At 43.8% G+C, this 123,962-nt stretch overlaps 2 protein-coding genes and 1 long non-coding RNA gene across 4 annotated transcripts; all 3 read right to left on the reverse strand.

The window, feature by feature from the left end:
- Window positions 1–50,882: 50,882 nt before the first annotated feature.
- On the reverse strand, window positions 50,883–56,595 carry INHBB (inhibin subunit beta B). The gene is made up of 2 exons (XM_040562046.1): window positions 56,073–56,595; window positions 50,883–53,537 (listed from the first exon to the last, which is right to left on the reverse strand). The coding sequence occupies exons 1-2, from the start codon at window positions 56,473–56,475 to the stop codon at window positions 52,762–52,764; spliced, it is 1,179 nt and encodes a 392-aa protein (XP_040417980.1). The 5' UTR covers window positions 56,476–56,595; the 3' UTR covers window positions 50,883–52,761.
- Window positions 56,596–56,911: 316 nt separating this feature from the next.
- On the reverse strand, window positions 56,912–64,256 carry LOC121072510. The gene is made up of 3 exons (XR_005821276.1): window positions 63,599–64,256; window positions 62,187–62,546; window positions 56,912–57,876 (listed from the first exon to the last, which is right to left on the reverse strand). It is a non-coding gene; the product is annotated as an uncharacterized LOC121072510 (long non-coding RNA).
- Window positions 64,257–76,372: 12,116 nt separating this feature from the next.
- Window positions 76,373–121,598, reverse strand: RALB (RAS like proto-oncogene B). 2 transcript variants are annotated; one of them, XM_040562336.1, is made up of 6 exons: window positions 121,517–121,598; window positions 121,159–121,311; window positions 84,090–84,243; window positions 82,768–82,976; window positions 80,201–80,378; window positions 76,373–78,276 (listed from the first exon to the last, which is right to left on the reverse strand). In XM_040562336.1, exons 3-6 carry the CDS (start codon window positions 84,201–84,203, stop codon window positions 78,157–78,159), a joined length of 621 nt encoding a protein of 206 aa, XP_040418270.1. In that variant the 5' UTR covers window positions 84,204–84,243; window positions 121,159–121,311; window positions 121,517–121,598; the 3' UTR covers window positions 76,373–78,156. The 2 variants fall into 2 exon arrangements, with proteins under 2 accessions (XP_040418270.1, XP_040418271.1); XM_040562337.1 differs by lacking the exons at window positions 121,159–121,311; window positions 121,517–121,598 and adding an exon at window positions 99,544–99,617.
- Between the last annotated feature and the right edge of the window lie 2,364 nt (window positions 121,599–123,962).

Here is a 123,962-nt window from a genome sequence, read left to right on the forward strand (position 1 = left end):
GTATTATAAAACTAGTTGATATTATTTCCTTCTAAGAAAGTCCTTGAGACAAACACACAATGTCCTTACATCAGGACACCAGAATTTCTAGATGAGGTGATGGCTGTGAAGTACGCTCCGACTTCCCTCTCAATCTTACTTTCTCCCGTCCTCAAAAACATTGAAGCTTTGCTTGCTCAGTTCCGTACAAAGATAAATTGGTCTGGAAAGTCTGTGGAAGACCTGTTCAGCTGTTTGAATGTTACAGGAGAGCAGGGGAAATATTTAAAAAAAAAAAGTTGAAGCTAATTAGCTTAGCAATAACAATGTAAAAAAAAAAAGCAGAATGGAGGAAAAACCCTCCAACCTCACAATCTCTCAACTGCCAAAGAAAACTCACAGGGAAATGGGTGGGGGGAGACAGCATTAAACTCTGGAGAAAAAATAATCACATGAACAGAGTGATAAAATCATATTCCAAGTGTGACAGGTATTGAGGGAACTACCTCTCCTTCCTTTCCAGCACAGCAGAAGCTGTTGAAAGAATATGCATGAAAGACTGAAGTATCATTGAAATATGCAGTCTTAAACTGCAAATGCCAGAATCAGCAGCAGTTTTTCCTAATAGCTGCAACAGAGAAGGACTGCTGAAGTCCAAAAAAAGGGCAGATTCCATCGTTAAGGTTCTGTGCATTTGTAATGTTTCTGTACACTGAAACTCTCCAATAAGTTCTGCATTAAAACAACACGAACAGTCATTGCTGCTGTATGGATAAGAGTTTCAAAACCAGGATTTAAAAGAACAAAATATATTTATGGTGATAGGGAAAGAAAAAGTTAAACATGCTGTGCTAAAAAGGCCATTAACTAAGCATCAAATAAACTTCACTAACTGTCAAACCATTTCAGATACAACAACTCGATAAATATGAAATGGAAAACATTGTGTGGAAAGGGGACTAACCAGCACATTTTAAAATAAAAGTAGCGTCTTAGCCCCAAATTTTTGATCTGAGGATTGATGGACATGGGACATTAAAGGGCTTTAAATATGGCCCATTGCTTGCTTAAAAAAGTGAGAATTAAGATGAGGTATACTGCCAGTAAACAGCACTTTTCATTGATTACTGCCATGCTAGTGCATCTGAAAATATCTGAATGACATACCTCTTCGTTCTCAAAAGGTAACTGCATTTTCATTTTGACTAATATAACTTTAAAAACCATCATACCAGGTGCCTTTTATTTGGAAAATCTTGAAAGCTTTTAGACATACAAACACCCTTCCCACCGCTCTTGGCTTATTTTTTATTTACCCTACTGGGTATACAACAATTGATGCTTCTTCAAAGCAAGGACTTCCCAGCTGATTAGCTGTGCTGAGCTGGCTAAGCTTATTAAAGGTGATTAATGCATTCAAGTATTTCCACCACCACCACCACCACCACCACCACCACCCCCCGCTCGTTAGTTCAATTTCTTGCTCATTATGCTACTGGTCTTTTTATATTAAAACAGACCACCTGGATAGCAGAGAACTTCATAATCTCAGTCCAACAAGATCAACACCTGTTGTACATGTAATTAATCATAAGGTACTGCACGGCTGTATTCAGTTAAAAAGCTAAGATCATCTAACAACAGAAGCAGTACATCACATTAGCAATCAGCTTCTGAATTCTTAAAATGCAGTTAAAAATCAGAGAAGTGAGTCAGTACAAAGGGGCTCATAATTATTCCCTCTCCATATTTAGGAGTCCATATGGCATTTGTGACGTATAAAAGTCAGCATACAATTTTCTGATGAAAAATTCAGTTCTAAAAAAATTCACGTTCTCCTGGAGGCTGAGAAAAATCAAATGGTCTTTCTGTCAATGACATTTTCCCTCTGCACGAAGAAATCAAAGACTTTTTGGATATTACACACAAAAGAACCCAGAGGTTCAATATACTTTACTAGTCTGAACATGGACTGGGAACCACGAAGTCCAATCATATCTCTGTCTTTAACTCACTGTGTGGTTTGGCAAGTAGCTTAACTACTTTGACTGTGTTTCTTCATCTTTACAATGTGGGAAAAAAATACTTACTAACTTGATTGGAATTTTGCAGAATTTAATGTATATAACATGCTTCCAAATACTAAAGCTTTGCATGAGTATTATCAACTTCGCTATGGTGTATTAAAGGGGAAAAATGTGTTCTTTTTAACAGTAAAAAGATCTCTCTCTGATCCACAAGGAGGAGATTCACTGTAAAAGATAAGACCAGAAAAATGATAGTTATTTGTTTTGAAGAATTACGACAGCGTAATACATACAGGAAAAACAGAAGCCCTATGGATACCAGCAAATTAATAAAGCACCTTGTGTAATTCCACAAAAAAGCATCACTAATCCTAAAGCTCAGGACATCGGCCTAATACATTTTATATATATCTGCCTGAATTTTCATACTGGAAGCTTCAACAAGGTCTTGAGGCAGACTGAATGAAGAGCAAGATAAAGCAAATTAGAAACCTAAGACCATGCTAGCACCGCAAAGGTGCACAAGGCTGACCAAAACCACATGCACGATGCACAACTTGAAGTTAAGGGTGGGTGCTGGATGGTCAATTAAGCTGAACATAAAGGTAACGCATGCATTAAAAAGTAGTAGTTACGCATTTTTCCTAGAGAGCTGCAGGTTCTTAGGTGATGAGGGGTGTTGTGGTTTTTATCGCATCATGACCTTCAACTGAGCAGGTGCGGAGGGATTCGTACCAAGTTTACTAGCTCCTTTATTGCTAACAGCACACAGGTCTAACCTCCAGCATGAGTTAAGTTCATAAATCTGTCCCGCTGAGCGTGCAGCCCACACTGCCAAGTTTAACAATCCTAACTGAAAATTCATTGAAATTTACTCAGACCATATGATATTTAGTGCAGAGCAGAAAAGTCCCAAGACGAAAATACTCTGCATCTCCCTGTTAGCTTGTTCCCATCCATCCCCCATCTTCTCCATTTTCTGACCTGCAGATTTGTCACTTGCTAATTATTTTTTTCCCCATTCAGTAGCTTTTGATAAAGATTTTCTTTTGCCACTAGCGGATGAGAAATGGACGCAAATTATCTTTAAAAATATGTAAACACATGCATGGATCTGCTGCAAATTTTTGCCTCCCTTTATTTTTTAGTTTTGTTTCTGTATTTTCTGTTCAAAGAAATTTCAAGAAAGCTAAAGACCAACAGAAACACACTTTCCTGAAAGAAAGTAGCTGACTACATGGCTGATTTCAAATGGCTTGATTCCTCTCCTCCAGACTGAGAGAAAGCCTTTAGGTCATATAATAGTATAGCAGGACATATATCACACAAGCTGAGGCAGGCATAAAGTCCCACCCATTCTTCCTGAACAATCCTCATTGTTATCACCTGCTCGGCATTGAGCTGCAACCAGCTCATTACCACGTCTGCCAAGAGCTAGGGAAGCAGAGGAATCACTGAACACAGGTCCAATCAGAAGACGATTAGAGATACAAGTATCAACCAAACTTCAGTGATACTGCAGCCCACATCATTTTCATAAACTTCCATCTTGGATGCAGGGAAGGGACTGAGGAACTTGCAGTCAGTCTTCAGGCTTTACACGTAGCAAGATTGAACTTCCATCCTTACTGTATCCTCCTGTTAAAACTGAAACATCCTAATTAGTGACATCAGCAAAGACCCTAGTGCAGATGGAGCAAAGACAGCTACTGAGGATCACATTGTGCCAGACACTCATAGCAAAGATCACATGTGCAGACAGACACGCTCCCAAACTTCAACTGGTGCAAAAAGTGTCTGGGAATCTAGACAATTCACATCAGTTTCTGCAGATGTCTCACTTGTTATCTTAAACAAAACCATATCAAAAACCTTGGTGTGTTTAATTTTCAGTTGCCAATTTCAGTTTTGTCACTCTCAGCAAGTTATGGCTACGCTGCCAGTGCTGTCTGCTTAATTCACTCCACTACCAAGTTCAGTACAAACTCACCCTTCTGTGTTTGTGAGAAATACGTAACCTATGTAACATGAAAGTGCTCGTATTTCCATACTCCTCTGGCCTGCCTAGGGCTTTTATAACTCCAAAAGATCAAAACTCACTACTAACATCCAACTTCGCTGTTCCACATATTTATTATATTTTAAATGAACATTGTCCCTCGATGGCTACTTTTCTATCTTTCTTGGATACTGTCTCTCATCTTCATAGCATTTCCTCCTCAAAGGGGCTTTGGCTTTCCAGCCACCGTTGACTGTAAGCATTGCCAAGCATGCCAGGAAACGTGGGTGGACCACGAACAGGTAAGACTCTGTTCTGGAAAAGGAAGCATTAGCACTGCACATGCAGCAATGCATCAATTGCTAACCAAACTCCTTCTGGTGAAGGCAAGCAATACATTTGTGATACACTACATTCTCCAGCTATATTTTCAAAATACTATTTTAATAATATATAGAAATAGTGTCAGCGATGGTAAAGGAGAATTATGTACCATTTGAAGTCTTTCAGAAAAGCGTTGATTCTTTTTACAGATGGAACAAAACCTGTTTTTTTTTTATTTCTCTGCATCTTTTCCCAGACAGATTTTCTGTTTGTTACTGATAAATTGGGATAGACAAAGGAAAAAGAAAAGATCTGCAAGCTTTTTACATTTCCTGCAGAAGTTTAATTGGGAAAATTTACGGGGGGGGGGGGGAAAAAAGCATTTCACTCAATCTGATAAAAAAATAGCTCTTGCTTTTAAAAGAGGACTTTTGGGAAGAATAATTGCTTATCAATAGTGTCCAAGCCAGATTATTGTATTTACCCTCTGCCTCTGGATAGCTCACTCCTACTTTTTGCTTTCACATTCGATATGGCATTTGCCTTCATTTCCTGACCTGCTGTAAATCAGAGAAGAAAATCCGCAGAAATTTCCTTATCTCTGTTAATTTGTCTGAAGACTCTCCCAATTACCATCTCATCTAACCTTCCCACTGAACAACTCCCACCTGCCATTCACAAACCACTCCAGCTCCCATTTTCGCACACCTGAAGCTATGAGAATCTTCTCCCAAGCTGCAAATTTGATGCCAGATAAAATGATGCGGTTGTAATGATGCAATTGCCCATAATGATAGATGGCAGAGGGAAATGGTGAAGGGTTAAAACACCTCACACCTGGGGTCACGGCTTCAGCAGGGACTAGCCTTGGCAGCACCTAGAGATTTGCTATCCCCGGGATGATGGATCGGGCAGGGCACAGCGTTGCCAGCCCAGCTGACACTGCAGTCGCTGTGCGAGCCACCAGCCACCACCACGGCCTGGGGACTCAGCAGAGAACTCAAGGACTAAGCTACTCCATCATTTTACAGATGGTTCATTAACTGGGTGGAAGCACATGAGAGCACTTGGAGAGCAATAGGAAGAGGCAAGGGGCAGGAGAATTAGTCTAAAGTTGTTTGGCAGCAGCTTCCAGATGAACTAAAAATCACACACAGCAAAAATAGCAAGGGTGTATTTGCCAGCTGAGAGTGGCCACGTGCCAAGTTTGAGGTCTTAAAACTTAACTGCTTTTGAACTATACAAGAACAACAACAACAAAGATCTCTTATTTGAGCTCAAAAGATTTTTCATGCCTATCTAAGCTACTAATGAGAAAAAAGGAGGAAAGAGACAATATCTTCAGGCTGAGAATCAGAAGAGTCAACCCCTAAGCAATATGTTTGATTATATATTAATATTAGGGGCTTAATTACACTAAACAAAAATGAAGCATCCATTTCAACTTTCCTGATAAATAATTCACTTCTATGTAGATATATACAGCAACCTAAGGAGTTCTCACATATCCCTACTCAAACAACCACTCAAAAGGAGTATTTAAGCAGATCCTCTCAGGTCCATTCCTAGACCAAAACCACCAAGTATCAATGAGGAAATTCCCCCACAGTTTGAGACCTGAATTATGCCCTTGGAAATCAGCCCTCAAGATTTGCGTGTGTGTGTTTGTGTGTGCTGCTTTTAAGACATTTATGTAAAGCTTAAAAAAAAAGTACCCCTACAATATACAATGCCTTGCTTCCGAAGACTAACGGGCTCAAAAGCAGAGACCTCTTTTCAATGTAAGAACTTGCACAGAGTCACACGGTAACTCCAAAAAAAAAAGTAAGAACCAGGATCTGTGCTTTCTGCTCCCCCTTTATTTTATTTTTTGAAGCCACATATTACATAATGTATACTTCCATATATTTTAATACGTATCTGTGTAAATACATATATGTCCTTCAAAAGCCTAAGCTTCAAATAATAGATATTACAAATGCTCAGCTTGAGGCAGTAGTATGGATTGAAATACTGAAAACATACAAATTGCATATTTTTTAAAAAAATAAATACATGCATATGCGTGCATCTATTAGACAAATATTTTATATATTTATTTTTTTAACATCTTGAATTGCTGACCCAATACTAGAATTACTAGCAGCTTCTCTCATAAAGGACACTGCAGAACCCTTTCAGTTTCTACTTCCAGTAATTTTTTCAAGCATTCAAGACAACATTTTGGATGCTCAGCTGTGATTACTTTGCTAAAATGTAATGCTACATACATTAACGAGTTTAATTCTTGGAATGCAGAAATGGTTTCTCTTTCTTTTTAGCCATAATTTGACAGTGAGAACTGCGAATTTACCTCCCTGCCAAAATAAGTTTACCTCCTAACCAAACAGGGCGTTTCTTCCACAGAAAACCATGAATGACTAAACTATGAAAAATGAAAGTTGGCAGGTAGCCTTTCTGAACTTATGTGCTTCCTGACCCTGCCAGAGAGAGTTAAGCTGGGTCAATATACAAGTGGCAGAGGAAGGAAAGGTTGGGGTGCTTCCAGAAGTGCAGTCTCCTTTCCCCACAGCCAGCAGCAAAGCAGTGCTCCTGTAACACGTTTTTGAAGATCACTGTGTTGGAGCTGTTTGCAATAGTCAAATATTTCATTTTTCACTTTCACGAGCCCAGAGATGCAAGCACGGATGCCCAAGCCAGCTCCCATTCTGCCTAGATTTCTCTAGCACGTAGTTGATATCCTGCTCAAAAATGATGTGCATGTTGCAACTGCACGACCTACCCCAGCACTGGCTGCATTTCAATACTGAGCGACGGGAGCCATCTCAACACTTGGTAACGTGAAGCTTTAGCAGTCCTCCACAGCTTCTGCTTTTGGACAGCTTTTGATTATGAGGCTGCTGGTCCCACTCTGGAGAACAAAGTGGACAAACTCTGGAGGTAAAAGTCTTCCTTTCCTCTAGTCTCCCCTATTACAGGGCATTCTAGGTGCACCCTCTTCTCCCTTCCTGTTTAACTTGAGTCTCCCATCCCCTGAATATCTACTTTGCGCACTCATGGGTTTTCAGCACATCCTTGCCTCCCCCAGCTCTGACGCCCACTTCATCACAAGCATGACGCAGAAGTTGAAGGCAAGAGTACATGGGTGCAGTGGGGACAAGAGGCACACCCTAAATCTGGCACACGTGATGGAGACCTGTTCCTGCAATCCTTTTTTCCTGGCTGTAAAGAACTTAATCACAGGAGACTTTCAGAGCTTTTCACAAATGGGGTAGTGCTGCCCAGCACTCAGAAGTCAAGGGATCTCTCCGATTTCCCACATAATTTACTTGACCCATGCTGCCCACAGGCACTGACTTCGTCAGCTGATTTAGTTGTCTTTTTTAATTACTGATTTACTGTGGAAAAGGAAAACAAAGCTTTGTTCTCACATCTCTGGTCCTATCACATCAGAGCACTTATCTCTTGCCCTGTGCTTACCTAAGCCGCAAGCTATACATTCAGAACACTGTTTTGTTCAGGGTAGTACCTCCTTGAAAGCTCAGTATCTCTTGACAGCATAAACATCTACTGAAATTAATGAGATGGTTTGGAAGTTGCCTGTGAGAAAGCTAAAAAATCTCACCAATTAAGACTTGCTGAACTGGGAGTGTGGTGAGTTATGACCAATGAGGAAGCTGCCACTACTTGCAATGAAACCTTTCATTACTGTGAATGCATACATCTAGAACCATGGTTTTTACTACCAGCAGCAATTGCACAAGCAGAATATTTCACTTGTTCACTGCCTCTACTGAAACCTACCTAAAGGAGTGAGAAATCTTTTCCACCAGGCCAACGTCTTGAGGAGAAGCACCGTACCCTCATCATACAATAAAACGTGTGTTAGGGGACAAGGATTAAGTAATGTGGAGAGATCGTTTTCAGAAGACGTTTATAATCATCTCTCCCACTATTCTACCATCACGGTTGCCATGTATCTACTAGCCCAGGACCTCAGACTACTGTAACTAACTCAAATGCAAACATTTCCAAGGCTTGGTCACCTCAGACAGAATTACGACTATCTTAAAAAGCACCAAGACACTTGTCTTAACCAAGTCACTGGATGCCATCATTGTTAAAACCACTACCTGGATCAATCCTGGATAAGCACTGTTGTGAGTTGAGTCTGGGACAAGCTTCCCAATATTTACTCCCACCATTCCTTAGTAGCATGAAAGAGATACAGATATATCAACCTAAACTTGATTGTGCAAATATGGCAGCTCTTGCCTCATCAAGTCATTTGGTGGGACGAGAAATTTGTGTGTTCTCCCCTTCTCCTTCCCCTTTCTCTACAGGCTGTTTCCCACACAAATATTCCAAGATGTACCATGGGGACAGAGGATTAGCCAGCCAAGGAGGAAGTATAGCAAGTGGTGCTGCCCAGACAAGGAGACAGCAAGACCGTGCTTCCCGTTGACTTTATGGACACCTGGGATGGCAGCAGAGGAAGCCCACAGGCTGCCACTATTTTACACAATGGCAATCTCTGAAAAACTCCAAGAAGCCACCTGATGAAGAAACATTCACATCTTGAACAAGTAGCTGACCTCTGCCAACACCTAAATACACTTGTCCAAGCACTAGCCCACTGACTACTTTCCTTCCCCTTCTACTGCAAGGAAAATAAAGTAATGAACATGCTTCACAGGCACAATAGGGGTTTTCTGGTAGGTAGATCCTCAATTTTTTGAATTATCTTTCTCAAATTTTTCTTTTCTCATCTTAACCACTTGACATCCATTACCTGTAGACTGTTTCATTATTAGAGTGAAATACATAAATTACGGAGCAAGTTTCAGTCCTTTATGCGTTGTCTGTAGTCACTTTTTGTGGTTTTCTTCAAAGTCACTCAGCAAATTCTTTACATGAAAAAATAATCATGCCTGTAGGCAGCTTGTGCACAGATTGTTAGGCACTTGATACTTTAGTTTTGTTGGTCAGTTTGAGCAGACCCATTTGTCTTTTTTTTTTCTTGAAAGGAAATGTTTCTCAAAAAACAGATTAAAGGGGAATCATGCATATTCACAAATTCACAGTTTGTTCATAATGAATATTTTATACAAAAAATCCACTCCAACCATTCATCTAAACTTCGAGAAAATGATCCCTTCTTTCAAAGAAGGGAGACCAGGGCATTTTCCAACAAGCAGCAGGTCAATTATAAAGTGAAGGTAAATTTATTCTGGAAGCCACAAGCACTCAGACTTCCAGAGGAACTTCAGTTTCCTCTGAATTACCTTGTTTTATTTTTGATATCACCTTGCAGCTAACAGGTTGAACCAGAGATGCAGTTAGATGTCAAGTGACTTTGAAAGTTTGTTTTATATTCACTGCTTCCCTTTACATCTGAATTTCCACCTCGAACATATCAGCATTTTCCCTATACATTCCCTTTATGCTCTGCATTCCACTTCTGAAAAGATGGTATTTCACTTGTGGATGAAGTGATAATACTACATGATCATTCATGCATAGTATGCGTGTATTAAAATGGAAAAAAAAAAAGGTGTTCATTTATCAGCAGTTAGTTAAGTCTGTAAAATATGAGGCAATCCCTCAAGGCTCCAGGAAAGTTCCACTGCTGCGCTCTGATATGGCAACATCTTGTTTTTGTTGTATCCTGATAGAGGGCGAAGATGTTTCATTGACAGCAATAAAGCTCGTAGTGGTTACACCTTTCAGCCGAAGGCTGATCAGAATGGAGTATCTGTTCTTATCTGGAATCATCAGTTGTAAAGATTTCAAGTATACATGCAATTTTTATGCAAGTTGAGCCTTTGCTTGTAGCAATTTTAGCATTGAAAAACATCCTCTTAAGTAGATTTGCAGGGTGGCAGCTGATGAGAAAACTAGATGCATCCTTCAAAAACAACAGTGGCACACAGTTCCCACCAAAGGTCAGCTTTCTGACCACGTGAGATACCCCCGGCACAGCGCGATTCCTATTGCATAAGTCAGTTTTAAGATTGCCTTGCTGTTGTCAGGGGATGTGCGACAGATTCACAATTTTCCGCGCTTGACAGCCAGAGTACTTGTCACTTAGTTCCATCTGGTAGAGAGATAACATTTCATTAATGTTCATGCTTAACCTTATAGCTCAGTGCTTTGACTCTGCAAAGTCCTGAGCATCTCTGAAAAGGTGCTGAACGCTCAGCACCCAACTAATTCAGCACGTTTCAGCTGCCTGCAGGATCAAGCCCTGGTTTTCCTTGGGAAAGATACAGCATTTCCTCCCCTTGGCTCACTTCTGGATTCTTTCCATTCTAAAACTCTCTCACAGAATAAACCTAAAACCCATTGTAATTGGCCAAGTTGCCATTCTTGATACAGATGGTGCAAAATAACTTTACGAAAATATGACTTGCTAGGTTGACTGGACAGGAGATATCCGTGGATATGAAACAAATGCTTACTGGTCTCCTGGGCACCAGGTTACATATTTCTATGGCTTCAGCAAATCAAACCCTTCCATCCTGTCACCGCATTTAGTATGGATTATCCTCGGCCTAGACATTTGGAAACAAATTAAGAAAACAGAGCCAGGATTTCCCAGCTCCCTCCTGCTCTGGCACAGGCTTTGGCTCTGCCTCTGTGCAGAAATCCCAGGTTGTCACACAGACCCGATATGTGACCAGCAGATCCACCCATGTACAAACCATGCCCCGAGCAGGCTTCCTCATGGGAATAACGTCTTATTCTAACCTTGGTCAAGTCACTTAACCTCTGCTAATCCACCTGTGAAATGGAAGTAATACAGGGGTATTGTCAGACTTAATTATTTAATACTCTTTCAGGTACCTAGAGATCCTTGTGGGAGAGACAGTGTACAGCTGCACAGCATTACTATTTTATTAAATGAAGTACCTATCAGTATTTCATCCTCAGTAGAATGACTGCTGAGACCAAATTGCCTCCTCACATTAGCCGTGCGTATTGATGAACAAAAATGCATTAAGAAGTGGTGTCGAGGGAAATGAGCTTATGCTTCACCCAGCACTTCTGCAAAAATGATGTCACAGTCCTTGAAATGAAACTTTTTAGGGTTTCTGGGGAAGGTACTACAGCTGACCGCAAATTTGGGGGACAGCCTGGAAAAAAGGTTATTTCCTTTAAGGGAACAGCAAGTGAGCAGGGAAGAGGTTCTGGTAGTGACACGTCTGCACTCAGGTTTTCCAGTCTGATAGTTGTCCAAATATGCTCCTGGACCATAAAAAAAGAGCGAGATGCTTACAGTATAAAACTCAAACGCCACCAATGCACAGCATCTGAGAAAACAAAGGCTTCTTGGACAATAAGTTACCCAAATTATAGCCACACATGCTGCAGGGGGAAGGACAGATGGTACAAGAACTGGAGATAGAAGAAACAGATTTGTGACCACAAGGAAAAAGAATCAGGAGACATTTCTACCCAGCTAGAAATATCCAATATTTAGCAAGGCAAATACCAAGGAATCCTTCTTAGGGGAACAGAAAAGAAAGCTTGAGGGGTACCAGAAAATAGGCATCTTCGCGATAGCAATTAAGTAGCCATAAAAGGAGGCCTTTCAGCTTTCCTAAAAGGGCAGGTAATCCTCAAGGACTCCACGGCAGATAATGTGTGAAGAAAATTCAGCGACGTGTGCAAGGACAACAGGCTGGTAAGCTCCCTCCCCAAACTACAACCGTGAGACAGAGGCAAAACTGAGTGGGAGGATGAAGTCACCTGGCAAGTCTCCACTGGTGATGATACCTTTGGAAGAAGTGACACAGCATCCCGTTGTACTACATGGTTATATAAGGCCTCAGGGAAATGTACGAGCCCAGATGGGGGAATATTAGTCCATGTTTGTTTTAGACCACCAAATCACATCAGGGAGCAGGATGAGTTAATCCTTGAACACTTGCTTAACGTGCAGAAATAAAGACTACATTACACATGACTCCAGTTTGCTGGAAGCCTCCACAGTTTGTCATGAGACCTCTCTGAAAATTAGAGGCAATTTAAGAAAAAACCATGACTCTCACGCATATAAGAACCCTTACGTGAGGGATCTTGATTTTGTACTTACAATTATTTTGAGGGTTCAAAATGAAATACTTCACCAAACCGTATACTGGCAATCACCGAAAAGAGTGGTTTTGACCCAAACTCATCCAGCATAGGTGCAGGCAGTAAAAATAGCCTTTTGCAAAAGGCAAGGCAAATACTAAGTAGGAAGAAAAGGTCAGATGCAAAATACGAAGTTTGAAGTTCTTTGTGAGGTGATGATTAGGCCATAAAACTAATGCTTCCTCCTAAAACCAGGAAGAAACCATTTCTGCTGTTTCTGCAGTGTTACTAAGAATTTCAGCATCTCCCCATAACAACCAGCCTATACTGCTCCTGGAGGTTGTTCCTGTGCACGTGAAATACACAGGTAGAGTGCTTTTCATTAGTAATTGTCTACTAACAATGAGGAATATTTATCATTAAAAACCATGAAACAATGTTTGCTAGTATGTACAGATCACTTGTAATTGAAGATACTAAGATAACTACCTGAAAAAATACGCATTTTCACTAATTATTGTTATTTTTAAAGCTTAGAACACCAGAACAGTTCCAGAAGGTCCCCAGAAATAAGGATAAAATATTCAGAAGTGCATGTGTTCAAGTAGAGCAATGTAACCGGAACATTCAGAATATGATGGCCTGGGTATAAACAGAACACCCAATAAACCTGATATAGGTTCAGATAATAAAAGATTCAGGTTAGGATTTGAATCAATTCTAGTCAGTACAATTTGGTGGCTTTTTTCCTTGTAATTACAAAACAAATTATTTGTGGAGGTGATGAGATCAATGTAACTACTTGCAGAGAGCTATGTTTTTTTTTTCCTAGTTCTTGGTCCAATACGACATTCTGACTTGGGAAGTTGTGATAGTATAACTATCACTAGCACACATTTCCCAACTGATGTATAATTATGGTACAGAAAGCAACTGCAGAAGGGAGTTCTGAGCAGTTCTCTGCATCTGAATGTACATCCAGCACTGACACTTCACCGATGTCAAATTATGACGTGCAAGATAAATCACAAAATATGTGAGACCCCCCTGGGACTGAGATTGTAAACAGTAAACAGTGCTGCCGCACAAAATAATTCACATCAGTTGCTAACTTCGACTCATTCAAACAGTGCATTTCAGTGCAGACACGTAAAACTGCAGGAACAAGGATTACCTATAGAACAGGGAAGCAGGCGCTGCCACAGCAGTAAGAGCTGATGTTAGAGAAGTCATCCATAAGCAGACTGCATTGTTTTATGGTTGCTTTTTGTCTTTTTTACTTTGCGTGCATCTTTGATGATATGATATGTCAAGTTACCATGCACAGACAAAAAGGGAACTGAGACAGGATCAGATTTTCAGATGGTGTCAGCATAACACTGCTATACCAGCTGAAGACGTAGCCCTTATAGTTTGTAAGAGACCTTTGAGGCACTGGACAGACAATACCACACAAATGCAAAGTGAGGTATCCCTGCATATTGCTGATGAATCACTGCCTTGTTCCTGTTAAGAACAAAGATAAACAAAGGGAAGGCCGTGAGTCAATACAAAGTCAAGATAAAATACATGCAGATACACTTATGTCCCATTAAAATATATTTAAGCGATCATTTTCCTCCTTCCTTTTCCTCTTTCTCCCTCATGCCAGAAGCCTGCAATACTCATGCTGATCTCACTTCCAGTGGTAGGGAATCTGCTGAAATCACGCATTTAGACATTTTTGCACAAGGAGGCAAAAAAAATCAGTCAGTTATTTGCTTGGTTGTTCCTTTCAGCAACTCAAGAGTGCCATAAAGGCAGAAAAATTTTCAAGCTTTATCAAGTATAATCTGACAACCCCCTCTGGTAAAAACCACAGATATAAATAAGCATATTCTTCACACGCATTAGTCTGCCACTCAGGGCAACACAAGGGTGACCTACAGGCTGAGATCCCAAATACCCTCTTCTCCTTCACCCGTCTCAAAGTTTCCACTACCCCAGAAATCGCAGTTTCCATCCCATTTATCCAGCTTCTACTTTGGGGAACGTGGTAACATCAGGTATCACGAAGGCTGTCCTTAGTCCATACACAATGTTTTCTGTTTTACCTCAATGCTTTTGTCTATTGAAAGGAGTCTGCTACTGAACAAACTCCCAAATAATGAAGCACTGATATATCTCCAAGAGAGGAAGGAATCAATTCTTCAGACGTACGTTGAAAATAACTCACACAGGTTATCTCTGCAGTGTTAAGAGGGTGTAGGGACCAAGCTCAAGCATTTGAGTCCTAACGGGCCTCTCAACTCCAACATTAGTTTGTTCTCTTCCAGGCCAACTCCACTCCTTCCAAGATAAGTTGGCAAAGTGGGATTCAGTCCTACTGCCAGAGGGACGGGCAGTGCTCCTCTTGTGGCACAGACCGCAAGACGGGCCCCAACCTGAATCCTCCAGGAGCCCAGAAGAAAGGTCAGCTACCACACTTGGACACCTAACACCCCACTAAGAACAAGCAGCAGCAGCTCAAGCACTTTTTTCCACCAAGTTAAAAAACACAAAGTACTTTTGAAGGGGGAAGAAAAGCCAAAGAAATATGCCGGCTGCTGCCAGTCCTGTCACACCATTCCCTTTTTGGATTGCCCGGATCATTACCTGTGAAAGCATTCCCAAATCTAAAGATTTCATGACTTTGATATAAATTATCAAATGACGCAGTTTAAGCATGCATTGCTCCATTATTCCTCTGTGCTTAAAAAGTTTAAGCCATTCACTTGGAAAGAAAGAGCGCAGTCTGACTTCAGCAGCCAGTCAAGCACATCACAAACAAATACCAGCTACTTACAGAGCAGAGGCCTCACAAGCAACTTGTCAGCTGAAAACTGTTCAGAAGGAATTCAGCAAACACTACGAAGTTACAAATGGAAAAGAGTACTGGATTATGAAGGATTTAGAAGAGGAAAAAACAAATGTAGATTTTGCCATAAATTATTTGATCATCTCTTGCACTATGTGAAAAGTTTAATCCATTTTTATGTCTGTTTATTCTTCTATTGTTCTAGAAAAGATGACTACATGTTGCTACATGGTATTTAGTGTGGTATTCGGTAATGGCATTGCTCCTGTCTTAATGCACGTTTTTCAGCAAAACTGTACCTTAATTAAGTTATGTTATCTAATCCCAACAGCTGGCTAATTATTTGACATATTTTATACCCTCTGGCATTGAATCTGACAGGACGCGATTTATTACCCCACAAGCTCCTGAACTCACATTTAAACTCTCAACCAGCCCCAAAAAATCCCAGCAGTTACTGCTCAGGGCCTCCATGCAGAAGGGTAGCTTGAAGCAGTGCTCGCTTCAGGACAGGAGCCAGCAGGAAGGGACAGCATGCATCCCAACAGCCACCGAGCAGTCAGCACAAACACAGTTTTCTTCATGGATGCGACAGTTGAAGTGATTTTTCCCTCTATGGTTACATAGGAAACAACATTTTCCTCTTGAATCAGTATTCAAGTTTTGAGCTACGTAAGTCCAGGGCTGCAGACATACGAGCTACTATAGGCAAGGCCCTCTTCCAGCCAGTAGTAAACCTGAATTACTTGGAAAGCAAATTCAAGGTAAATCGAGTTATCTGCACTATCTGAAGTGCCCAGGTAGTGCCACGAGATGAGAACTGGGGGGAAGGGGGACAACCTGCATGGCTGCCCCTCTGAATGGATCTTGCAGCGTATAGATAGCATATCTTTCCTCCTCCCAAAAGGAGGTAAGACACTCCACTGCTCGTGATAACACGTTTTCACAGGCTACTTTAACCCCCAAAAGGAGGTGCTTAATGAACAACAATAATACAATAACAGGTCTTCTGCTGGGATTTCAGCCTCTGGTTGCTGATAGGAAGCTCGCTTTCTCATAGCCACTTGACTTTGGCAGGATTTCTAAAGGCACCAAAAAGAAAGGAGAGCACAAACCCCAGAGCGTACCCAGATCCAGACTTAGCTGCGTTTACTCTGGACATCTCTGTTATCAAGTAAGTTACCACAGGAGCCAAGCACACTGCAGTACCAGCCCTGTTTCACAGCAGCAAAGCTTAGGCACAGAGCAGTTAATGGATTTGCCCGGTCCCCCGTGCGACCCGACCCACCCCCAGCACGTCCTGCAGCACTGACCTTGCGTTCCCCTTCATTCCCTCATCACAGAGGCATTTCTGCACCATCTCTCACACCTTCTCTCATGCTCAGAACAGCTTTCCAAGCTCTAGTCAGCACACATCAGCCCCTCACCTCATTCAGACTGCTCCTGAGAAATCCCCTTGCCTACAAACATCAAAGAGCAGGCCCTGTGCTGAGCTCCTCGTTCACATGGCACGAGAATCTGGCCTTCCACATTGGTATAAATGGGGAAGCCGATAAAATATAGGTGCATCTAAACTCAGAAGCCACAAATCCACAAGCTGTAATACCGTGCTCCTCCCTTTTTTGATGTCTGTTATATGCTCATTTATCACATCTGTCATTTAGGGCAGTAAGCACCCCGTGAAAGGGACCCAGCCTCCGGCTGTTTCCTACGACATACCTAGAGCAAACACGGGGATTATGCAGTAAGATAGAGCGCCCCAAGTCTCCTGCTGTAACAGCACGGTTACAGTTTCAGACAGACTGACTAAAATGTTGTGAATGCATGAAAGCAAATGGAAACATTCTGTTTTGAAAATGTGATGTCTGGGCACTTTCCCGTGGTTGAACTTATTTTTCTAAGGAGTGTTTGTCTCAGGAGAAGCTAAGCCTGCTGAACCTTTTCCAAGACTAAAGAAAGCATATCAGTCCTGACGCCAGTTATCCCAGTGAGCGCTATTCCTCCCTCTGTCCCCAGGCTGTCTGACTTCTCCCCTCCGCCAGCGGAGCCATCCTGGGCTCTGAATCTGTTCCAGCACCGTGGTCTGCAGAGGTCAGAGGTACCGCACGGCCACAGCTGCTATCACAGACACCTCCACAGGGTTACAGCCTACAGAGAAACCAGGGCACGCTTCCCGGTACTTTCAGAGCTGTTACGAGGAGTAATACGAAGTATTTCTTTCGCTGCCCCTGGAATATGCCACACAGCAGAGCAACCCTTCATTTCCAGCTCCTGGGGACAGCCTCAGCATTCCTGCCTCGCACAAAGATGAGTGGATCCAAGAGCACAGATTAGTCCCAGGTGTGATTCACTGAAATAACTAGCTGCTTTGAAGATCTGTTTGCTTATTGCGGGGAGGAGAAAGAAGCAATGTCCTCCCCTTTGCAGATGTGACCCTCAGCTCTCCCACCTCAGCTGTGCCTCTACCTGCCTCAAGCTGCGCCCCACATCCCCTCCAGCTCAGCTGGATGAACTGTTTGCACCCCAGGCCCTTTCACTAACACCTCTCAAACCAATACTTTTGGCTAGTGCAGCTTGCCTGGGCTGAATTAGGTCCAGGAGCACCAGCAGGTTGCTCCTCTGAGCAGTGACCCCAGGGGCAGCACTGGGAAATGGGGGCTGGCCTCCCGGGCCCCAGCCCAGCTCTAATCCTAAGGGGGCTCTTTCTTGCCCAGGGGGAAAGCAGGCAGGACGCCAGGGCTCCTGCCACCAAAGGACCCGCTTTCAGCTTGCCAGCAGAGCTGGTGTTATCTGCGCTGCTCCTGCTGTGACTTCAGTGCAAAGGTCATTAGTCGCAGACACGCAAATCACCTGATTTGCATCTCTCTAAAGTGTAGCTGTAAAAATACTTCAGAGAATGATCACAGGGTGAAAGGAATCATTTTGGCAGAGCTGATGAAAAATGCGATCTCTTTACGGGCACCTTGGCTGCCAGGCCATCTCAGCCCAGCCCTGACCTGCAGGGGCTGAATTTCTCGCAGGAGATGAGCGCAGATGTTCAGCATCTGCAGCAAGGCGCTCTGCCGAGCCACAGAACTGACAGCAGTGAGTTTGTTTTGTGATGTGGGTGCCACAACGGAGGCTGCTGCAAAGAGCAACCACCCGTTGACTTAACTTGCTTTCTTGCAGCTACTATTAGACTGTGTTGGATTCACATGGACAAAGATCTGAAGCTTAATGCAATCCCTTGAGGTGCCCAAGCCCAATAATCATTGAGACTGGGAGAGAGATTTGCCTCCAGAGGGACACACCAGCATCAAGCAAGCTCCAACATTTTGGAGCTCACCTGAGGAGTTTGTGATGCTGCACTTGCACGTCTCCTCAGCCAGCACCTCCACCTCTCTCAGCTTTCAGAGGTGGATTTAATTAACTGTAGCAATTAATCAGGCATCTCAACTCCACCCAACCTCAAATGTCACCTCTCGGCACCTGCTTCACTCTAAAATGATCTCCATAATGGTAATTACACCAGGACCTCACAGGACTTATGGCACGTGCCCCCAAGTGGACCATCCCGTGGGGAATGCCAAATCATCACGTCCACAGAGCAAGCCTCTCCCGCTGCAGCTCAGAAAAGGCATGCTGTTCTCTGGGTGTATCAACCAACGCTGGCAAACTGCAGAAATCCACAATTATTTGGAAACCTAATGCATTAATTCGGGGTGTTATGTATCCCTCTGCTAGCTTCTCCTTGGATCTCAGCGTGCAGTATCTCTCAACCAAGGTGGGCAGCAGGACAGCTCTATTGCCATCACCTTCAGGGATCACAAAGAGGGTCTTCCAAAAATCTAGAAGCACAGAGCATGCAGCAAGTTAGACTAGAGAGCTTTTCTTCCTGGGGGGAAAAAAAAGCAACAACACATTAAACCTTTCCCTGTGTTTCACTCATCACAGACATGTTGCTTCCTGAAAACAATGTGGAAAAGGGAGTGAAAGGTAGGTTTACCATAGGAGACATCTGGGTCCCCACACTCATCCCTGGCTGGTGCTCCCTTCCCCAGATTCTTGTTTCCTACAACTAAGAGAAGGGATTAGTCTGAAGAGCCTTGAAGTGCACAGAAAGGTTATGAACAGTCAGTAAGGGAGCAGAGATTAGATCCCATGGGCTGTTAGGCACTAGTAGAGTGCATTTGCCCAAGGCTGTTCTGTGTAGGAAAGGCTCTGTTGTGCATGACATTTTACTAGCTGGGCAGGAACACATGACAGAGTATCTGACAAGAACATGACAGCAGGGTCTTTATATGGCTCAGCAAGCTTCACATGGATCAGCGAAGCAGCACTGGTCCAACTCAGACTGAAAGAAGTGCTAAAAAAAATAAACAGAGAAAAGGTTTTTTTTTTTTTTTCCTTTTAAGATTCTAAGAGTCTTTGAATCAACAAACAGCTATGTACTGTACTTGTTTTCAACTTCTGCCACGGCCCTTGAGGCTGATATTTCAGACAGGCTAAATACTGTACCTAGGGTTTCATCTGCACTTATCCAGTAGTACGGATAAGCACAGCCTGATCCCTCCTGAACCCGTGAAGGAACAGCTCATGGGTTCTTGAAAAAGCAAGAGCTAGTGGGTGAAGACGACAGACAGATGCCCCCAGCTGGCTGCCCCACAGATCAGGCCTGCTACAGTCAACCACGGCAGCTTTCTTCAGTGCAAGCAGCAGAGAGTGCTGATGTACCTGGATTCCAGCAACACCAGCTCCCCTCTGAGCTTTCTGCAGCAAAGAGGGACTGCACTGGCAGAGTACTCATAATGCTGTGGGTGAGCATAGACACCAGTGGGGTTCTCCAAATCCAGTTTCCAAGACAAAGTTTCCACTTGCTCAGCCAAGGCCAGAGCGCAAGGAAAAAAACATACTACATATTTAGCAAATGCAATGTTTTCTTGTCCAAACTGGCCACGAACTTTGCCACTGGTACTTCCTCTTGTACTTTGCAACTTCACACCTGCGACCATTCAGCAGTTTGCATGGTCAGATCAAGAGACACAACCAAGGCACAAGTCTTGAAGATAAAGCATGGCACTGAGATCCAGGAGGCTCTGCCACTCCGATACCTCTTCAAACAGACACAGTAGGGCGCAAAGACATCACAACAGAGCACAACTCACTGGTCTTTGCTCTGGCTGAACGTTGACACAAAAATACACGGGCTTACTCTTCCCACCCAGTCTCTTTGAAAGGAGTTGGGGTGTCTGCGGTGGGCGTGCTGGTGGCACCACCGAGAGCCCCTTTACTGGAGGATGAGATTACCACCTGTCGTTGGCTCCAAACGCAGCACAAGGTCTGGCCATTAAGATGACGTGCAGTAGCTTAGGAGCAAAATGCTGCCAATTAACTGAAATTCTGCTGGCACGCTCAACCTCTCATTTGGGAAAGAACAGTACAGCATCCTTGAGAGTTTGGTTTGCTTAATACTAAAAAAAAAAAATCAGTTGATGATGAAGAAAGAAAACTAATTGCAGCATTGTTATGCAAACACAAGAAAATGTATTGTTACACAAGTCAGTGATCTCGCAACTACAGTGTCTTTTGGCCTAGGCTTCCAGAGATGATCTTGGTCTTCAAGATGTCAACCCTCATTTTTTAAGTCTTCAACCTGCTACAATACAAAGAAATCCTAAAAATAAAAACCAAATGCAGCTGGCAGTCAAAATCCTACATGAGGAAGGCTTGGCAACATTTCTGACAACCATTTTATTTATCAATTTATTTCAGATCAACAGGGTTTGATATTGCATGTCAAACTTGGATCTGCATATTGAAAGAATTGAGAATGACTTCAAATCAAACTCCTTTCCTCAGGCTTTAAAATAAGTTCTGCTTTGGTGGGGGAGGGGGGGGTTAAAAAGCAAAATAGGGTTTAATTTTTAATGACACTTTAAAAATGACAAAAGGCTCAGATAAGTAGTACTAGATACTGGTTTGGCCAGAAGTGACTTTTGACTGATTTTTTTTTTTTTAAAGAATTAACGACATTTTAGTTGACACGAAGTAGTGTTTGACTGGTGAACAGTGCACAGGCAAGTCAGAGGGTCTGCAACTTCTGCGTTTAAAATATCAGCATCACTACCTTCATTTCCTTTGTGAAAAAGAACAAACGCCCAACAAACTGACTGAGCAAAGCTGGACAGTCACTGGGGACACCAGCAGGGACTGGCTAGAGACAGCCTGAGGCCAAGCCCTGCTGCAGCAAGTGCAGAGCCCTGGACCCCACCAGCCACCAAAGCCCATCCAAGCTCTCTGCTCCTGAACCGCATCTCCCCAGATGCCCGTGTCCACGACCCCACGAGATGCCACCGGAGGCAGAGTTTGGACGCTGTCACCACCAGCCCCTCTCCTTCCCCCATCCAGGGGCCACCAGGCACACCAGCATCACAAAACTGGCCAGCCCAAAGAGCCCACAGAGCAAGCACGGCCACGTCTCACCACCTCTCCCCTTGGGAAGGCATGAGATCTGGTGGGAGAGCCCTATACTTAAAGCCCATACAACTTGCACAACAGAAACCAGGAGCTGCGAGCCCTCTTACTCCACCACTACTCTCCAGCAAGGAGAGTGACTTCTGGCATCTACAGTCACACCCTTCTTGCCCAAGAGCAGCTGCTCTATTTTTCCGCTACAGAGAGCGGTGGTTTATTTTGGCACGTTATTCTTATTTTGTAAGTATTTTGTATTTGTATAACCATATAATTTTGCAGCTAGAACTTTCCCTTCCTTACTTAGCATGTGATGCTGTACGAGGGCAAGTGGTAGTCTTCGACCTGACATGTCGAGGCTCATCAGCTCTCTGCTGGGGAACAGCCTTTGTTTCCAAGGTCTAGACCAGCGAAAGACCCTTGCGGCAATGTTAACCCAAGCCTCACTAAACAAGGCAGAAAAAACAATCTTCTGTGCACTCTCAGAGTTACAAGTGTATCCCTGGTACCTGCTTAGCCTCCAGGCTCTTTCAGAGTCAGAGGTAGGGAGATAACTCCTTCTGGTTCCCTCTGCTCTAAATAAAAAAAAACATACTCATAGACAGCCTGCAGCATACAGCAGCGTCAAGGCTACTTCAGCTGACGTACGGTCTAAGTCCATGCACAGAGGGGTGTGCAAGAAGGCGGCAGAGATTTGTGGAGAAGGAACAAAGGTGAGAGAAAGGATCACGCTCGGTTATGAGAGCTAAAGCCATAGCAGAACTCACTCATGAACAAACCCGAAGCTGCTGGTAGGAGTGCACAACGCATCTGTTTACAGAAGAGACAAGCCCTGTTCTCCACAGCTCTCAGCTCTACTCGTTCAGGACATGGCTTGGTCTCTTCTTAGGAAAGGCCAGAGTCACAGATTTCAGATTTTGCAAGCAACAGAAGGCACGTGTACCCGGCGCTGTGACTCAGCCCGTGCCAGCACGAGCCCTGAGTCACACCGCCGTCACCCGGATCTGACCTTCTCCAGAAGTCAGCAGCACCAGAGCCAGTTATGGCACCGCAGACCGACTCCGCTTCCAGTTTCTTCAAGTAAGGAGGACAGTTTCGATACAATCAAAGAAACCTGTGCCTGATGCTATTTTCTTTCATCATAGCTTTCAAACAATGCTCGGTCTCATTTGTACTTGTTGCAAGAAGCCACACGTTTTACATTCATGTCCCCGTGCCACAGCAAGATGCGATGCACCCAAGACATACAGTAGGAATTTGTTTCTGTCCAGTGCACAGATGTTGAAAACTAACCAGGCATTATCACTGTAAAAACACATTAGATCCGTTGACAAAGGAATGACTTAAATCACTCAAAGACCAAGGGGGAGAGTGACAGTCTTTTCTAAATTTACATTTTTTACTCTTTAGCAAGAAACGAAACAAAATCTACATTAAGGACGCGATTGAGATTTACAAAGTGTAAGCACTTGGAGTTACAAACTGCCAGAATTTCAGATGTCAGTGTAATCTCAGTTCAACACTCTTGTGAATGCGCACTGAGACAGGTTTTACTTATTCGTATCACCCACCAATGAATGCAGGCACCTCATGAGTGGAAAGCAGAGCTGCATTACCATAACACATTGACAGAAGTTTAGGAAGGGGAGAAGGGGGGAAAAAAAACACTGAAAATAAACTGGGTAACATAATACCGGATAGAAACAAACGGAAGATGCATGAGGAGTTACTAGCACAATAGCCCAAACCAGATACAGTTACAGCTAAAAGACAGCCCCTCCGCGTCCTGCCAAGAATGACCTCTGGCAGTCAAAGGAACAGAGGACCTTGGACAGCTTTGTTGGTTGTTTTTCTGCATGTTGTGTTGTGCTCTTTTTTTTTTAAAAACAAAAAAGATTTTCAGCATCATTTCCTCCTTAATCACAATAAGCATTTGTTTTTGAGCACGTACTTCAAAGTAAATTACTGTACAGATAAAGAACGGTATTCAAGACTGAGCAAAAAGGTAAGTAGCCCACAAGTATCTCCTGTACAACTGCATATCTTCATTTTGATCTTCAACATAGATGCAGATTTGTTGGGAAGCTAAAAAAAAAAAAGTCAGGCTATGCATTTCTGAAGCACCAGACAAGACAAAACCACATTCAGCTATTCAAAAATATCATCCAGCTAGTATAGCACTGCATATTAACTCTAGGATCGAGGAAGAAAATCTTCTCCCATAATGAAAACCACAGCTCAGTTTAAAATTTAAGCCCGCTCCTGGTCATCCTTGTGACACAGCCAGAACAGCGATGTGTCTCAGACTTGATAGGCTACAGCCACAGCTGGAGGAGCAATCCTAAGCTGTGCACACACTCACAAAAAAAAAGTACAACTCTATGGTAAGAGCATGTATTCTTGGAAGAGGAATTAAACATAAATGCAAAAATACCATTTCAGACTTTTTTTTGTTACATATCTCACCATAACAGGAAAGAAAAACCCTACAAAACAGAGACATGGAATAGATTCTGTGGACTTCCCCAGAAATGCAATCTCATTAAATGACATTTTAAGCAATACTAGCATTGCCAGAGCAAAGTGTTTAAGCACCATCATGACTTTTCAAGCCCTGAGAATCTTGTTATTTGCCTTATGGCTTTTTCACACATAAAATGCACTCAGATCACAATTTAAGCTCAACTCCATAACCAATACTCCATAACATTTCCGCAGAAACTAACAAGTCAAAATGTAAAAAAGCAAAGATTTTAATGTAAGTATGATTTGATGGACTGGAGGGCGTGAACACAAAATATTGCGAGAATAATAATTAAAATCACAGAAGTTGGAAGTGCTTAGGCAGCCTCAAGAGAAGTTATTACACTTTGTAGCACTTATTCAATAAAGCGTATATGCCTCCAAGGGCAGTGGTATCACAACCTTCATCAAGGGGCGTTGCTGCTGTCACCTTAATTTTACCACCAAGACTTCATTTTAGGTCTATTTCTTTCCCACAATTCTAGCTTGTGTCTTTGTTTACTTCCCCTCTTTCTGCGCTGCAGCCATTCAGATATTGAACGAGGGGCTTCCTAACTCACACTCCCTCTGCTGACTCTCCAGTGGTGCAGTGGATTATTATTTTTTTTTAATTTTATTTTTAATGGGCTGTATATGACATTCTTCATTCTAAAAGCATCCTGGCACACCCTCGCGTCTTTTTCAAGCTGAAAAAGAATCCAATCCACTGATCTTTAAAAGGTTCAAGTCAGGTGTGGTTGTGGGTTTTTTTTTTTTTGGCAGTTTGATGCAAGTGGACAGTATCACTGATTTGTCTGTGTTTAATTATGTGTTCTGAGCAAACCAGAGACCATTCACAGTTCCTGTAGTATCAGCATAATGTATAAAAACAGACAGCTGCTTGTTCTTCCCAGAGACCTTGATATCATCAGCAGCCCTGGATTGCACACACCACAGCCTTGTTATATATACATAGTGTTGCATAGTGCTTGACCTAACAGTATACTGATGAGCTCACTTTGTACCTAAAAGATGCTGCAGAGAAGGAGAGGACAAGAGACTTGCAAAAGGACAAGAGGACTTGCAAGATTTGTGGACCTCAAACTCTGCTTTGCAAGAAGCCCATTAAGGCATCTGCTTGATCTTCCTTTGCATAGTACGTGTGCATATATACGTGCATGTTTAAAACATGTATTAACCTTCAGCAAGATTCTTTGTTTTCCCCTGTCTAGCACTGCACATCCCACTTTAAGTGGCTATTCCAAGGTCTTTTACAGACTGCATCATCTAGAGGCTTTTTCTTTGACACTCATCCCAAACCTCTACCTTATGGTGTGAAACCTCTCCTACGCCACACCGACTGCAGCCTTTCCATGCAGTAACCAGGCTCGTGCCCCTTTCTCCCTGTGGCAACAGTTTAACCTCTCCTGGTAACTTCCATGCATTCTCCATTTAACCCTTCCAAATTCCTATATTCTCAGTTCCCAGCCTAACCCCTCCATAGTCCATTTGCAGGGAAAGTCATAATTTGACATCGCACCATAAATTGAGCAGTTTGGTGAACAAAGGAATCACCCAGTACCTGACAAAACATGCACGGGCCCATTCCTCAGTACGTGATTCTGATTCGGTAAGTGCTGTCAAGAGGGATTTTTTCTCTCCCCTCCCCCCCCCGCCAAGAATCTGAGCCAGTAACAGGGAAGGAAAATAGATTTTTTTTTTCCCCCTTAGTAACATACCACGAACATTTGTTGGAATTGAAAGGCAAATTTCTGATTAACCAGATTTATGACCTCTTTAACGTTCAAGCATTTGCAAAAAGTGAGTGCAAAGTTCTACGCTCATGAATATTCTCCTACCTCACATGAGCAAACTGTCGCCCAAGGTAAATTCCAAATTGTTTGTGTTTGTAAAATTGGGAATGCTAATTAGTTATATAAGTCACAATGTATTGTTTCTGTTCCTTAACTTGATGACAAAACTACTTAACACATCTTAAATTGCTAAGTGTGAAAATTACCGATATATAATTTATCACTCATTTTGGATTGGTTAATTACACAAGTTCCCACACAGATTGCCTATGGCATATTTGTCTAATGATCTAATTATTCCCTGAAGAAATTAGTGAATAACTTTACATGACAAACCTGACAATTTCACAATCTGCTCCTGGACAATTTGTAAATAGATAAGTTTGATGATATTTTGATTTTTATCTATTGGTGAACTAGTCAATCAGAATTGCGGGTCTTCATCACCTCCAAAAAGGAAAAAAAAATCAGACTGTTTTTATTTAAAATTACTATTTCTCCCACAGGCGAACTGGGTCTGCCCCAAGCATTACACATTTGTCTGTTTGCTAAATGGGTTGAGAATATGATTAAAGTAAATGGAAAAAAATAACTTAAATCGAGTGTGCTTTAGACAGCTGATGCCTATGATTTCTCTTTGGAGAAAACCAAGCAGCATATGCAGAAATAATTTATTTAGAGGCTCACAAGGACTGCCCAGAGGTCACCTGTGAGTCTCTGCCTAGAAAGCCAGCCCATTACAACCTCACCTGATTTTTAGGTCCCAACCCAGCAAAGAACTGAGAGGAGGTGTAATTTTCAAACAGCAAAGTACCAAAATCCTTCGCTGTCAGAGCCCAGCTGGACAGCTGCTGACGCATGACATCAGGAGCCGTACTCATTGCCTTTGCTCACAAGGCAAGGCAGCTGGAGCCCTGCGATGCTTGCTGTAGCTCCACTATGCAAGGCTCTGAGCAAAGGAGTCCAGAAAAACTTTCCAGAAACTGATCCCACCTGCCTCAGATAGCCTGGGCTGCGATGGCTGGCGTTACTGCCACCAGGTCTGCCCAAAGCTACCAGCACAGGACCGCCGTGCTCCTATGTTCAGATCTGTGGTACTAGGCAGGGTTTTACTAAAAGACACCAAGATCCCATTCCTTACAGTGCCACAGAGAAATACATTAAGGACTTATGAAAGTCAGTGGTAATTTAGAAGTCTTCAGGGAAGGGCAAAAGTTATTTTATATTGGCCACAAAAAAAATTAAAAACCATCGAGAGAACTGCCAAGGCTTCTCTGTAGTGCAAAAACTATAGACCATATCAGCTGCAAAAGGACATGAAAAACTGGCCTTTTGGAGCAAAGCGAGCCTGTGTTGGTTGCTATGGCTAGAAAGAAAGTGGTTTTCCCTCAGATAGCCTCATTTAAAGATACTGAGGCTGAGAAATTGACTTTATAGATCAAACCTATTTTTACCCAATACCATACACTTCACATGATCAACTCTGACACCAGGCCACTCTGGTGGCATAAACAGTTTGGGATAGAGCATGCATCTGGACACAGTCACTTGTCTACATTATCTTCAGTCCACCAGATATATGAAAAATGGTGTCAAAACAATAAAGGTCACCCTGAAGCAAACCAAAGAAGCCATATGCTGATCCACACGCAGCGCTGCTCAGGCACAGAAGAAGGTCCTGACAACCACCAGCACTCCGTGACAGCTGCACATCACGACAGAAGAAAGCAAGGGTCCCATGAGGCCGCAGCCCCTTACCGATTCCCTCCTGGGACCTCACCAAAAGGTGGCCTTTAAGTTACAGGGAAGGGAAAGAGCAGAGGAGAATCTGCCATCTTGTGGGAGAGATCTTGGAAAATCTCCAGTGATGAGAGGGTGACCTCACAGAGCTCCTGGATGCACAGAGAACGGGAGAAGAGCAGCTATGCCGTTTTCTGAGCACTGTAGAGCTGCTAACCATGAAATAGCAGAAAGCAACTCAAAGGCTAATTCCAGCCTGGCAGTGAGGTTAAATATTTTGCTGGGTATAAGTGCTTGTCATTTTCTTTAAATGAAATTTTGGCTTGGAAAGAAAAACATGCTATCAGAACCTGCATCTTTAAGGACTGAAACCCCGGGGGAGGAGAAGGCTGGAAAGCCTTGTTGTTATGCACTGCCAGTTGGAACCAGACCCAGATTAAAGCAGATTTCTCACAAGAATGTGAAGCATTGAGTGATGGCTGAATACCACATGTATCGCACCTTCACCACCAGATCCCTGCTTCTGTCAGTACCTCCACGGGCTACCACACTGCAGTCCCCACTGCAACCAGCGCCATTAGAAACCGAAAAAAAAATCACTCAAATGCACCAGACAAGCCGCTCAGCTGCTCTTACCGCTTGCTTATGCAAAGTCCCTCTCTCCCTTCAAATTTCAACCACACTTCATATTTCAGACTGAAAACAGAGTCCAAGCCCGAACGTTTCTGTACGTACAACACCTACTACTTTTTCCGCGCTATCAAACCCGCTCGACAGATCAATCACAAAAGACATCTTCTATTCTTCAGCTCAGCACTCCCCTCCGAGCACGCTAACAGGTAGCACTCAGGCAGCAGCAGATTTCTCAGAGTGCATCCAGCTGTGCCTCACCTCACTGTTTTTATAAGGAGGATCAGATAAAACGGGATAAGAAAGGATGACATTATAAGGCACAAGCAAGCTAACAAAGGGATGTGCTCACTTACATCAACAAAAGATGAGGATAAAGCACTAAGACTAATAATAATCGCTCTGGGTGGCATGACATCCATTTCTGTTGTACCAGAGGGCAACACAGCCTCTGCAACCTGTCCTTCATAAGGAAACTCATCCACAGAGATGAACCAAGGGGTTAAGAAAGAAGTGACAATTCTCTGAAATAAGAGATTTTTAATATTTGCATCTGTAGCCTTACTCACAATGAAAACCTCCATGGTTATAGCAGGCAGAGCATGCCACTTGCATAGTGCACGGGCATACTGTGAAAGATGGAGTCAACATGTTCACCTGAGGAGGATTTCACTCCAGGACATCAGACAGACAGCCACTTCCAAAAGTAACAGGTCTAGCAGAAGACAGTGCTGTCTGTCCCACAGTCATACAAGGGAAGTTTGTTGACTTTGACCGAAGTGAAAGAAAGAACACTATTTGGGAGTCATAGTTTAATTTCTGGTATTAAAGTCATACATAATGTGAGTAATAGCCATTATATTCCCAGACTTAAAATTCTACGTGTTTACCTTCACATATAATTGCAGAAGATGTACGTGTACAGGTCAGAGAACATGAAAAATAATTAAGAAAGCCTTAATTCTGAGCACAGTTAACCAGGGGAACTCGCTGCCACAAGGCATTATTCCGACTGCTTGGCTATGTTTGAAGGACAGATTTTAAAGCAAAGGCTAACTGTTGGGGCTACAAAAACCAAACTGCTTTGTATCTTATCAGTTTTCTTCCACTTTCCTCAGAGGCATTTTTCAGCTGGGCATTGCTGCAAATGGGATGTTGCAATAAATGGACCACTAGCTTCAGCCACCACAGTAGTTGCATGTATTAGTTTTTGGTGTTTTTTTTTTTCCTTCCAGAGATGTTATTTCAGTGCAGAGTAGCACAAAGTGTGTAAAAAGTGAGATCGCAGAATAAGATCTCAAGGTAAACGTCTTAGTCTCTTTCTAGCTAATTCTGGAGTTACCTATAGCATATACAAGTAATTCTAACCACACAGTTATTTTCATAATTGCAAAGGTTGGAAGTTTAATTAGACAATCAGAAGGAAGCCCTCAAGCCAGCCCATTTTCTTAAACAGCTCTACCTAGGCAATGGGAGCAGCATTGTGTAACGCGGCGATTTATTCTGAATAGCATAATGTTCCCTTATCTTTTTTTCCTGATTAATTTCCTGACTGAAGTAGCACATAAAACCAAGCTGGTTAGACAACGTGTCAGGAGCCACGTGTCCTATTCAAATTTGAAACAGAGGTGGAGAACCAAGAGAGATTGGGTCTCTCCCCCTTTTCTTGCACGTCTGTCCAAGGTGCACCATGCTCCTCTCATGACGCCACCAGCACAATCTTCAGATCCCAGCTCCTGCCACCACTGACTACACGGGATGGATGTTTTGTTTTGTTCTCTCAAAGGTTTCTGGTCCTCAGGGATACAGAGAAAGGCTTGAAAAATGAGCCAGAGAGAAATCAGCCTTCGCAAGGTAATTCCACCCACTGTCACGAGCAGGGAGCCATCGCCCTGCACTGTGCCAAGGAGCTCAGCCGGGCCCTGGCGGCCCTCCCTTCGCCACTGCTTCTCAGTTTCAGTTGCCTCCTTCCCCAAACGCACCTGCAAGCATGTACACGCTCACCCCCTTTTCAGGAATTTTACTATTGTTTTCAAGACGGAAAAGAGGAAGGTAAATCCGAACTCTGCCAGGTCTGCAGAGCAGAGCAAGGAGGGATGAGGGTTGAACGGCTGGGGATGAGAGCGGGCATCGAAGTGCAAACCAAACGAAACCCACGGCTGGGCGCTGGGACAGGACTGCGTGTCAGAGAGGAGCAACAAACCCGTCAGGAGGGCTCCGGGCTGTCCCAGGCCCCTGTCAGGCTCGCCGTGGACACCAGCCCCCGGCTGACTTTCAACGCACCACAGTCGCTCCGCACGCCTGCCTCCCTCCCGCGGAGCATAAACAGAAGCAGCTGGGCCCAGCTCGGCTCCGTCCCACATCTCGCCTTGCCATTTGCACCCACGCGCAGCGAGCAGTACCCGGCTACAACAGCAGCAACGTTTCGCACGCACGTGACCGAGGTGCAAACGACAAACCCGAGGCTCTGGCACATCCACCGCCTGCCAGGCTGGGCCCCGCTCACCCCACCTCCCCCTCACTCCTCCTCCAGGCCTGCTCTCCTCCGCAGGCTTCTGCTCCCCGCCGAGGACAGCCTCCCCCCCTTTTGGGTGTCTCTCCTTCTCTCGAGCATCCCCATTCCTCCCCTATAATGCCAGCTTGCTTTCCACCCTCCTTACCTGCTTTGCTCTCTGGACAGCCCTGCTTCCCACAGTTTCCAGTGACAACATTTTGTGTCCACATTTAAAGGCCCCACACGACATTCAGGGCGCAGCCAGAAGCTTGGCCCCTCGCCGTGAGGCATCCCTAATCGATCCTATCAATTAGGGCTCCTGTCCTGGCCTGTCCCCGCAGGAGCGGTGGGTGGTCTGGGAGCTTCTGGGGTGGATTTGGTGGGATTTCACATCTTTTTCTGTTGCGGAGGTGATACTATGATGCCAGCTATACTTGTTTTTTTTACCACATGCAACACCAACACACTGGCAGTTGACAAGCTACAACACAGAACCACTTGGCAACACAGAAAACGGGCAGAAAATCCCCGAGTGGGGTTGGGGACAAAAACAACAACAACAAAAAGACCAAAACCATGAATTGACAGTCTTAAGGATACAACAGAAAGAAGCAGAGAGGCTGCCAAAGAGTGAAGGTGCTCTCCCGGGCCCCAGCATGGTGCCAACAAGGGACCCCACCAAGGCAAGCAGCCACTGCTTCACCCATCAGACACCTAAGCAGCACCCAAGAGCAAGAGAGCCCAAAAGCCAGACTGATTTTGATACCAACTCCCTCCTTGAGTTCAATTGATATTGATATATTAAATTGATATATTGCCGGCCACAACCAGGGACTTGGGAGCCCAAGAGGTGCCACCCAGTCCTGTGCAACCTCTGATTTTAACCGTCCCAAACATTAATTACTACACGGGCAATACCTGTTCATAAAGATCATGGTGTAATACCGAAAATACCCGCCGCATGCAGCAATGTCCTTGAAGGCCGGGGCTCAGGGTGCTCAGCTCCATCTTGGGCAGCTGGTGCAACAAAAGGCCAACAGAGATGAGCTCAGGCAGGGGTGGATTTGAGGTAGGGGAACCCAAAGAGTTTCATTCCTGTTGCAGGAACGAAGTTTGGAGCTGTCTTCACTTGTAACACCACATAATTCTAGGTGGCTGCAGATTTATTACTTTATTCTCCCAAATTTGGAAGGTTTCCACTTTTGACCACATAAAAGAAAAACACTTTCCTTTTCTCAATATGACCTCCATTTTCTATTCTGAGACAAAATCCATTACAGCAAATCCTGGAAAAACAAAACATCTAATCATTTTTCCCGAGAATGTTTTAATTCTGCAACAGATTTAGCTGGGCCAGAGCCTTCCCCCCCAACACACACTCTCCACTAGCAAGAGACACTGCTTGCAAGACTGTTTTCAAAAGCTAATGATTGCTCAGTGTTCACTGTAGTGATTTCCCATGTTATCAGCCCGACTCGCAATCGCAGCTGAAGGCCTACACCGTGAATTACTTGCCAATTAAACAGTGCTTGCACAGAGGCCGCGTGTTTTACACCTTGACAGCTATTATAGTCAGACCCTAACTGGAGCTTTGTCTTAAATGGGAATTATCAAATGCTGGACAGTCTGAAGCACAGACCAATGCTGACTCAGAATGAAGACATAACAGAGATAAATTTACTGTTAAAATTTTATCTTGGGTGGTAGTAAAAGCAGGAAAGACATAATCAAAATATCCATATCTTCCTTGCTCTTTTACATCAGACTTCTTAATCCTGCCTAAAGACACTCAGAAAAATTATTTGTGTAATGGAAAGAATATCAGGGAAGATAGTTGCCCTCTGCTACAGCTAATATCATTAATACCCTTACGTCTGTTCCCCCCACACACACCCTTGGAGGGCGTGGAGAATCTCAATACTCCAACTAGATTGCATTATTAGGCATCTTTGAGACAGAAATCTAGTATGAAAATTAAAGTGTGATTCTATTCATGCCATATTTGTGCCTCGAGCGGCTTTCAGTTCAGGATCCCTGGAGTATCCCATGGGTGCTGTCCCTACTGTGAGACCTCGGAAGCTCCTCTTCACCCCAGCACAGGGGGAGCAGTTGGACTACGCTTTGCTGCAGTTAAGCCCTTTGAGATGCATGATGTCATCGTGCCCAGTCAAGTGCTGGGAGATGTTTCATTTTCCACTTGTTTCAAAGAGTAAAGCAAAAGAGGTCTTGAAATCATTTACGAGAGATTCACTTTGTTTATGCCATTTATTTCGTACATGATATATGCAAATTTAGTTATTTTATCAGCAACAAAAAGCCTATTATCTAGTGAATTTCAAGCTTGGGGTAACTCCCAGCAACCAAATACAGGATTTAATAATAATTCTGTCATCAAGTGAAATCTTTCCCCGAGATAGATACCGAAAGCAGCCTGCCCACATAGCACAAAATAGCAAGATACTTATTCCTTCTCAGAGGCTTTACAGCAGGGTCAGACCTGAGAAAGTGGCTGTTGTGGCCCTTTTACTTCCCTGAAGTTTGGAGCAGGATTGACTGCAGCAGAGGACTGCATACAGCTTCCTATATTGTTCATGTTCTTGCTCCATACTGTTCCACCATCCTACAGTCACACTGTAATCCCCATCTACAGAACAATATGAAAATATGAGCTTTTTTCCTGAAATGAATACCAGGAATTGTTGACCAGATGATAAAGATTTTAATATTCACAAAAACAGAATGTCAATGAAGAACATCTTGTATGAGAATTAATGCTTCCAAGTCGTAATCATCATTCCCAAAACGCATGCAATACTACTAGGAAAAGCCTTACTCTCTCCTTTCTCTTACATTGGGAAGTTTAATTAAGCACCCACCAAAGACTGAGAATTACCTGCTGGAATTGTTCAGCTGTTTTTTTTTTTATTATTGTTATTCTTGTCTGTGCTGGCCTGCAAGCCAAACCAGTTTTGATTTCCATATCTTTTATTTGTATATTGTTCAATCAGGCAGGGGCCAATTCCACATTAAAAATAAATATACTATGTCACCATCATAAACTGCAGTGGCCAAAACCATAACGTGCTGCTGATTAAGGTTGTGCAAATAGAGCATCCCCTAAAGCAAGAAGAATGGGCACCTGCACTCATGGGAACTGAGGGAGCAGCCAAAGTCTGGCTGTTCAGCAGCTTGGATGACCCTGCAGAGAATTATCAGCTCCCTGCTTTGCAGTAGAAAGATCTGAGCCTCCACAGCCTGGAGGGGAGGAAAAAAAGCAGCTCACAGATGCAGGTGATGTTTCCAGTCACGCTGTTCCACGCCATGAGCGGAGGAAAGGAAAGAATGACAGGGAAACTCTTCCGTTTATAGACCAACAATCTGCAAGGTATTGAAAGCTCAGTTCCCCAAAGGCCTACATAAATACTTCATCACCAGGCTCCTGCACTCCAAGGGCTGAAGACAATCTTCTCTTGCACCCCAACCCCATCTGCAGTTCTTACGGTAGGATATCCCATGACAAAGATCAAAAAATTAACACCATCCTATGCCACTGCGCTCTGCATCCCTCATTACTGCCGTGACTTTCATACTGTGAGAGCTGAGTTTGTGGTACGTGTGCTCTACTGCAAGTCCAGAAATCTGAACTCCATTTCCACTCTAACATACATCTCTGGTTAGAACTAAAGCTGCACTAATTTAACCCAAGATTAATTTTTAAACTCTGGCAAGAAGCTTTATACAGATGCATATTTCTGTTTAGGCTAAGCTCTTTCAGGTGCGGTTCAGACTTGGGAACTTGAAATAAACCTGATTTACACTGCAGTAGATTGTGTTTGCAGATTTCACATCTGAATCCATTTGATTCATATTGAATCTATTTCATCTGTATTTTTTAGTATCCATTCCCCGCTTTCTACCCCTATTTAAGTGTTAAGCTCTGTCCTATTCATATGAAGAAATTCACATATTCATATGAAAATGAGATATGCAGGTTCAGCTTTTACAGCTCTTCTCCAAATCCTGCCATGAAACAGACAGTTAATAATCATCACCAGACATGTTGAACTGTTTCCCTGCCTATTGAAATTACTATTCGTTCTCAACAATATCTTCCAAAAATATTTTACAACCCCCAAAAAAGCTGTATGTAAAGTAAGTGAGAGAAAAAAAATCAAATATTTAATTTGATTTAATCACAAGCTGTGTTTTCTGCATTAACTCAGTCTCTTTGCAGTAGTTATACCTCCATCACCCTCCTTTCCTTGCACGCTGGTCACATCCACTACCTGTTCTCCTAAGGCTGCCTGCCTAGATCAGCGTGGCTGGGATATTTTGTTTGTCTCCATACTTAGTCTTTTGCTTTGCCATTTTCCCCTAAGGCCAGCTTTTGTCCTCCAAATGTAAACAAGCCTTACTTCCCCCAATTTTAGACTTTCTGTGAGTTTGACACATTTGTCCAGCCTCCCCCTACCCATTTTTTCACGTGACACAGCACCAGTTTATTCCCAAAGACAACAGCCCCAAATACAACGTAGTTCCAGTTTCTGTGGGTTACCTGGGACATCACTGTCTCTCCTTCCTGCTGCAGGGTGATGGCCAAGATATACACCCAGATTGCCTGCTCTGGGTGGCCCTGCTTGAGGCGAGTTTGGCCAGACGACCTCCAGAGGACTCTTCTGCCCTCAACTGCTCTGAGACCCTGCAATCCAGTACTGTAACTTCCCCACCAGCCTCTGCTACACCAGACAAAAGTCTTAACATCTGGCTCACTTGTTTTTATGCATAAGAAGGCTCAGCATAGGTAGAAATGCCCTTTTAGTTTTATTTGAAGTGATCCTTACTACCCATTTCCAATCACATTTGGGCCATCTTTCCTGTATGATCCATTGGCCTTCAGCTAGACCTTAACTTCATCATTTTAGTGCAAGTAAGAGGGCCTATCTGGTCCTTGCAGACTATTCCCAAATAATCTGAAAAAAAAAAACAGCCTTCACAGATCCTCTGCATAAGTAAAAGCATAACATGGGCATCTTATACTTTCAGCAGGAGGAGTGTGCCATTACTGTAGTATTTCTTCCATCATTTAATACATGCAGTTTTGCTCCACTGGTCTTCCTACAGGATTTTGCTGCAAAGATCAATTGATCATTAAATACATTTTGTTTGCAAGCTCTTTGGGAAGGCACCATATTTTGTTGTCTGCCTGTGCAGTGCCTGGAGCAATAAGGTCCCTTCACACCATAGCAATGTCGATAATATATACTCCCAACTGTGCTAGGTGCTATACATACATACAGTGACACGTAGGAGATTGGTGTTGCCACTTTTTTCTTTGTTGCCTACTAGTCTAGTTTAGGTAACAGATGAAGACAAGATAGGATGATAAGTGATCCTGCATTATATGGTTACACATCTTAAACAGTTAAAATCAACACATATTTGTAAGTGATTTGCCTGGGGAAAGCATGAAGCACTACTAATGGAAGCAATCTCAGCTGCAGTAGAAAATACAGGCACAATATCATCAAAGGAATATCCGGAATCATTTGTAATATTTTCCATTAAAAGAGATTTTGTTAACCTGTAGGCATCAAGACACAGTAAGATATCCAAGATATAAAGGGAAAAAAACACCAAAACACTTATATAGCAGCAGCTAGACAATACAAAAACAAACTAAAAAACTCGTCCAGCAGTTTACCACCAATGGGAGATAATTCCCTGGGCTTGGGGTACCTGTGCCTAGCTAGTCACTTGTCCACAGGCCTCTCCACAAAGGACTGCATAAATAACACAAGTGTTCCTCTTGCCTTTGTTAGAGGACAAGTCTTCGGCTGCCTTGGCTTTGCGGTGGGATAGACATTAATAAGCACTACCAGCAGAAGCACCATCCCAGCAGCACACGTGGGTACCCGCAAGCTGAGGCTGCCTTCACAGCGATAGCACCCCATCCAGAGGTCAAAGAGAACCCAACCCCAGCCTGCTGGCTCTGACAGGTTCCTCTAACGCAGTCCGTGCAGCCCGCAGACCAGGCTGCCCACAGGCTCAGAGCTGGGCTCGCTGCAAGAGGCCGCAAGCGCTCCCGCCGTGCCCAGCATCACCTACTGGAGCAAATGGCCAGCACAGCCAGGAGAACAGCCGAGTAGCACGTACTCACTCTTCCAAGCTCCTCCCAAGCATGAGATCAACTTTTCGTTCTTACCCAATGCATAGATGTTTGCCAGAGATTAAAATAAACATTGCTGTGGTTTTGTGTTAGCATCAAAATCAGGAGGACTGTCAGGCACTAGTGCTTGACACTGAAACCCATCTGCAAGGCTACCTCTCAGTCTCAAGGGATTCTTCTTTGCATTTTTTGTATATTTGTGCCACTGCTGTTCTTCCTTGGTGCCTTCCACCCAAAGACATTGCATTACAGTCAAAGAAGCAGACACCAGGAAAGCCATCAATTCAATAATGCCTGTGCTGCAGGGCAGGGGTTAAATGCAAATCATCCCGATACCCAACCCTTCGTAGCTGGCTACGAGACCTCTTGAGCTGTGCAGCAGAACCAGATCTGGGATGATCTGTCACCAGAACTACCAGACGTTTATTACATTTTTCTCCATTCCCAGAGGTGAGAGCATGAAAGGTCTCACACGCCAGCAAGACCCCATCCCAGCTCCCCAGCTCCAGCAGCCTGCAGCAGAGTATGGCAGCTCACCTCTGCCATCAGAAGTTCTGGAGGAAAATCCCCAGGGAAAAGGCACGTGAGCAAATGCTATTCTCTATTTGATACTCTGATCACAGAAATAAAGCTTTCACTCTTGTCCAAATGGCACTAGCATTTTACTGTACAAAAAGAAAATAACATTCTTACCTGCACTAAATTCCAGGCTCCTGCTTTCCTCAAAATACCCTCATACACACCTCTTTTAGGCAGGTAAACATGTTTCCACACACATTTCAGGCCTGCTTCTGAACCCATTACATCAATGTCACAGAGGAATTACTCCAGCAGAGGCAAAGCCAGCGTAAAACAAGCGCAAGTGGGAAAAGAATCACACCCTTCCTTTTAGTTTCTGTGTAGCCCTTTCCCCCTCCCTTTGCATAAGCCTCAACTCTCCAAGTTCAAGGCAAATGCTTGCAATATTTCTGTGTTATCCTCAGTAATGTGACAAGAGTAATTACAGAGTCCAGGGAAGCTAAGTAACACTGCTAAAGCAGTGGGTGGTCTAACGGCTTGAATAGCTCCTGTGCACTCAGGTTGGAGGGGGAGTCCCCCAGACCCCCACTTGGTACCCTAGGTAATTCAGCCACGCTCTGCAACACTGACCTTTTTGTCTGGGACATCTTGGCACCAGCACTGCTTCACTGACTTGAGACATACCCAAGTTCTTTCAGGTGGTCTGCAAAGTTAACTCACCCTTAAAGAGTTTGTCCTTGGTACCCACCAGATTCCCTTCATCCTCCATTTCAGTCAAGAGCTCCAGGCTGAAGCACTCTGCACATTTTTGCGAGGAAAAACTGCTCAGAGACAGCTATTCCAGGTGCACAGGCTTTTGCTGAGTACAGCATTATTTGGGGTGTTCTCTAAAAAAAAAAATCTACTTTTACAGTAAAAGAGTCATTTGCCATGTGTAATGTGCTGAAATACTTTGCCACAGCAAAGTCTGGTCTAAACATGTTGTTGGCCAATAAAAGGGGGGAAACTCACTGCCAGTAAACATTTGCGTGGTATGTCTTTGAAGGCTTCAAGGCAGACTAAATGGAATAATTGTGAAGATGTATTATTTATAATACAACAAATCTTCCCCACAAGATATAGGTCTCCATTAATCTAGTACCCAACTGCTTTTAAGTGCATTTTTTTAATGTGTTTACCCTGCTAAGGGAGTTATGTTTTATTATCTCCATTTTGCATTTGGGGAATTGAGGTACTGGGAGATTAATAGATTTGCTCGAGGTTACATAGCAAATCTCCAGCAAAGCACAAATGCAGACCAAGTGTCCCAGATTGTTCTTCTCCACTGGATGTATCCATCGATATGCCAGGGCACATTAAAACATCAAAGACCTCTTGTGACATGACTTTTTCCCTGTATAAAAAAAGATTGGTCTCATGTGAGCAAGCAGCATTGTATTGGAGTCAGCAGAAGTTCACCTATTTACATGAAAGCTGAAGCAAGATCTAGAGCTGTTGATGGAATATCCTTATTTTTCCCAGCTATCCAGTGCTTTCAACCCAAATTCAAAATACCTTTTCACTGACGAAAACTGCTGCATCTGGCAAGCGACCTGTTTGCTGATAAAGATTCACTGATACCCCTTACATTTCACGTGCTACCATCTGAAGTCAGATACTGCTTCATGTCTCCCTCAAGCTTTGTGGACCCGCAGAAAGGTTCAGCTTTTGAAAGTCTGCCCACATACTGAAGCTGCTAAATGGGGATTTAGGACAGTGGTTTTCTGGACAGGTTGGTTTGATTTTGATCTTGACTCATGTGAACAAGTGATGGGAGATAGATTTTTTTTTTCCACAGTACCCTACACCAGCAATCCTCGTGGATGAATGGCCTCGTGGGAATCAGTGGCAGAAAACCTGTTCCTGTGTCCCATCAGCTCTCCACATCAGGCTCCGTGAAGAATGGGACCTGTACTGGTCTTGAGCCCATCACAGAGTCTGGGAAACTGGGAAGACTGCAAGCCCCTCTCTCCAATTCGCCAAATGCCAGCCCAGTCCTCTCACCCCAATCCTCCCTGGGAGGATAAAACCCCAGCCAGCGCAACCAGAACATCGTTGCTTTCAAGATGATGACGTTGAATTAATTTCCAAGCTCCAGTTTAAAGCTAAGCATAAGGGGAATTTGAATGAGTAATAGGGCTGATAGCAACGACAGCAGAATATCCTGTGCCTGCAGATACCCACACATGCCCTTGTCAGCACGTAGAAGGAGATGACATAAAACCTCCATGTCTCACCACAAAAATAAAAAAGAGAACAACCAAGGGCTTTGCCTAAAGCACTGTGCCTGGAGAAGGTAGTAATGGGAGCTTGAATTATTCATTTACAGGACTAAAAAAAATCCCTTTGGTTCAGCAAAGTGAGCTGCACCGAAGGTGTTCTGTGGAAAACATGAGACTGGTGAGCTGTTCCTCGTCAGCACGGACTGTGGGCCCACTTTAGCTCTCACACACACGCCGAATGGCAGAGCTCCTGTTCGTCTTCGAGGACAGAGACTCAGTAAGATTGCTCTGTGAGTCACCATATCTAAGCCAGCCTCATGACTCGAGCAAGCGAGACGCGGTCCTTGCTGCAGAGCTGCCACCAGAGAGCCCACGGGCAGGATTCACCTAGCAAGCAGGCAATTCCTCCTCACAGCAGGGGCCCATTTCATTTTCCATTTAAAAATCAGGGATACACGGAGGTAAACAGCAGCCGCGAAACTGTAGGCTGCTCCATGCCTCCGCTCACTTTGAATAAGGTTACCCCAGGGAGGAGAAGTGGTTTTGAGGTGAAATACGAGACCGAAGAGCTCAGATATCCTTATCCTCCACCAAGGTAAGCCCCACGTGCAGAACACGATGCTCTGCCTCCATCACGGCATCTGGGCTGCCCAAGACACATCAGACCTCCCTCTCCAGTTAAAGATTATTCGGTGTCAAGCGCTCGCCGGCACTCTGAACAGCTGAACAATGAGTTTTCCCACTGCCTCTCCTGCTAATGACGAGCGAATAAAGAATCCCCTAGGGAATTTCCCTTCATCTGCTCACGAGTGCCACTTCGCTAGTCACATTTATCTGACAAATCTTACAGATGGCTTGGCACGAGCTTGCGACAAGCACTCCATCTTTGGAGCTGGGATTGGCTGCCCGAGCCACGCGACGCTTCCTGTGGCAAATTGGACAAGCCCACGGGAGAGCCGCACGCTGCTGGAGAAACGCCCCGGCAACCCCGAAGCTGCATCGGGCACAAGACACTGACGAAGGTGATGGCATTTCCAACACCGCAGCCACCACGAGAGGAACGGGGTCTCTCAGCACAGAAGTTGTGCTCCAACCCAGGCAGAAAGACATCCTAGAAAATGACTCCCCTTGAGTCATTTTCCTGCTGTTACTGTGCTGAATGCCTTTCTGTTAAAGATGAATTTTCCCCGTTAAAATAATGGGGGAAGAGAATATAAAGACCCATCTGCAGGCCACATTTTTAGAGGTTTTTTTTTGTTTTTGTTTTCCAACATTGTCTGTGAAACATTGGTTGAGTCTTCTGAGCTCTTTCCAGATGTGTACTTTCCTCATCCTATGTACCCAACTCTAATTCCATTTTGAGAGCTGTTTGACTCAGGCAAATGAATAGCAGGATTTTAAAACAGATACAAATAGTAAAACCAGGGTTTTGCACAGTCCCGTAGGTACTGTACATGGGACTGTCCAAACACAGACCCTTCTAATCCACCAAGAAAATGCCCTTAAGACCTGTTCAGAGTCAGACTTAAACCCCATAAAATCCAGGAAATTCAGGGATAAGCCTGGCTATCTGGACTGATATTCTGTCCTCAGTTCACCTTACTGGGTAAATGTTAATGAATGCATTTGTTTATTCCCTACAGTTCTATGCGGGGAATATCAACAATCTGATATTACGGGAGGAGGTGAAATTTTTTCTCCTGTATGTGTGTGTGTAGGAGTTGCTCAATATAATTTATTCTCTTTCACAATAAGACTTTACAGCTCCTCGATCCTTTCAGAGCTCTGAAGCTATGCAGGGTCTGTCTTGTAAAGCTTCAGAGAAGAGGCCTCGAAGGAAAATCAGTTATTACAGGAAACAGGGCTGATTTTCAGTATCACACAGCCTCTCCCCTCCATTCACATTAAGCTGTATTCCAGGGCAAAAGCCCATCCAGACACTTTTCATGGAAGATCTGAACCCAGACCTTCACAGGCAACAAGAGACCAAGTCCTCCAGTTGAGGGCAGAGGGGAACTGGAGTGCACAACGCTTCTGGAGCAACAGCTCGCGTCCACCTGCTGCAGCACCCTGCGTAGCAGCGATGCCACATTAAGTATAAGCAGAAGAACGGCCATAATGGTCCACCTAGCCCAGCACCAGGTCTCCTGTAATGGTCAGATGCCCAGAACACAGCAGAAGCAAGGCAACCACTTATGCTATTTCCCTCACGTTTCTGCTAGCCATCAGCTGTTTTCAGATCAAGGAATTTCCTAAGCCAAACGTGGTTTCTAACTACTTAGTAATCTTCCATACATTTCTTTACACAAACTTGTCCAGCCATCTTTTGAACCCTAACAAGCTTTTAGCCTCCACAACAACCCTTGGCAGCAGGTTCCTCACCGCCACTACCAGTTGCACAGAAAACATCTTTTTCTGTGCTAAGCCTGGCTTTTCCTATTTTTTTAATGACCTTAAATCACATATTGCTGCAGAAAAAAAAAAAAATCCTACCCACTCTTTCCCCACTACTTTTGGTGGGGTCCTACCCCACCAAAACCACCTCTGCTTCAGGCCAAGGAATCTCAGCCAACTTGATCTTTCCTTATGTGGAAGCCATTCGGATCACCATTTCTTATCCTTTCTCTCAATTATTCCAAGCTCTGCTGTGTTTGGGATGAGCAGTCCAGAACTGCTTGTGGCATTCAAGGTAGTCATGCATTTCACGTGTACTTGCCACTATCTCTTTTTCCTCTCCTTCTGAGCTCCCAGCATGACCCTTTCACTTCACACTCAGGAAACACTATCTTTCCCCTGTTATAGGGGATACGAATGTAGCAAAAAGGCTTGTCCTTAGTTTTAGAGCAGATCTGAGAGTCAGCAGAGAAGCAGACCGAAATCTCCAGGGCCTTTCCTGATACTGTGCAGTCTAGCGGTACTTTCTGATGTTAGCCTCCACCCTGGTGACTTGGCCAAGCTCCAGTTTGGACAAAGTTCACTTACAATTTTTAAATGAACAAAGCTGACTCAAGTTCAGTTATAAATTTCCATGCAGCACTACTCTTTCATCCCATCAATGATAGGTACCGTGACCGAGATACAGTTCAGGTGCTGCTACATTTAGGAACATGTGTGTGAGCTTCCAGGTGTCCTCTCAGAGTTAGGATCAATAGCCACAGACACTTTTACCCACCTATAAAGCATTCTACACATCTATCAACTGTTGTTTTTTTCCCCTCCATCCCCAAAACATACAGTACAAGTGAGTTTAGCTTGAGCAAAGATTTCTGCAGCCTGAGCGGGAACTCAGGCAGAGACTCTATGGAGTCTGCTCAAGGTTTTGCTATCACCAGCTAATTTGGCATGAAAGATATGCAGCTAGTACTGCGATGGGTAGCCCTACAAGCTCATAGGATAGGCAAAACTTCCATTTGTGACAAAATTCATCCCTGATAAAAATGGCACTATTCCATCAAAATCAATAAGGTTGCACCTGTGAATGCCAGCTGTGAATCAAGTCCATGGTTCTCAAATGATGCAAAGTGCTTCAGGAGGAAAGATGCTATATTTAGGTCCCATATTATTGCTATGTAGACATTTTCATAACCCCTAATTATGGGGCTTTTTTTTGCAAGCTCTGTAGTATTAACTGGATTGGATAAATATATAATTAGAGAGTGTTTCAACATGCACACTCTTGATGCTGGAAGCTTTATCAGCTCTTTCTTCCCTTCATGATCTGTTTTGCTTTTCTTTTAAAGCTGTTTCTATCAATTATAGCAAGATTTACTCAGAGCCCCAATACAGGGTCATTGCAGACACCCTGGTAGGATAGAACAGAGCTACATTTGTTCCCAAACTCTTCTGATTTCCAGAAAGACACCTCCAGTTTGTCACTATACCACAACATTGCCCAAAGCCAAGCGGATCAGACAGAAAAACCTAACAACAACAAAACAGCAAAAAAAAAAAAAAAAAACCCTTTTCAGATGTTCCCTGACCCCAAATTGTTTGTAGGCTAAGGGTTCATACTCCAACAGCTTTGACAGAAAATCTAGTGCTGGATCCTGCCAGTGGACAGAAAGTAAGACCAAGGAAGCTCTTCATTTTCTGAACAGTGACAGAGATGCACAAGTAACTTCAAAGATTTCTAGACTGGAAGTAGATACACCCCTACCTAGAAGAACAACCACGCTAACAAATTACTAAATTAGTTGACAGGAAAAAGCCAAGTTACTTTTTTCCAGCATCCTGCTTTGTCAAGGTAAAAGATATCACCAATGTTTAAATCTAACTAATCCTACAAGAGCGGGGGTGAGGGAAGTAGCATCAGCATTTTCATTTTGTTTCCAGATGTTGAAGAAGCCTGTATCACTGTTTATTGCTAACCAAAAATAAATAAATAAATAAACCTTATACAAATATACTTCTGCGCAGGCATGGGCACTAAGTGATTTATCAGAGTCTTTCAGACGTGCTAACAAACCTTTTCCTCTTAGACCAGCTTACGCCCAGTGAGAATCTGAAAAGCTAAATTACAAGTATAAACACTTCCAAACAGAACTTAATAATAGAAAGAATTAAGAACACTGCTCGAATGACACGATACGGATGCTGTATTATTAAACAAACGGCTCACAATGGTATTATGACATGAGTCATAACGCCTGATGCCGTGAACATATTGCAAAAAAGAACAATAGCTGTTATCACCAGCTCCAGAGATACACAGCGCACAATACCAGGAGCCCAACTGCTGACTGATCTAAAGCAACGCTTTTGTCTACAAGCCAACGGGATAAATTCACACCCGGTGCAAAAGGGTGCAGCCAAACCAAAGTAGTAGAGTTGCAGCATCTTCAGCTAGGCTCTGATACTGCACCAAAAGTACTACGAGCTTTGCTCTGCGCAGTCTTGCAGCCCGTTTCTGACTGCAATTGATAGGGAAGTTCCAATTTGGTAGGATTTTGAATCCACTTTCTGCAGGTGTGAATAGCTGAATCTGGCCCTACGTTAACACTAACATATTTTTAGCCTAGCAAATCACAGAGTACATTTGAGTTGTTGTAATGTTCAATACTGTCACCAAAAAAAAGTTTGCAGAGACAGAAAACAGGCAGCCATCAGCACGTGGACTGGTTTACCATTCCTTTTGTTGTTGTATCTGGTAATTGTGGACTGCAGCTGGTAATGCTGAAGAAAAACTACTGTAAGAGCTGGCACATTCACAAGCCCAAGAGAGCGAGCATGGAATAAAATCCCGGGGTGCATTTACAGCATGTGCTTCCCATAATTAAAAGTCTATTTGTGGCACATGTAGTAGGAAAAGCTTTCATTTGGGGTAAAACTTAAACATAACTCTGCTTCCAGACCATATCTCCTTGAACTGGGTTACTGCATCAAGCAGGAAAAGTAACGTCCTCCAAGCTCCACATCTGCAATTATCAGAGGGGGATGAGGACAATGTAAGGAGAACCCACCCATAACACGAAATGCAGGGCTTGGTTCACTGTCACACACTGTTCCCTTCGTGATTCCACCACTGCGGTGTGCTGCTAATATAAACAGTCAGCTTGATTTCTGTGTGCCTATCTCATGGCAAATAAGAGACACCTGGCACGGAGGCTTAGTGGGTGCTACAAGGCCCAGGGGCCACCCAGCAGCTCCTGGTGTAGGCAGCACAGCCCATGCAGGACGCACGACCAGGTTGCTGTGATATTCTGCCTATTTCTCAGTTTTGACAGCAGCGCTGGGGACCCCTGGCAGCTGCCCTAAAGGCAGCCTCAAGGTTGCTGTGAACTGTGTTAAAGACCAAGACAGCTTCTGAACAATTTCAAAACACGGGTTGAGCAAAAGTGGTTTGCTGCGCTCTCTTGGATGTGGAGCTGGCTGGAGCACAGCCACGTCTGAGCACAGGCTGCCTTCTCTTCTGCTATCACAAGGGCACCTACCTACCCTGTACATAATGCAAGAAGGGTGCAGTACTCAAAAGTCAAGAAATCTGCTCAAAATAGCGATTAGTTACATTACATTACCTTTGACCATCAGCAGGATCCCCAAAATACATTTTAATAGAGATATTAACCCGGTAGAAGGTGATTCACTTGGAGAAAGCCTTACATTTTGTGTGTGTTTACACGTAAAATGCATACTCACCCATGCAAACATGCCACCCAGATCAAACCAAGCATACACAATACATAAGACATAAATAAATACTTATGAATCACCAATAACCACCTCATAAATTACATGGCCTTACAAAGTATCACTGCTAGAGATAATTCACACAATTGGATACAAAATACACATATACGACTCTCATTAAGACAGATAAGGACTGTTTGTTTCCTTTCACAAGAGCCCGAGGCCTTCATTTACTAAGGTGCCGAACTATTATTATGTTTTTTTTAAAGCTTGTAGCCCCACAGCTGTGGGTCAGTTCCAAAATCAGACCTAAAAATGAGCCGTAAGAGACCAAAATGCAACAACCGCAAACGCAGTGAGCAGAAGACAGGACAGAAGGGTCCAGAAGTCCAGGAGCCCCCAGTCTGCTCCAGCTCACGGGAGCAGGAGCCAGCAGTTTCCAGGCAGCATTTACACCCCCTTATCCTTAATAGATGGCACTTCAGCATCTACCTCTCCTACCTGTTCCCGCTGCAATGCCCAGGACCAGCTCCCACTTCGCACAAACCAGGACCCAAGCTCCAGCCACAGGAGAGCACAGCGGCTGCGGCACTCCGTAGCTCACAACAAACTCTTATGCAGGACAAACATAAGCTGCTCTCCTTCCAACAGAGCACACAGGGACAAGATCAACCCTGCAGCCTCAGCATGGGCAAAACCTAAATGCCACTTTGGTACCACTTGACTGATGCAGCCCAAACACTGTGTGTTTGTTTTGCTGACACGAAGGTTTAAGTTTGCTCCCCAGCCACATCTTCTTTCCTCTTGGATACAATAGTCATCTTCATAGCACTTATTATAACATATTGCAGCAATAATGTGCAATTATCCTCAAAAACAAAGCAAAAGCTCAAGATAAAAATAACAGGCACTGAACACACTTACCAGCTGGGAGAAGGCAGCACGACTGCAGTCTACCACAGCGCAGCCATTTTAGGGACGCAGCTGCATCTTCCAGTCTGATTTCAAAGGCCGGTCTGCAGGAGGACGAGCCGGGAGGTGGGCTCTCTCTAAGATCAGGCAGTGGCCAGGCTCAGCTGTGACTGCCCTGACTCTGTGGAGATCTCCTGAGGTAGAGACAAGCCTCAGGTGTGGGTCTGGGTGCTTTGCAGCTAGATTCAGTGATTGCATTTGTGCTAGGCAAGAGCTTGAAATGCTTGGCACCTGGGAGGGCTCATCCCTTCATTAGGACTATTAGGTGCCCAGCAACCACAGCTCTCGTTTTGGGTCCTCCTTGGTGGCAATGTGTGACCCAGGAAATCAATACACCTCTTGGGTTTTCTTCTTGACCTCTTTTTTTGTTTTGTTGGATGTCTCTACTTTGACACTGCCCACAAGAGACTCCTTCGGTGTCAAGTTTATTACTAGGCTCTAACTCTTCCATTCCCATGCTTTTACAACAACGTGTCATGAAAACAAATTATAGTAGAGAAAAAAAGAAAATATCCAGCACCAAAAAGAGGGAGTCTATGAACTGAAGTAGTGACTTCAAATTCTCAGCAGCAGATCATAAACATGGTAAAACTGACCAAGTGTAAGGAAGCTGTATGTACATCTGATGTCTCTGATGGCTTCACAGATCTCTCAGGTTATACAGCATCTGTGTACAAACTTGGCATCTCTGCTTTGTACAAGGAAGACTGGTTAGAGCTGCACACATTCAAGGAGGGCCTCTGTTGAATAGTATTGGCCAAATCAGATTAAAAACCCAATATCTATGATGAAGGCTGCAAGCTGCCTGCTCAGAGAGGTTCCACTGATGTGAACCAGAAGTTCCTTGCATGTGGTCAGGCCCTAAATTTGATACTGGAATTTAAAAACAAATTAAGATTCCCATGTAATATTGACTTTTTTTTTTGAGAGTATAAGATTTTACAGCATGGAATGCTATATGCAGTGGTTACATGAGTCCAAGTAATTGTACCAATTATATAATTTGATATAATTGCACTAATTACATAAACACATAATAATGAAATATAAGTTATTCCAAGAGCTAAACTGGAAGAACATTAAAGAACCTAAATCTGCTCCCACTTATTCTAGTACAAATCAGAAACAATTCCCCTAAAATCAATGAAGTTACCCAAATAAAATTGGTCCCTAACATTACAAGAAGCCAGGTAAATGCAACTTTTGGTTCAAGGGCACTGACTGTGCAAGCAAATGAAAGCTACTGTGGTATTCTGTACTGAAGGAGTTTGCTAATTCCTGGCCAAATTCCAGTGTATGCAGGGAGAGTCTCCCTGTGTTTATTACCAGGTGAGTTGTCTTTACCTCATATTCTGTATCTGTCATGCAGTATCAGTGGCCTTTGCTAAGTCTTTTAGCTGCTGATTCTAAAGCTAAAGATGGATTTTTTTTAGAAATACTGAGAATGAGTTAGGCCTGATCAGGATTTCAGGAAAACCAGGTTCAAGTGTGTCCTTAGTTGTGTTGTTGCCTGAATTAAATCTGCAGACCTTAGGGGAGTTTCTGCAGACTGACACCAGTATTAACAGAAAGAGACTTTCCTCTTAGACAAAAATTTATATTCCTGATCCATTTCACAAAATGCTTTTCAATGCTTTTCACACTAGAACCACTCCAAACAAAAAATATTACTAAGAAGGATTCATTCAGTGAGGGGTATCCCTCTTCTCCCTTGGAAGGGAGAATGCAGTAATTAATTTCAGTTGTTGACTTCATCTCTCACAAGTAGCAAAGCAAAGGACATGAGACCTGGCAGTTTTGGAGCAGGTGTCTGTTATGTGTGGAAACACGATGTATGCAGAGTTAATCCACCGAGCGCTCTGTTGCACCACATCGTGACAGTCACCCCGTTCACGCAGCCCTCATTAACACCGGTGGGAGTTCCAGGCACCAGCACGGGGGTTTTGCCTGTGCTAGAATATTTTAGAGGACAGAAATTCTCCAGCTCCAGAGATTGATTCCACTCCACAAAATAGTACAGTGACTTAGCATTTACAGAACCAAACTCAAAGTCTATAAGAGACAAGAGAGAGACAGCGATTCACCTCAGAGAGGGGCGTATGGACCTCACCCAGATGATTTTTTAGATACGGTGCCTAACGTAGCACAAGGCAAAGAAACTGGACGCTCAATTTTATAAGGCTAGGAATTAGAGACAGGAAAATAAAACCCCAAAATTTCAAAAAGCAAGCATCAAGTTTGGGTATCTAATTTTTCAGCTTGCCTAATTTCAGAAATGCAGGAGTGGCAGCTGCAAAAAGCGGAGTTCCTGCAGCCCCCTGCAAAAAGCTAGCAAGAGCAGTAGCCTTGACACATCCCTGAAAAATCAAGCCCAAACTGTCTCAGAGTGGCTGCCCCAAATTAAGACCTTTTTAATTTTATTTCATTTCAGCCTTAGAAACCTGTGTGCCAGGTTGCTGTCAGCAGTAGGAGTCAGGAACACCTCGCTCGTACACTGTGCTCAGAGCAGCAGGTGATTCCACACCTCAGAAAACCCAGAGAGTGTTGCATCCAGATCAGTTTCCAGAGACTGCTTCACATAAAATAAAATAAAAGGACCTAGGAACCTGGACTATGATCCAGCCCCCTGAGGTGATGCCCCCACACCATATAGATTTATGCTCTCCTTTGCATTTCTACGTCTGCCCCACGAACGGCAGGGCCGTAGCTTCACACAGGGGGGCAGGGACAGCAGGGGAAGAAAGCTGTGAAACTTTTTGGCAAGAAAAGGGGGTTTTTATGCTGTCCTCTGTGAGATTGTTCAGGACCCCAGGCTTGCCTGCGGGCTTGCAGTGGGATGTAGGGTGCAGGCTGCTCCCTGCTCCTGGCCAGCCCCAGCTCACAGCCATCTGGGCTGCCAGCAGCTCCCTGGGCCGGGGGGTCCCTACCCCAGACTGCCTGCTCTCCCCGTGGCAGAGCACACAAGTCCCCACGTCCGACACAGGGCCTGTATTCAACCCCAGAAACCAACCACCTTACACTGGGAACGAAGCCTAAACAGGCTCAGCCTGTGGGGCCCTGCACTGAAGAGATTTCTCCAATACATCCCGCTTCTAAAAGTGCGGCCCACTCTTACTTACAAAGGCTGGCTATGGCAGGGGGCGGGCAGAGCTGTGCTTGAATTTGAACTGTAACCAGAACCCGTCATTAGCTGCACGAACCTGCTTCTTCAACACTTTCCAGGTCTCGGGGTCAGAGCTAACGTTTGCTAAGTCAACAGCAGTCCTTCTGTCAGCATCAGCTGGCATTGGGTCGGGCCTGCGGGAGGAAGGATCCATCTGCGGAGGTCAACGGAATCGGTATCTGGATACACGCGCAGCTGACAAGGGTTTCTGCGAGTGCTTGTCAACATTTTTTGGTTCTGTTAGTAAAGAGGACATGTTTTACTCAGAAAACATCTCCCGGGTGGCAGTGAATTTGAAAAAGAAAAGTCCATCAATGTTAGCGCTGACCTGTTCTTCCTGGAAGTGCTTTCCACCTTACTTCTCACTTCTGGCGAGCGCGCAGGGAGTGACCCCGGCGAGAAGCCGCATTCCTACACAGCGGGTGAACCAGGAACTCGCTCCCAGCCAGCGGCAGGTATGCGGAACGCTGCCCTGCCCGCACGGCGGCTCCGCCGAGCCCCACGGACCCTCACCGGGGCAGGCAGCAAGAAGCAGATGCTTGCTTACAAGTGCAGGCGGCAATAAAGCGAGAGCACAACGCTTCAGGACGGCAGCTGAGCTCTCAGGCACGGCTTTCTGCAGTGACTAATACGAATACGGTCTAACGCGACAGTTCGCTGCCTGCACCTGCGTTCAGTCCCGAAAGTAACTGAGCGTCTCCAGATGTTACATGCTGCACTAAAAAAATAATAATAATAAAATAAAAAGCACATCCATTTTTCAATCTTTTTTTATTATTATTTATTTAAACTGTACACAAATGTAAAATACTTCAACAGCAAATCTAAGTGAAATTTGTTTGGTTTAAATTATTATGGAACAGAACCTAAAAGGAACTTTATTAAATAAACATAAAAATTGGATTTAAAGGATGCACATATTGTAATGTATTCTACAATAGTCATTTTTTTTCACTCTACTTTCCATGTGCGTATGGTATAGAAAAGACACTGAATAGAACAAACAGAATCCATTTTGTACCCTGAAACAATTGGTAGGCCTCGTGAGGGATTGCTCAGTATGACTACATGATATATGATGGCTTTGCCATCTCATAAAAATTATAACTAATATGTTGGCCTCTTTGGTTCCAAAATTTATGTATAATACATTTAACTGTATTCATTTTTTGCTGCTATAAAAATAACATTTTTTTCAAATGGCAGTTTTTTGACTAATCATGCAACTAAATCAGTGCAAACATTAAAAGCAATCATTCGCTTTAAAAAAGAAGCAAAAGATTTAATTTCAAGTATAAAAAAATATAAAAAAGTCATATCATAAGTCCAGTTTTGTCTAGTATGGGTCAACACTTTAAATTGCATAGCTCATGCGGCACCTGTTTACCTAGATAGTGAGCAAAGATAAGTGCACTATCAAGTACCACTTTTCAAGGCATTGAAATTTGCAAGTGCTATTATACGTGCATTCAAGCAGTTTGCAAGTGCTATGCTGTATCATTATTTTCTGATCTTTATGGCCATCCTTGACACCTCCTGGTAAGGAAATTGAAAGCACTCTCCTCTCTCCTCCTTTCCAAGACTTGTTAAAATGTTCCTCGCCCATTATTAAATGCACTGCATTTTTTTCAGAATGTCTCCACTGCATGACTGTCACTCCTCTTTAGGGTTCATTGGTTTAGCCGTGGTAGCGGTCGCTTGCCTGCTTGCTCCCCACGTGGCAGGCCCTTGCCGAGTCCCCCGTTGAAGAACGCAGATTGCAACTTTGACTCTTTGCTCTCGGATCGCTGAGGGATGCTCACGGTCAACGCAGGCCAGATACGGTGTCAAATCCCCTCCTCCGAGACACCACAGGTACAGCCATCCGCAGGATGCTAGTGGTCAGTTAAAGCATCGGACAATGCCAGCCCAGCTTTTGACTTCGCAACAGCCCGATGTCAGAAATACAGCCGTTGCCTACGCGTCTGTCTCCTTCTCTCTCTCGGATGTCACCACGCGATTCCTTGCTGGAAGTGCTGTAGGGAGATACGGGTTTCTGTGATGCTTTTATTTAGATAAATTTAAATTAAGAGGAAGTGATCACCTACAAAGGCAGGTGTCCTGCAGCTTCCCGCTAGACCTAAGAGGTGACAGTCGACTTTTTTTTTTTTTCTCTTTTTTCTAAGTTTGGTCATTTTGACACCTGCGTGCAAGAATACGTCGTGCTCTCGCAGTCTGTGCTTTTGCCTGAGCAAAGGGAGCTCGTTTCGGTCTGACTTCGCCAGCAGGCGGGGAAACAGCTGCGCAGCCGTTCACTCGTACTGGCAGGCATTTAGGTACGTTGTCACTGGTCACTGACTTCCTGTGCTCATGTCCCTTTTCCAAGCTGCCTTGTGTCTGTGTGTGTGTGTCTGTGCGTGTACGAGCGCGTGTTTGTGTGCGTGCGCACTGTGTGTGTGTGTGTGTGTCTTTAAGATATTTCATAGCATTAACTTATAAGTGGTAGGATATATAAGTGTCCAAGATCCACAAACTGCCACTGTCCTGACACCAAAGTGAAATGATTTTTTTTTTTTTCGTCAAACTTTTCCACAGTGACTTTTCAACACTGATGCCTGGATACACAGTGAAACTTCCTCCAACACCATCTCGTATGGGAATGTTCTCTCTCTCTCTCCCCCCAAAAAACACACACCTCAAATCAAGCACAACCACATTCTTCCACAATCATATTGGGAACGTCCCTTTTCACAATGTTGTATTCATCATCAAAGTACAGCATTGACATTGTGCTAAGTTTGGTTGGAATGCAACAGGAGTTCACGGTGCCCGGGTTCAGCCCCCGCATTCGGTACTGATTCACGACGGCGGTGTGAAAGGAGGAAGCCGACCCCGGGACGCCGGCCAAGTAGGCCGGGCAGCTCCCTTCACAGTAATTCCCATAGTAACCTGATGGTGCTATGATCCAGTCATTCCACCCAATGAGTCTAAAGTCAATGTAAAACTGTTGCCTGCAACATAGATTGGTCCTGCCATCGCACTCCAGGCCTCTTTTCCGGATCCTGTGTTTGTTATCGGCGAGGCGGGCTTGCACCACTAAAAAAGGCCGGTGGGATTCCTCCCCGGGGTCCACATAAATTGGCAGCACTGAATACTCTTCACAGCCCTCACATTGAACATCCAAGTTCAGTCTCCTTTCTCCTCTCTCAAACAGAGCCTGGATCGCCTCTGTCATGGGAAAAGTGTGCCAACCACTTCTTTTGAGATCGACTTTCTTTTCAACCACATTCCACTTGTTGCTAGTGTCCGGGTCTTGGAAATAGACTTTGACTCTTACTTTTCGCCTGCTGCCTTTCTCTAAGACATATGGAAGCAGCTTCAAGTAAAGCCACAGGCTGGCTTGAACGACAAACAAGTTCTGGTTCCCTTCATTCGAGATGAAGAAATAGAGGCGGACTCTAGATGAGGCCAGATCGTCTGCAAGATAAGGAGAGATCAGCAAGATTAAGTCAAAAAGAAAATGTATCTTTTGTGCGATTCTGGATTCAGCGGCAACGCCAGAAGACAGCTGATCGAAAGAGCGATGAGGCTGCATCAGCCAGAAGGCATGCACTGAATCAGATATCCCGAATTCGTAATCGAAATTAATTGCAAAAAGGACTTCCCACAGCAACGTTTGTACCCGGGCTATAGCTGAACGGGTCAGATCCGCAGACACCGGTCAGGGCTCTCCAGAATACTGGATTTTTCCAGCCGGATAGCTGCAAGGATGCCGCAACAGTACCTTGAAAAGACCGGCGCTTGCGCTGCCCTATCTCGCCCATTTAAGAATAGTTTTAACTTTCAGCCGTCGGCCGATTCTCACAGGGAGAGTCTTTTCAGTAACCACTGAAATGTCAGTGCCAAACCGGGGATTTTGTTTCAATTTTCACATATTCTCGTCGCAGTTTAGCAGGGCGGATTCACGAGATAGGGGGGAAAATATTTCAGCAGTATGCCTATTTGTCCAGCAGCTTAAAGTAACACCTCTCTTAGTCGGGTACAATATCTGCCATTAATCATTCCCATCTCTGCTTTTCCCCCGTAACGATAAACTCACATCAAGGCGATCAAACGAAGCAGTTGCTCTCGCTGCAACGCCATTACTGACTGCTCTCAATACACTTCTCAATAACACCAGAATTAAAGGAGCGAAATTATCGCAGAAAACCAAATGTCACCAAATGTCTGACATAACCCATTATTTGTAAACATGAGAGCCTGCTGCATAAATTGTTTCAGAAATACCAGCGTCCCTGCTGCAAGCCCGTACTGTAAGTCCTACCCCAATTTGGCGTAGGTGATAAATGTGCAAGCTGGCCTTTACAGCGGGGACTGTAATTCCGGTCCTTGAATCGGAGCCTCCCCATCGCTATTTAAAATTGTTGCTGGAAAGGCATTTCTCATCCATCCTTATCTGTTTGACTTTCTGTACAGAGCCAAATGTAGATTTTTCTTCCTTTTCTTTTCCTAGGAATCTTTATTATTTTCATCAGTCTCTGAATGGGATTTTTTGCGTAGTCGGTGTCTTCATTTGTTACCCTAGGTGCCTTCCTAATGTGCCTGCAGGGCCCATTCGGCACCTTGTAAGATTTCAGGGACAAAAAAATTTCACTGCGCTTGTCTATGTTTTACACCGACTCAGTTACGGAAGTGTTACAAAAGCCAGTGGTTAATTGAAAACCAAATGGAAGCACAAGCCCACCCCAGATCTCCCATCAACAGCCTGACAGAAAATAATAACACCGCAAATGTACGCTGAGAAAACCTTCCGTACGCTAGCAAATACACAACTTCTCCATAAACTGTGGTGACCGTGACAGAAAAAGAACAGTACGGTGTTGCTGCACCGATCCACATCACTTGTGTTGTACGAAATTGTGTGTGCCCATAAATTTTGTATGTGAATATAACAAGCAGATGTATAATGCAACAGATCCCATAGATACTGTAAATGTATATGCCTTTGGTAAGTGGGAGGGTAGATAAAGAAGATGAGTAGGCAGCATACAGGCTAGAAAGAGATTTATTTTGTGGACAAATGATATATAGATGCCACGGGAAGATAGAGAGGGAGAAAAATGAAGCGAGTGAAAGAGCGATGAAGGAAAGGAGAGATGGGCAGATAGGCAGGAGACAGCTAATTTGCAGAGCGCTGGTGTTAGGGCCAGATGCGCAAAGTTCGCAGGCACAGCGGCTGCCTGGATAAACCGCTGGAAAGCTACGCCAGAGGGATTCAGGGACGTGTAACCGCGATGGCTGCGCAGGACCGAGACGGCTGGTACCAAGGGGATGGATGGCACAGTTAGCGCGCGGACCGACGGACAGGGAGCAGACAGACACCGTCGGCAGCAGGCTGCGCGCAGCGGACAGACAAGGCCAACACCACGAATGAACGCTAAATAAATGGGAAACGAACGGAAAAGGGCGGACAGGCAGATGCAAGTCTCAACAGACGGATGCACGCAGCAAAGCAGCTGAATGTGCAGGGCAGGCAGAGGAGGCGAGGGATGCAAGAGACGGAGCGGGACAGGCGGAGGAGGGAGGGACGAGGACAGCGGCAAGCAGCTGGAAGGACACCGGAGGGGGACCCGGGGACACGGAGGGATGGGGGATGCAGGGCGCAACCCGGAGAGGAGCCGGGGCACGGGGCACACACGGGAGGGACGGGATGGAGCAGAGGGCAGGGGTGAGGTGTGCGGGGAGGGAGGGTGAGGCGGGGGGCAGGAGGATGAGCCGGGTGGGCAGGTGACTGTGGCAGGCAGGGGGACAAGCAGGCAGGGGGACAGGAGGGCAGGGGAACAGGCAGGGGCTCAGGCATGGGGACAAGCAGTCAGGAGGACAAGCAGGGGCTCAGGCAGGGGGACGTGCAGGGGGCCAGGCGGGCAGGGGGACGTGCGGGGGGTCACGCAGGGGGACGGACGGGCAGGGGCCAGGCGGGAGCGGCAGGGCCGAGGGCCGGGCGGCGCCCACCTGTCTCGGCGAAGCTGATGATCTCGGAGACGGGGTCGTGGGCCGGGGGCCCGGCGCTCGCCTGCCCGTCCAGGCTGGGGATCTCCACGCGGCCGTCCTCCCGCACCTTGCCGGCGTGCAGCTTGCGCAGCGCCGTGACCATGGCCGCCTTGGGCACGGCGTGCGTGATGTTGGGCCGGTCCCGCATCTGCAGCCGGCTCAGGATGTGCCTCTTGACCGCCTCCAGGAAATCCCCGTCCACCTTGCCCGGCTCCTCGGGCCGCCGGAAGCCGCAGGAGGTGCATGTGTCCTGCGGGGAGCCGCCGGCGGGGGCCGGCGGGGTCGGGGTGCCCGAGGCGCCCAGCAGGAGCAGCCCGCAGGCCAGCAGCGCGCCCAGCACCCCCCGGCGAGCCGCCCCGTCCATGGCGGAGGAGCGGGGGGCCGAGCTGGGGGCCGCCACCCGGAGCGCCGCAGGGAGCCCGTGTGCAGGCAGCGCCGCGCCGAGCTCCGAGCGCTCCGCGGCGCGGAGGGGGCGGTGGCAGCCGAGTGGGGGGCCGCAACCGCTCCGCGCAGGGGGGGGACGGGGGGGACGGGGACGGGGCCGGGGCCGGCGAAGGAAAGGAAGGAGGGAGGGAGGGAAGGAGGGAAGGAGGGGGCGCCCGGGGAACGGCGGCGTGTGCCGCCGGGGGGGAGGCTGCACACGCAGGCACCGAGGGCGAAGTTGGGGAGGGAGGGATGGAGGGAGGGAAGGGGGGGGGGGGGGAGAGGCTGGCGGTGCACCGAGAGCCCGGCTCTCCGCCGGGGGAGGGGGGCGGCAGCAGGTGAGGGGGTGGCTGCGGAGCTCGGCGTGGGGGGGGAGAGGGGGGAGCGGGCCGGGGGTGCGAGGGGAGCCGGGGAGCTGGGGGAGGCGGCGCCGCGCTGCCCCGGGGCCCCGCGCCGCTTCAGAGGGGCATCCCCGGGCGGCGCCGCGCCTGGTCCATCGCTCGCTTCGGCAGGTCCGGGCGGGCCGCGGAGAGGAGCTCTTTAGTCCGGCGTCATGGAGGGGGGTCAGGGAGATAAACGAAGCAGATTTATATACAATCCAATTTATAGCCTGGAAGGAGGGGGGGGCGGGGGGGGGGGGAGAAGTGCCACTTGTACCCCCCCGCCCACTCCGCCCCCGCAAGACGACGAGCCGCGGGCCGTGGGTGCGGGTCCCCGGGCGGCTCGGCTCCGCACCGCACCGCACCGCTCCCCTCCCGAGCCGGCCCGGAGCGGAGCCGGGGGCTGCGGGGAGCGGGGCCGATGCCGGCAGCCCCCCCGGCGGCGAGGCTGGCCCCCCGAGCCCCGCTCCGGAGCGGCGGGCCGGCTTCCTTCGAGGCTCGGCGCCGAGGATGCTGCGGCGGTGCCCGGCGCGGCCCCGCACCGGGGACTCGATCGGCTGGGTCCCGGCGATCCCAGGAGCGGCTGCACGGATCCACTCGGTCAGACCGGCTCTTCTGCTCGCTCCCTCGCTCGCTCTTTTTAAACAAGATCTCCCTTGCCGGTGGTTTGGGGTTTATTATTGTTGTTATTGTTATTATGATTTTAAGTGTGATTTTTGTTGTTGTTGTTGCTGCCGCCGCTGCCGCTCCAGTTAATCTGTCTCCCTCTCTGCCTCTTTCTCTCTCTCCGCGTCTTTTTGATCTTTCGCTCGCCTTGTGCTGGCTTGAACGCCGTGTTTGGGTTTGTTTTGGTTTTTTTAAGGCGTCTGATGTTCCCTCGCGGATCCGCAGTGGAAGGTCTCGGGGAAGCGGCTCGCTCCTCGCTTATCTTCCTCTGATCTCCTCCTGCTAATTTTCCCCCCCTGCAAAATCACGACATTGTGGCACTTTCTACTGAAACTTTTATACAGGAGTTAAAACCACGTGGGAACTCCAACCTATAACAGAGACGCCATGGGTTCCTCACTATTTAGGAGATTAAGTTAAGTCTTTTGCCCCCTGGGCTATTACAGTAACTTCCTGGTGCTGGAAATATTAACTGTGCTGCTTCTTTAACTCCCCCCGTCCCCTCCCTCCCTCCCGCCCGGTTCCCGCAAACACACCCACCCCGCACACCGGCCCGGCCCGGCAGGACGGACGGACGGACGGACGGACGGGCGGACAGACGGACACCGAGCAGCGGCATCCCCGGCATCGCCCCCCCACCCCGGGGGTGCTCCTTCCCTTTTAAGCACTTGAAAGAAGGAGTCATTAGAAAGTTTCCCGTCGGGTTGGCTTCGCGACGGGGCGGGTTTCTGTTTGTTTGTTTGAACGGGCCGGCTGAGAGCTGCCGGGGCTGCCGATTTTCGTGGGGCAGGGCCGGGGAAGGCAAAGGGGGTGGGGGGTGGGGTGGGGGTCCCGGGTCGGCAGCGGCAGATAACGGGAACCCGGGGCTGACTGAGGAACCCCGGGTATCTCCCCGATATCCTCGCCCCCCGACGGGGCTCAGGGGAGATGCCCAGCAGCCAAACCCCCCCCCCCCCCGCCCCGGGGGCTGCGGGGTGCCCCCTCCGCTCCCCCCATCCCGGGGCAGGAGCGGCCCCGGGGGCGCAGCGGCTCCGCGGAACGGCCTCGGGCAGCGGCCGCCCCCCCCCCCCCCCCCACCTCACCCCTCCCCGCTCCGCGCTGCCCCGCGGCCCCTGCGCGCCCCCGCCGCGGGGAAGGCTGGGCACAGGGCGCCCCCTCCGGGCCGCCACGGGAAGCGGGAGCCGGGGGGCGAGCGGCCGAGCCCCGGGCCCAGGGGCGCTGCTGCTGCTGCTGCTGCTCGGGGGCAGGCAGAGGGAGGTGGGGCGCCGGGGGCTGGGAGGTGGCCGCAGGGCTGGGGTGGGGGCTCTGACAGCTCAAGGGGGCTGCCGGCTGTCCTCATCGCGGCTTGGTTTTTTGTTTGGGTTTGTTTTGTTTCTCTTTAACCCACGAAGGAAAATGTAACTTCGGGAATGAAAGCAAAGCCCAGAACCTGCGGCCTTTTCAGCGAGCTGAATACTGGTTTTCAAGGGGTAGGTGCGGGATGTGCACGTTTCCTGCGTGACAGCAAAGAAAAAAAAAAAAAAAAGAAAAAAAAAACAACCTTCTGTGCATTTCAGTTTTTAAAAGGAAAATAAAACTTCTTACGTACGTCTGGACTGCGCGCACGTGTGAGCTCTGTTAGCTGTCACTCATAGCAGCACCGCGAGAGCGTAAAGGGGTCAACTGGAGGATCGGATTGTTCCTGTGGTTTAGGAATTAAAGGGAGAAACGCTATCCTCATGTTATCATGAACACTTTTTCTTGTTCTGCACTGCAAAAGTAGAGGGTTTTTTTATAACACTTTATCCTGTACTGCAAAATCGCACTGCAAACGCAATCTCATTTTTCATGTTGGGTTTAATATAAAAGGAGGTGATCTTTAAGGTCCCTTCCAGCCCAGGCCATTCTCTGATTCTGTTCTGTGATGCTACAATAAACACTAACTGCACACACAGTACCGTGAATCAAAGCTAAACCCTCAGTATCACTGGAGCTACCCTGACGGGAGATCAGAATTAGATACTGTATTTCCTCCCTCCCATTAGCAGGTTTTGAATGGAAAGCCTGGAATGTAAAAAAAGAAATAATGCTAAAAATCCAATCACTGACATCCTGTAAGCTAATAAGAGCACGTGAATGCAACAAGCTTAGTGCTTCACAGTAATTAATTTGACAGCAAAGAGCTAACAAGAAAACAACAGGCAGAGCAGTGATGACTGGTTCATAGAGGTCACCGTCACACAAGAAATAGGTGTAAACACAGCCCCTCTCCCTTTGAAAACAGCTGTTTCATTGCCCCAGTAAGAATGAAATGCCAGAGGAAGAAAATATTGTGCCTTCCATGGGGGCAACGAAACTGGGAAGGTATTTCTTGTCGTAACACGAGGTAGAGATTTTCTTTCTTAAATGCAGCAATTTTGACTTGTCCCTGCTCCCCGCTGCAGTGGCGTGTTTTGGCTTTTTTTCCTCCTCTTCTCTTTTGGTTAGCCAAAGACATTTTGCATGTTCAAACGTTGGGAAGACTTATCTTCTCCAGCAATTACTAACAAACGAACACACTAATAAACCCCATTGTTATTTAAAGTGTGTCCACCAGAACTCTGGAGGCAGCTCTAGCAGTGGACCTGCTCTGGCTTCCTCCTAGAGACGCAATCAAACCTCAGATGCTTTCAGGCAGGAGAGCCTACAGGGAGGGTGAACAGGGTTAGCAGCAAGAAACGTGCCGTTTGATTTCTCATCTTGCTCAGGGAGCACGGCTTATTGATTGAGTCATAAAGCTCTGTTAATTCTAAGATCTCCTCAGCTTTCAGTTCTTTCCCCTGGGCATAAACTTGTTGCTTACCCCGAGCAGCTGAACCAGCAGGGAAATGGTAGCTTCACGCTCCCCCCGCGCCTCCCCCCATTCTCTGTTTGTTCTGAGCTCATCTGCGCGAGGACTCGTTTTCACACACACCTTCTCAAACCGGCTGCTGTTCATCTGATTCAGGGTCATGCTTTTCCATACATTAAACGCAGGGGAGAACTGGGAAGGAAATGGCTGGGATTTGTGCTTAATGGGCAAGTGCACGTTTTGCCAGGAAGCCCCGCTGTGAGAGGTGCAGGTTTGGAGGGCATTTTCTGCAGAAACATCAAGTCTCACGGCTGGAACCTGATGCTTATTAAAGCTACTGGTATAATGAGATCACGATGAACTCAGTTCCTCAGCCAGCGTAAGCCAGCGTGCTTCCGAGGCATCGGACTGCTACAAGTCTCTCTCTGCAACCCAGCTATGTGCCAGGAGGCGGCCGGTGCACAAGTCACGCTGTCCCAGAGGCCAGGCGGTGCAGCCCTGCGCCTTCCCGAGTCTGGAGGACGCTCTAAAGCGGAGGAGACAGCGATGGCACGAGGCAGCTCCCTCCCTGGGCTGTATTTTCATAACACCCTCAGTGGGACTGTCACAGTTTACACTAGCTGAGGATCCAGCCCCACACATATTGTTCAAGCACCTTTTATGCTCTTAAACCAGTAATAATATCTGTTAGGTAACCTTACTAATCCCTTTGAGGAAGGATTTTCTTTACTGTACTGATGGCTGAACTGACTAAAGCTTTATATATAAGAGGCCTGGTTTGTGCTACAGATGCTTCTCCTTTGATACCAGCAAATACAAGTTTCACTAGCACAAGCATCTTTTTCTGCAAGCATTTCCCAAATAAAATAGGCTATACCGGCAAAAGCACTTTTTTTTTTTTGCTCATATAGCTGCATCTACATGGAGGATTTTTGCACGTAGTGGAAGGCAATCTGTTTTAAATGGCACTTCAGAAGAGCATTGCTATCCCACAGAAGTTTCAAGGCTAGACCTGGAAGCGTGCACTTCTGCCCTGCATCTGAAAGCTTTTTACAAGGTGGCTATTGTCATCTTGCTTTAAATACAGAGAAAACAAGAAATGTGGTTACAGGGATGGGCTGCGGGTGCTGTGCTCGATCTGGAATTTTTATTTGTGCCCTTCTTTTGCTTCAGATGAAATTATGTATCCGTAATCAGGCTGATTCCTCACTACCCATAAATACTTTTAAAACAACTGCAAAAAAAACAGTGGACGTTTCAGAAGCACCTTAGCTCTGTAAAAGGAAAAGTGCTATTGGAAATCAAGTAGGTAAATGACACCGAAAAAAAAATTGGATGTTTTCTGAACTTGCAGAGGCAAACCTAAGTCATGGGAAAAAAACAGCAAGAGGTTCATTTGGCTCCTTTGCTCTGCCAGTGCCTCTTTAAGAGAAAACTGTCTGTTAACAGAGCTTTGTTCTTCCTAGGAAAGGCTCCTATGCCGAACAGCAGCTGGAAAAGAGGGTATAGCAGGCAGAAGCAAAGGACCCAGCCATCTGGGAATCCTTTTCTAAGGCAGGTATAGTGAGAATCTGGAAGATGAGTCACAGAGAAACACTGAGCTGGTTTAAAACAGAGCCCTCAACAGGTCTGGAAGAGCACCTAATGAGTCCCTGCTCCTTGAACAGGTGTCAGGCAGGAGAAGGACATGGGGGCAGGCAGAAGGACTGGATTTCAGGTGCACGCCGACAGCCACAACCACCCATTCCCGCTGCCCCTGCTCTCGGGCAGCTGCAGTCCCGCTCTGGGCTCCATTACCTGGTAGTGCCGCACAGGCAGCATGCCGGTCGATCCGTCCTCTTCTCGGCCCCTTCGTGCTCCGGGGAGGTTTGGACCCACGCTCCCAGGCTCTCTGCGTGACACAAAGTGTGTTCGGGTGGCTTGTCCCAGACAGGTCTCCAAACAATGCAGTGCTTTTCGGCAAAGGGATGTGCTTCAATTTCCAAAGTAAAGGGACCAAACACCGTCAGGTGGATACCCCATATGATATTCAGAGGGCGTCCGCTGCTTGTGGATGGCCCAGAAGCGCTCGTTTTCCTTGCACACTCTGTCCTCTGCAGTCCAAAGCCGTAGTCTTATAATCAAGCAGTGACTTCCTCTGAAGTTGCTTGTATTGACCTAAATAGGTTGGGGCGGGTGAGGACACACAGACAACATGAAAAAGCTGTGCTGGTTGCCCAACAAAGAAGTGTCTGCTTTGTGGTGAGCACTTTTAACATATAAGCACTTTTAACATACTGTTAAAGAACACGATTTTCATGTTTGCATTAGTTCACACCAAAAGCCTTGCAAAGTAGCAAAGTGAGTGAAAATAAAATCTGCATTTAAGTGGTAAACAAAACAGTTAAAATTTGACTTCTCGTAATTTGAGTGCTACACACTAACGCAATGCATTTCAAAGTCACCTGGTGTATTTCTTCTATACATCCAGCTGTGATGCATCTAACAGATCGGGAAAAGAAACACTAGGGTGGAACAACATTAACATTAGCTGCCCTGAGAAAATCAGTGATTATCAGGGAGTGGGGATGAGAGGGAGAGGTCTCTCTCCAAATTTAAATAGAGCTCAGAAGCAAAAAATGTCTGGCACCTTTGAAATGCTGGGGGTTGGGGGTTAGGTGTATTATATGGGATACAGAAGCTCCAGCCATCTCCTGATGGACAATTGGTAGTACCTGATGAGCACCCAAACATAAGCAACTCTCTCTTTTCTGCAAGCAAGCAACACAATTTGAAGGAAACATCTACAGCTGTAGGCCAGACTGCAGCCAGAAGACCTGTGCTCAGGCCTGAATTTCTTTCTCTGTACCCCCTTTTCACCAGCTGTATGTCAAGTAAAACAGCATTCAACCTTTGTACGTTGCTTTGAAACCAAGCAGAGAAAAGTAGCATACAGGCATTCATCCTATTCACAGAGGCTGACATTAACAGCATGGCCTTGGTACTGCCTGGCAAAAGTCATTTTCAGTCTATTCATACTTAAATTGCCCAAGCTTATTTTCTGTGAGTCTTTTGTTACAGCAAACCAGAACTACTATACCGCGTATCTATTTGCACAAGAACAGTTGGAATTGGTTTTTAAAGATCATTGTGCTATGATTATGCAGTCACTGCTAGAGCTGGGGGTAGAGCAGGAACCCAAGGAAGGTTTCTGTGATGGCACGGCTTACCCCAACTGCATCCTCGTCCACCAGTTCGAGGAAGGAGCATCTTCCCCCGGGGCTGAGCAGGAGCACCTTGCCACATCGAGGTGCTCTGTCGATTCAACGCAGCTGAAGAGTAGTCCCATGCGACTTGCAGCCGTCTGCCTGGCGCGTTTGGCCATCGCAGGCCTCTAGCATGCTTAGGCCATCTTGCCCAGTACGTGAGCAATGCTCACACGAGCCACACGCAAGCTCCTCTGCTCCCACCGATGTTTCAGTGCTATCAAATCATGAGGGGGCTTATTAACAGAAAGCTCCCAACTACCTTCTGCCCTGCCCACACAGTATTTATGATTTTTCAGTCAGTGCTGCCTGCCCCCTCATGAGGGAATAGCTTGAGCCTGCCATGTGACTAAAACAAAATGGATGGTACACTCTACAACCTGGGTACTAATATCTGCCATTTTGTGGTGCTAAGGGACATAGTTTGGGAATGGGACTCAGTAGGTTGGGTTGATGGTTAGACTTGGTGACCTTGAAGGTCTTTTCTAACTTAGATAATTCTATGATTCTTCCAGAATGCCCCAAAAGCACACACCTAGTGACTTCGGCTATCCTTTCTGCTGAGGCCACTGAGATGTCCCCTCAAAGATGTTTTAAGAATGAGGGAACTTTTCAGTCCCCACTCACAGGCAGGTCCCATACTGCTGTCTCACCCACCACTGCCTCCTCAGCCGTGGGGCAGCTTATTAGTAAAGAAAAACCCTTACACTTCTCCATAGCCCTTTGCCATTTCTGAGCAAGTCTCACCCCCTAACGTTTATTGTTGTGGTTTAGGTCCTTACAGCAACATCACTGAAAATAAATCATAGTATGTTGAAATCTTACTGTGAAATACGCTATTATACAAGGGTAAGAACAAACCACTGCTCTGCAGACAGCAAGAAGAGGAGCACATGGACCACATTAAGCAGACATTGGGCCCACCAGACTTACGCAGGTACTGAAACATTAGGAAGGTGCAGAGAAACAACAGGAAAGTATATTGTTTTAGGGTTTTTTTCACTTAAAAGATGAGAGAGAGAGCCTAGGGGAGAGGAACGCATGAAAAAGAGGAGGATGAGCCCTTTTTTTTTTTTTTTTTGGCTACTCCAGATGGGGTTTTCCTCTGTTTAAATGCTGAAGGACAGAAAGATTTTAAATTAAAATCTTAATAAATATAGCCCTGAGGCTAGTAACATTATTACATCCAAGATGATTACAGCAACCAAGCCACAAAAGAAATATATATATATATATTTATTTGAAGCATAATAAGCCTCAATATTTAGTCAGGAGAAGGCTAGGCAGCTAACTGACTTCCAAAGTAGTGAATTTTGCATTCCGCTGCACTGAAAGGATAAACCAACACTGTACTTATTTTGCAGGGCTTGGTTTCATTTCTGTACAAGATAGCATTATTACTGTTTCTACTTATATATAAATTACAATTGCTCAGATCACGTGCACAAGGGTTGGCAGGAGAGAAGCCCGAGTCTGCAATAAGTGATAGGCGATATGGAGATAATTACCTAGCTTCCTTGTGAAAGAACAACTTGGGTCCTCCAGCTTGCTTGAGTGAACAAGGTTTGTTCTCCTTGAGATATCTGCCTTTTTTCAATTGATTCTAATTTGAAGACAAGGTACCACAATTTATTTGTGTGTTGTTTTACTGCTTGTTTTAATTATGGGAATATTTTAATAAAGGATACGGGGAAAATAGAGGGATACAAAGAAGAGGATACAAGCTGATAAAGATGATTAAATCATAGAACGACTGCAGAGTGGGTCATGAAGTGTTATAATCCCCAACTCCCCTCTGCTTTCTGCCTCAATGTGTTAATGCATCACACTTTAGTACAGTGACACTTTCAGCCCTAGGTGGAAATTCACACATGATGAAGAGGTGGAGGAGGATTTCCAGATGGTCAGACCTCAGGGAGTGCGAAAAGGTGGGGGGAGGAAGGGAGAAACTGCTGAAGGAAATCGGACTTTGGTCACATCAGTAATTTCCAGCTGAAAAAGGAATATTAAAAAAAAATCCCATACCAAAGCCAGGTGCATTCAGGTTTGGATGTTGTGTATGATAATTCCTCACCACTGCTGGTCGTGAAAGATGCCTTGGAACTATTGGCTTATCTGTGTGTAACAGTAGAAGGGGCGAGCTTCGTTTCCTTGGCCAAATTTCAACATGGGTACTAAAGCATCCCAATATAGACCCAATTAGTTGCTCTATTCTCTACAGCTCCTCTTTACTAGAGGCTATTACAGAGTAGTACTTGCTCTGAACTGCGCACAAACTTTCCCTACAGCAGAGATTGCATTTGACTGCTGTGTCCTCTGGGGCCCTCTTCTGCAGGGCCACATCTCCAAGAGCAGTGAAGGGCACTGAGATAGAAAAAATGCAAGGCCTGCAGCTAGTGGGTCCCCATCACACCCCAAAATAGACCCCACTTTCCCTTTGGGAGAAGTACAAGGCAGCAGCTGCTATCACACAGCTGGACTTCTCTAAGGCTGCCTCATTTACTGTGGCCTTTTGGGGGGAACGGGAAAGTAGTCATGGTCCAGAGTTCAAGGGGTCTGGTCCTTCAGGATGAGAGGTGCTAGGACTGCATAAGGAATTTGTAATAGATAGTACTTTGCACAGCCACAGCTCTTTCCAGCTGTCAGTGTCAGGGGACCTTCAAGATAATCACATATTTAGGCAATAGAGTACCCCTACACTGGGGAGAAAAGAAAAAAAATAAAAAGATTGTCTCCTTAAGAGTATAAAATGTGAACATTAGATATGATGACTCTGACCACAGTTCTGAAGGCTCTGCTTCACTTCTTAGGTGTTCCTTGGATCAGAGCATTTCCCCTACCGCAAATAGACATTAAGGATGCCAGTAGTATGGAGTCATGATGGAAAGCAATGTTTTGTTGAATATCACCAGTATGATTGTACACTATTTACCTGTATTTCCTGGATGGCAACAAAGTAAGTTGACCAGAGGATGATGAACTACTTGGACAAATGTCATGAGAAATGAGGCTGTCGCACTGTTTACACTTTGGGGAAATGTTTGTTGAACGTCCACTCCCTGACACTCCCAGTACAAACCACATTGTGCACACAGGGTCAGAAAAAAGCTCAAGGAGACAGATGAAACTGCTTTGCTTTGTTCTGATCCCGCTAGTGCAACTTGAAATCTGTGCTTTTAGCTGATGCTGAATACCTCCACCCATTATATGAATTTAAATGTTAAAATCACTGATGTCATAGCAAAAGGTGAAGGAATATCAGGCACCTGTTGTGTTAGTGAGTCCCATCATGATACATCTAAGATGCCTAGGTGCCTGGCCCCAGCTTTAGTGGCAGGCCCAGGGCCTCTGGACCTGTAAAGCCTGCAGCATCCATCTCGGGCTTAAGCCCCTTACCATGACTGAATGAACATCTCCGACTTTCTTCCCTAAAGGGCTCAGTGCAGCAGGTGTTTTCAGTCTGCCCACCTTCCAGATCAGGTGTCCAAAACTGCAGCAGTAAATATCATTCTTTTCTTCCCTTTTCCTAAAAGAGCTCAAGGTGGGTGGAGAGGATGGCAGCAAGCTATTTTTATTCATACCTTCATTTAGTCAGTAGTCCAACAGTTCACAATAGAAGAGCTGGGCTCAGTCCCCTTCTCTGCCTTACAGGAGTCCTGGGAAGCATGAAAACAAGTCAGGTCTCCTCAGGAGGAGCAAACTATGGGGTGATGCTGGGAGGAGGGCACCGGGGTGCTCTCCAAGCCTCCGGTTGCACCCGTACAGACCCAAGGGCATGTGCTGCCACTAGGTATGCTGTTCTGAGAGTCATGAGGCCAGACCCCCTGCTGCAGCACGCAGCCAAAACATCCCAAAGTACCTCATCCCTATCAGCACAGGTTCCAGAGGACAGAGGCAGTCCTCTCCCTGGCACAGAGCACAACCCGGTGAGCACACTCTTCTGGGAGAGGAGACGTGCAGACTCCCTGGGGCAGAAGGGAATTGAGCCATGTGAAATTCCCTGTGCTTGGCCCTAGCCTTTTGAGCGCGGAGCAGTGTGTACACAAAACATGGCAGCACTGCCAACCACCCTGCCTTTCCCTGACAAGAACGGACCCACGCTCTGTTCCTGGAGGAAAGCCAGGAGGGAGTCAAAATTGTGATGCCCAAGGGATGCACAGCCCCCGAGCAAGGTAGACTTCAGAGGCAGCATTCCCCATCACCTACTTGGGCAGCAAAGCAGCCTTTTGGATTTGGTGGCTGCCATTTTGAGGGTGTGCACTGCCCAGGAAGTTTCACTACAGAACGCAAAGATTTGGGGTTTCCAGTGGCTGCCAAGAATTGGAATCGCAACACTCTCCACGGTGGCACCCAAGGCTTTTTGTAAGGCTGCTTTCTTAACAGCGGAAGCGTATTCCCTCAAACCAAAACATCATTGCAGTTGCCCCGATAGCAGTCCACGAAGCAAGAGTAGATGGAGCTCCCCCACAGTTACCATGTGGCAGACACCGTGCCGTCTCATCTGCCCAAATGGGCAGATCTGCCCAATCTGGGCATTACAGGAGAGCACAGTTCACCAGTTCAAGGACTACGCATTGCCAGGTGATGCTCTTCCCCTCTCCAGGTGGCAGGGCACAAACAAACTTTCAGGACTGAGTCTGTAGCAGTATTGATCCCACTGTTACCTAGACAAGATAAGTTACAGGGCTTAATTTGTTCATCAGTAGCTGTTAAAGAATGAAAAAGAATACAGATATTAGGCTGGATTTAGACAAGGCAAACACTCAGCTACATATTAAGGACTGAAAGTAAAAAAAAAAAAGTGATTGATAGCAGCTGATGGAAACCATTCATACAGCAGAAGTGGAAGAGCTGAAGAAAAGTGAGGTAAATGGGTAGAAGCAGAGTATTTGCCTGTAGCAGGACTGCTGCTGTTAACCATTACAGCATGAACAAGGAAGGAGTAAGCAGGTGGTTTTCCTGCCTTTTCAAGGAGCAGAAAGGATAAGTTTTCCAACACCAGCCATGAACCCAGAGCAAGGCTACTGCCTCCTGCAGACCTCCGGCTCAGGCCTCTGTGGCACCCAAAATAGCTCTGAATTGCCCTAGTGCCAGGAGACTATTCCACGTGACAGAGGAACAGTGCCTAAGCTTTTGGGGAAAAAAACATCACTCAGAGGCTTTAACCCCCAGGGCCAGCCCAGAAACATGGAGCAGAGGCCTGGTGACCGACTGCAAATGTCATGTCCTGCTTTCTGTGCCGGACTCATGCAGCCCACAGAGACAGCACGAGGAACAGGCCAGCCTGGCGCACAGCAAAAACAACTCCATCTCCCTATGGACTCCTAAACTCAACAGGTTGTATTCTGGTTTGGGGCTTCTGACACGAAAGCACACGGAAAAGGCCTTCTAGCAGGAAACGCCTAGCACCTTTAAACGGGAAGCCAAAACTAACAGTCTCGCGGAGATACCCTTCCTGCCCCCAACCCCTCAGGTTAGCTCCCAGAACAAGAGGAACCACAGAGGAGGCTGCGACCACCAGAAGACCCTGCTGGCAGCAGCCCTTGCTGCGCGCACCCCGCTTGCTGCAGGGGTGACCGCGCTGGCTGGCAGGAAAGGGTTACCAGAAGAGGTGGGGCCCTTTGGAAACAGGCCTGGATGCTGCAGAGCTTTTCACCTTTAGCTTCCTTCGCTTTTCCGCAGCTAGGTGCGGGCTGCCAGCCCATTCTAATTTCTCTGCTTGGGATGGATCCTCACTCCTCTGTTTAACAGAGTTCTGCCAGACTTAAAAAAAAAAAAAAAAAAGTTAGAAATGGACAGAAAGTAAAGCATGCATCCCTTTGTCACAAGCCTGCATTTCAAATGCTCCAAACCTATTTAATACCTTGGACTTCGCTAGATTTTTGTCTCATGATGAAGACTATTCCCTGGAACCTCTATCCCCTTTTCTTTCCAAAAAAGAACAAAAGATAAGTTTTAACTTGGTGTTGATGCAATATTCACCCCACCCAGAACAGTGTAACCAACTTTGAAAGCTCATGTAAAAAACATGAAGAGTAATTTTTACTTAGCTCTTGTTATGAACAATTCAGAGATAAGAAACAAGGCAAGACACGTCTCAGCTGCAAGTGTGAACATGATCTCAACACTGCAACATTTTCCTTGCCTGGCTAGAGATGGGTTGGCAGCATGAGGTAAATGAAGGTAGGTTACAGGTGACAAGAATGTAAAAAGCCTGTTATTAAGCTAGGTGTAAGCAGTCTTGAAACTTCATTAGGGCCAGGGAATTCAGCCCTGGACATTGCACCTGCTTGATTGTTCACTGAAAATTAATGTTAAACAAATGCTGTAAAGTTGAAACCAAGCTGGAGAGGATTCAGATGCACCTCTCCCTACCCTCCGACTGGGCAGTGGATGGAAAGAGGATGGTCTCATGGACACGTGCCACGCTGCTTTTCCTCTTTCAGGAGGAAGCAAAGTCCTTTTCATCACAGCATTCCCAAGGTGTGCAGGGCAAGTTATTTGCTGTCCTCCAACTGTAGCTGTAAGCAGGAAGGAACTGCAGAACTGCAGCACAGTAAAGGTGCATTTGAGCGCTGACCTATTTTTGTTCATCTGCCATGGGAGAGACATGTGGAAACATTGTGGTTTGATGCGTTTGATTAAAAATATGCTAATGAATAAAGAAAATTAAGTGCATCCCTTGGGCTTCTGGCAAGCTGCCAAGACAGACACTGGGACCACCAACAGGGGGTCCTTATGGTTCAGCTTTTGCAAGCCTTCAGCTTCCAACTGCAGAAGACGGTGACCCAGCGGAAACGGGGCTTAAAGTTGAGTGTTTTGTGTGTCCTGCCTCCACTCCTCTCCAAATGCCACAATATTTGAAAATTTATGCCCCAGGTGCTGGAATCAACAAGTATAAGAACATCTTTGTTTGCATTAAAAAAAAAAAATACTTCTACCATCATTGTTGCAGAAAGCAAGCTTGCAAACATGAAGCAAGTGCACTCAAAAGGCTTGGAAACAAAAAGACTGAAAGAGAACTCCAAGTTCATTTTCTAAAGCATCTCATTATTTCTAAACCAAATGTAGTTTTGGAGGCCTAACTTATGGTTTTCAAGCTCCTGGGGCAAAGCTGCAAATGTGGCCTTTATTCCCACGCAGGAGCAGCTCTGCCTGCCCTCCTCCCTCCATGCTGTTCAGGGAGGGGAAAGGGAAAAAAAAGCAAATCAAAACAATTCAACCAGGCACGGCGTTACCCTCCGTTCCACAAGTGTTTGCTGCACTGCTGTCATCACTCAAGGTACCACATTAGAAAGCTCTAACCTGGCTATGGGAACAGGTAAATCACCTGCTCTGCTACTGCTCCACAAGTAGGAAACAGCTCTCATGAGCAAAGTCTGAGGTGTCCAGCTCTCCCAGCACTAATAATCCTCCTGCAGGTAGTGGTTCTTCCCATAATCTGATTCACTCTCCATCGTCCTGCAGTCTTCAGAGCTGGAACTGGGCAGCTGACCATGATTGGGGAAGCAAGTGCCTGTCACCTGGTGGCACTGCTCAGCACCTAGTTGGAGTCACCAGGAGGGAGAGGAAAGAAGGATTCATGTCTAGTTAAAGCTATCTGAACCTAAGTAAAAGATTTGAAACCCTAGAAGCTGGGCTTCCACAGACTTTCTATAAAGAAATGAAATCTGAGGCCCTAGAATGGAAGAGGTTCTCCCTCAGCCCTGCCCAGGGTGCTAACTAGAAGAGTTGCTGTATGTAAAACCAAACACCTAATCTACCCTGCAGGCATCTGTTCAACAACCTAGTAGGTCTTGGTTTTCATAGCTCCACCTCCCAAGCAGGAAACAGTTTTTAACTTCTGAATCCTGCAATTTTGGCCAAGGATCCTTTTGTCAGGGAGATTTGCATCTGGCTTGGACTGTTTCTCTCAGGTTTTCTTCAGTTTTTCTAAAACTGAAGAGCCAGACAAACTTTTCTGAGTAAAATCATAGGCTATCCCATGTTACCATGCAATGTTACCATGGTCGTTTTCATTTAGAAGCAAGAATTTGACTTTTTAAGATAATTGCTCCTTCCCCCAGTCCACAGTTGTTTTCCTTGTTTACATGTACAGCAGCATAATGCTGTCATTTTGCGGGGAGGGTAATCATGTTACAGAGCACTCTTACAGACCACAGGGTGAGAAACACTCATCTAAACAGCAAGTTCAGTTTGTTGTATGTGTTTTCCTTTTAAATAAAACCCAGTACTATTAAGCAGTAACTTTCCTTGTCTCTTAGTGCTACATGTATGTACAAGTTTGTCCTTGAATTCTGGTATTTGGCCTATGAAGCCAACATGCATAAAGCCTCCGATAGCCTGAACGCTAGACTTTAAAAACAAACCCTATAAACTCTGATTATATCGAAAACATGATTCTGCCTCAAAGCCAAGTAGCAAAGCCCATTGGAAGGAACTTACTGTAAACACTGGAAATTAATCAACCTTATCAGGACAGTAACTGCAGAGCATAGGGTCCCAGTCATACCTCTGCATTTCACCTCTAACCCCGCTGGAGCTGCAAGGCTCGGGGGGGGAGCATTTGCTGGCATTTCCCTAGCAGATTCCGTTCCCACAGCAGACACTAAGCAGTTTGCAGCTGGGGGGGAAAGAGACTGGGGAGCAGGAAAAGAAGGGTTTTTAACAGGATATACCCACCCCCAAACTGAGGCTTTATGCTGCAAAGAAAAAACAGCATCTTTAGTTACCCCTAGAAACAAAATGTTTTGTGAAGTAATGCATAGTCCCCCGGAACAATAACTATTCTTTCTGGCATGCAAATCAGCGCTCAATGAGCAGAACAAACTTACACTTGCAATGCAAACTGGTTTAATGCTATAGAAATTGTAAAGCCACCATCCTCGTGAGAAACTGCTGGTTCTGCTGCACACTAGGATGTTTAGGCAAGAGTTAACTTTGTGTTTGCACGCAAAAGGAAAACTTTAACTTAGAACAAGGTCTCCTACTGCACAAGAGAATCATATGGCAGCGCAAGAACAGAAGAATCTAGTTAGCAGGGATTTCTACACGTAATTCAGGTAGCAGATTAATAGCAACTACCTGTAATCTCATCTGAGCATGCTGAATAGCCCCTCTCCATGGTAGAGCTTCTAACTTCTGAAGCCACAAGATGGAGCCAAGTTCTCAGGAAGAGGTGCCTGTGCCACCCCAGGAACTGGGAGAGCATTCAGCACGCAGAAGAAACCACACTAGTTTCTGGTTTGGGCAGAGCACAGACAAGCACCAAGGCTGAAGTCAAGCCATGTATGTGCAATCATTACCCAGTCTGATGCTGCTGTAACTTAAGGGAGGCCTATTCCTCACAGCCACCCGAGAGCATCTGAATAGAAGGGCCTCATTCTGGGCTTCAGGTACAGCTATATAGTACTGTCCAGAAGCCTCTCCTGCCCCCTAAGTAACTTTTCATGTTCATCATGCCAAGAGTACTTTAAAAATAGACTTCACTGGAAAGGAGAGCTACGTAAGCCACCATGTCAATCTGAAACAGAGGGCAAACATCAGGCAAGCACCACATAAGCAAGATTATTTAAACAGCTGTAATCCTTGGCCAGGAGTCATCAAAGGGCCATTCCACTTCCAACTTGTATGGCAGTGGCAGTAGAAACTGCACCCAACAGCGAGTTTACTGTGAACCCCATTTCTGTGCCATTCAGAATTCAGTGACGTGAACAGTGAGTGCAGTGAGTCTGTCTCAAACCATCCTACCAAACAGGCATCTCTGCGGAAGTTCATTCATCACAAACCAACACAGAATAGTCTCACATTCAAGACTAGGTATCAGCACTTCCACACAACATCGTTTGTTCTGTTATTTGCCCATCAAGATTGACCAAAAAGAGAGGAAAGGAACTCTGTTTACACTGTCAGTGCAAGCAGTCCGATCTAGTTATGTTGTGGAAAGTTAGCCATGAAGATGAACAATTCAGGCCACTGCAGTGGTGTAATTCTGAAATATACGTAGACAGTTTCACCAGCACTGATGAGAGGATCCTCACTCACTTCTTCCTCTCCTCCTTCCTCACAGCCTGGAATATAATCATATTATAGCTTTGATACAAGCAAAAGGTCAGTTCCAGAAACTGGAAGTCAATGGCTGCTTGGTTTAAGAATTTAGGAATTAGACTTGCTCATAAAATACTGTAAAAATCAGTAACAAACAAATATGGTGCCTTTTTTTTTATTATCAATAGTAATACAAATCAGTTGTATTAGCATGATAATGAAAAGTGACCTTTTTTTATAGACATTAGAAATGTTTGTGCAAGTTAAAGACAAAGCTCTGAAGCTATGTAAGAAAAAAATAAGTTTACATTGTGTAGTATAACATACATGGTTTAGAGGCAATCTTATTAAATCTTGCAGTCACAATCACTTCCTCTATGCTAAACCTCTTTCTTGGTGTTAGAGATAACACCTTCCCCTCCCAAGAGGAACACCTGCCATTTCCATGAAGTGTGGAGATCATGGTGAAAATCATAGCTTTTTTTGTTCCTCTTCCTTCTCCCAACTACAAAGTCAACAGGAGGTGAACATAGCAACATATGCTTATAGCAATTAAAGAAAGCTTCTGTCTACATAAGCTCTGAGTTGAATTGATAAACAGTATCCTCTTTTTGACCAAAAATTGATAGACCTGTCAGCCCCAAACACTGGGTTAGCACTTTGAAAAGTTTTAAAAAGAAAAATCACAGTATTTACTCAGATGCATCCACCCTCCCCCCTACATTCCAGATTGCAGCTTTGTGCCTTAGACCTAAAGTATTCTTAAGCACTGTATTAGCCAGACAGGATTCAACTGCAACTTCAGATAGGTAGTGAAGTCTTACTGAAGTTTAATGCCCGCTAAATGTATGCGCCCATCTTACTTCATCAAACCTAGGGCTTACCTAGAAATTGCAGTAAACGGTTATTAGCCTGTACAGAACAGATAGCACAAGTCATTGAAGATGCTCTTCATGCTGCATCTGTACTCTCATCTATAGACATCCTTCTCTAGCCAGGAAAAGAGAAGTCTGCTCTCTCACTCCTGGAATTTAGCCTGCTTTTTGAAATGGAACTTTATACAGTGACTTACGCCCTGTTACAATGGGAATTTGTCTCCTACATACTTGTTTGCTCAGATCCAAATGAAGACTAGAACACTTGAATACCCACAACCAGGCCAGATACAGAAGATTACATACTGCAGTAAACAGCTCCCTGACTTTACATCAAACCCTTATGCAAGAATAACATCTGACAGTACACTCGCACTTAAGCATTCAAGTCTTGTATGACCTCCAGTTTCAAATATCCAGTTACTTGCCTACAACCATGCTCTAAGAAGGTCATGAAAAGATTACTAGAATATATCAGCTTCAATGCAGCCTTCAACTGCCTCAGCTACACAGCATGGTGACCAGGGAGGCACACACACCCCTTGCCAAAGTCCTCCCTGTTTGATGTACCGGAGCTGTAAGCACTCAGATAAAAGCCAAAGTTCCCTTTATTCTGCTCACAGGAAAACCCAAATCTAAAGGCAGCATTTCTCCACCTGACTTTTTATTCATTCCAGTCAACCCACCTGATACCAATGTGTACTGATGTCCAGTGAAGCACATATGGAAGTCATTCAAGGACCCTCAAATTGCATCGCCCCCATTTAGAAGAACATACATTCGGGCACCTCCACCATATGAGGTGGAGGCAGCAGGATTCCAATCCAGGAGAGCCGTTTCACTGCCTTTCTGGTGCAAGTCAAAGCTTGTTACCCAATGTTACCAAGTAGTCAAGGTAGTTGCCTTGTTTATCATGTTCTCTGCTGTAACTGGAAAGTTAAATCAAAGTTTATCAGAAGTACAGAAGAGGATATTGAAGAGCTGCTGTATTTAGGCTATGCCTAGCATTTCTGGTAAAGGTGACAAGCACAGAACACGGAAGAGATGCAGTATCAAGTCATGAAACAGCAAGCACCATTTTCAAACAAGTCTACCTTAGTGGTAGAGCTTTATCTGTTGAAAAAAGTAACCCATGTGAAAAGAGCACGCAAACCGTACAGCCAGCCATGGGAGACAGACTGTTCTGAACAGAAATTCATCTGCCCTATCAAATACTGTCATGTATTTTATCATTAATTTTATGATTAAAGAGATCAAAGGTCAAAGCATATAAGTCACTTGAGTTACCACAGCTGAGCTGCTTATTGTGAGCTTTGCCGAGTTCATTATTCATATAGCAAGGAAAGCTTATTCAGTTTTGTTAGATACTTTTTACAATCCACCTCAGAGGGACTTGACCTAGTTAAGCTTGCAATATAAACTCAACTGTTGTTTATCCTTTAGGTTAATTAAGGACTTAAACCTTAGGCCTCAACTAAAACCAAACCTGAGCAGTCTGCTTCCAAAGCAGACATTGATATGTTGTAGGCACAACGTGCATTCAGAAATGGACTGGATCCATGGAAGTTCAAGAGGAAATTTTGTTACAATCATTACAGACCCAAGTGTCCCATTAGGTGTTTAGATTTCAGACAGATACTGCTCAAGTGGTTCTGTAAGCCACCAGGCTCCTATAGCCTCTGCCTCACAACACTATTGTTAAGTTGGCTTGCTAATACCAACCATGGCATTACAAGAAATATTTCCAGAACTGGTAACCATTCTTTCTGTGCACAGAAGGTAACGTTAACAGAGAAGGAATTAAACTTGACATGAATGAAGATTACAGCACCTTTTATTTAGTACATTTTCCCCAATCCCATGAGTTGCCTGACACGTTAGACTAATTATGGAAGACGATGAGTTTGTGATAAGTCCCTGTAAAACCTCAGACCAGAAGTTCTGATATCTAACATTTTTCCTCCACAGTTCAGACATTGAATGCACAAGAGCAATCTAGTACAAGTTAAAAATGTTTTTCATCTTCAAGTTACAATATGAAGTACAGAACAGTATTTACTACTCCTTTACCTCAAGAAAAAATTTGTTAATTTAGCGCTGCAGTGCGCTTCATTGAACAACCACATAGCATTATCCTTTCACCAAGGGTGTTTTAAGCATCTAGTTAAAAAGCAAGGTACAGTCACTACTTTTCAAGTCTGTCTACTCCTTCTCAATGAATTATGGATATCTTCCATTTTGAGACTCTACAAACAGAAGAGACAGTTACTTTCTACAACAGTGACAGAAGTATTTTTTTGGCAACTGCACTTAATTTAAACTGCATCAGAAAACACAGTTCAGTCAGCTGACACGAGGACTTGCTAAGAAATGCCTTCTCTTCCATTTTTAGGCTGATTTTGGTTGACTAAAACATGACCACCATTGCATAACTGACAGCAAAACTCAACATGCATCTCCATGTGCTAGGTTGCTGTGCATCGGAAACAGTACATATAAAATTAATAGTGAGTAACAGATGTGGCAACTGCTTAACTCCATTTGCTTTCTGTGACCGTGCAAATAATCACTGAGAGGTAGCATGTATGCCTCACCTACTCCAACTCATGACTGTGTTGTGACCCACCCTTACTCGAGGTCTGTTTTCAATAAGACATGGAATGGATGCAGATGTTCCCACTTTTCCAACATGATCGTGAATTTAATATAAACAAAACACATGAACATTGATTTTCACTGTTCCAGTACTAGGAAGGGGAATGATGACCTATGTAGAATGAGTGCAATCGTGTCTAGCCACAAAACATGGAAGAAACCCAGGACAACATTTCTAGGAGACTGTGACAACACTATTCCTTTTGAAGAAAGGCTTGAGTCATTTTCTCACCCCATACCACTAATTTAAGGATGAGAAGATGGACCAGCGGGGAATGCATCTGACCAGTATTTAAATATCATAGTTTTTATTACCTAAATAAGTCTGAAGTGAGTCCATAAGCTTGATTCATGAATGCTGTATTGACTAAACAGAACATGAAGAAACTTTGCTTTGAGTTGACTCAAGTGTCAGTTGCTATTTAAGTGGAGTGTAGGAAGGAAACAAGCAGATTTCAGCATAAGAAATCAGTGACCACTAACAGAAGATGGAGACTCAAACTCTTACCAGTTGTCATCTGGCTTTTCTGCCGTTTGCAACATCAGGTAGGGCAACAGTGAAAAATTGTTTGAACCTGAACAGCTGCGTTTCTTAAGGCCAGTAGAGGTTCAAGAGAAACATTCTGAGAGACATTAAAGTAAACCAGGAAGTTAATATGAAAAGAACTCTGTATAACCACACAGAATGATTGTAGTTCTGAAATTCAGCATGTTTCTAGTTCTGAAAGATACTAGGAAGACAGAGCCCATTTCAGTCTACATAGGCATAGGTTTTGTTGGATACCAGAAATTGTTTCAAAGTTCTGTTTTCACATTTTGAAGGTATGATATGCAAAGCAAGAGATAAGGGAGTCAATACAGACTTCCTTTCATGAATCCAGCCCTATATCCTTAGTGGTATCTTATCCATGCCACCTGTAGATAGATATTTACAGTTCCCAAGCATCACAGTAAGCAGCATCTTTCTTTAAAGCTTTTCTTGTTCTTGCCACTTTTCTTGCCGTTCTTGTCTTTGTTTTCAGACATTTTCTTTGCTCTGATTTCTCGCATTAAATCAAAGAATACCTAAGGGGGAAAATAAAGAAAGATTAATCAAGTTCTGCCACCTGAAGGCAGATAGTTGCTGCCCAATACAGTAGCCCATAAAAGATGTAGCACAACACAGTATCTAACAGCAGAATTGAATCTAGACATATATCCCTGTGACAGACTCAACAGCAAAATTATAGTATCTGAAGCAGCAGCAAAGCAGCAAGACAGTTCTATAATTCTATTCTAACTGGCTCCCAAATCATTCAGCAGCCCTGTTTTAAGAGCTTTTTACTGAATGTTGTTCTTGCACAAAAGTAGCATTTACAGCTCATGATTATATTTGTCTGTGCCCTAAACATTTCCAGACAAATCACTCACATTAGCCAAAGTATTTAGTTCAGTTCTTTCCATGTAGTTCTACAAGCACACACACCGCTGCATAATATTCTGCCTGTTTTATAATTTAAGAGAGCTACAGCGTTCAAGTGACAGTATCAGGTATAGAAAATTCTCAGACTTTTCTATATGAAAGACGCAGAGATTTTTACCAAGAGTTCTAGATGACTTTACCCCTGCAAGTCTCCTGTATAAGTACATACCGTGTAAGATGTAATAGCTGTTTCACAGTAGAGAATTACTAGGGAAAAATTTACGATTATAGGACAGGAACTGTGTTCTTCCATAGAGATATTCTTTTTAAGGGGACCTATACAGGTCTTTTACACTTGGAAACGAGACCATGTTATGATCAGAAATAGAATAGCTTAACATTCATAACCCTCTTATAGGAAAGGGTTATTCTGCTAGTGTCAATGCAGAACCATCACAATGGCTGGTAACTTACCTTAACAGACAAGTGTGTTTATACAGAGGATAACCTGTATGTCACATAAGCTACCCAGAGAAGACCTAGGAGAGGTCTGTAATACCACGCTAGTGTAATCTAGACATACAACTATATTTCTGTTAATATCCAGTGGTCTGACTTTCTAGTAACAGCACATGTTAGAGAATGTTTTTTGACCAAGTTTAAGTTATGCTATGTTCTTTATAAGGAAGACATCTGAAGAGTTTTCTATACACTGTTTTAATAAACAATGAGATAATAGAAGCTTTTTATTTATGTAAGTTGTGGACCAACAACTTTCTATTAGCGAGCTAACAAACTGCCTACAACACCTTCACCCTTAGAGTTCAGCTAGCTGCCAACATCCTTTGGCCAAGCAGAAAGCTACTTACAATTTGTAATCTTGAAACAAACGCAGAATACCAAACTATCTTCAGAGTCCTTAGGAGCTCAACAGTAAGTTTCCAGTTATCTTCTGTGGACTAGTGAAGTCCACAGTGAAGAAAAAGGGCACAACCTTCAAGAACCCCCTTAACTACATACATCATGAAGAGGTTTGAAACTATCTATTTTTCCTAGTGGGTGAACACTCGACAGTCTTAACTCATCTCTCATCCAGAACACCCGAACAACGTTTAATCAAGAAACAAGCTGCAGAAACATGTCATGATTATCCTAGACCAGGGCGTACAAGTCAAAAAAGGTCAGGGACGCTGCAGGAAGACTTCCTGCCAATTCAGAGCAGTCTTGGCAAAACACAAGAATCAAGCCTTTAACATTAGCCACACCACACAGCTTTGTAAGGAAGGGGGGGTGGGGGGAAGAGTTTATAAGCACCTATAGCTAATAGACCTGCTTGGAAAGCTGGTTCAGGTACCAACACCTAAAACAAGGCAGTAGTATTACCTTGTACTGGCCTCTAGTTCCTCTGAGCTATGTATTTGCTTCCATGTACACATTCTAGTAAATTAATTCATTTTTAATAACCTATGCTTTCAGAGATTCAATTGTGGATTTGCTTTTGTTCCAGCCAGAGTTAAGAATTCATCACTCAGCTATTAAACAACCCATATCAATCTAACTGTAGCAGAAGCAAGTCATTTGTCTTACCTTATCTACATTTGCTCTAGTTTTGGCAGAGGTCTCTACGTACTGCACACCCCACTCCTCTGCCTTACTTCTAGCCTCTTCTACAGGCACTTGTCTGCGCTCTTCCAAGTCAGATTTGTTTCCTACTACCAGTAAAGGGATTTTATCCTCTTCAGCCTTCACACGCAGGATCTGTTCCCTAATGCATCAAATATTCAAAAATAAAAATCGTGTTAGTGGTAGCAACAAAAACGCCTACCCTTTACACAGTGGATCATGTGGCCTGCACATTATCTGGTGTTTACAACAGTACTTAAGTCATTCCCAACAGTTGAACATGCACTTTAAATGATTCCAAGTTTAATATACTAACGCCACAGGCTTTATACTAAGCAAATCCTCACATTTTCAGGAAGGCTATTATGCCTTTTTGCCAGAAATTTTGCTACCCAGGTTCTAAAAGAAAAGTTGTGTGGTAGAAAACAACTCACAACAGGAGTTCACATCTGAATAAGGAAAAAAGTGCAAGTGCCAAATTTCAGCCAGCATTCAGCCACTACCCTCAGGCTCCAATCTGCATCCCACCTCAATACAGGTCCAGGTAACATCAAGGCTTCGCCAAAGCAGTAGGTTGAGAACATCACGAATAGCTGGCAAGGATATTATTCTTAATGGCTACTTAAGCCTTGCACAAAGGAGAAAGTTGATTAATAATACTGAACTAAAGGGCTAACATCTTTCAAACAGAGCCTTCTAGAAAAAGAAGTGAACCATCAGAATTAACCTTGCTATCCTATTTCATCCAACAAGGATCTATCAGCATCTGGGAAAGTAGACAGAGCAATGCTGCATGTCAGTCTCAAAGCCTGTGCTATTACTGGAGTAAAACACATTGAGACCAGACTGGCATGTGTTGCTGTCCATCTAGGATTCTGGAAGAACTGTACCAGTGTGCAGTTATTTTTAGACTATTTTTATTTTATTTTCAGTTATTTTCTTCCTGAAGAAGGGTTTTTCAAGCAGCCAATTCTTACATATCAGCTTAATAAGTAATGAAATTAGTTAAATTGAGTATTTAGTTTTCTTCTAAACCATTGAAAGAGGATTCTCCAGCTCAGAACCTCCAGGCCCTTCTTGCTCACCTTGAGGGCCAGCATTGCTTTTTCATTGTTTTGACATTCTGGAATCTTGAACCAACACATGGTTAACCTAGTTACAGAAGTCTAACAAAAAACAGAGACTGCCAAGATAAGCACTCCTTCTCATCCAAAGCCTTAAGCCTTGGATTTACCCTTACGTTTCAGTTAAGCACACAAGCCAAAAGGCAGGCTAGGTACTTCCAGGAAGTTTCTAATTTTCTACCTGTTTTTGAATGGTATCTGACTTTTTCTCCATCTTTCACTAGGACAAGTCTAGCCTGAAGACTCAGTTTCAAGTCCTACAACACTTCAACTGTTTTGCTCCTTTAAGTAATTCAAACAGAGCATATCAAGCAGAACAGCTCTAGCGTGTACCGTGACCATCACCCTTTTAAAGTCTAGCAAAAGTCAAAGTATGTGACATATGAACAACATTTTTTTACCTTTTAGATCATGCAGTCCACCATTACTGTTGGAACTGTAAAATACATTAAGAACCTGGACTAAAAGTCCTAGAGTGCAAGGAGAATTTGCTATAGCTTTTACAAAAATAGAAATAATGTCTGCCTTGCTTAGCACCAGCACTTACACTTCCAATTATCTGTTAATCTTGTACCACTAAAACAAAATGAACGTAAGCCAGACTGATAAAGAGCTTTTCATCTGGCAAAGAATTCCTAACATGTTCCCTGTGTTGTGGCAAGTTTTACTTCAAGTTGCACAGATGTCTTAGGGAATCTCTGGATTATCTTTTGCTAATAGCTGTTGCCTCTGTGCAGAAGAGCCAGAACACTTGCCCTGAAGAACCTGGATACATGAGTTCTGAGACCAGAACACTGGATTAAAACCCCTGTTTTTCTTTTACATTACACAAGTAGTTTCTGTGCTCAGTCTGGTGCTGATTTTTGCATTAGAACTATTAATCCTGAGAACAAAAATGGAAGCATTTACTACCACTGTGCGTCTTTCTAGGAAAACGTCTGCCTACAATAGTACTGCTTGGCTGCCAACCCTTGTTTGGCATCAATCCATACCTGAGAGTGGAGGCTAATCCTTCCTTTCCTTAGAGCACCTGCTTCTAGCAGTAAGCAACAGTGTCTGAAACCTGGCCAAAAGGCAGACTTAATTCCAGAAGTACTGCTCTAAGATAATTAAACTCCACATCCACAACAACTGAAAATTGGCTTGAATACATACGTTTTAGGAGTCCAAGAATCTGTTATTTGTCTGAAGTTGCTGCTGGCATAATGTACTCACAAGTTGAAGGCATGAAGACAACTTTAGCCAGAGGCTAGGTACAGTGGTTTTAGTTACCAGTTACTGATAGCAAAATGGTTGTATTGCCACTTTTATTGACCAAATGATAAAGGGTAAAGGACAAAGGGCTGTAGCTTTTAAAAGCAGTTGTCAGAGGAGTATCCCCCCCTGCCTGGGAGAGGACCTACTTACCGAAACTCTGCTGTTGCTGTAAAGGATTCGTGTTCTGTTATGGAGAAGACAAGAAGAAACCCTTCCCCACTGCGAAAATAGTTGTCTCTGATGGCTGCATAATCCTCCTGTCCTGCTGTATCCAGAATGTCTATCTGAACTTCTTCACCATCCAGAACTACTTTCTTTCTGTAGCTGTCAGCCTTGGTAGGTTCATAGTCTTCTACAAACTGAAGAAGATGAAAGGGATTTGTGTTTAGAATTACTGTCACATGGTCTCAATATTTGCTCATGTCTACTCTCTCATTTCGGTGACACTTGAAGTCCTGAAAGCCTTTTCATAATTCAGTCAGATACAAAGTTCCACCGTCATTTTTTTTTTTTAGCTTTACTATAAAAAGGAATTGATTTAAGTACTTAATACATCAAAGAGCCAGCCCGCCTAGTCAAGCAAAATGGTCTTGACAAATAAAATTATTGAATTTCAGCACAATTTAAGGGTCAACGATGCAGAATAAGCTATCAGCTTATAAACTGGTTGCATTATCTAGATCTCCTACTTCAAGAATAAAGTATTTCTGAGCGTACTTCACTTGACTGTATAGCTAACCAAAGCTTCAGTAGGTGTAGATGACAGCATTCAACTGCTGAACATGAAAAGCTGCTCTATAATTATACAGTCCTGTAGTTTAGTATATTCAATACTGATTGGACCCACAAAGCCACTGACAGTTAAATTTGTAGTTCTGTGCTAACAGCACAGGTCCACCATAGGCTCCTTACATTTCCAATTCCTTTTTCCTCAGCCTTGAAGCACAACAAAAGGCTGCGCCATGACCCTGAGATCAGGCTGACTGGGTTTCTCTAATGACCATGCCAGAAGAGGTACAGCAGAAAGTTCACAGCCTCAAGCTGGCATTGCCACAGATTTCTTTATGCCAAACTCAAACCAGAGGCCAGTCTCCAGCAAGCCAGCTGATGCCCTGGGTTATCTCAGTGTAGGTACCACAACAGTACCTATACCATCTCTCCCCATAGATTAACTGGCCTAAAAGAAACAGCAACAAAATTACTTTCAAAGGCAATTGCTAGCTACCTCTGCACACACTCAGACAAGCCAGTTCACATTCTGCATGTCTTTTGAAGACTTTTTTCCATTGAAAAGCATCGATTTTGTCACCCTTGGTCCTCAGAGGTTATCCTTTGCTTATTTCTATATTCTTCTTTGGCCACTCAAGTCACTAAGCCTTTTGCTACTTACATTTAGTACCCCTGACCCACTACAAAAGTTTAGTGAGATGTATTCATTTGTGCTTTAAAGAAGCTGTACTAAAACTACTTACCTCATCATACATGAACTGGAGAGTGAGTGCAGATTTGCCCACACCTCCACTGCCGACCATAATCACTTTATGGAGTGCCAAGGAACTCTGGTTCTTGCTCTTGCTGGCAGCCATTGTCTTGTTTGCCACAGAAGTGCCAGGCAACTAATTAGATCTGCTGACAGAAAAAAAACAGTCACCATCCATGACATCAATGGCATCACAGCAGCACACAGGGGAGGCATCGCGTTACTGTGGAAAGACCAGATTAAAACCCTGCTCAGCAAGCCTGAAGAATAGGCTATCAATGCACTGGGAAGCAAGTCAAGTCACTGGTATCTAAAAGACAAGTAGAAACCAGGTACCAGAACAATGTCTTCTCTGCAACAAGAACACCATTAATAGAAGTGCCAAAGGTTTCTCACAGCAGCTACTAGCTGAACAAGCTGCTCTCATTTGTAAACCCATCCTATGCAGTTGCCACCTACAGATGTTTCCAAAGTAGGAGACCACGCTTCCACTGACAGGAAATTAAATGTTTCTGTAGTTCTTGTTACAAGGCTTTACGCCTTTCTAAAGTATTTCTTTAATGTTGATGCAGCTTAGTTTCAGCCTACTAACAGAGCTATACCTTAGATCTGCTTACAAGAAGAAACAACTTTTGATCTCTTCTCTACGTAGGCCAATAAAAAAAGCAGAGATTCACAGTAAGTTCTGGCAGGAACAAATTGCAAGAGCTACCAACAGAAAGTCTTATGATATGGCATTAGCATATACTTTATGCAATTCCTACCTTTTGATGCTGCTGTTTGCTTTTGAAAAGATTCTGCTTTACTGCAAGAAATTCTTCTGTACCTATTCTTCTCATGATGTTGCAAAACCATAAAGAGTACGCTTCAACAAATAAGTACTTGTTAAAAAGCCTTTGTTTGTTATGTGCCATGCAAACTAAGTACTTAGGTGTGGTAGTACTTTTTAAGAGGTCTCCAGCACTTACGAGTAGCTGGACACAACAGTTGGGATGGAGAAACACAAGCATCAGCTGCCACACTGAGTAGCACTGGTCAGCAGCTCTGTAAGAACAGCCCACTGGCAACAAAAGCAGAAGTAATTGATATTAAAAAATGATGTGTCACCAGTCACAATCCCCACACTGAGGGGAAAAAAGGGATGTGTACTTCAGACACATGACTGCTATAATGGAAGTGCAAGGATGGCAACGCTTGTGTCCTCACAGCAGGACAGCTCAGGGCCCCAAATATTCACGTACTGGCTGAGTGGTCTAGAAAGAACAGCAGACTATTCAGGGAACATTACTATGGAAAGTGACTATACCAGCCTTGATTTATAAGTGTCCATTATTCCAGGAACACAAGGCATACCTATGAACAGGCCTACCAGGGGTCTCAAGTTAGCCCAGAGTAATCAGTCTAGAAGACACTACAACCGCCATGCCATCAAGTTCTACCGGATGGAAACACAAGGCCTGCAGTAGAAGTCACATGAAGCACTATATTGGAAAAACCTTCAGGATAACTAGCTGTCCTAAACAAAACCAACTAGGGACTGAGGAGTTGTTAACCTACAAACACTGTAGGATTGTAGAGGCTGGGAAGGACCTCCAGGCATTGCCTGGAAGAGTTCCCTCAGAACAGCTGGCTCTGTTCACATGCACTGCATTTGGGGACTGGCAATTCTATCACCCACCTGGCAACCCATCCTGGTATACACCGACTGTGAAGGCTTCCCCCGCCTTGTCATGACTTTGTTCTGAAAAGCAACACCTCAAGCCAAGTTTTCATTGTCTAGTGCAGGCCATACCAGAACAAATATGCCAACAACGGAGAGACACCCTCAGGACAGTGTTTTCAAGCATTCGAGTTACTGCATTTCTCCATGTAGAGTATTTTACTCCACCTGTTTACTACACACATTTGTTACAGATGACTAACTTGCAGTATAATAAGCGTTCATTCCAGGGTGAACACCAGTAAGTGAAAACATGCATTTTCCTGTGGTAAACTTTTGTTATATAGCAGCTCCCTCATCCAGGAGGCTCCTTAATACACAAGTGAAGGGTATAGAAACAGGATCTGTCGACTCTTCACAGATTCTTCTTGTTCAGCACACACACTTCTGTGTTTGGGACAGCAAATTCAGACATTATCCCAGAGGTTCCATGCCAGGAGAGGACTGCACGTGTGATTTTAGCTCTGACACCAGAGAGAAAGTGGATGAGGATACACCTCTCTGGCAGGCAAGCATGGAAAACCCTGAGAAAGCACAACATACAGCATCTGACCTCCAGAAGTTAGAGCTGTAAAGCTTTCTTCACTTATAGCCCACTTACACTCTACAGACAATAAAGTAGGATTCAGCTTGCCTCAACATAGACACCCAAGGCATAAAAGCTACAGACTGATCACACACTGAGATTGTTTGGGGGTAATAGCACAGAGTGCTCTTAGAGGAATTCATTTTGTCCCAGTTCAAGTGTAGTCTGGCTTTGACAATGGTAGACAAGCTGCTTTCTGGAAAAGCCAAAAGATCCCTAGCAACTTATCAGTGCAATTGTGACTTTTTAAACCTTTGAGAAGCATGCTAAAGTTGCTGCATTATCTAATGAGGTTTTCAAATTAACATTTTTTCTGGTAACACAAACTTAGTGCTGCCACACCAAGCAGTAGAAAGCCACAAGACAAAGGGATTCCTGATCTTGCACTGTGCTATGGAACTATAATAGAAAGATTTACTAACAGCCCAAAAAGAAGATAGCAAGTTTCTATTTCCTGTCAGTGAGGATACCACATCTTTACCTGGTCACATTAAAGGAACAGCTGCCTTCCACCATCCAGTTTAGCTCTCTGCCCAGTTTGTATTTCACACATTCAGAGACTCACTGGTAAGAACATTTTAGATCCTTCCTTGCCCATCCCAACTCAATGGACATTGGAGAATGCAGGGTCAGCCTTCATATACAGCATTACCCAACTGGTAAGCAAAGTATAATGAACTAAAGCCAAGCAACAGCGTACAATTTAACTGTTTTTAAATCTAGCCCAGCTCTTGGCAGCCAAGGTATTTAACCCTCCCTGCAGAGCTACTACAAGTGCCACTTGAAACTTTCTGAGTGTCCATACTACATGAACCCTCTGACACAGGGTTAGTGAAACATGGGAGTCTACTCAGGACTCTATCCCTACATTGCATCACCTCAGTGAAGTCCCTGAAAGCGCTGGGCAAGCAGCCTGGACCCAGTTGGGGAGGGGAAGCAGAACCACAGAATAGCCAGGCGGTACCGAGCAAAGCGAGGCTGACACAGTGCAGCACAGCACTGACACGGCCAGCGCAGAAGTGCTAGTGTTTGCGGCAGGATAGGCTAGGAGCACATCACTCTTTCACAGAAGAAACAGCAACATCTAGAAGAATTTATAATGAATGTAGTTGCCAATAAAACACCACTTGATTCCCTTCAACTTAAGACCAATCATCTTAATATAGCTAATGAAAAACCTGCTTTGAGTAAGTGTCCAGGCAAGTGATTCTGTGACAATTCCTTCCCCTCCAATATTGCTCTGTTTGCTGGGAAGTAAACTGTACTCAAACAGCTCTACCTTCTCTGACAGGAAGGGAAGCGATCCAGTCAGTGGCTAACCCTTCACTCCAGTCTGTCATTCCACCCTCAGGTGGAACACCATGCTCAACTTGGTGTGGTAAACATCACGAGTTGTAAAAATAAAACCTTTTGGAAGACTTTGGGTTTCTTCAGGATACCATTCATCCTGATTTGAAATAAAGTTCTAGAGTCTAGGCCAGAGCAGGAACTTTTCAGGAAGCCTTTCATCTTTAAGAAACTAGAAGCAATTACCTGATTGATTTGCTTTAAAAGAAAAGGACTAAGAAAAGGACTTGATAACTGGACTTTGTGACAGTAGTTTACACAAAGCCATATACACAGTAGAAGCTTTGTGGTGTTACTGAAAGATGCTCTGTAGACTAAAAAAAAAAACCAAAGGCTTTATCAGACAGATTGGCCACATGAAACAACAAGAGCTACAAGTCAAGCCACAGTGGTTCCTGAAAGATTTTATTTAGGCTTCTGAAGATACTACTGCCAGAATTAGGCCTGCGGCCCACTACATTTTTGCAATCAAACCGTGCCACCCTCAAAATCTAGCCTTAAGCTCACCGACCATTTCAGCCCTCCCTCATCTTCCCCATAGATTGTGACTTCTCCGGGTTAACTAAGGCCTCCTACCACTGAGTAACCTGCACAAGGTTGTATCTTTCCTGGCTGGCCCCTGGGAACTGAGTATTTCAAGGCATTTGTGTACAAACAGCTTCATAAAGTCCAAGTTTAAACATAAATTTGCTAATTTCTCTACCCTCTCCTCAGCCTAAACAGTTAAGCTCTTCCAAGACACTGCCAACACACAGGACTGGTTTACCTCATGCCAAGATTCAGAGATGACTCCTGAATAACCACCTACATTTTGAATCAGATGACACTTTTACATCCCTTATTTCATCTGCATTAAGACTCCATGGTTGTACAGTCACTTAAAGGAAGGATACAGCACTTGTTGCTTCACAAGGAAGGAAGCAGTTTTGCTAGTGCCCACCCAAACATGGAAAAAAAAACATGAGAAACTTGCAAGTCTACTTGCTTTCCAGCAGACACTCTGCTACGACAGTAAAAAAAATTCTAGACACCTCCAAAGGCTTTAATTGGAATCGCTTCTAGTTTTTCCAATTCAGTTTGAGATATAAAAACTGAAATAGAGCTCTAAGCTCAAAATTGCTGAGATCAGCCCTTGTTCTCTTGCTGTGCAGCTGATATTCTTGGACATTTCTTTTCATCACTACCCTGCCACTGAAAGCAGCCATTCTTTGGATTTCAAAGTGGGATTCTAGAAACCCTTAGCCCAATAGCTTTGACAGAGCAGCTTTGTTAAACCTTTCAGATACCTACTTTTATAGGAAAATCTGGGTATTCAACCTATTAAAGACTTAAATATGATGTCATCAAAAGCAAGCACAGAAAGGACAAAGTTTTGCAACACTATTTTAGTGATCCTCATTTATCAGAATATGAATTAGGGGCTTTGGGGTGTTTGGTTCTGTGACACGCCTGCAAGAATGCAGTCACAGAAATTCCCTGGATCACAAAACTAATTAGCAATCTCACTGAGCTATGAACTGTAAGAGCTCCTCAGCTGTTCTGAGGCTATCCAGAAAATATTTAAGCACTGAAATTCTATTAGCTTTCAATGGACTGTAAACGCTCCAACTGGTAGTTCAACAATAAAAACAAGTTCACTGGAGATTAACTGGCATATTTAATGCTACTAAGAATTTTGGGATATGCATGCTAAAAATAAAAAATGCTACTCTACTTTTTTTCCACTATGCTAATATCTTCTCTTGGCATGTCTCCAGTTATTGGTTTTCATGCTAACTATTACGAAGTGCTCAGCACAAATTCCTTCTTTTAGGATATCCCTGTATCCTTCCCCATTTACTGCTGGGCGTTTCTACCTTCTTGGTCATGGCTATAGATTTTCCTGGGCCACGCTTAACCAGATCAAGGGCCTCATTTGGCTTGAGATGTCTTCCAGAGCAGGTGGAGGCAGCAGTTTCACCTGCTGCAGAAAGGGGGAAGCTCCTGCCCCTGTTCAGAGTGTGCTCCTTCACGGTGTGCTGGTACAGCCAGCACCCTGCTGCAGTGCATGGGCTGAGAGCAAAACCCAAGCCTGGGATTTGCTTCTGGTAATTAGACATTTTTTAATCTGTGCAAAATCTATTAACAGTCTTGAAGTTGCACAAGTAATGATACCAGACAGGAAACTAGCAATGGATTTGGGAAACTTAATACTTTATAACCAAAGGGAAAATAAGAGTTTCTAGGGCACAGAACTATCTCCATAAACGTGAGGCATATACTCTATGTAGACTGGATCCTTGGTGAAAAGGGTGGAAACTACACCTAAATGTTAAAGAAAAACTACAGAATGAATACGTTTACTTGGTGCACTGAAACCTAGTTTCAATCAAAATTAGTTACTAGTTCCACCCAATAGACAGAATTTATACACACATTTAAAGACATTCGTAATCACAGCACCCATCACCTTACATGACTCCACACATTTGCATGCAGGAAGAATGAACTTGCTATACAGAGACTTCCAGTATTTTTCTGAAATATGCACACCTAAAGTTATGTAGAATAAGAACGTGAAGAATAGTGACACCCAGCTACATTGCTGCTCTAATTAATCATGACATTAGCAACCTATGCAGTCTAACTCCCTATTCTTTGCAAGAAGTTATAGCTAGACTGAGGTAACCCCACCTTCTAATGCTGTCCTCAGATCTGGGTGACCAAGTATTCTGTAATTCAAAGAGATCACTTCTTTGTGTATACAAAAAAGTGTGGTTTTGTGTATTGTGTATACTCTGCACATTGACCCCACCACCCTTGTCAAGCCCAGCCCAGCATCGACTGAGTTTTCTGAAAAGAACATCATTACAGCTTCAACAGCAAGTCTGACAGCAGCATTTACTTGCTGATAAAATGATTGAATATGCCCTCTCATATCATTCAGTAGATGACAATTCTAGATCATTCATTAAGAAGAAAGTGTCTTGTACGTCAGCAGTAATTTCAAGATAACCTTGCTTAGAACAGTCCTGATGTCCGAGGAAAACTGGAATTAGGTAATCCAAACCCTAGCCATTGTCTGCAGCAATGCTGTGTGTCAGAACAGCCCAGGCAGTCTGCTTGTCAAAGGGGCAGCTGTTTAAAATAACCCTTAAAGTCAGATCTATGCTGAACCAGAACACAAACACATACATACTCCTATATCTAAGGTAATTCAGTGTCACCTTTTTAGAATTCCCCTCGAGTGGAAGTAAAATGGCAACGGACTAGAAACAAGTCGTTCAGCTAGCTGAAGAAGAGGAAGGACTGACCTTAGATAGCACTTTTAAGGTGCTACACACCCCAAAACTGCTTATATCTGTATCTGACTAAAGGTTGCAGAGGTCAAAATTAACGCTCTCAACAGGCTGATAACAACAGATGAGGAGACCATCAATGCACGCAGTCATCTCAGCAGGACCGTTTTCAATACTGCGGTCACATGCTCATGGAGCACTGCAAGTCATTTTATTTGGAGCCTGAATACAGACACTAGAATGCAAGCCTTATTTCTGCTGCTTCATTTTGGTCTTGGATCTCTTTATACAGATCTGTATAAAATCTATTACAATTATTCTATTTTTGCCTCAGACTGTTTAGGTAGGCATCTCCGTTTCCCAGCTTAATAAAGCAGTGCCTGTCTTGCCCTCAGTCTTTATAAATACAAAGAGCATTCAGCCAACAAAGGGAGGAATCACAGAAGGCAGCATTAAAAGACACTATTAGAATAAGAGGACAGTTATACAGAGCCTTTCCAATTTGCTGCCAAGCTTGGACTATGCAATGATACCAAGTTCATTCCTGCTCGAACAAAACATACAGCTCATCTCAAAATCAAGCTCATTAAGCGGAATTACGGCTACTTAGTTGTGCAGCAATGTGCCTGTCTGCACAGAACTGCCCAGGCGACCAGCAACTTGCAGTTGAACAAATGCCACTAAACCAAACGCGTTTTTGCTATTTAATTCTTGCATACTGAACGCACACCAAGCAGTGGAAGTATCTGCAGGAACAGAAGCTAACAGCTGTCTCCACTGCTGTTCCACTTCACCTACCGAACCATACTATCTGAGGGTGAACCCTTCTGGGACATGATACATGAAAACAGCCTGAGAACACTGCGGCCCTACAGTCATTACGTGAGTCATCTCCATCCAGACTTCCTCGGAGGAAGGAGATGAACTGACAGCTTCCCCTACAGGCTTCCCTATAGATCCTGATGGAGGCCAGAAAACAGAGACAATGTAAGGGAGGGAAGACTGCCAGAACTCCAGCATGCACCAACTTCCCAGGGAGAGCACCACAAAAATCTGTTAACGAGTCAACTGTAACTGCTCAGTCCCAGTTCAGGCTGCTGCAGAGTCACAAAGTGCAACTCATCACTCTGCCAAGGCACAGAGAGACCCAGCGTGGCCCTGTGCCTTCAGTAGATCATCGCTATTTGGAAGCTTGAATTTCTGTCCTGGCTGCAGCGTGAGTTGTAGTGGCACAAACACAGGAGGAGGAAACAGCAGCAGCAAGGCAGAAAGATCCAGAGTTACCCCTCCTGACTGGCACGCGAACTGTTTGGTCCCCACGACACTACCAGTTGAGATCAGTCACTGTTTTAGAGTAGAAAGGTAAGGAACTTACAGGACAGCCATCTTTGAGGAACAGAGTGCTACCGCGTTTGAGAATTTACATCACACCAAGCACCGCTTACAGAACACTGCCTTTCACAGAAAGGTTTTCCCCTGTGAAAAACTGGGAATACAACAGTGAAGGGAATGGGTCTCCTTCACAGCAACTGGAGCCAGATTTGGAAAGTTTCTTGTATGTTCTGGTCTTTAAAGGCTTTCGGCACCATTTTCTACAGTCGGGGTGCACCTTTGATTTTAACCAGATGGCAGAATTGCGGTTTTAGTGTCATACCTGTCCTTTTAGGTTCTAGTAGCAGCCGTGTATCCTTCCTGCTTCACGTGGTGCAACCTACCAGCTCTGCCACGTTATTGCACCACCCTGTCACACAGGTACGGGCCCAGGTCAACGATGAAGTAGACAAGCACAAAACACACCGCTTCCCTTCCCTAACTAGTAGGGTTACTTCTTTCCCAGAAGACACAGAGGGCACATCAGGCCCACAGGCGTTACACCCCGCAGCAGGGCATGCGGCACCACCCTGCAGCGGAGCTCCAGGGGAAGGGTCCCTCTCCATCACAATCCCCCCAGGCTCTCACAAAGCGCTATTTAGATAACTACAGTCAGTTACTGACACTTTGATTGCCTCCCTGTTTCACAGATGGCACCACAGAAGCAGAGTTATTTTTTTTCCAGAAAGCTCTAAGACCAGCATCCCATTTTCTATGTTACTGTGCTAAGTAACCAGCAGATTGTACGTGACACCAAGTACACTCTTTGTTCCAAAAAGACAAAGCATTACCTGAAATGGAAATCTTAAGACACCGACACCATTACAGCTAAAAAGCAGTTGTAGAGATGTACCTGGCCAGACCACTCCCGGTACTTGCAGGAAGCTGGCAGGTCTAGTGTTAATGCCTGGAAGACATTTCAGACATACTACAGACAAGACTGACCTACCCCACTGCTCTTAGCCTAGCAAGAATTTGCTAGGAAACCTGGTAAGTCTTCTGCAAGCATAAGGACTGAGTTAATAGCATTAATTGGTATTGCTGTGGTGGGTTTGTCACTGTGGTGGTAACTGCCTAGTGGCCTAACTACTTGCAGTGAGTTAAGGACAGCATTTCTCGCCTTAGTCAATGAGCCTCATTCATACCAGATAAGTGACACTACAAGAGAGTTGTACAACAGCCTCAACTCCTGTAATTGCTCTGCGTATTCCAACCTTGCTTCCTTTGAAAGCTCCTCTGTGCAGGAGCATGCTCTTCTTCAATACACAGCACACACCAGGTCTGCCAAAGCACTGCTGAGAGATAATGACATGTTTCAGATGTTAATCTAATACTGATTTTTAATCAGACCTCTAGGAACGTAACAGATGCCTCAGACAAGTCAAATTCTCAGCTTATGCAATGCCTTAAGTAGGTTCACTTTGAATTCCAGTGTGCTAACTTCAAATGCTCTATCAGTATAAGGTTACAAAATGGTTTCAGTCGTTACTTCAGTGGATTACCTGCAGCTGTGCAATCCCCAAGGAAGCTGCCACTACCATTGATCCAGTAAACTCCTGCCAACACTAATCCAGTCATGAGCTTGCACAGAGTTGCAGGGTTTAATTCTTCTGCTCTCGGGCAGCATTACCGAGCCAGGTTTCCTTTCCTACCCCCATCCTTAGCTGTCGGAGCTAGCCCACTGTTCTTGCAAACGCAGCACAAGGCAGCAGGCAGGCAGCGAGCCGCTACCACCGCTCATTCAGAGGATGGATCTGGGCAGAGCCTGCCAACTGTCTTCAGATCCCCCGGTGAAAAGGGTACCCAGGATAAACCAGAAGCCCAAACACCATTTAGCTTGCCTCAGGTACTACCAGCAGTAGCGACTGTTCCTACCCCATGCAACTGCCTGTCAAACATTCCTTGCTCCTAAGCTGGAACTGGAGTCCCGTGCTCACAACTCTGTGCCGCCCTGAGCCACTCAAATACCTGCTCACATTTGATGGAGGTAGTGAACAATAAACCCCTAGTCCCCAAGTTTATTATCAACCATGGAGGCACACCTCCCCTAGAGGGCTGGAGAATCACCTCCCTGTAGCCTCTGAAAGTACTTACACTATTTTAAGCACCAAACTGAAGGGCTCACAGACGCAGATTCTGATTCACTGAGCTCCCTCAATCAGGCACACTGCACTGGAGTGCCAAGCACTGAACCTTTTCCCCATCCTTCAATCAATACACTTGCTTCACACAAAGCCACAACAGTGACAGTTAGTATTCCAGATGATCAGGAATTCTCTCATTCAGCTGTGTTAAGCCTCCTTTAAACAGAATTCTTCACTCAAGTTGCCCCAGTCAGAACAGTGAATACCTCACCCAGAATTTACCTTTCTACTGGGAAAAAAAAAAGACGACATTTCAAATAAAAAGGCGGGTAGTTTTCCAGTCTTTTCACATGCTTTACCTCAAAGTCACAAGCAGTATTTCTATCTTTAAACGTAGTGCTCTGACAGCCCAGTTTCCAAGGGCGACATGCAGTCTCAGTATCCCTAAGTTAACCTAGAAGCAAGCAGCTGACTTCAACACAGAACCCGGCATACACTTAGCCCAGGACATTTCCCTGTGCGTGACCTAGCAAGAGACAGGCCACATGGAAAACAGAACCAGTGCAGGATACGCCATACATTTCTCCCTGCCTGCTCTGACACATTTCTCCTCCTCCGAGCTCGTTACCAGAACAGAAAACTGTTATCCTGATGCAAAACCAGCCCATCTCCTAGCTCTCGTGCCTTTCCAGGGGAATCGGTACAGCTGGGTGCTCTGCACACTGCTGCATGCAGGACAGGGAGCGAACAGGAGATGCTGGGGGTCTGTGTGCAGTTGCAGGGGCTGTAACGTCATTAGGATCACAGAGATGAGCTGGGATGACTGGAGTGATGAGCCAGGGGAGAGCTTTAGGGCCAGGGTTAGTGTTCCAGTCTGGTCTTGCTGCTGACTACATCTCCAGAAGCATCTTCCAGCCTCAACAACTACGAGGCAAGCCTGTGTCCCAGCAACACAGCTCGTACACGCCTTGTTTCTGGGGAGCCTTTGGGATAGGAACACCTACTTGGAAGCTAGAGCAAGTACGGCAAACCTAAAAACTTACAGCAAGTCCTCCACGACTAACACTTAAGTAGGAACTTTGATTTTTGTTTACAGGAGTAACTATCTGGCAAGTACACCTGCTGTTATACCGTTAGAAGACAGTTGTGAATGCTTATGGAAAGCAGTTGAACAAAATCACTACTTGAACACTGTTTTACAAACTAAACAAGTGAAGTTTGATAATAGGGAAAGGCTGGCACTGATACTGTACAATAACATTTTGAATTGTGTCTCCTTCCTTGACAGCTTCAGAACAAGATTCAGCCCATAAAGCTGAGTCTGATTTTAGTTTGTCTTAACAAGGACAACCTTAAGCAAATTCTCATTGAGCATGCAGAATTGTTTAAAAATTACATTGCTTCTTAAATTGTATTTTGAGAATAGAAACAGAATGAGAAGTAGCACCAATTCCAAGCACACACTCCATTTTTTTTGGAAAGACCATTTCTTTAAATTGCTTTTCTAGTCTGTTTTATTACATGGTGGATAAAAGCGGAAAGCTGCCATAAAAGTCACTCAGTGAGACTGTGTGGTGACTGCACTGATGAGAATTCCTTACCTACCCAAAATGGGATCTCAGTAAGCCAAAAAAATAAATAGCAGAGGATTACCATCATGGGGAAGAGTTTCTTACAGCAGCAGCAGTTTAGTGGAAAGGCTGCATCAGAGGTCACTACATACTCTAGAATTAGTTTTTTCTAAGCAGGGAGTGGCTTCCTCGGTTACCAAAACCACCTCTTCTCTGGACAGCTGAGGAAACCAGCATGCAACCTGATCTATAAAAACGCTCCACTTGTTAAGCTTCTGCTCAAGACAGTGCCCTCCTGGGTAGCGTAGCGCTAACCTTAAGAAAAACACTATATTTAGCTTTGCAACAATGCTTTGCAACATGGAGTCCGGAGCTCAGGTAACTCCTCCAGTTAAGCTTTTCAAAGTGCTCTGACGTGTTTTGAATGTCATTCTGTAATGATGACACTACAATAATCTCATCAAGGTGTTTTGGTGTTCCCCCCCCCCCTTAATCTAATGTAAACCACTACCTTGGAAAAACCTTTGTCATCAATTAGGCAAACTTACCATTCTTTAACTTGGCCATCTCAATTAACACAACTTTGCCTCGTGTTAGGGCTAAGTCTGGGTCTCCAGTGCTCCCCTGAAAGATGTCATTTTAGTTCAGGTGAAGACATGCACAGAAAGAGCTAGAAACCTAAGGAGTCACAGCACCTACATAAGTGCATGTTTTCAGCTTTTCAACCCTCTGCTTTGACTTCAGATTAGTTCTGCCACATTCCAAATTTAAGAATATTAAAAACTCCAGCTTCAATACACTTAGTTGCCTGAAATATTTCTTTTTAATCACATCAACTGACAGCACCACTAATTCATTAAATAACAGCTGACAGGCTTTTTAAGACTTATAATCCCAGAACTGATTTTTTTTAGTCTTTGACATATGATCCCGCAAAGCTTTCTAGTAAAGACTGTTTCCATTAAGTCTCATATTCCCGTAATCAACTGTTATTTGCACCTTTCTGAACCATGTCTGCAGCCATTAGAAAGGCCACGGGCTCGAGGTCCATACAAACCAGTTCTAAGCGACTGCTGTAAGTGAGCACCCTGCCACCCTGAAGAGATTCAAGTATCTACTTGCACAGCAACCTCAGTAACGTTCCCGCATGACTTCATGGCTTTCATTTTGACAGGTCTTAAAAATACATTTGCACATCTCAAGCTCAAGAGACGAAACAGATCCTCTAATATCACTATTAAAGCAGCATTCAGAAGAACATGAAGAAACAAAGCACGAGTTAGCTTGCTTAACTGACAAGACAACTTGATATTTCTGGGGCAGGCATTGATGAAATTATGAAATTCGCTTAGTCCTGTTTAATGGGCTAAAAGGAGCTGCTCACAAAGCAATCACACCCTGGCAACTATTAACAAGTACTTTTTAACCATCCACTCCACAGCCTCTTGTGAAGAGCCACAATTATATCAGAACAAAAGCCACTGTTTTATTATTACCATTAGGAACAGCCAAGATTGTTTGCTGACATTCCTGCTCCATACAACAGCAGATAACAAGCACTGGAACCTTATCACCACCGCTTGGTGGTGGTGCAGAAGTTTGCAAAGACAGGGCAGGGGGAGGGTGGGGATATAAAAGAAAGCCTGAAGAACACGGCTTTTATCAGCAGGACAGTATTTTCAAGTCGAGATAGAGTTTGAGAACGCAACTGCCACCTAACCTGGCTGACAACTGGGATCAGCACCTTTCATAAGACAGGCATGCAAGAGCTACTGGAAGTCATGCACACAGGGTGTGGGAGGCAGCGAACGCCAGACCTGTGTTCACCACTTCTGTGGCACCCCCGCAGCCACCAGATTTCACTCAAACTCCCAAAAATCACTGCTTCCATCCTCAGTTGTTTGCTTCAGGCACAAGACACCTGCTGGCCTTGGGTGCTGCTTTTGTCTTGATACCACCATGCACTCCCATTGCCTGAACACTTGCTGCCTGCACAGCTGACATGAGAAACTGGCTCCTTTAGTACATCTACTGTGAGAGGCCATTAATTAAGATGAATTCATGGTGTAATAGAAAGCAATTCACTTAATCAGTAGTCAGTCACATGGAGTTTGAATCTAATTACTCTAGTTAATAAGAAGTTATCAATTCAGAGTACAAGTATCCACTGCATGGAAAGGGAACAGAACTTACAGAGCAAGAGGACAAGATCAAACTACAAACCAGACTCCTGAAACACGATGTTAGGGCTTGTTCTGCTACACTGCCTGGCCACTTCTGCTCTGTTCACGGGACAGAGCTGCTGCCTGTGAAGCCTGGACCCCAACGCTTCCCAGAGAAGTACGCCACTTCTCACAGCGTTCAGTCAAATCACAGTCAGTGTTAAATCAGTAAAGTTGCAGCTGAAGGAAACTTAAAACCTCAACGGGGCATCAGATTGCAGAATCTATCATCCAGGATTTCAGCATACCTAGAGTTGTCTAGGCAGCATCTCAAAATGCCTTAACTGCTCTTCTGTCCAGATATCCAGCACCACTGCACTGACAATTAGGGACAAGTTTGAGAGTTTTAAAGGCTGACTGAGAAAGGGCATTGTCTGGTCAAATTAAGCTTTCAGTTAACAGCTTTTGAAAAGCATTCCAACTACGCCTTCGAACTAGGCATTTCTCCGCAGCATATACATAACGCCAGTGAAAGCAGGTCAGCTTCACTCTTCTCCAGGCACGCCAAGCAGAGTCAAGCCGGCCCCCCTCCAAGAGGGGCATACAATCTAACACAGGGAACTTATTCAAAGAATAGAAAAGTCTGCAGACCATTCCCATAAATAAAAGCTATTTCATCCAGGAAGTGAATGCAAAAAACCTTTGCTGTGGTAAGTCGATATCATCTAATCATAAGCAAAAAAATAAACCTAAGTTCAGCGTGCAGAAGCCAGAAGCGCGATGAACGCAGCAGATAACGCTATTTTAACAAGCCTGCTGTAAGCGAACAGGCTATAAAGATGCTATTGCCAAGCGAAATCGAGCTGTCGCTATTCGTTTTTGTACCGTAGTTATTTTTGGCCATCAAGCAAGAACTGCTGCGTGCCCGGCCCCCAGCCGCTAGCCCCTTCTGCCGGCTTTGCTAGCTGCTGGACAGGGTAACAAAAAGTTTCTCCGTGAAGAGCCAGCTCCCCGAGGAGCCGCACCTCCGAGGATGCTCCCGGGCAGACGGGCACTCCACAAGAAGCAGGGGAGCCTCGGAGCTGGGTGAGCAGCACGGGGGACGCCACCGGGGGCTGCAGAGCCCAGCCCTGGCGAGCCGAGGCCGCCCCGGTGAGGCGCAGGGACCCCGCTCCCGCTCCCCCAGCGGTGACCGGGCCCCAGGCCCCGCTGGAGGGCCCGCAGGAGCAGCCGTGCCCCGGCGCGGCCGCCTCCTTCCCTCCCCCGTCCCCGGGGGAAGCGGAGACCCCCGGTGCCCCCCGCCTGGGCCCGGGCCCCGCCGCCTCACCTGGGGGCCCGCTCTCCGGCCCGGCCGCCGCGCCGCCCCCCGCCGCGCTCTCATGGGGGCGCCGCCGCCCGCGCGCCCCCGCCGCGCACTTCCGCCCTCGTCGCCGGGGCCGCCCGGCCGCGGGAGCGCGCCCGCCCCGGAGTCACGTGGCGCGCGCGGGCCAATGGGCGGGGAGAGGCCGTTGGGGGCGGCCGTTGGGGGCGGCCGTTGGCGCTGAGGCGGCGGTTGAGAGGGTGGGGGCGGTGGCTGAGGGAGCCCCGCCGCGTCTCTTTGCTCTGAGGGAAAGGGGCTGCAGGGAGGTGGTGTAATGGCGGGGACGACAAGCACTGCCCCTCGGTCCTGCAGCCTCGGCTGTGACCGCAAAAAGGCTGGGATCTGCGTTAAGTGCACCGCCTGGGTTTTGGTGCGAGCTCAGCTGACAGCTGGTGCCTGAGAGCGAATGGAAGCTTCCCCATTTCTCCTCGTAAATGTTGAGGATGCTGAGCTTTCTATCGTATTAGATGGTCGTCCTGCAACACTGCCGTGTATGTGTGAGGACAGAGCACTTAACTCCTCAGGAAAAAAAAAAAAATACAGCTTCTGCTATATTTACTGCAACTCTCTCTTCAGATGTCTATCAGTCCACAAATCCAAGTTCTGTCCATCCAGTGCTAATGTTACCAACCCGTCACACAACCAGAATAGCAGTCTTGCCACTCACAAAGAAATCCATACATTTTCTCTCTGCTTTTCTGTCTTTAATTCGGTTAATTTTTCTAGATTTAAAAGGTAGGAGAATTTGACCTATTCCACACACTGAAGTTAGAATGAATATCTCGGGTAAAGTTTCTCCTTCTCATAAAACAGCAGTTTGCATGATAAGGCCCCTTTTGGAAATGATAAAAGTCATTATTTTCACTAATCTCTTTGGTTTGAGATCCTCTGGGTCAAATGCAGCAGAACAGAAGTGACAGTTTGAGCAGCCAGCTCCTGCTCTCACATAGGGCTTCCATGCAGCCTCCTATGGAAGGGAAGGAATTGCCTTCCACCTCTGTCTATTTTCACCTCTGTGAGTGAAATTGTATTTTGAGATTGGAGAGAATAAAAAAGGACCCTCACTTATGGCAAAGGCAAATGAAAAAAAAAAAAAAAAAGCAATAGCAATGCAGCTTTATAAAAGTGATAGGTGAAACAATGGCCTATTTCCAAAACAAAGTAAAATGAAGGAGGAGGAACTGAAAAGAGATTTACTATAATCTGTAATTTCACAGTTGGCAAAAAAAATACCAGAAACTGGGAAAAAAGACTTACAGAGGCAGAAAAAAAAAAAAAAAAAGTAGGTGTGTGGCTCTGAGAATCAGCTGAGTATTTCAGCACTGCATAAAAAAGTTTTCTACATCACTCGTAAATAAACAGGATTGACATCATCTTTACCTCATCACTAGCTTCTCCTCTTGACTTAAACAACTGAACAAAGCACCAGATTTTAGTTAATCCCTTAGATGGAAATGCGACTTTTCTCCTTTCAGGTTTGTGCATTGGGAAAGGTCCCAATTCCAGCATTTTTTTTTCCCTCTGCATTATAGGATGTATTAAATTAAGAACCATGTCAATATTCTTCCTGCATGGAAGCTGGCAGACTAAGAGCCATTTACTGTTTGATGCCACCCATGCAGGGAAACAATAAGCGAAGAAAAAGATATTGCAGAATGTGAAAGAATGCTGGTTTATAGATACTACTTAAATTACCCAAATCTTGATATTTCTAGGATTATGCATTGCTTTTTGATACATTTTATGCGTTTGTATGGAGCCCTAAAAATATCCAAGTCTCCATGGCCATCTTTCATGTCATGCTGGCGATAACGGTGGGACCAGTCACTCTGATGTGACTATTCAAAACAGAGAAATATTTTCAGCCAATCTTATCTTTGAGTTGGAATTACCAAGAACCTAAGAAGCTGGATCTTTCCAGGCAGACCACAGTATTAGTCTGCTGCCCATACCACAGAGCTGACACTTCCCCTTACCCTGTTGCAAAAAACAGGGTTGAGAAATAAACCACCTCTATCCTGCTTCTGCAAATTGTTTAGGGGAAATCTACTTTATAGTAAGCGAGTCATGACAAAGAACGTTTGTCTGAGGCCACATTTTAAATCATTATGCATGTTGCCTGGTATAATCTCCATGGTTACCATAGGTGTTACAGATATATTTTTGCTTCAGTACTTTAAGAAATTTTCCATAGAACAATTTAGGGGAGAAAATTCCTTTTATCATTTATATTGCATTTATTTTATTCTAAGTGCTTTACAGACAATAAATGTTCACTTTCTAAACAAGTAAGATTTCAGTAGAGATGGAAAAAAATATCTCCAGCTGTCACTTCATCATGCCATAATATGCTTCAGACTGCAAACTCTTTGAGATAGGCACAGTATTTTTGATGCATGTATTTAGTTTCCAGCCCACTAAGGATGTAACAGGGCAGTCTGTGCCACTGCTAGGGCCATTGTGAACAACGTGAAGTGGGGTGGGATAGCTGAGCAGCAAATATTTTTTTTTTCTTTGCAAAGATTAAGACTCATACTTCCTTTCTGGGCAATTCTGTTTTGTAAGTAGAAATGTGTTTTAGAAAGACGGCTATCTGAAGCAAGAATTAGCTGAAATTAGCTCTAGAAACTAGTCAAGAGAAAGATATAAAACCCAGGTAGATAGCTCAATTTTATGTATTATTTATGTATTTATTATGTATTATTGTGGAAATAATTGGCAAACAAAATCAAGGAGAAGTAAAGAAAAAATTAAATGGAAAGGACAGAGAGTAGACCCTAAACCTACCCTGTGTGAGGCAGGGATGAGTAGATCTGTTTGATTATGGGATCTAGGGTGAATTACCATACCCACCACTAATGAGGGAGAGAAGCTAAATGGATAAATTCATGCTGGATGAGGCTGGCAGTTGTCTTGTCTTGGGCCCCATGTTTGTCATTTACACCTGTACAGAGTATGTGCAAAACCACCATCTGCATTCCCAGCTCTCCTTTGGCAGTGTTTTATAGAATCTCTGCCCTATTGTTTTTTTTTTTTTTTTTTTTTTTTTGTTGTTTTGTTTTGTTTTTTTTTTTTCACAAGTGACTGTGGGAGGAACAAGGTATGGAATCCAGTTCAGGAAAAAATGTATTTCAGGAACTAAAAAACCTAACAGGTTGCAAATGATGGACAGAAGGAGTTCCCTGTTTCTGCTGGGAGCTTGTAGGAAAGGTGTTTAATCTGATTTTAAAAGATTTTAAAGGTTAAAGAACTTGAGGAGGATCTTGGAACTGCAAGGGAATCAGTGCTGCACAGAAAGGCAGTCTTGCAGAATTACTTGCAGTAAGTGATTTGCAGTCCCTGGCAAAAACAGAAGAGGCAGCTTTTCTTCTCTGCTTACATCTGAATGCTGGAGAGGGACAGCTGCAGGATAAGTACCTGATTCACAACTTTTGCCACAGCATCAGAAAAGGGACTGAGAAGGACCTGTTGTTTAACTCTACTGCCAGCAATGACCACAAAGTCAGGAATCAGTGGAGAAAGAAGTGGTCCTGCCATGACTCCAGAACTGAGGCTGAGCCAGTAACATAAGAACGGGATAAAGCAGCGGGGGCTGTTCCCTCTCTGGTGGAATTCTTGGTTATACGTGGCCAGTGCCCTGTAGCACCTGTGCAGCATGAAACAAAGGCTCACTGAGGGTAACTAGACCTGTAAGGCTTTATTAATTTGTTCAATCCAAAGCCACTGTATTATTTTTATCCTGTTTACTGAACCATTCTGCAATCAAAATGAATGCTAGCATAAAGCTGGGGAGAACAGAAGAAAGCAAACTGGAGAGAATAGGGAAAAAAGAAAGTACTAATGCATTAGCTAGAATGTTATGATATCTTTTTTGTTCTCAAAATACAACATTTTTTGTATGTGCAGAGTTCAGCTGCCAGAGTTAATCTAGGCTTAGATAGCTTGTCAGAAGAGGTACATGTACATAGTGTGCATTCAGAGCTTGTTCTAAAATAAAAATAATATAGTCAAAGATCATTTTCTCTTCAGGGATGGATAGTCTAATAAGAACTACATTACATAGATTATTTGTATACTGACTGAGAATTAAGCTGACCTTGCTACGATTTATGAATTTCGGCATTAAAAAATCATAAGGCAGTAAAACAAACTATATCAGAAACAAATGATAGTAAATGAAATATGATTGTGGTTTTGGCCTTGTAGCAGTTTATGGTGTTTTGATTATATCACGCCCTTCATTGTTGTTACAAATACCAAGAAGTCAACTCACTGAAGTTCACTACGGAATCACCTTGCAATTTCAGGTGCAGCTGGGATTCTGTCAGGATCAAACTACAAGGTCATTTTAAGGAGATTCTTACTGAAATGTTGTGAGGTAAGGAATTTCACACACCCGCGTTACAAGTGTTAAACTTCTAATCATCATGATTATCAACAGCGTGACAGAGTTAGGGCCTGATCTTGGAGACTTTACAGAAGGAGATAACTTTATTGTAACTATCTTGAGAGCCTAGAATCAAAAGAAAATAAAAGGACTGGAGAGAGTCATAGCAGGTGAGGTGGCCCAAAGGCAAGATCAGTTATACATGATCTTGGCATGTATACGTTTTTGGCATGTGTTTGTTTAATGCAATTAAAATTGTATTAAATGATACATATATCATTTTTGGCATGTATTTGTTTATTGCAATGAAAATTGCAGCATCATCGTAACCATTTATTTAAAATATTGGATTACTTTATCATGAGAAGAAAATTAACAATATTTACCTTAAATTACTTTAAATGTCACTTGCTACAATTTAAGCCTACTAACTAGTTGCAAAGTGGGCATAGCAATCAGATTTTTCTCTTCCTTTTGCTTCAACCTGTTAAATATGAAGAAAAATCATTATTTTTTCACTCTTCTGAATCGCTTTTTTCTTCAAAATAACACCTATTTTTTTTTCAGTTGTTCCCCATAGGCCATGTTTCCTAATTGCCAGTCACTCTCTTTCTTCTTTGGCCTCTCTCCAGCTGGCCCACATTTCCTCAAGTGCACTGCTGAAGCAGATACATTAACTAAGGCTTTACCAGTTAGATGGAGGGTAGAAAATGTACCTTAGTGTCTTACAGATAAGCTTGGATGTGATTATCATACTGAAACCAATTATGTGAAAACTAGAATTATTGTGGAAAAAGATAAGGCAGGGTATTTTTGCCAGAAAAATAAAGCAGCTATCTAACATTATTGAGAATTTTGCTCACTGAGTTGAACATCGCTACCTAACTGAATAGCTGCTGTTGGAGAGTGATTTGAGCATTCATGAAGAAAAAAATATAATAAAAAAAATCATGTTATCAGATCTTCTGTCACTTCTTCTTTAATAATTTTTTCCAGATGAAATTGTGGGCAAATACATTAAATTAATCATGAAAACTACTGGCTTTGATAGCAACCAGCATTCTAGCAGGGTGGGATCAGTACTTTAGAAAGATTTATCAATGAAAAAAAAATATAATTTTAAGTATCTGCTTCTGCCTGCAGACTATAATTTACCTAACTTAGAATAAGGCTAAAATGTCCTTCTGCAAATTAAAGAAGAGCATATTTTTATGCAATGAAAGCTCTTCATATTTAGACTGCTCTCTTCGTTGTTATTAATGCATTTTTCTCTTTTGATTGTTTAATTAGAACATCTATTGCAAATATTTGGAAGTCTCAATGCCCCCTTACCACTTAAGTGGCAGTAAAATTTTTATTTCCCAAACACCTTACAATTTATGAGAGGGATTTGGGGACCCAAATTTTGTAATAGAATTATTTATCATTATGATAGTATTTTACCCATGCTTCAGTGGTATATTGTATGGAATTAACTCTGGTATGACTGAGTGGCTAAAAATCAGACTTTTATTGCACCTACAACGTACCTTTGCGTTATTGTGCTGGCAAATGTCAAATTGAAGAAGGTCTGAATGTGAACTTGAATGGGCAAATCTCTTTTGGAAATCCAAGTGCTGTGTGAAGTGGATTTGGTGGTAAAACAAATGGCTACAAAGTTTGTCTACCAAAATTGCTCTTCACTGCACTTGGCTACAGATTCTTTACTCCCTAAACTCACACAATATAACACTGTGCTGTTCATTAGATGCTCTATTTCAGCCCAGAGGTAACAGCCTCGAAAAAGTGGGTAAAGTGGTTATTGTAGGAAACCTGCAGGAATTTGTTCAATCAGCAAAGGTTATAAGGAAGTTTGTCTGTCTACAAATATGCTAATGTAAGCATCGTATTTTTATGCCACCACTCTCAGTTACTGAGCTTGCTTAGAACATAATCCAGTAATGTGATAATACTGCTACACTGAAGAAAATTTTCACTGTTGAGCTGAATGTTCATGTGTTAGTTTACACAGCATTCTTCTCTTCTAGAAAAGCCGTGTTCTTGCAGTTGATAACCTAATACAGTCTACAAACAGCCTCTCCTTTTTTTTTCTCATGTTAATTTGATAAGAGTACAATATGCTTTACATTAGGGGATTAAGGAGAGTAATTTCAAAATAAGCATCCATTGTATCTCATTTAGATAACATCCTGACTTCTGTATTGTCTTTTAACTTTACAAGCTGTGTTACAGGCTTGTCAGAGCAATGGCCAAAGAATGGCTTTTTTGGCCATTTTTTGATCAATTACAGTTTATTGAAGAGTGTTGCATTTTGGCTTTCTCAAATCTTGTTTACTTGATTTGACATGATCATAGATGACAGCAGAATCCACATATATCATATATTGCAAATCTGCATCTGTACTACTGCTGTATGGATCATGAGAATTTGCAATGTAAATCTTGAACAAATTCTTTTAAGATGTTCCATCTACTCAGATGGAAAAAATGAAATTTACAGTAAATAGGGAACAAGTCCCAACAGCGTCTATATTTTCTAAGAAGCTTTGAGAATTATGATTGCCCTTAATCATACAAAACACCTTTGTATAACTTTGAGATCTTCAACAAAAAGCTTTACACAACCTTTCAGAGAACAATAAATCAAACTTCTGACTTTTCAAAATTGCTTCTCTGCATTCAGGCATGAATTTCATCCTCAAGCTGGATTTCTTGAAGGGCAACAACAGACCTTTAGCTGCGTTTTTTTCTGATCAGACTTTCAGCAATGGAAAATGAATTACTTTGATCTGAGTCACCTAACTATATTTATTCCCCTTATAACCCTTGTCCCTTTATAAGGCTTTCCTTTTTCTATACAATGGTTCTCTAACATTTATAATGGAATTACAACCAGGTCATAAGACATACAAGGCCCGCTTTTCTCCTACCTTTTCTTCTTCTGTAGCAATCAATGTCTGTAAAAACATCTGTAAAATGCCAAATGGCAGATGATACAGATATAAATCACTACAGAAATGGTCAGATTGTTGGTCTTCGGACAGTTTCTATGCTGTAAAAAACAATTTCATATTGAATCATTGTGATCATCGTTGTTTGAGTTGAACAGAAAAAGGAAGTTATCTCCCTTCAAGAACTAGTCTCTGCAGATAACAAATGATAGGTACATACATAGTATAGGGGGGAAAATCCTGTTTTTTCTTTTCTGCAGATCGATAGAAGACTTCAGTCTGCAAGCCTCAAGCTTAAACTCTCATATGAGGCACTGTAAGTTAACTGGTAAAGTTAAAAACTGGCGTTGCTCATTTACACTGTCCCAGAAGCATACCTGGTTCATGGAAATAGATGCACGATGCCAAGCAGATGCTATAATCCTGCCCATGGAAACTAGAACTGTGAAGGCACAGATGCCAGCAGTGCAGGCAGTATAAATTGCGACGTCTTTATGAGAGCAGGGACTGTTCAATGTGTGGTTTAATCATTAGGTAAGATTAAATCACTCTTGCTTGTACTGTTCCTGGTTTAGTGAGTTTTATAGCATGCAAACTGGATCAGCTTCAACAAGAAGGACTAAATACATCCCTCGCCTTGCACAAGATAGTCTTTGGCTTTCACTGTTTGGAGTATTTTCCCCCTAGATAAGGGCTCCAATCACCTCAGTGGAGGAGGCAAGTGATCTCTGGTTTCCTACATGCTATATAGATCCTGTATTCCCTGAGACATCGGATAAAAGGATGAATTTTCTTTCTGTGAATTGGAAGAAATGACTGCTATTCTCTACTTCCATCCTGCTTTCAATTTATGGAGAAGGGCAGGATTTACAAGATACCTGTCCAGCTCTTTTGGTAAAGGTTGTTTCTATCAAGAGGGTTGTAGATGCTAACGTTTGTGGTCTTAGTGTTTCCATTTAACAGCTATAAGGCTGGAAACAGGCAAACTAAATGGAAGATCCAAAATGTTTAATGATTTGACTTTTCTTGATGAACGTTTTAACCAAACTAGTTATTTTCTTTTAAATTTAGAAAAGATCTTTATATAGAGCAAGCCTGAGATATTATAGTCTTGAGGCAGCTGCCACTTCCTTCCAAGAAAGGGCAGCCCTTCATGCTCTTTGGAAGGCAAAAATGCTATGGATTTGGCCATTGTGGCTGAAGATATCCATTATGTCAAATGCAAAATGCAATAGTCATGTCACGTCCATGCTAGATTCAGCTTGATGTAGTTCTGCCTTTTCAGTTTCCTTTCACAGAGCTTAAGCAATGTGGCCACCTGCTGAATCTCTCTTTTGATTAGCATGTAAAGAATCCTTTGTTTGGATCAGCTGGACTCCTTTGACTTCTCAGCACTGGAGGCTCAGCAACAGTTTCCTTGAGGCTTTTCTTAAATCTCTCCAAGGGTTTTCTGGGGATAATTTGGGAAGCTTTCAATTTGGGAAGAAAAGGAACCGAATTTTACCATCTCTACTTAGCTGATCTGTATTTTCTTACATTTTTGTATGATATTAACAGAGAGAGAGCTGCACCTATACATTAGCACTGCAGTCTAAGCTATCATTTCTAAATACAGTCTGGATCACGGCAGAAAGAGCTGCAGTGTTAATGTATAGGTGCTCCCTGCAGAGTTCAAATTTCCTTAAACTTCAGGGCTCATATTTTAAATTGGTTAGAAATGAGTTTGTCGTTACAATACTTTCTACAATTCTTAGTTCAGAGAGAGCTGTGAATCTTACAAAACTTTCAGTGCACTAAACCATAGTTGGTTTCTCTGCCGCTGAAGTTCTGTGCATCTTCATGGAAGCTTTGGTTCTTACTTCTTGTCAAGCAAACACGTGACAGGTAGAAACTAGAAGCAGTAAAGACTGTGGTGTGAAAGAAATTAAAAAAAAATCGAAACCTGTAATGAGGGACTGTTCTGGAAATGGAATAAGGTTCAGCTAGGACTCTTACCTCTACTTGAAGAGTAGCTTATCTGCCTTAAAATATAGAAGACATTCTAACGTGATTGGAGGGCCCTGCCCACCTATCCCTGTTAGAGACTTCACTCAGGAAAAAGCTGTAATTAACGGGAACACCAACACGGAAAGATAATCAGCAAAATGGCTGCCAGCTTTTTTTTCTACACAGACTCCTAGTTCATGTAGCAAATTTCCAACAATCAAGCTCACTCTCATGCAGGTTTGGATCACAGGGAGGGTCTTGAGATGCTACTGCTAGAAGAGGTATGAAAAGATCTTAGTCCAGATCCAGGAAATGTTGAGCAGCTCCCAGAGCCACTATACATTAGATGGTACCATGCTTGTGGCTACTCCTAGTCTTACTTTAGATCCACACCACAGAGCTATTTCCTGTTTGTATTTTGATCCATGTGCACTTTTAGTTCCCTGAGAAGCACGTTTTGTGTTCCAGTGAGAACTGGAGTCAATTTTTACTCTTATTGACCAATATTCATTCTAGCTTCATTTTTGTTTGATTCCAAATTTTGGCCATTGATTTGTCAGTACAGTTTGTTGCTCCAGGATATAACTCATATTGTACTCTGAATTCACTGAAGCAATCTTTTTCAGCATGCCAGAGACATGCCTCTAGTTTGTTACGCAGCTAGAGCTTTTATTCAAACCCCAGCTTTTGAGCTTAAGCTTTTTCTCAAAAGCTACTGATGATTTCCAAATCTAACAAACTAGTTTGCTGGCAACCTTGTTTTAGTTATATAAAATGTATTTTAGTTCCAGTTCTTATTCTGTTCCATGTACAAACATTTCATTCTATTTCTGCCAAACCTTTGCCACTCTTTTTCTATTTTCTAGTTCCTGTTAATAAAATGCATAGCTTCCTGGTCTGCATCCTGTTAGTGCTGACACAGGCTCCTAATATCAAGTACAGATTCATCCCTCCAAGGCCAGGAAATGTTCTGCTTTGCTGATTCAAATCTGAGCAGAAATAACACGGCCTGAGAAAGTCTTAAGAGAGAAAATTTTAGCAAAGAATATGAGAGTTATGAGTGTAACAGTCGGAGTTATAAATGAAAAGGAGAGGAAAATCTGGCTTGAAACTGGTCTGGAAGTCCTTGATAAATGGTAACAGTGATAGTAATGAAACAGCCTGAGAATTCAGCCTTACATCAGCAATCTTTTTTTGTGTATTTTTCCTTCCTAAAGTTTTGTTATTTTTGTTTGCTTGGGTTTTTTAAATGTATTCTATTCTGTATGACTTAATATAAATTGATGTGAGGAAATCTCAATTGAATATTATTTAACAAAGATTTTGCAAGTATTTTTGTAATTTAGTGTTGCTGATAGTAGCTTGTGTGCGAAGTTGCCCCATGAGGATGACAACTTTAAATCTGTTTACCTTGTTGTTTGTGTCAATTTGTCTAAATGCTGTAAGACAACTGAATCCATTAATAAGCAGTTAAACCATTAGACTGTGCTTAACAATGGTTGGATCTTGAAAATACTAATATTACAGAAACTACCTGTGGAACTGACAACTTCTAGGCAAGATGCTAAGGACTGAACTCTAATGTTCCTTTCCAGGTCATTGGATTGCTTTGGCTTAGAGGATGTGGCGATTCTGCGTGTAAAGACAGGCTATTATTCTTTAAACTGTGCTATATAGGGTGATCGCCATGCTAAATGTAGTTGAATTTCACAAATCAACAAATGGACCATAGCAGTCATTCAGCCAAAAAGAAAAATAATTTCAGATGGGGGATTTTACTGGGATTTTACTGGGACATAAGTAGAGGCATAGCACAAGGAGATAAAAACTGAACAAGTGTGCTTGATAAAGGGAGACAAAACAAAGACAGATAAGTCCTCAGGTTCTTAAGTTTACAGTTTCCGTGAGTAGCTTAGCAAATCACAGTACAGATGAGCGAAGTTCAGGGAGGTGCTTTGCACACCTATGTACAAAATCATTGCTTCTCTTTCCTAGACAAAACTGAGCATCCTTCTGCTTAAACACGGTAGTGCAATGGATTTACTGTTTTCTTAGGGACTCTAGCTGATTTAGCATGACTGGGCAGGATGCTTTCCTTCCTCCGAGCTTGCTAATGGGCAACAGGAAGTGTTGCCTTCCTTCCCTGCTCCCAGCCTGCTGCCTCTGCAACATCCCCTGCCTTCAGTGACAGGGCTTTCTTGCCAGATTCCTGCACACATATGCACACACTGCTTAAAAAAAGAAAAAAGAAAAAAAAAAAAAAAGGAGGGGATAGTCCAGATATTTCTGATGGATGTAAGAGTCTTATTTCTTTCTTCTAATCTGTTATGTATCATGCATAAATAGCTGCCATATTTTACCTAGTGGTGAGTGCATTTTGGTTGTGGTGGACTGTTCTATAAATAACTTTGTTATGATAATTATTATAGCAACATACTATTTGGGGCGTGTAGACTAATTAGAATTTTGAAATTGCAATTGAAATCTGTGAGAGTGAAGGAGCACTGGAAGAGGTTGCCTGGAGAGGCTGTGGAGTCTCCTTTCCCGGAGATACTCAAAACCCGCCTGGATGTGATCCTGTGCAGCATGCTCAAGGTGACCCCGCTTGAGCAAGGAGGTTGGACTAGGCAATTTCCAGAGGTCCCTTCCAACCTCAACCAGTCTGTGATTCTGTGAAAAGCAGTAGTGTTGACACCTTTGGGCTTGAAATCAACAAATTTGGTGCATTCCCAGTTGTGGGGACTTTTTGAGTTCTAGCTGTCATGTTCACACGTTTCGCCCCTGTAGTAATGGACTTCTCCCTCTGATGACTCAGAGGAAATAGTCTCCACCCAGTCTTTCACAGAATAAAAGACAGAAGTCCCCTATTTTTTTCCACAGCAGAAAATCACAGCGACTGTAGAGCAAGAATTTAATGTAGCCCCAAATACTAGCATAAAACGTGATTAGACTGGATTTCATTTAGCTTGTGACCTCATTTGAAACTATTGTGACCTCACTAGTTATAACAGAGCCTGCTTTGGGAACTACTGCTCTATGTACTTCTAAAGAGCAGATCTGTATTTCTGAATTATATTGCCACCTTATAGCACAAAGCAGCATAGATTCAGCATGTCCTGAATCGAAGACTTGGATTATTTAATGTCTGCATAGCCTAAGATAAGGGGAATGGATCTATTAGAGGCAGCGTTACCGACCTTCTCTCCCCTTTACTGTCTTCTTTGCATCAAGAGCTATGATTGTATTTCATTCCAGTGACTTCACACCAAATCTGGATTTACACTGGGATGACAGCAGAATTTGACTGCTATTCAAAGCAATGCTAATTTGTATTGTAAAATTATCTTGTTTCCTTCTTGATTTTCACTAATTTACATAAAGTTACAGACATATACGATGCCTTAAAGGTGCATAAAAACAAACGCCCCTTTCCTGTAGAGATTACAATCAACAATAAGAAATAAAAACACAGTATAAAGAACTACTGCCAGGAGGAAATGGATTTTTTTCCATGGATTGTGCTTTTCTATGGGACATGCACTCAGTAATTTTTAATCTACAATCAGTCCAGGTTAAGTACTTTGTTTCTTTTAAAGATGTAAATAGCAACGCCTAGTGGATTAGCATAGAAACACTTTATGGAAGAAATGCCTTTTACAAAGGATTTGAATGAAGGTAGCATTGTGATTTCTTCCAAAAATCTTATCAGAAAAGAATTCACAGCAGAGAAAAATAGCTCACGCCTTTTCATCACAGTTATTTTCAGAAAAACAAGTACTGAAGACAGATAAGGAAACTTTCTGGTAGATTATTCCTATTATCAAATAGCAACTTCACTCCACCCTTCCCTTGTATTTGGCTTCATACAGAGTGCCTGAAGCTACAGTTTTCTTGCAAGACTACCCCCAGAAAAATCCCCTGCCATTGTCAGACATGCTAACAAAAGAAAGAAATGTATACTTCTTATGAAGAGGAAGACTGTAATTAACTGCTATCCATCAAAATTAGGAGAGGTACCTGTTTAGCTTGAATAAAAGTAAATGTACCTTTCCACTGTACCTTAACTGGCTGCATATGCTGAAACTGAGCCATGGGCCCATCCAGTAGCACTTTTCCTCAAGCAGAAGTTTCAGCTGAGATCTACATCCCTGTCCAATACTTAGAGAATTTCCCTGAAGATAAAGTAATTGTTTCAACTTGTTTTTAAGTCAGAGCTCTCGGTTTTTGTAATTCATACGTAGGTCATGTTAAAATTAAACGGATGTTTTATAATTCTTCCCACTGGCTTTTAGTCTTTGGATTCACTCAGAAAGGGGCCTGTTCCCACTAGTGGAAGAGTTTTGCTATCAACTCCAAGGACAGCAACTTCTGTTCTGTCCCCATCACCACTATGCTTCCTCTGCTGAAGGAAAATAGGACTCAGAATCTGCTAGATAGATTCACTTGAATAAAAAGCCTGCAGCATAAACCCACAGATCCTGTAGCTTGTATGCATACAGAATCCACGGTTAATGTAATTATTTCCTTAATTACTAGAAACTCATAATTCCTGCAGTTTTGCAGGGAAATTGAGTACATGCATCAAACGTAGATGGCCAAAGAAAAGAAAGACAAATAAAATACAAAGAATACAAAGACATGTTGTCATACATGCCTTCTCAGTGAGTGATACCTACGGCAACATGACGTGTACTAATGGGGTAGTCAAGCCCCAGAGGCTACATGAGTCAGATCCCAGTGTAAGGATAGGCCTTTGAGAAGACAATCAATAGCAGCCCAAGACTGATTTCTTACCTCCCATGATCCTATGACACATTTACACTGGGACCAGGAAGCAGGCTTAGGAGGGAGGCTGGTTGGAGCAACAGGCTGCAGAGGAGCACTACTGTCCCTTGTTCCCTACTCCCCCAAAACAAGCAATGAATGAGAGTGGCAGTGGTGGAGAAGTGTTGTTCTTACCCACCAGACAATGAGCTAAGGCAGCAGGCTGCGTAGGAATGTCTCCTTACACACGTTCAAGTCCTCGGAAACTTAGAAGCACAGCAACAATTTGTCTATGTCAGGGTATTCTCAGAAGCATGAGCAAAAAGCATCCTCTTGCTATTCCTTTCTTTGGGACGAGGCTGCAGCTCGCTCCTTGCAGTTTCCATAGAAAAGGCGGTTCAGGCCAGACAGAAGATCCCGCAGACCAGATGTGGCCAGCGGGCTGCATGTTGAGCCACGCTGGTGCAGAATTTTTAAAAGCAATCAGCGTTAGCCTGACAGCATCCACTGTCAGTGCTGTGAGTTTGGCCAGTAGTGAGAGCTTTTGGAAACCACTGTCCTTATCTGGCCATAAAGACTCCTGCTCTACCCTTGATCTTTGTGCACACCTTCTCTCTGCAGTAGTACGCTCCGCTCATAGCAGGCCTACACAGTCCTATCTCTACAATCACAGACACTGGGCAACATTATAAAGGAAACTGTCATCACCCAAGAATTTAACATGCAGCTTATGGCTTTTGGAGTCATCAGTCCTCAGTGGAAATGAACAAAGACCAGCATGAGCAAGCTAAAGAATTACATTGAGCTCCTATTTCTGACAACGGTAGCCAGTTTCATTTATCCTCTGTTACCTCATTTATAGTTATGACTCCTCTCCATTCTGGAAGAGAAACCCAGAGGTCAAAGCACAGGATTAGGAGTTTGGTAACTTAACTGCAGTCTTAATGCTAGTTCTTGCATACTGTGGCACTGCAGAGATGGTTGCACAGCGTTATGAAGGAATGGGTTCTGCATCACAGTGCTGAGGTGGGAAAAGTACCGCTCAGTTGAAATTGATGCTGTGATGCTATGGTGCAGTTTTAATGAGAAAAATACTATAATCTAAATGTTCCTGTCAATTGGGAATGCACCTTGTTTGTAAGGCTACAAGAGTAGAGGCAATGTCCATCATTCAACTTCAAAGGGCAGTTTTTGAGTAAAAACAGCTAAGGTTTTGGCTGGCTGACACTGAGACAACCAGGACTGAAGGAAGCTGGAAATTAGATCACAGTAGTAGCAAAAATAGATGACAGAGCAGAGCTTTGAAAAGTCCCTCAGAGGGAAAGCTTTGGGCCAGAAAGGAAGTGAGAGGAATGGAGGGTGCTGCTCATTAGGGGCAGGAGATAGGAAACAATGATGCTATTGTGGCAGTGGAGCCGATGAAGGTCAGAGAAGATAAACTCTATTTTGCCTGGTTGCAAAACACTCATGCAACGTTGGGAATTTTTAGTGAAACAAAGAGTTGGGCCAAGGGACATTGTGGCCAGGGAGTGTGGTGTATTTGTGTGAATTGTAATCTACAGTGCTTTCATTTTTCAAGTGAAAAGCAGTGCCTTCAGCAACTCTGTGCAGAGCATTTCTGGTTTATATCTGCTTTATATCTGAAGAATTAGCTATAAAGCTGACGATCTGGAAAAAAAATCTGTCCTAGCTTTGGTAGCTGGAGAAGTCACCGCTGGACATGGAACAGGCAGCAAGGCTATCAGGGCTAGCTCTCAGGAAGAGAGACAAAGCTGAATATTTCCACCCTTGAATACAGGCTTCTGTGAGCCCTCACTTGAAGAACTGTGCCCAGTCTTTAACTGGACATCAGAGACAAAATCTGAAGGGCACAGGACCATAGCTGGGTCTTGTGGAAGTAATGGGGACAAGTCCTAATGGGGCCACCATATTAACTTGCTTTTGCAAAAGTTGCTTATAGGAACCTATCTCCTAGGAAACAGTAAGTATTTGTGTGAATTAACATTCTTTACCTAGCACTAGATGTATAGAATGTGCCTGGGTTCGCTGCTGTTTAGATTTCCCTCCTTTAGCATTCCTACAGCTTGCCAGAAAGTCTGCTTCTGCAGAAACATAGGTTAATTAAACACATCCGCCCATTAGAGCAAGGAGGGAACATTACAGTCTGGCCCAGAGCTACCTTCTTCAGCTGTCAGCACTGAAAGACACTTGGAACCACAAGTTAGTCCTCAAGCAAAACTAGTTTCAGCAGAAACTGCTTGTTTTAATGAACACAGCAGTCCTTCCCCATATGCACAGTTTGAGCTTGTACTTGCCTCACTGTACCAAGTTCCAGCAAGAAACGTACCAGTGGTATTTTGCAAGTCACACGATCCAAGATATTTGGATCTTTACAGTGCCATGATTAACACATAATGAGGAATGTTGGAAAAAAAATGTACCTCGCCTGCATTGCTAACTCCACCTTTTATAATTAATACAATTTAAGGTAACTGATACAGGATTTTTTCCGTCATTTGTGACATTCCTTAGCTTTGTACCGCTCACTGTGCTTGCACAATAGAATTAAACTGGTCGACTACCTCATCGTGCATTTCTTTTCACTTCCAGTGCCATTTGCTGGTTGTAATGTGTAAGCAACATACTACCACAAATACTTTCTCAGTTCTCCAAATGAAATGTACATAATATAATTATTGTATTAACTGTTCAGAGTATCTGTATGTCTGTACCTCAGTTTCCTTCCTGCTGTCTTATAGGGAATGAAGGAAGACAACACGTACCTTTCACAAACATTTACTGTTGCCATGTGTATAATCCCCACCACTGCAAAGAACTGACATTCCTAAAATGTTTCCTTTCTGTGCTGAATCAACAGCAGAATGCTGTGATAGGCCTATTAACGAGCAATGACTAATAATGAGATTACCGAGGCAGGCAGGACACATGGAGGTTTTCACTGAAAATGGATTCTTAAATAAATTTAACAGTTAAAATACGATGTCCATTTAATCATTTAGACTGACTGCTCTCTTCAACAATAGAGGAAGCAAGTCCAAAATTCAAGGCCCATCTTTGACAGAGCTCTTCTCAAATGAGATAATATATTATACATCATCCGTTCTCATTCGGATTATCCACAAGCTGATCCATCCTTCACTCCTATTAACTGAATGGTTGCTGCAGAAAATGATTCTCTGCCCATGAACTGTATGTGCATTCATTTAATTTCAACTCTTTTATTTAGTTTTGATCAGACACACAGACCACAAAGACTTCTTTCTATTCCCACCCTGGAAGAGAACACCTAGGCATATTGTAATTTCAAACCTTCTTTTTACCAAATATTAACCTATGCTTGATTAAAATTTGCAGTTTCTCAAGCATTATTACCAACACATTTGGCCGGTTAGTCATAGGAACTGTCAATAAAAGGGGACATGAGCGAATAGCCACAGAAATGTTTTCAATTGTTTGCTTTGCTTTCTTGGGTTTGGTTTCGAAGTCTGTGAGGTCTCATCTCCTGTCCACCTTGTACTGGACAATTCAGACAATTTGTGCCTGGCTTTCAACAACCCCTTTGAAAGGCAGCATCTCTAAGACCTGATAGATGGGTGCTGACACAGTGCTCCTGCAAACTGTTGCTCACTTGGCATCAGGCTGTTTTCTGAAGTCTGTGAGGAAAACACCTTTTTCTCTAACAGAAACTGAAAGCAAAGCTGGAGCAACACTCCAACGACACCAATGACAGCTGGCCACTGATGACAGAGCCCTAGTGACAAGTATAAAATATGCTTTTTAAAGAGAAGATAAACCCAAAAGGAAAACAACATGACCCTGGAGAGGAGACAGGATGGCGTTTTGGAACATGTCCCCAGGACTTGCTACCTGGAACCGTCTGCATAACCCCCAGTTCAGCAGGCAAGATGCGACTCTCTCATTTCTTTGCAAGTACAACATGTTACATTACTTTGAGTTGTTTCTATAAATACAGTATGCCAACGCTTATTTAATGATTTTACCACCTAGGAGTGTTATTTGCATTCAATAATGAAGCAGTTGAAATTTTAAGGTATTTTGTTGTTAAATTGCAATGAAGTTGGAAAGGCTGCTTGCCCAGATTCCCCTTTCATTACATATGGCAAAAGTCCTTACAGAAATCTAGGAGCTGGCTACAGCCTTGTGCTGCTTGTCTCACATGTAGCAAAAATATTATATGACACAAAGCATTATATAAGCCTGTGTAACAGACAGCTATGTTTAAATCCAGGTTTAATAGGGAACAATTTATGGTAATGTTACCGCTCTGTTTCCTCTCCTGAGCCTTTCTCTGTCTTGTGCCTACGTACATATTTTCTGGGCCATTTATTCTTCCCTGTACTGAAGAATATTATTAAACAGGTAAGATAGTGAGTACTGGAAAAAAATATTCATGTCCCATCAACACAAACAAAAACATGGAGTGCACTCAAAAAGCTATAAAGCTGTTGGAGCATGACATTAGATTGAACACAGGAACTATTTGTTTAAACAAGTTTTCAAGGTTTGTACATCTTTATGTACCAGTTTATCCTGAGATGATACAGCATATCGTTCAGAATTGCATGTCTAAGCAGATATTTCTTAAGATGCAATTTCTTTGTGCTTCAGGCTACATTTTCATTTAGTCATGACAGCGTAACAAGCAGTCTCTCTCTTGCATTCTGTGGGGCAATAACTTTACTATGCTCCATTTAGTAAAGCTATGGATATTAAGTGGAACTACTGTTGAGAGTATGAAAAAAGAGTATTGCTACATTGGTATCAAAGAGATTGCCGTGAGTTTTAAGTGTGTTCCTTATCCTTACCCTTTCTTTTCTTTTTTTTTTTTTTTTTCTTTTTCCTCTGGAGATCTGAGTATATTTCAGTATATATATATAGTATATTTCATATATTAAAGTTCAGGATTACCGTATGCAGACACTATCTGAAGCTATATCTGAAAAGGAAAAACTAAAAAAGTCCTAAGCATGAAAAACTTTTGCAAATATTTCAGCTGCTTATGTGAAATAAAACATGATAATCTAACACAGAATTGAGAACAAGTATTTTAATAATTTAAGGAGTTTGCTCAACTTTAGAGTTGTCAGGTTTGATGATTAAAATACAGAGCAAGGAACCAGAAGACATAACCTCTATTTTCAGCGTTAGCACTGACTCACTGTGTGATATTAAGTAAGTCACTTAATTTAACTGTCTCACTCTCCATCTCACCTGTAAAATGAGGGAACCTACCTCACAAGTTCTAAGTGAGATTAATTAATTAAACGTTTGCTACACACCTAAAAGTTCTTGGATGTAAGGTGGTGGAAAATTTATTATTAAACACATATATAAACAGGATACAAGTGCAGAGCTGGGTGGTTTCTATAAAGGAAACTCATTTCTCTTTCATCTCTGAATTTTTTAAGCATGACAACAAAATAATTAACTACAGGAAAAACTGTGGGTGAAGCCCTTGAAAAGAGTTTATAAATTGAACATAAAAAAGCATAGCCACAAACTAGACACTGACTAAACTATAACTAAGAAAAAAAATATGATTCCTTCTTCAATAGGGCCCAAAATTAAAGACAAAGGCGACTTTTTCTCTTATGATCCAGAAGTAAATTTACATCTAATGACAGTGAAAGGCAGCAGATTTAAATGTGGAGAAAGGAAATGTTTCTTAAAGAAAAGACATTGTTATCGAACTCATTGCCACACAACATCGTTGGAATGAAGATCTCAGTGAATTCAAGAAACAAACTTTTATATGGAAATGTGAATATCCATTGTGATATTTTACAAAATGAAAGAGTTAAAAAACACTTGTGTTGCAGAGCACAAGTTAACTGTTGGCTGATATGCGTTAAAAGAATCTGCTGAAAAGCTCTTTGAACAGCTGAAAACCCTGGGTTTACCTGCAGCTGTGCCAGAGCACCTAGCACAGGTCACTGGGGAGGCAAAACTCTGGAGCCGGCGGGCCTGTGGCCACATCTCGTTCAGCAACACCAGCGCTCCGTCAGCTAGGCCACACAGCTCACCTTCTACTCTGACCATTACTACGTTGAGAAAATGGCGGGTTTGTTCTGTTGCAAAATTAACTATGTCAGCGACAGAAGAGGGTCCAGCAACTTTTAACTAAAGAGGATTTTCTGCCTTCCGTTCCCTCAACGGCAAGCTCACAATGCAGCTGAGATAACACAAAGCAACAATTTTTACTGACGTTGTTCTGTGGCCTTATGAATAAGCTGATCAAAACCACAGCGGGCAAAGGAGAAATGGATAAAGTAGTGTGATCAATGACACATTCAAAGGTTACATGTTTCCTGGACAATTGCTTGCACCCAAGACTGTTTGGGGAAAGGATGCAACTCATCTGCACTTTTCTGAAGCCTGTTATTGTTATCTTGTATATTCATACACATCACTGCTGCTTTCTGTTGGTCCCATTCAAGAGTGAGGCCTTTAATGAACCATGATTGTGAACTTTTCACAAGGTTTTGGCACGCTGCTGGTGTGTGTTACTCTGGCAGGGGCACATGCACAGGAAAATTCATGTGTTCTGTCCCCTTAAAAGCAGCCTTCTAGGTTAAGAAATAATTTAAATTATACCATTTAGTAAATAAAAATGCGAGCGGATTGTTAACCTTCATTGTAACATTTTTTTACTCTGCGAATTCCAGAAAATACTAAGCTATTCATCTACTATAAATGTAATTATAAATATATATTTGATATAGCTAATAAGTTTCTACCCAGTTAGCATTGCAGAGACATCCAGACAAAACCTTAGGCCCTCCCCCAAGAATGACAGGACCTTTCCATTTAGCTCTTCTTTCCATCTGCATTACAGAGCTAAAAGACCAAGATGGAGAAGTAACAACAGCAGCAAGGGTTATGCAGTTATATTAAAAGGAAACAATGACTCACTGTTAATATGTTTACTTGGCCTGTATGCTTCAGGATGAGTGAATATTAGTATAGAAATCTAGTTCTTTTATTCTCTTTTTATTTAGCTTATTACTAGCTAGTACTACTGCCTTGGTTAAGTCAAATAAGACTAAGAACAAACAAGAGGTGCTTGTCACACAGCATTACCACAATGCCACGTGCTCACTCCGAGCTGCTTGTGTATACATTTTAGCAGCTGTTTTTTCCTGTCTGTCCACAGCGAATGGGTAGGTTGCCTCACAGAGTACGTGCGCCTTGTCCTTTTCCTGCACCCAGCCCGTATCTGTAACCCTCTCTCTGCAGCCTGAGAGCCTTCCCCATTGCTGCTATCCCTCTTCTCACCCCAGCTGGGCCAGGGAGCTCCTTTTTCTTCTCACCTCAGTGACAGAAAATGAAAGCAAGTTCTCCTTTCACGTGTATTTCTGTCCCTGGCTGCACACACATAAATACATAGGTGATCTTTCTTCAGTGCCACATTACAAGCTAGAGAGATCATCTGCTTTCTTAGCTGATACTCACTGTGCTTAAGGAGGGCGTTCGTCCTAGAGCAGCAGTTTCTCAGGGAGCGTGAATCAGGCGGGCAGGCAGAGGATGGCAGGGGCAGCTCCGCTCCCGTTTCCAGACCAATTCACCCGGTGACTGTGGCTGGACTCCTCCTAGTGCCTCACGGAGCTGCAAGAAAAGGGAAGGGCTCAGGATATGATATCATGCGCTGGTTCTGAAAACAAGGAAACTGTTGTAGATGGTTGAAAAAGTAACAGCTTCAAAATTCCTCAATGGCCAATAACAGAGAATTACTTTCCTGCTTCGCCTTCCCAACCCTCTTCAAAAACCATTTCAGTAAATAAAAGTGACAAATTTAGGAAACAATATTTACCTTATGACTAGGAATAGCCAAAGAGATGTGTTAGAGCTGAGCCACCTCAGAGCACTGTTGTGTTCCCTGTCGCGGTCTGTTGTCTGTGCGTGCGCCACATCTCAAGCTCTGACCTTGCTGCCCAGAAAGATACGTTCAGGCAAACACACATTGCCAGCTCCCTGCAGCCACAGCTGGGTTTGCATAAGCAGCAGGGACTCCCAATCATCCACTCCTTGGCAATACCCAGACCTGTTTATTGCCCTTTCCAGTGAAAGTAATATCGTCTAAAGCACCTAAGTGACTTAGGAATCCAATTAATATTTTCTAAAGCAACGTAAGCAAACAGGCTTGTAAATCTCCTGGAAAGTCAATGTGATTTTGTGCAGATTTGCTAGGGTAAGTTTTACTCGCTTGATCTCTTTCTACTCGCAAACCTACTTTAGAAATAATAATCCATTTGCAGGGCTATATTATTATAAATTTATTCCACAGACCATCATTTATGGCCTTTAGAAAAGGAATTAGTAAACATTTGAAGCAAAGCAGATGTCTGAACTCAACACAATTGTTCCTAACCTGAATTTATCTTTGAAGTATGCTGTTTCTGTTTCATATCTGAAGAAGCACCTGCATGCCTAAAAGCTTATCTACTTTTTTTTCCAACTTTATCAATTGGACTAATAAAGGAGTCACTTATTTTTCTCTCCAGTTGCCAAGCTATTTTTATTTCTGTTGTAATCTCATAAAACACTATCAGAAGAAAATTTGCTACAGCCTTCGAGCACACAACATTTTTACGTTGTTTGGAATTGCTAAGTACTCTGCTATGGCATTGTGCTTGCCTTTCAGATTTCTTCTTCTGTGTGTTAAGAAGTTCCCACGATTTTTTTCATGTAATTCATCCCAGATTCAGCATTAAGACCACCCATGAGTGATATATTGTAGTTTACTGTCATTTTCAAGCTCCTGTATTGGCCTTTGGCTTAACGGCTTGGGTTTGGGGGAACCTTATCATATTAAAGCAGTTTAATGATTTGGTATTTTGTGTTTCAGTACTTGTCAGACAAATCCTTCTACTGTGCTGTGCAACAGGGTGTTGCTCTTTCAGCTCTATTGTTTGAACAGAAATATTTTGCTGCCGGATTTCTTGTTCTGTTTGTGCGCTTTGTTAGTGGACTTTCAATTTCAGGGACTTGTTCTGTCTATGAGCATAGTGGAAGAAGAATACTTTATAATATTCATAATATTTATTAAACAGATGATAGTATTATCAATGCTTGTTTATCCAGTGGTGATGTGTTGCCTAAATAAACCTTTTAAAAGCAGTAGCAGTGAAATAAACAGGAACACAGAACCATTTTCTTCATAAAGACTCCAGGGGCTTTTCTAATTGCTGGTATTTCTGATTCAAGGATTAATCGTCTTTAGTTGTTCCGTGTAGTGAAGGACATTGGAAATTGCACAGACATAAGAAATTGTGAGGTTGAGGAGTGTGACTTAAAATCACTAATACATTTAATTTTATAGAGTTTGAGAAGTCCCCTCTCAAAAGCTAGGATACAGTTTACATTACATTTCTGCAGGAAACAAAACAGGTGGTAGCTTGGAATATTCCAGCTGAGGATATTCACAAGACAACACACAGTAGTAACAAAGCCTTGAGTCCAGGCAGATGAAGCAAGCCTGAAGTAACCACAGGCATGTTGATACTGATTCTCTTCTTGGTTCTCCACTGATTTTAACATTTATCTGACTTCATCCTGAATTACTTCAGTGCAAGCGAGATGAAAAGCAGACCAGTTCTGCATGGCTCTGGTTTGTTTTGTGGTATTCCTTTTTTTCTCTTGCCAGAAGACCATCTTTCTTAGATTCTTGCTTCCTCTCCCTATTTTCCTTCAATTTAGAATTACTGAATCATTAAATAATTTTGATTAGAAGGAACCTCTGGAGATCATCTGGTCCTTTCCCCGCTTGAAACAGGGCTAACTTCAAAGTTAGGTCAGGCAGCACAGGGCCATGTCCAGTCTGGGTGTGAATCTCTCCAAGGGTGGAAATTCCAGTTGCACAGGGCATCCCCTTTGAGGGTTCAGCCACCCTCACTCTGAAGTCCATATGGAGGGTAACTCATGTTACTCTGTGCATGTATAAGGCTGTGGATGCTCCCCCACATTAGCATAAGGTACCTGATAGCGAACCTGGATGGAGAAGTAGCTTGGGAAGGACATGGGAGGAAACTACAATATGTGGAAATGATGGAGGGGAAAAAAAAAAAAAAACAACAGCAACAAGGCTTTACTTTTACAGAAAGCAGGAGGAGAGAAAGTGTTGTCTAGAATGAAAAGGGATCATGGCAGGAGGAAAACAAAGGCACATTTCACAGGGCAGGGAAGGTTGTGTGTGGGAGGATAACTTGGGTGATCGGAAGGCAGCAGGACCATAACTAAACTGGTCGCCACCTCCAGAT

Source organism: Cygnus olor, chromosome 6 (assembly GCF_009769625.2).
Source record: "Cygnus olor isolate bCygOlo1 chromosome 6, bCygOlo1.pri.v2, whole genome shotgun sequence".
In the NCBI taxonomy this organism is placed as follows: Eukaryota; Metazoa; Chordata; class Aves; order Anseriformes; family Anatidae; genus Cygnus; species Cygnus olor.

Coding starts and splice junctions, on each gene's coding strand:
- INHBB (XM_040562046.1), bottom strand. CDS start 56,475: ATGGACGGGGCGGCTCGCCGGGGGGTGCTGGGCGCGCTGCTGGCCTGC. Junction 53,538..56,072: donor CATCAGCTTCGCCGAGACAG/GTGGGCGCCGCC, acceptor CTTATCTTGCAG/ACGATCTGGCCTCATCTAGA.
- RALB (XM_040562336.1), bottom strand. CDS start 84,203: ATGGCTGCCAGCAAGAGCAAGAACCAGAGTTCCTTGGCACTCCATAAA. Junction 82,977..84,089: donor TCCAGTTCATGTATGATGAG/GTAAGTAGTTTT, acceptor CATCTTCTTCAG/TTTGTAGAAGACTATGAACC. Junction 78,277..80,200: donor CTAGAGCAAATGTAGATAAG/GTAAGACAAATG, acceptor TTTCCCCCTTAG/GTATTCTTTGATTTAATGCG.